The sequence below is a fragment of the Hyperolius riggenbachi genome, chromosome 5 (assembly GCF_040937935.1).
Source record: "Hyperolius riggenbachi isolate aHypRig1 chromosome 5, aHypRig1.pri, whole genome shotgun sequence".
NCBI classification, from domain to species: Eukaryota; Metazoa; Chordata; class Amphibia; order Anura; family Hyperoliidae; genus Hyperolius; species Hyperolius riggenbachi.
In genome coordinates, this window is record NC_090650.1 from 292,737,757 (window position 1) to 292,843,302 (window position 105,546).

The window sequence follows — 105,546 nt, forward strand, 5'->3', positions numbered from 1 at the left end:
TGCTGATCCTCTGCCTCTAATAGTTTTATCCATAGACCCTGAACAAACATGCAGCAGATCAGGTGTTTATGACATTTTTGTCAGCTCTGACAAGATTAGCTGCATTTCTTGTTTCTAATGTGATTCCGACATTATTGCAGCCAAATAGATCAGAAGGGCTGCCAGGTAACTGGTATTGTTTAAAAAGGAATAAATATGGTGGCCTCCATATTCTTCTCACTTCAGGTTACCTTTAACCACTTGAGGACCGTGGGCTTTACCCCCCTTAAGGACCAGGCACTTTTTTCCATTCAGACCACTGCAACTTTCACGGTTTATTGCTCGCTCATACAACCTACCACCTAAATGAATTTTGGCTCCTTTTCTTGTCACTAATAAAGCTTTCTTTTGGTGCTATTTGATTGCTACTGCGATTTTTACTTTTTATTATATTCATCAAAAAAGACATGAATTTTGTCAAATAAATGATTTTTTTAACTTTCTGTGCTGGCATTTTTCAAATAAAGTAAAATTTCTGTATACATGCAGCATGAAAAATGTGGACAAACATGTTTTTGATAAAAAAAAAAAAAAAAAAAATTCAGCCTATATTTATTGGTTTGGGTAAAAGTTAAAGCGTTTACAAACTGGTGCAAAAAGTGAATTTTCCCATTTTCCAGCATCTCTGACTTTTCTGACCACCTGACATGTTTCATGAGGGGCTAGAATTCCAGGATAGTATAAATACCCCCCAAATGACCCCATTTTGGAAAGAAGACATCCCAAAGTATTCACTGAGAGGCATAGTGAGTTCATAGAAGATATTTTTTGTCACAAGTAAGCGGAAAATGACACTTTGTGACAAACAAAAAAAAAAAAAGTTTCCATTTCTTCTAACTTGCGACAAAAAAAAAATGAAATCTGCCACGGACTCACCATGCCCCTCTCTGAATACCTTGAAGTGTCTACTTTCCAAAATGGGGTCATTTGTGGGGTGTGTTTACTGTCCTGACATTTTGGGGGTGCTAAATTGTAAGCACCCCTGTAAAGCCTAAAGGTGCTCATTGGACTTTGGGCTCCTTAGCGCAGTTAGGCTGCAAAAAAGTGCCACACATGTGGTATTGCCGTACTCAGGAGAAGTAATATAATGTGTTTTGGGGTGTATTTTTACACATACCCATGCTGGGTGGGAGAAATACCTCTATAAATGACAATTGTTTGATTTTTTTTTTTTTTGATTTTTTTTTTACACACAATTGTCTATTTACAGAGATTTCTCCTCACGGTTTAGGGCCCCTAAAACGCCAGGGCAGTATAGGAACCCCACTAATGACCCCATTTTAGAAAGAAGACACCCCAAGGTATTCCGTTAGGAGTATGGTGAGTTCATAGAAGATTTTATTTTTTTTGTCACAAGTTAGCGGAAATTGATTTTGTTTTGTTTTTTCACAAAGTGTGACAAAAAATAACTTGTGACAAAAAATAAAACTTGTGACAAAAAAATAAAATCTTCTATGAACTCGCCATACTCCTAACGGAATACCTTTGGGTGTCTTCTTTCTAGAATGGGGTCATTTGTGGGGTTCCTATACTGCCCTGGCATTTTAGGGGCCCTAAACCGTGAGGAGTAGTCTTGAAACCAAATGTCGCAAAATGACCTGTGAAATCCTAAAGGTACTCATTGGACTTTGGGCCCCTTAGCGTACTTAGGGTGTAAAAAAGTGCCACACGTGGTACCGCCGTACTCAGGAGAAGTAGTATAATGTGTTTTGGGGTGTATTTTTACACATACCCATGCTGGGTGGGAGAAATATCTCTGTAAATGACAATTGTTTTTTTTTTTGTTTTTTTTTTTTACACACAATTGTCCATTTACAGAGAGATTTCTCCCACCCTGCATGGGTATGTGTAAAAAAATACACCCCAAAACACATTATACTATTTCCTGAGTACGGCGGTACCACATGTGTGACACTTTTTTGCAGCCTAGGTGCGCTAAGGGGCCCAACGTCCTATTCACAGGTCATTTTGAGGCATTTGTTTTCTAGACTACTCCTCACGGTTTAGGGCCCCTAAAATGCCAGGGCAGTATAGGAACCCCACAAGTAACCCCATTTTAGAAAGAAGACACCCCAAGGTATTCCGTTAGGTGTATGGTGAGTTCATAGAAGATTTTATTTTTTGTCACAAGTTAGCGGAAATTGACACTTTTGTGAAAAAAAACAATATAAATCAATTTCCGCTAACTTGTGACAAAAAATTAAATCTTCTATGAACTTGTCATACACCTAACAGAATACCTTGGGGTGTTTTTTTTTTTTTTAAATGGGGTCACTTGTGGGGTTCCTATACCGCCCTGGCATTTTACCGGCCCAAAACCGTGAGTAGTCTGGAAACCAAATGTCTCAAAATGACTGTTCAGGGGTATAAGCATCTGCAAATTTTGATGACAAGTGGTCTATGAGGGGGTGAATTTTGTGGAACTGGTCATAAGCAGGGTTGCCTTTTAGATGACCGGTTGTATTGGGCCTGATCTGATGGATAGGCGTGCTAGGGGATGACAGGAGGTGATTGATGGGTGTCTCGGGGTGGTTAGAGGGGAAAATAGATGCAATCAATGCACTGGGGAGGTGATCAGAAGGGGGTCTGAGGGGGATCTGAGGGTTTGGCCGAGTGATCAGGAGCCCACACGGGGCAAATTAGGGCCTGATCTGATGGGTAGGTGTGCTAGGGGGTGACAGGAGGTGATTGATGGGTGTCTCAAGGTGTGATTAGAGGGGGGAATAGATGAAAGCAATGCACTGGCGAGGTGATCAGGGCTGAGGTCTGAGGGTGTGGGCGGGTGATTGAGTGCCTTAGGGGCAGATAGGGGTCTAATCTGATAGGTAGTAGTGACAGGGGGTGATTGATGGGTAGTGGGTGTTTAGGGTAGAGAACAGATGTAAACACTGCACTTGGGAGGAGATCGGACGTCGCATCTGCGGGCGATCTATTGGTGTGGGTGGGTGATTGCCCGCAAGGGGCAGGTTAGGGGCTGATTGATGGGTGGCAGTGACAGGGCGTGATTGACAGGTGATAGGTGATCAGGGGGATAGATGCATACAGTACACAGGGGTGGGGGGTGATCAGGAGGGAGCAGGGGGCAGTTTAGGGAATAAAAAAAAATAGCGTTGACAGATAGTGACAGGGAGTGATTGGGTGATTAGGGGGGTGATTGGGTGCAAACAGTGGTCTGGGGGGGGGGGGGTCTGAGGGGTGCTGTGGGCGATTAGGGGGGGGGGGGGAATCAGTGTGCTTGGGTGCAGACTAGGGTGGCTGCAGCCGGCCCTCGTGGTCCCTCGGACACTGGGACCACCAAGGCAGGAGGCAGCCTGTATAATACACTTTGTATACATTACATAGTGTATTATACACTTTGTATGCGGCGATCCGGGTGCTAGTAACCCGCCGGCGCTTCCGAACGGCCGGCGGGTTACAGCGCGAGGTGGGCGGAGCCAGTCCCCGGCGGCCGATCGCGTCACGGATGGCGCGATCGCTCCGCCCATGCCCCTACAAGGACCGCCGCCTCTGGGCATGAGCTGGTCCTTGCGGGATCCACTTTCCGGCCACCCCTGTGCAGTGGGCGGTCGTTAAGTGGTTAAATGAAAAAGTTGTTGATCCTTAATGGTTACCCATAACCTCCAAGTATCTATGGAATGAGAGCGACCAGGAGCCTGATGGTTAGACAAGGAGCTAATTAGCACACGTGTATATGAAATATACTCTCAAAGGAGGGTTGCAGAAACTTGCATCCACCGTCAGAGCCTGTGGGGGAAAAAAACGTCCCCACTCGGCATGCAAGGTCCATCGAAGCAGATGCTGGTAGGTCACACTCCTGGAAAAAGTAATGAGAACAACCAAAGTCCTCATTACTCAGAACCCCAAAGGGTATGAACAAGACTAACAAACCCCGGTGGAGGCGCCCTTGACGATATAAACTGACTGCAATAATGTTAGTGAGAAGTGTAAATTCTCACAGTCAGTTAATATCGTCAAGCATACCTAAGGAGAGTGAAAGGTGTGTGCTTCTAACCAGTTTCACCTGCCTTTATATACTGGCTTCCTCAAGTCTAATAACTCATTTGAATTTAAACTGACTCTCGTCTAATTAAAATGGCAAAGCGTTGCAAACTGCATTCGCCTACCAGATAGTGCAGGATCTAAGGCTACCTCCCTGACATTCCTGCAGGAGTTGGCCCACGCAGATTCTTGCATCTCAACTGGGGCGCTGCGTGTAGGCCTCCTTGCACCCCCAAGAAATGAACCATCCATGCTGCCCCCTTCCCTGGTCAGAAGCACACACCTTTCACTCTCCTTAGATATCCATTTTAATATCGTCAAGGTCGCCTCCACCAACTTTTAAATGAACTTCAAATGATTTACAACTTGGGTTATGAGGGCCGGCCATGTAGAGATACTTGGGGCTTTTCCTAACCAAGGATATGACTAGTTTGTTTGTTAATGCTGTGGTTTATTTATGTCATGCCTCTTATTCATACTCCTTTTTTTCTTTAATGCAATTGGCCTGTATGCAATTTACTATTTCTCCTGAGATTTTCATTAGGTAATATTTTCACACCTTATAAATAAAATGCCTTTTGGCCATCAGCAAGCAAGAAAATACTCGGAATAATTTGGTAGTACTTTTTCACCTGGGATTTGCTACTTTTTCAATAGCAAAGTTATCTGGGGTGGCCCAGTCCTGACCTCAACCCGATTTGATATGCTGAGTCATGACCTCAAGAAAGCGATTCACACAAGATATCCCAAGAATATTGCTGAGCTGAAACAGTTCTGTAAAGAGGAATGGTCAAGAATTACTCCTGACCGTTGTGCATATCTGATCTGCAACTCCAGGAAACGTTTGGTTGAAGTTATTGCTGCCAAAGGAGGTTCAACCAGTTATTAAATCCAAGGGATCACATACCTTTTCAACCTGCACTGTGAATGTTTACATGGTGTGTTTTAATAAAAACTTGGAAACATTTAATAATTTGTGCTATTAGTTTAAAGGGATACTGTAGAGGGGTCGGGGGAAAATGAGTTGAACTTACCCGGGGCTTCTAATGGTCTCTCGCAGACCTCCTGTGCCCGCGCAGCTGCTCACCAATGCTCCGGCCCCGCCTCCAGTTCACTTCTGAAATTTCAAACTTTAAAGTCTGAAAACCACTGCGCCTGCGTTGCCGTGTCCTCGCTCCTGCTGATGTCACCAGGAGCGTACTGCACAGGCCCAGTATGGTCTGTGCCTGCGCAGTACACTCCTGGTGACATCAGCGGGAGCGAGGACACGGCAAAGCAGGTGCAATGGTTTTCAGACTTTAAAGTCTGACATTTCAGAGGTGAACTGGAGGCGGGGCCAGAGCATTGGTGAGTGGCTGCGTGGGCACAGGACTTCTGCAGGGGACCATTAGAAGCCCTGGGTAAGTTCAACTCATTCTCCCCCCCCCCTCTACAATATCTCTTTTAAGCAGACTGTGATTGTCTATTGTTGTGACTTAGATGAAGAACAGATCACATTTTATGACCAATTTGTGCAGAAATCCATGTAATTCCAAAGGGTTCACATACTTTTTATTGCTACTGCATGCAAGCACAGGGATGAAGTGGCCAGGCACAGTGCTGAATCAACCTTTCCTTTCAATATAAAATATAGACTTGCAATACAAAACTATAGCTTTGTATTGCAAGTCTATCTTTTGAATTCATTTATGTTTATATACTGTAATGTGAAGTTTACAAAGATGAGGAGGTGCTTCACAGATAAAAGCACCTGATATTTTCTGCCTCCTAAAGACAATTAGCTATTAAAATATGAAAATGTTTAAAATAAAAACATATACATATGATTTATTAGTGTACACGCAATAAAGAAACATTTCCAGTACTATAGGAACTCTCAGCTATCTCAAGGTAGTCTGATATGAAATATGATTAAATGAAGCACAGATCAATAAAGCAATTACATTGCATTATTGATTTTGTTCCTTTTCATATATTTTGCAAGGCTGCAGCAAGTCCTACATTCTGAAAAGCAGGCTGTCAGGTCCTGTCCTTGCCATCTGTCCACTATACTTAGAATAATGCTCTGGTCTGCCTGGATCCATTTTCTGAAGTTTTACAGTGGTAAAGAAAATCCTATGCAGACATTTTATTTAGGCGTTCATCCCTGTAAAAGATTATCAGGGAAGGGTATTTTTCTATTTGTTCTATTCATTCTAGGCCTGAATGATTTGGCAGGCGGCCGGTGCTTTTACCATGGCTCTCGCCCACACAGTACGCACCACTAGGTCTGGTTTTATCTGTCCACACCACAGTACCAGGCGAACCGCTTGATGACATCGTCAAGCCATGCGCCCTGATACCGTGGACAGAGAAGACCAGAGCTGGTGGTGCGATCTGCGCAGGTGAGAGGCATGGTGAGTGACAGCACCGGCCACCCGCTATTATATACAAAGAGAAAAGCGTGGCTGGGCACATTCAGAATTGAAGTGCCAGTTTATTGAAAAAACTTTAAAGCACATACAAATCCACGGCAGAGACCACAAGGAGAGAGAGGATGCATAAGCTAGACAGAGGTCAGCAGTGATGCTCTCATGAGTAATAGCGAGTGCAAGCCTTACTGCTCGCACTTGCTCCTTCAAGCCAGAAGGAGGAAGTGTGTAGTGGTGAGGCTTGCAACGCGTCCAGTAGGAAGCGCGCAAGCTAGTTGGAGCGCAGGGAGGACGAGCACTTATGGGTAAATAACCCCCTCACTCCCTGGCGCACACCTGAGCTAATTAGAGCTCATTTAAATCACAAATTTGTGAGAGCATCGCTGCTGACCTCTGTCTAGCTTATGCACCCTCTCTCTCTCCCCTTGTGGCTTCTGCTGTGGATTTGTATGTGTTTTTTTTAAAGGGGTTTTCTGCATGTCTAAAAATACAAAAACTGACACTTACCTAGTGCTTCTATCAGCCCCCTGCAGCTGTAATGTTCTACGCCGTCCTCCTCCAACGCTCCATTCCGTGCCGCTGGTAACCTGCTAATTATTCATCTAACTACTGTAGACAAATAGAACTGTGACTGCACGGCCATGGCCGTGCACGTGCGTCATCGGGAGCTTACTGCGCAGTACAAAGTTTTTCTTTTACTGCGCTGTAAGCTTCCGATGGCATGCGTGAGAGCGAGCACATGCACAGCCGCAGTTCTATTCGTCTAGTTAGATGAATAATTAGCAGGTTACTGGTGGCGGGTAACGGAGCATCGGAGGACGACGGCGTGGGACATTACAGCTGCAGGGGGCCGATAGAAGCCGAAGGTAAGTGTCAGTCTTTGTATTTTAGACATGCAGAGAACGCCTTTAAGTTTTTTTCAATAAACTGGCGTTTTAACTTTGGATGTGCCCAGCCACGCTTTTCTTTGTATATAAAATGAGGATCTCCTTTTGGGCTTAGTGCACTACATTGAACCACAGCAGCTGGTCCTGTGCACCTTTCACCGGCCACCCGCTATTGCTGCGGAGGAAGAGAGAGGAGGGGGAACCACTGCAGGGGAAGGTTAAAAAACTGCAGCTTTCATGATCAGGAGATTGTCTTATCCTAAATCGCGATTACAGTCTATCTACGCTAGATCGTTCATCCCCAATTCATTTTTAGTAAAATGTCAGGCAATCGTAGCATATTTGTGACCCTGTAGTAGGTCACTACCTTCCTATGTGGCTGTAAAGATGCATACTATCCAGCCATAACAGCAGCAGTGGCTGCTTTCAGTGACTCCCAGTAGTTGGTTGACTGATGGGGCAAGCCTACACAGTAATGCAGCCTTGCCACCTCTTTGCTGTCATGCAGTCCTCTACATGATTTCTTCAGTTATGCATATGTCTATATACCTATAATAACTTGTAGGCTCCTGCTCATCGCTAGCCTTTCTGCTTACTTTCTAGGTTCTTGCCTCTTAGAGCTGCTATGATGAGCTCAGTGTTCCCATGTACTGACGGCTGGCCACAGCCATTCAGACGTGATACGGCATGTTTTGCCACTTTGCAACTCCACCAGTGTCAAATCTTGCACACATAAGGTTACAAACACTTCCAGTCCACTGCAACAAATAGTCAAAAGGCACTCATGGCTGGCAGATGGGAGGTTGATCTACCCGACTAGTGCACAGTTCAGTTGTTTATCTGAAAGGCAACACTGTTAAAGCTGGCCACCAGATGGCAGTAAATGGCAGGTATAAAGTCACAGTACCAATATCAAAGAATATGGTAATAACTATCAGTATTATAAAATGTAGTAGCAGTAGGGTATTGTACCGTGTTAGCCATCAGTAAGGCTGGTTTCACAGTGGGACGTTAAAGTCCCATGTTACAGCAGCCAGTAACGCAGCCTAACTCACAGCACTGTAAAATCAGTCAATCAGTTCACAGTGCACACGTTGCGTAACATAGTAACGCAGCACGTTTAAACAAAGTGCTGCATGCTGTACGTTATACTTGGCTAAGCAGCGTTAGACTGCTTGCACATGCTCAGTAATGTTGGAGGTCTCCCCTCCTCCTCCGCAGCCAGCCATATGGCTAATTAATATTCACTGAACTGTGGAGACTCGTGGTGGGACTGTCGTGTTGTCCGGATCATGAACGAATCGTTCATTTCATCTGGATCTTTTTTTGTGAGTCGAATCATCTGGATCATCACAATAAAAGATTTGGTTCACAGTGGATGTCTGTCTGGAAGAAACAGGAACATACAGAATGTACAGTGCAGGGAAAGTCCTGTCCTGCTAATCATTTCACCCAGTCTGCTTCCCTAGTAAAATGATTTGGTTCAAAGATCCGGATCTTTTCAATGATCCGATTCAAATGATCCGAATCCTTAAAAAGATCCGGACTTTCTATCACTAACCTGGAGCGGCTGCTTTGAGAGCTACATAATGCAGCTCAATCTGACGTCCAACTTCAACACCACCATGCGTTGCGTTAGGGGCACGTTATGCGACCATAACGTCCCCTAAAACGCAACGTCTTGGTGGGAAAGTAGCCTTAAAGAGAACCCGAGGTGGGTTTGAAGAATATTATCTGCATACAGAGGCTGGATCTGCCTATACAGCCCAGCCTCTGTTGCTATCCCAAACCCCCCTAAGGTCCCCCTGCACTCTGCAATCCCTCATAAATCACAGCCACGCTGCTGACAAACAGCTTGTCAGAGCTGGCTGTGTTTATCTCTATAGTGTCAGTCTGCTGCTCTCCCCGCCTCCTGCAGAACTCCAGTCACCGCCTGCATCCCTTCCCTCCCTGCTGATTGGAGGGAAGGGATGGGGGCAGGGACCGGAGCTATGCAGGAGGCGGGGAAGCAGCTGAGACTGACACTACAGATGTAAACACAGCCTCACAGCATGGCTGTGATTTATGAGGGATTGCAGAGTGCAAGTGGACCTTAGTGGGGTTTGGGATAGCAACAGAGGCTGGGCTGTATAGGCAGATCCAGGCTCTGTATGCAGATAACGTTCTTTGAACACACCTCGGGTTCTCTTTAAAGCAAGAAGTTTTAAATCGGGATGATACCATTTATTGGCTAACTAAAAATTAATAAGAATAAAGCTTTCGGCCTTGCAGCCTTCGTCGGGTTTACATCCTGTTTAGGCTCATACACACATCAGACTACAGTCTTTGGAAAATGAAAGATCACAGACCAATCTTACCACCCTTCAAGTAGTATGAGAGCCATATCTTCAGTCTTTTCTATGGAGCTGAACTCCCCATCAGAAAAAAAATCTTTGCAATAGATCAGTATCTGTAAAAGATCTGTTCCTGCCAAAGATCCATTCCTGCAAATTGCATTCATAGTCTGAGATCTGCAGATCATCATACACACCTTGTTTAACTGACATTCATCTGCAAATCTGAAAATCCATCCTTGTGGATCTGATCTGCAGATGAATGTCAAACAAGGTGTGTATGATGATCTGCAGACTATGAATGCATTTTGCAGGAACTGATCTTTTGAATGTCTACAGCATCTTTGTGTGCAGCATCTTGCAAATATTTCTGTCCGATGGGGAGTTCAGAATAGACTGTGTAGGTATGGCTCTCATACTTCATGGAAGGAGGTAAAATTGGTCTGTGATCTTTCATTTTCCAAAGACTATGGTCTGATGTGTGTATGAGCCTTTAGTTTGCAGGCTGGTGGTATAGACAGCTATATGCATGCAACATCAAAATGGAAAACAGATTTTTTTTCAAGCATAAATACATGTCATTAAGATGCCTTAAGTGAAACAGAACACCCAATTGGGGTGGGAGGTTGTTAGCAGAGATAAGAATCCTTGTTTACATACACCATGCTCACAGACCTGGAAGTTGAACTGTCAGAGGTAACGTAAATTCTGAGTTCACAAGTTCAGCTATATAGGCTGAGAAAGTTTAAATATCGTCAGCCTCATACCAATATAAAAAGTTTTTGTCCTTATTCAAGCCCTTGTCTAGCCGCTGAGCTGCGGCATCCCCCACCCCCTCCGATCGCCTCCGGCAATCAGGCCCCCGTTCTGAAAGGGATTTCCATTAGGGCTTCCCCCGACGGGCGGGATGATGTCACTGACGTCAAAGGGAGTCCCGATCCACCCCTCAGCGCTACCTGGCACCGATTGGCCAGGCTGCGCATAGGGTCAGGGGGGGGGGTGAGTAGTGGCGAGTCGGCGCGGAGCGGCGGTGATCAGGCAGTACACGTAGCTAGCAAAGTGCTAGCTGCGTGTAATAAAAAAAATACAATTTGCAAATCGGCCCAGCAGGGCCTGAGAAATCCTCCTGCGCGGCATAGCCCGAGCTTACCGCCAGGGAGGTTAAGAACTCTATAATTTACAGCCCAGCTATAAGGTACAACCGGATTTGTTCTGACAGGATGGACAGAGACAAGCACCTGGATCGCCTTAAAGGGAAGGTTCAGGGAGGGTGGAGGAAAAATAAAAATCAATTTCCACTTACCTGGGGCTTCCTCCAGCCCGTGGCAGGCAGGAGGTGCCCTCGCCGCCGCTCCGCAGGCTCCCGGTGGCCGACCCGACCTGGCCAGGCCGGCTGCCAGGTCGGGCTCTTCTGCGCTCCAAGTCCTGGTACTTCTGCGTCCCACGCCGGCGCTCTGACGTCATCGGACGTCCGCCGGGCTGTACTGCGCATGCGCAGTAGTTCTGCGCATGCGCAGTACAGCCCGGCGGACGTCCGATGACGTCAGCGCGCCCGCGTGGGACGCAGAAGTACCAGGACTTGGAGCGCAGAAGAGCCCGACCTGGCAGCCGGCCTGGCCAGGTCGGGTCGGCCACCGGAGACCACCGGGAGCCTGCGGAGCGGCGGCGAGGGCACCTCCTGCCTGCCACGGGCTGGAGGAAGCCCCAGGTAAGTGGAAATTGATTTTTATTTTTCCTCCACCCTCCCTGAACCTTTCCTTTAAGAACATTTTCATTAAACAAGGTTAGTCCTCCTATGACCGAGGCCCAAATCAGGAAAGCCAGCATCATCCCCAGGACTGAACTCCTGAAATATAAGCAAAACCAGAAAGAGGGCCGTGTCCCTTTGGTTGTCACCTACAACCCACACCTGGAAATCTTAAGGAGGATTGCTAAGGAACTTCATCCCATTTTACACAAGGATCACAGACTTAGAAAGATATTCCCCTCTTGTCATATCGGCAACCACACAATCTAAAACAGATGATTGTCAGGAGTTCTTTGAATAGGCCTCAACAAAACCGAACATCACCCTGCCGACAAAAAAGATGTGGGACCTGCAGACACATTTTACTCCACTGACAGGTTAACGATACCAGGTTCACAACAGGAGCACAGAGTACAAGGCACATTTTCCTGTGGTTCCACCAATCTGGTATGTCTGATCATGTGTGATAAATGCCCCAATGTTATATACGTGGGAGAAACTGGACAAACTCTGCGCAAACATATGAATGGACACAGGCACACTATTAATGATACCGAATCTGAACTCCCAGTTGCTACACACTTTCGGTCCAACGGACACAGCATGTATGATCTTCGTGTCACTGCCCTGAAGGGTGGCTTCAAAACGTCAAGTGATCGATTAACAGCAGAAAAAAAATTAATAAATTGGTTCAAAGCTGTGGACAAGGGCTTGAATAAGGACAAAAACTTTTTATACTGGTATGAGGCTGACTATATTTAAACTTTCTCGGCCTATATAGCTGAACTTGTGAACTCAGAATTTACGATACCTCTGTGTCAGTCCAACTCCCAGGTCTGTGAGCATGGTGTATGTAAACAAGGATTCTTATCTCCGCTAACAACCTCCCACCCCATTTGGATGTTCTGTTTCACTTAAAGCGGAATATAACCCTGCATTTCAACTTTGCTCTAAAACATTATTTACAGCATATTATATGCAAAAAGCATTTTTTTTTTACTAGACCAGCATTGGAAGGGTTAAACACAGAGGTTTTAAGTTCCGTGCAGACATTCAGATAGTTACATTCTATTTAGTTAGTGTGTAACTGTTTATCAATAGATACATCTCTTTGGCTGTCCTCCAAGCTCCTTCTCAGTGAGAAAGATGAGTCACAATAAACACATATTTGTAAACAAAAAGTATCTAACTCAAGTTCGGATTCGTCTGCAGAAATCTCTAGGGACTTTAAAGCCCTGTGTAACCCTTCCAATGCTGGTCTAGTAAAAAAAAAAAATGCTGGTTGCATATAATATACTGTAAATAATGTTTTAGAGCAAAGTTGAAATGCAGGGTTATATTCCGCTTTAAGGCATCTTAATGACATGTATTTATGCTTGAAAAAAGTCTGTTTTCCCTTTTCATGTTGCATGTATATAGCTGTCTGTACCACCAGCCTGCAAACTAACAGGATGTAAACCCGACGAAGGCTGCAAGGCCGAAAGCTTGTTTATTCTTATTCATTTTAAGTTAGCCAATAAATGGATATCATCCTGATTTAATACTTCTTGCTATTATAAAATGAACAGCCAAAATATGAAAACCATCTTCCTTGTATTGTGTAGGTCCTCCTTTCCCCAACAATTCTGCTCTTACCCACCAAGGCATGTACTCAATAAAGCCTCTAGGTATTCTCTGATATCTGGCTCCAAGACCTTTTCATTTGGTTTTGAAGTGGCATGTGACACAATTAAATCAATGTGTATATACCATAGTACCAGTTCTACTTAGAACTCATCTGTGTTCCTTTTTTATTTTTGTTTTATTTGCTTTATCTCCATGCAGTGTAATGCTGTCCTACTGAACTTCTCATCTGTTTCCTGCTATTATAGTGTTTGTCATGCAGACAAGTTTTATGACCCCTAATTAGTTATAAACAAGAATTGTGCTGCTGTTTGACGTTTTCTGCCTGCAGAGAAACTAACTCAGAGTGCAGTATGCATGCTTACTTCTGCTTTTATGCAGGCCAAACTCTCTGCTTCTGTTTTCAGGGAAAAGGAGATATTCAGCACTGGATTCTTGGGAAGGTTGTGATAGAGCTAAGTTACTCATATGCTGTGCCATTACATTTAACTGCCCTTAGCCATTGCAAGAGATATGACTTTTATTCCCCTTTTACAATACTGATGATGATTTTGCCAGTCTGACAGTGTTAGGAACCATGTACTGCTATTTCATGCATGCTAGTGGTAGTATTGAGTTGGACTTCCACTATTTACCAGCAGGTGGCTGTATCCTGATTTTGACAACCCTGGACTTTCTCTGTCCAGCACAGGAAGCCTTTCGTTATCTTTAAAGCAGGTATGTCAAACCGGTCCTATGAGGGCCGAGATCCTCACACATTTTTGATACAGCTCAAATGAATTGATGGGTCTGAATCAGGAAAGGTGTGGTCCATCAGGTAGAACACATTCCTTTCTTTCTCAGTCCATCCTAAACACTGGCAAGGATCTGGCCCTCCAGGCCTGGAGTTCGACACGTGCTTTAAAGGGAACCTTAACTGAGGGGGGAGTAAGAGTTACACTTACCTGGGGCTTCTACTGACCCCCTGCAGATGTCCTGTGCCCAGGTTGGGGCAAACCAATCTTCAGGTCCCCTGCAGCGAGCCAGTTTCATTTCAGGCAACTGGCCAGTCGGTGTGCCTGCGTGGCCCTGGCCATGCACATCGCCATTTGTGCTTCTGCCAAAGTCCTGCACATGTGCAGTACTAGATTTCTCATACTGCACATGCACAGGTTAGCGACGGGAGTGTGAACAAGGACATGTGGGCATTGGCTAGAAACAAAACTAGTTAGCTGCGGTTTGTCCCTGTGCGGGCACAGGACGTCTGCAGGGGCCGATAGAAGCCCCAGGTAAGTGTAACTTTTTAACCCCATCAGTTAAGGTTCCCTTTAAAAAAAAAAAAGACCTGCAGTTTGTTGTCCGACCTGCTGGTGGTTCAGGAGCACTCTGCTGAATCACAGCACCATCTGCTCTCTGCTACTAATAACATTGACTACTTAAGGACTGCCTTGCCTCCTGCTAGTTGACAGAACTTTGTTGCTTCCAGGCTTGAGTTATCTAGACCTGTTACCTGTTCCTTATCCTGTTTCCTGTACCTGTTGTCAAACCTGTTAAGCTATGTACCCATGTGACGATTATCACGACTTGGGTACAGGCGCACTACCACGTGAACGTCACTTAGCATCATGTGGCGATAAGGGCCATCAGCAGATCGGATCTTTAAGATTCACAACATCTCCCGCGCAAAGTACTGCGATCTCTTGAATTCTCGTTCGCACTCGTCGTGTAACGTCATGTATACCTGCCGGCAGGAAGAGGTGTCACTGAATGACCACTGTCAAGGGGACGTCGCTGGACTCATCAGGTGGTGAGTACGGAGTTTTAGCCTGTCCTGACTCTGCTACTTGTCTGCTCCTTTTGTACCGTGCCTGTATCTGCTAATCTATTGCAGACGCTAGTATTCTGTCATGACTCTGCAAACAATGGAAGTTCAGTGTGAGTCACACATCCTATAATTCTTACTTTACCATGCTATTGTCCCAAGTTGGATTACTGTCCAGGAAAGCATGTGCATGGTGTATGTTTTCTCTGTGTGGGTTTCCCCAAGCAGTCAGATTTCTTTCGCATATTAAAAACATACTATTGGATTAGCCGTCTTACCTCCAAATTGGCCCTAGACTATGAAAGGGACATTGGACTATGGGAGGACTTCAGCTTTGGAGCTCCTTTTAGGGACAGTAAGCGGAAAATGTGAGCTCTACATAAATGCATAATAATATGGTGCCCAGCAAGCCGATTCCGTGGTTTAACACTCAAACCCAGAGATGGATTAAGATGTGATGGGGCCCTAGGGAAGATGGTAGATTTGGGGCTCCCATGTGGTCCTTTTGTTAAGCTGAAGCAAAGAGAGGTCAAACAAGGTGGCTGGTGGGCTCATTGACACCCACTAGGCCGCAAGTGTGATGATCCGCTCAGCTGGCTGCACAGGCAGACAGCTGTTTGTCCATTCCTCTAATCTGTGGGCTGCAGGTCTCTGGAACAGAGACCTGTCTTTCCATTGCAAGTTTCTGGTCTGTTCTCTTGCTGGGGAATTTGCATACATTCGTTATGCAAATCCCCTACCTGCCTTCTTTGATGACTGGCACTATAAGAGCTTTATGGTTCCCAGAATGCTTTGCTGGACCTTTCCTTTCCATGGTCTGTTCCTGATGGACACTGCTGGAGTGTCAGCCATTGCTATCTAGTATAGTTAATTCCTGGGGGTTGCTTTAGGCTCCCCTTCTAGCCCAGTCAGGTTGTATTATCTGTATTGCCTGTTCTGTCTTGTCTTGCCTGTTGCCATTGTCCTGCCCCTATGGTGGTCGACAGGAAATGGTTCTGATCTCTGTTCTTGGAGTATAGCTGGTGCAGCGGTTGCTACCAGCTATCTCTTCGGTTCTGTTTCCTGGGATCGCGCTAGCTACTTTTCGCTAGCGCTGGGGATCCTTCTGTTTTGTCTTCTGGGATCGCGCTAGCTACTTTTCGCTAGCACTGGGGATCCTTCTGTTCTGCTACTCTGTACCTGGATCACGCTAGCCACTTTTCGCTAGTGCTGTGGATCCTATCTCTCGTTTGTCCCTGTTTTCGTGTGTCTGTCTTGTCCGCTACGCTTGCTGCAGGCTCGGTGAGGTAACCGTTAAGCAAGCGCTCGCGTCCTCGGTTTCATGTTTGTCTGTTAATGGTTAGTTAGGCGTGCTTGTCTCTATTGTGCTTATCACGTGGAGATCGCGCATAACCGCGTGCACTGTTGCGAATGAGTGCGGTGTTCGCGGTTAGCTAGCGTTGTTATTTTCCGTATCTCCTTTTTGTATTTGCTGTGCCTTTGCTACCCTCGTATTCTATTCTGATCTGCCTTGTGTCACGTCTGGCGATCGCACCTCTCGCGATCGCGTTCCTATTTCGTATCTGCTGTACAACCTATCCCTTTGCTCAATCTCATTCGCAATCGCCTCTCTTGCGATTGCGTTCTGCGCTTCGTACAATTCCTGTCTGGCATTTGTGGAGGTACAGAGGATTGGTTCCTCTGCACTCCCCAGCGCCATCTGCCGACAGGAATTTCCCTCTACAGGTGCGTAGCACCTTTTGCTGGGTGCCTGCAAATATACGCTTGTGGAGGAAATCCGCCGCGTCAGCGCACGTCTGGTGCGCTGACCACGGAGACGATTCCGCAATCGTTACAGCAAGCACCTGCCTAGGTTACCTGGTGGTCCTGCTCTGCTCATACCACTTATTATATTGTCAGGTTTACTTCACTACCTTACATAAGCTAAATAATGCCTTTATACTGACATTTTCAAAACTGAAACTAATCAGTACAAGTTCTATGAAACAAAAGCATATGAAACATTCATTTCACATTACATGTTTAATCCCTTTGAATAACGATTGATGTTAACCACTAACCAATACAAAGTACTATTTATAACTTTCATAGTATTATACAGATTCAACTGGTTCCCAAAATATTGCAGAATGGTTAATAAGCATGTCGTATATTGGTTTTATTATTTTATTTATAATGCAGTAACTCGCAGCATAGTATTACAGCTGATGTAGACATTACAAGATCAGAATGATGCAAGTTCTTGGAGGAAGCTTGCATATAATTTTGTTCCTTCGATGTAGTTAAACCTGGAAAGAAGAACATTTAGTAAGACAATGGCACACTTTGGAGAGTATACTGTACAACGCTGGAACATAATCCATACAGCATCTTACAGATCTTGTATAGTTAAAGTGAACCTGAAGTGAAAATAAATTTAAAGAGAACCCGAGGTGGGATTTAATTATGTTAGTGGGGCACAGAGCAGTGTTGCCAACTCATCCCTTTAATGACTGACACATATGAATTATACAGGTTTTGTGGCTAGGTAGATGCCATTAAGGCACTGATTATGTGCAAATAGCCCCAGAAACTGTATAATTTAGATGTGTCAGTAATTAAAGGGATGAGTTGGCAACACTGGCACAGAGGCTGGTTGTACACACTAACACCAGCCTCTGTTGCCCCATGGTGTGCCTCCAGGACCCCCCTGCGCGCCGCTATACCCCCCGCAGTGCTAGCGACACACAGCGTGTCACCAGCACAATGTGTACCTCTGCCTGTCTGTTAGCGCCGCTCCCCCGCCTCCTCCTTTTCGGTGCTACCCGCCCGCGTCACTTCCCTCCAATCAGCGGGAGGGAAGGGACGCTGGCGGGTAGCGCCGATACGGAGGAGGCGGAGCGGCGCTAACAGACAGACAGGCAGAGGTAAACATTGTGCTGGCGACACGCTGTGTGTCGCTAGCACTGCGGGGGGTATAGCGGCGCGCAGGGGGGTCCTGGAGGCACACCATGGGGCAACAGAGGCTGGTGTTAGTGTGCACAACCAGCCTCTGTGCCCCACTAACATAATTAAATCCCACCTCGGGTTCTCTTTAAGAGATAATTAATTCAATGTGCAGTATGGATAATAAATAGAACATTAATAACATGAAAATAAGTCTCATTTTTATTTTCAGTTTAATGGCTTAATTTTTAAGATTGCATCCGACAGTCAATAAAGCTGTGGCTGCAGAGCTGGTCCCACAGGTGGGCACAGCTAGAGCTCAGCAGCAATTTTGAAAATAAAACGCCAGGGCCCATTCTGAGAGGGTAGCGGAGCTATTACCTGCCTGAAGGGAACAAATAGTTTACAGGCTCTGTCTATTTGGCCTCGAGTACTCTAAAGAGGAACTGTCACGAAAATCTTAAAATTTAAAACACATACACATAAGTAAATTTCTTCCTGAAAAAAAATAAGCCATCAATTACATTTCTCCTATGTTGCTGTCACTGACAGTAGGTAGTAGAAATCTGACATTACTGACAGAGTTTGGACTAGCCAATCTTCTCATAGGCTGGTTCTCAGGGTTTTCTTTATTTTTAAAAGCACTTGGTGAATGCCAGTTGCTCCGTCCAACTGCCACAAAAGTGTGCAAGGAGGCTGGCCAGCATCTTTGTATAAAGATTTTTCAGGGAATGTCTTTATAAAGAATAAAGGCCATGCTGAGAATCCCCTATGGAGAGATGGACTAGCCCAAAATCTGTCAGTAATGTCAGATTTCTACTACCTACTGTAAGTGACAGCAAAATAGGAGAAAAGTAATTGATGGCTTATTTTACTCTATAAGAAATGTACTTTTTATTTGTATGTGTTTTTAAATTTTAAGATTTTCGTGACTGTTCCTCTTTAAAGTGAATGGTAACTGCATTTAAAAAAAATGAGAAGAAGGGTGGCCCTGTACTGCGCTAGCGCAAGCACGCTCTTGCACGCTCACGCCTGTGCAGTATGGAGCCGCACGTTTTTGGGAGGACACGGCTCCCCAAGACTTCCAAATAACCTTTCGGTGGGGGATTGAAACGGGGGGGGGGGGGAGCCAGCACAGGATAGAGGTCACCGAGAGAGGAAATGGAAGGCTCTATATGACCCAGAGCCTTCCCTCTCCTTAGGTAAGTATTTGCTTCATTTTTTTAAAAATGCGGTTCCAATTCAGTTTAAGCTAAAAGAGAGGTAATGACCGTTTTAACTTTTTTGCACCTCAGAAGCCTTATCTGTTTCTCAGTTAGTTTATGCAGGAAACCGACTGAATTGAAAAGCTGTGTACAAGCTCTTTTGCACAGAAAACACTCATTTTTTTAATTCTTGCTGTACTGGAAAACAGAAAGGGACTTCAGAGAATTTCTTACTAAGGCTAGTATTATATATATACACTGGTTTATCTTAGGTCACTTTAGGTAAGCTTTAACACTGATCTTTTCATGTCATAACTGTAATATTGAATCAAAATAACTGTTAGCAATAATGGAACAACTAAAACAGAGGTTTTAAAAATAAATAGAGATAACCTTTACATTTAGTCACTTGTACTAAATTTATTTTAGAAGGTGAATACTCTTAAGCAAATTTAACTTTAAAAAGCATATAGATAGGATACCTTAGCCCAAACAAAAATTTAAAAACTGGGGGAGCAGGCATATGTAGTGGGCTTTCCTCAAGCCCACCTCTCCCCCAGTTCTCTCCATAGCCCTACGTTACTGTGTACCGACCCTCCTAAGCTACTTCCCGGGCAGGAAGGTCGGTGAAGACTGCGCAGGCGCTGCCCAGGGAAACGCATCCTTGATCCTGGGGCCGGGATCTACTACTACAACTAAGAAGTGCACATGCGCAGCGCGCTCGTGGGCACGTGATCAAGTACGCACATTGCTTAGCAGCGCCTGCGCAGTCTTCACCGATGTTCCCAGAAAGTAGCTTTGGATGGTCGGTACAGAGTAATGGAGGGCTACGGAGAGTGGGGGAGCAGGCATGTGTAGTGGGCTCTTCTCTGCTACCCCACTCTCCGCCGCTCTCCGTTATTCTGTACCCCGTTTTTTAATTTTTTTGCTTGGGCTAAGTTATTCTTTAAAATGTATGTACAGTTTCGAAACAATTTTCAGTTCTGCTCCCCTCTCAAGGCATAAAAGGGTATCTGAGAAATGAAACTAACTCTAAATATATATATTTTTGGCTGTTTTGATACAGCAAAGCTACTGTACTTTCCCTTTCTCCTTTGAGTCTTTTCCCCACTTTTAAATAAATTGAACATTTGTATTGCATTATTTGGGATGGTAAGCAAGGCAATGGCGCAGAGAGTTGCTTTAAAATAACTAGATAAAGAGCAGTCTTATGTTAGTACAACTCAAATGACTTTAATGGAAATTCAGGATTTTGCAAATGCATTTTTTGACCAGTTGATTTTTGAGGGTCAGCCTTGAGGGATGGGCTAGCACTCAGTTTGTCCAGCTGTGGCATGTATTGAAATTGGAAAAGGAAAAGAAGCTGTGATCAGGACAGCCTGAGACCAGAAACCCACTAGGAGCGATTTTCTGAGCGCTTTGCGATTTGAAAACTCTTGCTAATGTAATGCTATGGGTGTGATCCCACTTCAGCGAAGTGATTTTATAAAAATCTCCATAGCATTTCATTAGCAAGAGTTTTTTCAAATTACTAGCGCTTAGAAATCGCTCCAAGTGGGTATCTGGCCTGATACGGGTTGGGTTCCATGACTGCATGACCAGTCAGAGCTTTCGATCCTTTAATGGTGTTTCAAACAGGTGATTTGTTTTCTGAAAATAAAGATACCAGATCTAAATTCCAGCCAAAACATCGAATATTTTCATTTTGGACAGTGTAAAGCTTTTGTTCCACACAGCTGAACTGCTTATTTGTCAGACCCTTTAGCCTCCCAGCGGCTGGCCACAAGCAGCATTCGGCTGTCATTACATGCAGCTGAATGGCAGCGTTTGGTAACACAGCGCGTGGCACGTTTGATCTGCGGTGGCATTACCAAGCTGTAAAAAAGAAAAAAGTGTGTTTCCTGTTGCGTCTGAGGATGGCAACCATTGTGCTCAGCTGCACCTCCATTGGGGGGGCGCCTGTCCACCATCCATGCCGAGTGCTAGCAAGCACCAATTCGGTGGATGGGAGCAGCAACAGGCGGGGAATTCACCACCTTCAGCTGTGGGTAGAAAAGAGGCCTAAAAGGGTTAAACCATCTATCTGTTTTACTTCTACCCGTGTCACTGTTGAGAACATTTACCATAACTATGTGCTGTGTCTCCAAAGGCAGAAAAGTTGAGGATAATCTTTCTAAAGGTGCCCATTAACGATACAGTTTTTCACTAAATCCGATCTTACGATGCAATTTGAAAGATCGTAAGTAATCTGAAGGCAATTATCGAATGTTCGACCAAAGAATCGCTCACTATCTATTTCCCTTCATAAACAGCAGATTTTCTATACAATTCGATCATAAAAATACACAAAAACGCCTAACATTTAGCTTTAAAGGACTTACGAGGCCAAAAATCTAAAATTTGATCATTACCTGTTAAAAATTTTAATCCATAGGGGAGTTCCTCCGCTCTATTCCGCCGCAAAAGTATTCTTTTTATTGCCCCCAGGCTGCGACCCGACCCCACAGCACGGGTCGTCTACTATGCCACACTCAAGATGGCCGCCGCAAAGATCCGCGGCTGCGCATCTTGAGTGTGGCATAGGAGACGACCCGTGCTGTGGGGTCGGGTCGCAGCCTGGGGGCAATAAAAAGAATACTTTTGCGGCGGAATAGAGCGGAGGGCGCGGAGGAACTCCCCCTATGGATTCAAATGTTAAACAGGTAATGATCAAATTTTTCGATTTTTAGCCTCGTAAGTCCTTTAATAATTACCCTGAAGTAAATCAGTCACCTCCAGCCTAATTTCGAGTGTTTCCTGTATCACAGTCTTTCTGCCTTGGAATATAGTCTAATCTAGTCTAGACTAAGTGTAGTGCTAGGCTCATAAGTAAACAAGCATAACTGCTTACTTGCTTATCTTCTCATTCTGTCCATGGGGAGCATCATCTGGTCCACCAATTCCAAGCAGCATGACATGTTTTCCTACAACTTCCTCAAAATCTTTGGCTATAGGAATTGTTCCACCGGCTCGAATCATGTCTGCATCAACGTTGAACACTAGAGGGCAGACAAAGATAAAAGAATAGGAATATGAACCAAGCTTTTCATATGCATTATGTAATACAAACTGTGGTTATGGGCGCTCCTCTATCAAGAATTAACCTAATGTACAAATGGCTAAAGCATATGGTTCAGAAACATGGAAAAACACAATCTAGGTGTATATGTGTAGCCACACAATGGGAGGGGATTCACCACCCTAAAGAGTCATATAAAGTTCTGTGGAGGCACTCAACATATATAATACCGGCACTGAGAGACGCGATAGAGAGAGCGGAGACACTCTCTGGGACTGCCGAGGAACTTTATCATATGCGCGATTGGTTCTTCTACCTTTGAGTGCATTGTCATGTTTTTAATCTTTTAATAAATACAGTATCACGCTATGCAGCATTTGTTTCAGTCTTAAAGGTATCCATATGCCAGCTGGGATTTTCATTATAACAAGCGCATACTGCTGGTCGTTTAAAGGGATCAGCCTCCACGTCTGGTGAGCGTTTAACAGTACCATACAGTGGCTTGCAAAAGTATTCGGCCCCCTTGAGGTTTTCCACATATTGTCACATTACTGCCACAAACGAATCAATTTTATTGAAATTCCACATGAAAGACCAATACAAAAAATCATACATTCTTCCAAACATTTTTTACAAATCAATAACTGCAAAGTGGGGTGTGCGTAATTATTCAGCCCCCTTTGGTCTGAGTGCAGTCAGTTGCCCATAGACATTGCCTGATGAGTGCTAATGACTAAATAGAGTGCAACTGTGTGTAATCTGATGTCAGTACAAATACAGCTTGTCACGGACGATTGCGGGGACGCAGGCGCGTCCTGGAACCGCCCGTGAAGAAAAGAACGATCGCACTCGATTCCTGCATCGATTGCGCTTCAGATCAATAGAACCAAGATTTGATGTGTAGTATCTCTCTGCCTAGGAACAGCTGGGGGATCTGTCTTAGCTGAAGTGACAGCCTGGGGGGAAGGTGTTAATTAGCTTGGACATATTCCCTGTGGAAGGCACAATTTCCCTTTTGGTTCTGGGATCCAGGTGACACTTAGCTGATCTCATGGAGATGTTAATTAACCAAAGGATGCCTAGGTGCAGCCAAGCAGGCTACGAATCCACGGGAGGTCTTGACACTTTGCTCCCTAGTAAAGATCAAAGGAAAGTCAGCTGTTAGCAGCTAGAACACAACCTCAGTCTCATGGCATAATCCATAACTTCCCAGATCTGTCATATTTCTGGGGTTCCTGAGATGGCAGCTTCGCCAAACGTGGGGGAAGTGTAGCATGAGCCCCGGTGCTGGTTCTGAGGAAGTTTCAGAACATTCTGAGGTAAGGACTGCCAGTTAGGCAGTTTGAAAATGCCCTGATGATACCACAGGGGTCCCACCCCTCATGTCTGGTATCAGGGCGCTGGGTAAATCGAGACAGACCTGAAAATGTTAATAAATCTGCCCTGACCTGTACGGTTCTGTGAGATAGAGCCCATATATGGGTAGATATGATTTCTAGCCCCAGTACAAGGGGAGGGCTCATCTCATCTTTGAAGGAGGTGTATGGCTCCCCGCCCTCACTCCCTCCTACTGAAGCAGGGGCATAAGAATGGCTGAGGACCCAAACTCAGTGTCCTCCACACTGAACCATCTTGCACTCATCAGATGCCAGCTTGAGGATATGCTGGCATCCACCTGGTCTGAACTCTGGACTTTGAAACCAAGAACTTTATGATTCTTCCCACAATAAGGACATCTTTCCAGGAACTAAGTATTTTTCTCCCTTCTTTAATTTTTCATACTGGCTATTACTGTTTTAATAATTGTTGATTTTAATAATTGTCTGTATATATTAATTATTTATATTGCTGTGAATAAAAGACTTCCTCCAAGTCATTCACTGTTTCGCTACCCTGCTTATCAGCACACACAGAAATGATCCCGGGTCTCTGAAGATACGCTACTGTTTGTTTGTTGTTGGCTAGACAGAATATCGTGTGTTTAACCGTTTTATTCGCAGGATTAGTCAGTCAGTTAGTGGGCCCCACGGTCCCATGATAACCGCGGTGGTGGCAGTTTACTCTGAACCAGTGGGTGAAGTGGTAATCACCCGTGTCTCACAGGCTTCCTTCTGAGTTGTCTGCGGCTAATTCTTAACGGTTCCTGCGCATTGACTGCGACCAGAGTTCGCACGATCTGTGCGCTGGCACCGTTTAGAAGGCTAAGGGCGGTCAGCCACTAGGGCTCTTGTGACAGTGTTAGGCAGCGGTTGGGACCTGTGTTGTGCTGAAATTATCTGCGATAGCGCTAGCGCTATCGAGAAACGAACTAATTCGTTGGTGTAGCTGGAAGGCAATATATTTTTTATATATACAGAGAGACTGTGTAGCCAGTACCCCTCCCCAAAAGTTTTATTTTATTTGGCGTGGAAATGTCCGGGAACTACAAGAAAATGTGCCTGGCGGACCTGCAAAATCTTTGCCAAGAGAGAGGCATTGATGTCGGCCGCAAGAAACAAGGGGACCTGGTAACGGAATTGTTTCAATGGGATACCCAGCAACTGCAGGAGCTGGATGTGTCTGCTGAGGTAGACGCTGACCCATCTGACTCAAGGCAAGGGGAACCAGAGACTGAGACTCCTGACCGTACAGAGGTTGTGCATCCTGAGGGCCCTGCATCAACAGTTACGCAGGAGAATGTCAGTGTGGACCCCAATCCCAGAGTTTCTGAAAGTACTCGCCTGGAACCGGCCAGTACTGGACTGTCCGTTTGTACTGATCCGCTAATGCAGCAGGCATTACAAAAGCTGATGGACACTGACCTGGACAAGTACCTGCAGTACATGCGTGAGGAGCGCCAAATGCGGGAGGAACGGGAGCGGCAAGCCGCTGCTGCTGCAGCCGCTGAGCGAGAACGGGAGCGCCAACGACAGCATGAGCTAAACATGGCAAAAGTGCAACAGGCCAGCCGGAGTTCACCGCCCAGCCTCCCTGCTGAAGGAGCTGCAGCACCCGTAAGTGCAAAATTTTAATTTGCTAATATCGAGAAAGACACAGACATTGACTTGTTTTTGCGATCTTTCGAAAAAGCATGCCGTCAGTATCATCTGTCCCAAGACCAGTGGGCCAGACATCTGACACCTTTGCTGCGCTACAAAGCGCTTGATGCTTTCGCAGAATTGCCTGCGGAAAAGGATAATGATTATGCTGCTATAAAAGACGCTATCATTACTAAGTACCAGCTGACGCCAGAAGCCTATCGGAAAAAGTTCAGGGCCTGGCAGAAAAAGTCTTCTGATTCGTACCGAGATGTGGTCAGCAGCTTGCTCACCACACTCCGCCAGTGGACGCTAGGCCTCACCAAAGGGTCTTATGGCGTCCTGGAGGACTTGATAGTCCTCGAACAATTTCTGAACATTTGCCCTGCTGATGTACGACAGTTTGTGTTAGAACGCAGGCCGGCTTCAGCCACTGTCGCTGCAGACCTTGCTGAGACTTTTGCAACTACCCGGGTGGCTGATACCCGCAGAACTGTCCCATCCAGCTGGAGAGGAGGTCAGCTCAATACCTCGGCAGACCCTCCTGCCCCTGTGAGCCGTCAGCCACAGAGGCCACCCAGCGCAGCTGCTGCACCCAGGCCTGCAGCGCCTGGAGAGGTCACCTGTCACTACTGCCGCCAGCCCGGACACATGAAATTCGACTGTCCGGAGCGGAGACAGACACCACCAGCACCTGGATCATCTGCATCACCTGCACCTCACCCACAGCAGAGGCAACCCGCCAGCGAACCACAGCCTGGATCATCAGATTTTGTCCTGTTTGCACGCGGACAGGAAATCCGCGACCGAACCGACCAGCAGCAACTTGTTAGAGTGAACGGCAAAGTTGTCACCGGATTTCGAGACACCGGAGCTGACATCACGTTAGTTCACTCACATCTTGTGCCAAAGGAGAGCATCAGCTCCAGCCGATCCCTTGCCCTTACTGGAGTAGAGGGCACCCTTTTTCACATAGCCCACGCGACAGTGAAGCTGGATTGGGGAGTGGGAGGAATCCAAGAAAGGGTTGTTGGGGTTATGAAGGATCTCCCAGTCCCTGTGTTGCTGGGGACTGACTTGGGCAAGCTTGTGTCCTACTATGAACCTGCCACGATCGCCTTGTCGCTCACGGAAGGAGGCGGACTCTCCACCCACCACCAGGTACTTTATACACTTGGGGGAGCACCAGGGGGAGGTGGGTTGAATGTGCCCAGTTCAAGGGTACCAGGTTCAATAGTGCCTGCTTCAAAGGCACCTGAGTTTGATGTACAGACTGTCTGTTGTGATGATGCTGTAACTGTACCTGAATTTACTGTACAACCTGTCTGTAATGAAAAAATGTCTATACCTGTCAATGTCATTACTGCATGCAATGATGATTTGAGTAATGTCCGTCTGTGCCATTCTGACAGTGTACCTGTGCTAGCAGTACCGCGCAGCTGCACTGCTCAGAACCCGAGCTCAGAACAGGTGGAGGGGGTTCCGGCCTCCTCCCCCTCCTCTGACCGCAGGGATGAGACCTTTCAGCCGCTGGCCTCGTGTGACATGAGCCAGTTGGCTGAAACTGACAGCGCCGTATTCTCAGCCGCACTACAAAGTGACCCAAGCCTGGAGGTGCTAAGGCAGCAAGCCGCTGAGCCCCTCGCAGACGGGGCCGCTTTCAAGGTGTACTGGGAAGGTGGGAGACTGTACAGTGAGTCTGTACAGCCCCCTACAGGTAGATCCCACGCGAATACCAAGTGGCTTGTGGTCCCGAGTGCGTTCAGGGGACATGTGCTGAAATCCGCACATGGTAATCCTCTGACAGGGCACTCGGGTGTCTGCAAGACACTCGCCGGTATTCGGAACCAGTTTTATTGGCCCCGGATGAACAGGGATGTAGCAAACTACTGCAGGGCATGTGCCGTCTGTCAGGAGCTGGGAAGGTCCAGGGATTCCCGCGGGGTTCCCTTAGGTCCACAGCCACTTAGCAGGGGAACCCGGCGTGGGCTGGCTGTTGACCTAACCAACCCACTGCCCGTTGTCAGCAGTCACGGCAGACACCACGTCCGACTGCAGTGGCGCAAACGCCCTGTCCAGAACGGTCCATGCTGGGTCAACCCTGAGGGTAGCAGACCGCGACCGGTCCAGGGGAACCGAGCCACAGGCTCCAATAGGTTTTCCCGCCGTACCGGCAACTCGAGGCCCGTCAGCCAGGTTAGCGGCGCCGCCACACATCTTGCGGATGAGTGGCTGAGCCGCAGACAAGGGGGAGGGCTGTCACGGACGATTGCGGGGACGCAGGCGCGTCCTGGAACCGCCCGTGAAGAAAAGAACGATCGCACTCGATTCCTGCATCGATTGCGCTTCAGATCAATAGAACCAAGATTTGATGTGTAGTATCTCTCTGCCTAGGAACAGCTGGGGGATCTGTCTTAGCTGAAGTGACAGCCTGGGGGGAAGGTGTTAATTAGCTTGGACATATTCCCTGTGGAAGGCACAATTTCCCTTTTGGTTCTGGGATCCAGGTGACACTTAGCTGATCTCATGGAGATGTTAATTAACCAAAGGATGCCTAGGTGCAGCCAAGCAGGCTACGAATCCACGGGAGGTCTTGACACTTTGCTCCCTAGTAAAGATCAAAGGAAAGTCAGCTGTTAGCAGCTAGAACACAACCTCAGTCTCATGGCATAATCCATAACTTCCCAGATCTGTCATATTTCTGGGGTTCCTGAGATGGCAGCTTCGCCAAACGTGGGGGAAGTGTAGCATGAGCCCCGATGCTGGTTCTGAGGAAGTTTCAGAACATTCTGAGGTAAGGACTGCCAGTTAGGCAGTTTGAAAATGCCCTGATGATACCACAGGGGTCCCACCCCTCATGTCTGGTATCAGGGCGCTGGGTAAATCGAGACAGACCTGAAAATGTTAATAAATCTGCCCTGACCTGTACGGTTCTGTGAGATAGAGCCCATATATGGGTAGATATGATTTCTAGCCCCAGTACAAGGGGAGGGCTCATCTCATCTTTGAAGGAGGTGTATGGCTCCCCGCCCTCACTCCCTCCTACTGAATAAGAATGGCTGAGGACCCAAACTCAGTGTCCTCCACACTGAACCATCTTGCACTCATCAGATGCCAGCTTGAGGATATGCTGGCATCCACCTGGTCTGAACTCTGGACTTTGAAACCAAGAACTTTATGATTCTTCCCACAATAAGGACATCTTTCCAGGAACTAAGTATTTTTCTCCCTTCTTTTATTTTTCATACTGGCTATTACTGTTTTAATAATTGTTGATTTTAATAATTGTCTGTATATATTAATTATTTATATTGCTGTGAATAAAAGACTTCCTCCAAGTCATTCACTGTTTCGCTACCCTGCTTATCAGCACACACAGAAATGATCCTGGGTCTCTGAAGATACGCTACTGTTTGTTTGTTGTTGGCTAGACAGAATATCGTGTGTTTAACCGTTTTATTCGCAGGATTAGTCAGTCAGTTAGTGGGCCCCACGGTCCCATGATAACCGCGGTGGTGGCAGTTTACTCTGAACCAGTGGGTGAAGTGGTAATCACCCGTGTCTCACAGGCTTCCTTCTGAGTTGTCTGCGGCTAATTCTTAACGGTTCCTGCGCATTGACTGCGACCAGAGTTCGCACGATCTGTGCGCTGGCACCGTTTAGAAGGCTAAGTGCGGTCAGCCACTAGGGCTTCTTGTGACACAGCTGCTCTGTGACGGCCTCAGAGGTTGTCTAAGAGAATCTTGGGAGCAACAACACCATGAAGTCCAAAGAACACACCACACAGGTCAGGGATAAAGTTATTGAGAAATTTAAAGCAGGCTTAGGCTACAAAAAGATTGCCAAAGCCTTGAACATCCCACGGAGCACTTTTCAAGCGATCATTCAGAAATGGAAGGCGTATGGCACAACTGTAAACCTACCAAGACAAGGCTGTCCACCTAAACTCACAGGCCGAACAAGGAGAGCGCTGATCAGAAATGCAGTCAAGAGCCCATGGTGACTCTGGATGAGCTGCAGAGATCTACAGCTCAGGTGGGGGAATCTGTCCATAGGACAACTATTAGTCGTGCACTGCACAAAGTTGGCCTTTATGGAAGAGTGGCAAGAAGAAAGCAATTGTGAACAGAAAAGCATAGGAAATCCCGTTTGCAGTTTGCCACAAGCCATGTGGGGGACACAGCAAACATGTGGAAGAAGGTGCTCTGGTCAGATGAGACCAAAATGGAACTTTTTGGCCAAAAAGCGAAACGCTATGTGTAGCGGTAAACTAGCACTGCACATCACTCAGAACACACCATCCCCACTATCAAATATAATGGTGGCAGCATCATGCTCTGGGGGTGCTTCTCTTCAGCAGGGACAGAAAAGCTGGTCAGAGTTGATGGGAAGATGGATGGAGCCAAATACAGGGCAATCTTGGAAGAAAACCTCTTGGAGTCTGCAAAAGACTTGAGACAGGGGCGGAGGTTCACCTTCCAGCAGGACAACGACCCTAAACATAAAGCCAGGGCAACAATGGAATGGTTTAATACAAAACATATCCATGTGTTAGAATGGCCCAGTCAAAGTCCAGATCTAAATCCAATCGAGAATCTGTGGCAAGATCTGAAAATTGCTGTTCACAAACGCTGTCCATCTAATCTGACTGAGCTGGAGCTGTTTTGCAAAGAAGAATGGGCAAGGATTTCAGTCTCTAGATGTGTAAAGCTGGTACAGACATACCCTAAAAGACTGGCAGCTGTAATTGCAGCAAAAGGTGGTTCTACAAAATATTGGCTCAGGGGGCTGAATAATTACACACATCCCTCTTTGCAATTATTGATTTTTAAAAAATGTTTGATATCATGTATGATTTTCATTCCACTTCTCACGTGTACACCACTTTGTATTGATCTTTCATGTGGAATTCCAATAAAATTAATTCATGTTTGTGGCAGTAATGTGACAAAATGTGGAAAACTTCAAGGGGGCCGAATACTTTTGCAAACCACTGTGTATATAGTGACGGTGGTGGGAACACAGTAGATCACTTGTGGATGGAGATGGAGATGTTTGCTGTCATTTTTTTGACCTGTTAAATTGGATTACGCTATGTCCGCTTGTCTTGTTTGAGTTCCAGATACTGTCACCCACGGATGATATGCCTGGATGTTTTTTACATGCGGTTTATGCTGATCTGTAATACAATCAGCCACCTGTTTTGGTGAGAGTACCTGGTGGAATACTTATATGAACTTGAAGTGCTTTTTGATAACTCTGAGAGACTCTGACATATTTGAACTGTTTATTATATATGTTGAGCGCCTGCACAGAACTTTATATTTTCATATGCATTGTTTAAATTATTTATTAGGATCTAACAGGATCCTATTCATAAAACTGAGATTGTGTTTAAACAATCATAAACCTTTTTGCTCAAATCATAATTTTTACGTCTCTCTACACTTAAATACCCTTGTATATTTGTAATTGATTACCTTACAATATAATTTGTATGTCTTTCTTTATTGCAGACACCCCTGTTGCCCACTTATCACCTATATAAGGGAACAGTAGGTTTGTTAATAATATCTTAGGGAAAAAAACTTTTCGGTTAATTTTAGCCTTGTACAGGGGTGTGAGATTTTCCTAAACAGTGTACCCACAGATAAACAGGTTAGTGTCCTATCCTGCTCCTCATTAGTTTCTCTCTTCCCCAGTGTATATTCCATTATTTTATGATGCTCTGCAGATTACAGGAAGTGTGAGACACTTGCTACCATTGGATCCAATGTGATACGGCATCAGGCCCTCTCATTAAAGTTTTGGATTAAGCCTAACACTTTGGTCTCCTCTACCATGTTGCTGCACCATTCAATGCCATATTACTTTGGCACACATGCATTGTGGCTAGACTGTAGAGTGCCCACTGGCCCGTCTGATTAACAGCTCACTCAATCTGCACTGATCATCCATGTCTATCCCCTGAACTCATCTCCACCACCACCACACAGTGGATGGAAAAGGAGCGTGGATGATGATCATGGACAAGGTTTGAAATAGTTAAGATGTAATGTTTTTGGCTAAAACAATGCCTTTGCTTTTTTTACCTCTTCTAACCGCTTTCTGGGCTGCAAGATATGGTGTGTCATTCATGTCTGCAAGCCAGGGCCGGGCTCCAATAACCATAGTAACTTTCATCTTATTTGGACTTTGCCGTTCTGAAAATTTATTTTCCAAGTAATCTGCTACCTAATGACAAAAACAATGAAATGTGATAGTAAAATTAGGTTAGGTTTACAAAGTATAACTGACTTTACATGCTTGTACTCCTTCTGACTTTACATACTTTTGCTCCCAGTTTGCATGAGCTGAACTCAAAGATCTGAAACATTTTCTACATACACAAAAGACCAATTGCTCTCAAATATTGTTCACAAAACTGTCTAAGGGCTCAAATCCACTAGAAGCCTTTTCTAAGCGCTAGTGATTTGAAAAAGCTCATGCAATGCTATGGGGGATTTTTATAATATTGCATCGCTCAAGTGGGATCACACCCATAGCATTACATTAGCAAGAGCTTTTCAAATCACAAAGCGCTCAGAAAAATGCTCCTAGTGGGTTCCAGGCCTTAATCTGTGTTAGTGAGCAGTTCTTCTTTACCAAGATAATCCATCCCACCTCACGTTTGTGGCATAACAAGGTGCTGATTAGACAGCATGAATATTGCACAGTTGTTCCTTATGCTACGTACACACTTGCGATAACGATCGTTTGCAAGGAATGATAGTTACCAGACAAACAATATTAGAACGATTGGAATGCAACGATAGGATGCAGCGATCATCATACACATTTAACGATGGTTCTCGCAGAAAAGAACGATCAGAGGGAAATGTTGCATATATATTTATATAAAATTTATAAAAAAAACACTAACATGGAGTTACAATATATAAAAATATGATAGTTAACTTGAAAACAAAGTTTATTTGAAATTTGTAATGTAACCATCTTTACGGGTTGCGCTACACAGGAAGTACGGAAGCTGGGCAGAATCCAACGCAGGCGCATTGACCCTTGTAATGATCATTCTCGGCAGATAACTGTACACACTATAGTTTTGTAACGATTGTCGCTCGATATGATCCGTCCTGTTGGATTTCCTCATCGTGCCGATATTCTTCGTTCGTCTTTGTACTTAATCGTTTGGTAAAGTTCTTTACCCGATTGTCGGCAGACCGATCATTAAGCTGCTGTTTCAAACGACCATAGTTGCAAGTGTGTACGTACCATAAGACTACAATCGGCATGCTGACTGCAGAAATGTCTACCATAGCTGTTGCCCTCGAAATTAATGTTCATTTCTCTACCATAAACCATCTCCAAAAACATTTCAGATAATTTGGCAGTACATTTAACCGGCTTCACAACCGCAGACCATGTTTAACCACACCAACCCAGGACCTCCACATCCAGCACTTGATTACAGATCGAGAGCAGATGTGTAGGTGCTTAGCCAAAAAGCAAAATATGAAGGTAGTGTCTGCACTTTAACAGTGATCTCTCTGAGTCTTGACCTTCGGCAGCATTACTTTATTAATCAGTGTCTGAAAAGCAGTGGTGTAATTTAGAAAACAACAACAAAAAATCCCAAATTACAGCCTATGAGAGTATCTATGTAAATCACAAAACCTGACTTATGACTCACTGAGAAGAACCCAGCGTAGGCATTTGCAATTTTAACTAAAACCCAAATCGTAATAAAAATTGCATCCATGATACACTCTTAGTATAACTAAATAAGTATCATAAGTCACATTTTACTACCATACCTGTTTTTCTACCACAGATGGATTCATATTTGGAACTTGCCGAATTGAAAACTTTGCAATTACTTTTGCAGGAATAACAGTTTTTGTTCCTGATCCACAGAAGGCCCCTTCAATGCCATGAATGGATAATGAAGGAAATCTCCATCTGTGCATAAGCAAGTCCTCCTGAAAAGACACAAAATCAAAGAATAATACAGATGAAAACCATATACTATTTTGAAGCAGAATTTGAAGTAGAACTGAGTCACAACGTTATTATTGCTTTATGTAGTTGAAACGAATGCCACAAGGAAATTTGGGCGCAGCTATATTTTCAATGTAAATGGATCAGTTACAGAATATCGTAGGTGCAGCCTGTAAAATTTGGGTGCAACAATTTAATTTAACAATTATATAGCTTAACCTCTTGAGGAGCACAGTATTAAACCCCCTAAAGACCAGGCAATTTTTCAGTAGCCTCCTTGGCGGTATGGACGAGCTGAGTTCGTCCAGCAAAAACTTGCAAAAAACGTTAATGACGAGCTGAGCACGTCCATGCCGACAGGGAGATTTCCTGTTTCTCTGCCCCGCCGGCTGCATTTTTTTCTTATCAGAGGGATTCCCCAGGATGGCTGGATGCCTGACTGCACACTGTGGGTAGCGATCTGTGCTACCCACAGCGTGCAGAACAAGCATCCAGCCACCCTAGGGAATCCCTGGGCAGCCAGCGGGGCAGAGAATGTGCGGGGGATCCCCCTTGTATGTGGAGGCTGTGCTGGCGGGGGATCCCCCTCTGTGCGGGCGGGGGGAACCCCTTTATATGGTGGCTGTTGCGGGCAGAGGATCCCCCTCTGTGCGGGCGGGAGGATCCCCCTTCTATTGTGGCTTTTGCGGGCGTGGGGATACCCCTCTGTGCGGGTGGGGGGATCCCCCTTCTATTGTGGCTGTTGCGGGCGGCCTATCCCCCTCCCTCCCGATGTCCCCCCTCCCGATCTCCCCCCCCTCTCTAAGCCCATTGAGTAAATAGATTTACTCACCGAGGGCTTTCTCCAGCGACGGCAGCAGCACTTCCTCCTCCATCTCCGAAGTCCCGGTCTCTGTACAGTTACATTACGAGGCTTGGTGACGTCACCAAGTCTCGTAATGTAACTGTACAGAGAACGAGACTTCGGAGATGGAGGAGGAAGTGCTGCTGCCGTCGCTGGAGAAAGCCCTCGGTGAGTAAATCTATTTACTCAATGGGCTTAGAGAGGGGGGGGGGGGAAGGAGATCGGGAGGGGGGACATCGGGAGGGAGGGGGAGGAGGGGGATAGGCCGCCCGCAACAGCCACAATAGAAGGGGGATCCCCCCACCCGCATAGAGGGGGATCCCCCCGCCCGCAAAAGCCACAATAGAAGGGGGATCCCCCCACCCGCACAGAGGGGGATCCCCCTGCCAGCACAGCCTCCACATACAAGGGGGATCCCCCGCACATTCTTTGCCCTGCTGGCTGCCCAGGGATTCCCTAGGGTGGCTGGATGCTTGTTCTGCACGCTGTGGGTAGCACAGATCGCTACCCACAGCGTGCTGGGGGGGGGGGGGGAGGATCGGGAGGGGGACATCTGGCTACCTATAAATCTGGCTAAACACCTGGCTCACTATATACCTGGCTAAACATCTGGCTCGCTATATACCTGGCTAACTATACTTGGCTAACTATACCTGGCTGCACATCTGGCTAACTATACCTGGCTGCACATCTTCTACCTATACATCTGGGTCTTATACTCATTCTTGGCATGCTGATCCCTCGTCGCGTACCTCTGATAGCTTCCCCAGTGTCTTCTTCCATGTCCCTTGGCGGATTTTGCTTCTTCCTCAGCGATCACATGTCCCCCGTTGATCGGCGTTGATGACACCAGGGTCACACAGCGTCATCAACATCTTGCAGAAAACACTTTTTTTTTTAAATTGAATTCAATACAATAATCTGTATTAAATTTAATATTAAAAAAAAAATGGTTGCAAAAAAAAAAAATGGTTGCAAATTATTGGAAATTAATTGAAACACTTTTTGCACGGAAATCCTGGGGAAACTGAACGCCAGGGTGGTTAAATTGGCTACTGCAGCTTTAAGGCCAAGCTGCAGGGCCACACAACACAGCACACAAGTGATTCCCCCCCCCTTTTCTCCCCACCAACAGAGCTCTCTGTTGGTGGGATCTGATCACCCCCCATCCCCCCCAATGAGAGCCGATCACCTCTGTGTCTCAGGAGGGGACAGCCGTGTCACACGGCTGTCCCCAGTACAGCGCTGCTGCTGATCGCATCGCTGCACATGTAATTAGCAATTACGCTGTCTAACAGTCTCCCGAGCGGCAACCGCCGCTCGGAGACTGAAGGTGGCGCTCCGCTCACCAAGCAAAACAGCCCCAGGACTTTACACCAATCGGCCTTAGGCGGTCCTGGGGCTGCCCCCGCAGCCACGCCCATCGGCGTGACTCGGTCGGCTAGAGGTTAAAGAGGACCCAAGTTGGATTAAAATCTTAACCACTTAATGACCGCCTAACACCGATAGGCATTGGCAGGTCAAAGTGGTGTTACCATGGAGTTCTAAATCAGTTCACGGAGGGTGTCTCCGTGAACAGCCTGCGAGCCTCCGTTCGCGGCTCGCAGGCTAATTGTAAACACGCGGGGAAGAAATCCCCTGTGTTTACAGCAGCGCCGTAAAGAAGATCGGCGATCCCCGGCCTTTGATTGGCTGGGGATTGCCGGCATCTGATAGGCTGGAGCCTATCAGAGGCGGCGCAGGACGGATCGCCATCCTGTGCCGCCCAGAAAGAGGAAGGGAGGGAGGGAAAGAGAGGGAGGCTGCAAATCGCTGCGGAGGGGGGCTTTTAGGAGCCCCCCGCTCGGCCACACAGTGCGGCGGCGATCAGACCCCCCCAGCAGGACATCCCCCTAGTGGGAAAAAAGGGAAGTCTGATCGCCCTGTGTGCCTCCTGATCTGTGCTGTGGGCTGGAGAACCCACGCAGCACAGATCAGCCGAAAATCCCCTGGTCGTCAAGTGGTTAATAAGACACAAGACCTGTTCTGTGCACAATGGCATGCCGCTGTGTCATTCTGCTGCCCCCCCCCCCCCTGAAAATAGCGCCAGGCTAGCGATAATCTGCTTGTTGCAAGCCTCCCATTTACCTACAGCTTCCCAATCAGCAAGTCCTTCATTACATGGCTCTCCCCGCCTCCGATACCTTCCTCTAATCGGAAGCTAAGCCACGACCCAGGAGTATGTCCGATTGGAGGAAGCTAGAGGAGGGGCACGGACACAGCAGGGAGCCAGGTGGCAAGAGCAGGATCACTAGTGCACGATCCTTATGCTCCTCTGCCAGTTACACAACCCGCTCCACTGACTCGCATTTAAGCCAAGGGAGTAACTTTTCGGCACTTTTTTGTGCTAAAAAATGAGACTTATACGTGAGTATATAAGGTAACTAGGCTATGACTAAGGCCTCGTTCACATTAGACAATTCATATGGCCGTGCGTTCGGAGAGCAAGCACACCTGATCGCACGCCATCTAAGTTGCCGTGCATTGCACTGCTGATCCAATTCATTACAGTGAATGGGATCAGTGCTGTGCTTTGCCAGAAATGCGTGAAGCAGTGCAATAGCGCATCGCACTGCTGTGCTGCGCACATAGGGGTTGATTCATCAACCATAATTAATTATAAATTAAAATACAATTAGCAGCCGCTATGGAGGCTATGCTCGCTCCTTGCAGCATAGTGTGCCTTATTTTGTTACGTGCGTTGGTTCCTTAGTATCACGCGCTCCTTTAACCACTTAAGGACCAGGCTCTTTTTCCCTGATCTGTGCTGCGTGGGCTCTCCAGCCCACAGCACAGATCAGGTTTGCTGCAGGGCGACCAGACTTCCCTGCCTCCCCCCCCTTTTTTTCCCCACTAGGGGAATGTCCTGCTGGGGGGGGGGGGTCTGATCGCCGCCGCTCTGTGTGGCCGAGTGGGGATTTTCCGCCTCCCTGTCCTTCCCTCATTCTCCCGCAGGCTACACATATGTTGTTTTTAATTTAGGTTAGGCCACTTGCCCGGAGATCTACCTCACCGTGGTGCAAGTGTCCAGTATATTATACTTTGCATGCAAACTATAGTGGAAGCCAAAGTTCCTCCATAGTATAATAAATGTAGCATTTGTCTTGGACGCAAGGCATGCATTTTCAGCCTAATAGAGGTGGTGCATGCCTGAGCGATTAACCAGTCAATTGCAGCATGTATTTAGGGATGCGCAACCCCCCACCCCCCTTTTCATATCTAGATTATAGACTGAGACCTTGCCTCAGAATGGTCAAATCTCTGGTACAGGACACGGTTGACATTTTGAATGTCCTGGAGAAGTTTGATCGGAGGGAGAGCTATCATCTGGCCACAATTGATGTGGTCAGCTTGTATAGAGACTATACAAGCTGACCACATCAATGCGACATTCCACACACAGCGGGCCTGTTAGCACTGCGCAATGTTCTGGACAAATACAGTAAAAGCGATGAATCCTCTGACTATCTATGCGAATGTATGAAATTAATACTAGAACAGAATTCCTTTATGTTCAATGGGAAGTGGTACAAGCAAGTGTCAGGGACTGCCATGGGGACCCCGGTAGCCCCTACCTATTCTAACCTTTTCCTGTCAGTGTGGGAAGATGAGACCATCTGGTCCCCCGTTAATTCCAATCGTGAAAAGTTGAAATTGTGGTGTCGATACGTCAGTGACGTCCTTGTGGTCTGGGATGGTGACAGCAGGGAGTGTGCTCAATTTATGGAGTGGATTAATTCCAACCAAATAAATATGAGCTTTACATCACACTTTGGGGACAGGGAAGTGGAGTACCTAGACCTCAAGGTGGTGATTGAGAATCAGACGATTAGTCCTAAGGGTTATAGGAAAGAAACCACCACTAATAGCTTACTCCACTCTGCTAGTTACCATCACCGACATCTCAAGGATGCCATCCTATATGGCCAATTTCTGCACCTCAGGAGAAATAATAAAAATGATGTTGACTTTGAGATTCAGGCGGGGGAGCTATGTGATTGCCTCAGGAATAGAGGATATGAGGCAGAATCTGTGGGCAAGGCCCTGGATAGAGCCCACGAGATCTCAAGAGAGCAACTACTTACCAGAAAAAAAATCGGTCACGCCCCAAGGTGAATCTATGTAACTTTGTACTCGATTATTCCCCCCATCCGAAAAAATTAGACAGGCTGTCAGGAATCAGTGGCGCATCTTGAAGCTAGATAGTACCCTGAAGGATGGGACCACCCTACCCCCTAGGGTTAGCTTCAGGAGGGGGAAGACAATCAGGAAGATGTTAGTTCACAGGGATGTTAGGATTAGAGAGGAAAGTTCGGTCAATTGATTATCAAAGAAAAAATGGGAAGGAAATCATGGGTGCTGACTGCGGACATTGTAGTGCTTGCCGCACTATTAGAAAGGGTAAAGTGGTCCAAATTGGGCCTATTACTTGAAGAATCATAGAATTCATTAATTGTCATACTAAATACGTTGTATATTGTGTATGGTGCCCCTGCGGTCATTACTATATTGGCAAAACAGTCCAACCGTTAAAGGAGCGTTTCCTCCAACATAAAAGATCTATCCGAAGCGGTGTAGGTTCTACCCGCCTGATAGAACACATTAATGAGACCCATTTTGGGAATGCGGAGTGTCTCTCCTTTGCTGGTTTGGAAATTGTACAAGGGGATAGCAGGGGAGGCCTGAGAGACGATTGACTCTCTAAGGCTAGGTCCACACTAGACACAGTTGCAGGACGGACCCTGCAGTCCGGATCAGGGGAAGTACCCACCGTACTGCAAACTGATGAAAGTGCATCAGTTTTGCATCAGTTTCCGTTCAGGTTTTTCCCTGACAGAAAACGTCTCCATCATTAGGAAGGAGTGGGAGGATTTTTTTGGGCCAATCATAAAGCTTAGGCTATCCGTTTTAACATCCGTTTTTTGCCAGTGGAGCTGGAGATGCGTTTGCTCATTGCTTTCACTACCCCCTGCGTGTATCCGTGGTCCTGATCCATTGCGTGAAAATGCAGCAGATCCGGACCTTCCGTTCAGGTTTTGAAAACGGATCCCCGCAAACGCAGACGGATCCGTTTTTTACTTGGTGAGGCTGGCTGCTATTTTCAACATTAGTATCCGGGACTCCGTTTTTCATCAGGTTTGAAAAACGCAGCCACGGATACGTTTCCGGACCTAGTGTGGACCAGCTCTAAAAGGGAGGCCTGGATGACCAGGGAAATATATCATTTGGGGAGGCAGCAACTGAGGTGGCGTCATGAGGATTGTTTCCTAAAGATTTCATGCTGAAAGTGATCGGGTATCAGCAGCCATCAGATCTCTGTTCAGATTTGATCAGAGAGAGATCTGTCTCTTGGTTGATCTGCCAATACAGCCCTAAGTGACAGCAACATAGGACTAGTAATTTCTTAATCTGAACAGCATGAATCCAATGCAGGTACTCTACATAAGTTAAATAGATTAAATTAAGTTACATTGCATGAGTCCGGCAGAGCTCAAGAAAGATGCTGTTTGGAGGGATCCACAGTTTACCTCAGAATCCACTCACCAAATGTTTTAATTTTTTTTTTACAAAGACACATTCATGAGTTAATTATGTAAACAAAATCACACTATAATTTTTTGACAAGATATTCTATTCTGAAGCTATGTAACCTGGAGTCTGTGTCAACCAAGAGAAGAGAACACATCTGTACCGTTATTTCTAAATTAAAACAATTTGTAATAATCAAGAACATACGGGATATCCACCTCAAACAATATTCATGCCCGTCTCACCCTAGAAAATACCGTATAGGAAACACGAACTATAAGGGAGCACAAGGCTATATACATATAAACATTTATTACTCATTTATTGAGCCTAGTAACATCAAAACTTTGGACAAAGACAGAATAAAAAAACTCTTGTAGACCAACGAATGGTGGTATGAAATGGCAGTGCAATGTGACGTCCGAGCGTGGTCCGTCCCAGCTCCTCGTGCCTCCGCATCCTTCCTCTCCAGCATGGTGTGGTTTCCCTTCGATGCATGCATTCCATACGCACTTAGCCGCAGCTTGAGCTAGCGGTCTCAGCTCGCCACTCACGGTCTCAACTGCCTGAAGGTCTGCGCACTGCGGGAAGATACTTTGAAGGCACACTGGGCAGGCAACCCCAAGAGGATAACTGTATGTGTCAAAAGTGTTTTACATCTGCTGTTAAAGGCCCATGTACGTGGAGGTTTGACACTAGTTTGTGTCAGTAATGGCTGTGTAAGGGAAATCCCAGAGGTGTGCACAATATTGTGACACACGAGGTTGAGCAGCAACTTAGAACAGGATACCATCACCCATCTGGACATCATGTTTGGCAAGAAATGTAATTGGACCCGAAGAAAATAAATGTCAGTTCAGGAATAGGAGTGCACTCCCACTAAGAACTGGTTTTCGGGAGCCCTTTACTACCGTTCGTTGGTTTTAAAGGTGGTTTTTATTCTGTCTTTGTCTAAAGTTTCGATATTACTAGGCTCAATGAAACAATTTGTATTTTACATATTGTACAGTTAAAGCAAACCTGCCCCAGTTCAGCGATTGGAATAATGCGATAGATGGAGTAGGAACTTCACTTACCTTTGTGTCATGAAGTAACTGTTTTATTCCTGTATCAGCTCTCAGCTCATCAAGGTTGAATTCAAGTTTTTTGTACAATTCTTTTTCTTGCTCAATTAGAGGTAACACGTCGTCATAAATACCTGGTATTAGGATTTTACCTTTCACATCCACAAGGACGCCTACAAATAAAAGTGAACGATTTGTTTAGATACAGTATTTTTCTTTTCATATATTTTTTGTTAACCTTTTTATTTTTATTTAAATTATTATTTCCTGATGTTTACAGTTTGTTTTTGTTTTGTTTTTTAAATGGGTAAGGGGTAATACTGTTCAAGTACATTCATGCCACCTGGGAGCTGGTGAATATGTGGGTTTTTTTTCATTATTTAATGGGGCTTCTAGAATATATGATACTGATAAGTCAACCTCTTGGAGCTACTGCAGTTGTTACCACCAACGGCAATGCACGGGGGGATAAGTCCCTTGCTCTTCAAAGTGCAACACTCCCCCCACCCCCTACTTTTGCCCAGTTAGGGCTCAAACCCGCTGGGAGCCTTTTCTAAGCGCTAGTGATTTGAAAAGCTCTTGCTAATGTGATGCTTTGGGTGATTTTTATAAAATCACAATCGCTTAAGTGGGATCACACCCAAAGCATTACATTAGCGAGAGTTTTTCAAATCAATCAAAGTGCTTAGAAATGTACTTCTATTGAGTTCTAAGCCTAAAGGTGGCCATACACTGGTCGATGTGCCATTAGATCGACCAGCTGAAAGATCCCTATCTGATCGAATCTGATCAGAGAGGGATCGTATGGCTGCCTTTACTGCAAACAGATTGTGAATCGATTTCAGCCTGAAACCGATTCACCATCTGCTGAGCTGCTCCTGCCGCCTGTCCCCCCCTCGTATACATTACCTGATGCTGGCTCCCGGGCATCTTCTCCGCATTGCACGGCTCTGTTCCGGCTCCATTACGGCGCTTCCTGTGTTACTCCGTGACCAGGAAGTTCAAATAGAGCGCCCTCTATTTGAACTTCCTGGTCACTGCAGTGACACAGGAAGCGCCGGGATGGATGGAGCCGGAACAGAGCCGTGCAGCGTGGAGAAGACGCCGGGAGCCAGCCTCAGGTAATGTATACTTGATCGGATCGGCCGCCGCTAGCGACGCGCACTTTACCCGCGGGCGATCGAGGGTAATTTCCCGCACGGCGCGATCGACGGACCAATCCGATTTCGGGAGGAAATCGGATCGGCGGCTGCGTTTACCGCAAACGATTGGCAGCAGATTCGATCCCAGGATCGAATCTGCTGTCGAAACGGCCGGGAATCGAGCCAGTGTATGGCCTGCTTTAGGCCCTATTTACACTTAATCAGTAGCTCTCAGTTATAACTGAAAGGAGGTCAACTGATTTGAAAAGTAATGTCCATGTTTCCCAATGGCTCAGTTCACACTATGCGCATTTTAACCGAAAGATTTTTCATAATGCACTGCTATGGAGAAGGAAAAAAAAAAGCGTACCAACTGTAAATGGGGCCTTAAGGTCCTTTCACACTGAATCAGTTGCTGTCAGTAATAACTGAATGGACAATTGATGTGCAGCTCAGAGGAAGGAAATGTTTATTTCCCCATGGGTCACTTCTTTCCCCCTTGGCGGTATGAAACATTCCGCCAGGGGGCAGCACAGCAGTTTTTAAAAAAAAAAATTTTTTAATCATGTAGCGAGCCTAGGGCCCGCTACATGATAGCCGCTGCTCAGCGGCATCCCCCCAGCCCCGCCGATCGCCTCCGGCGATAGGCGATCAGGAAATCCCGGCCAGGCAGCGCACGGGGTTTTTTTTTTTAAAAACTGCTGTGCTGCCCCCTGGCGGAATGTTTCATGCCGCAACGAATAGCGGCGATCGGGCGCGCAGCGGCGGCGATCGGGGTGCTGGCGCAGCTAGCAAAGTGCTAGCTGCGTCCAGCAAAAAAAATTATTTAAATCGACCCAGCAGGGCCTGAGCGGCACCCTCCGGCGGCTTACCCCGTGTCACACACGGGGTTACCGCTAAGGAGGTTAATGGATTTTAACTGAATGCCTTTTCACAATTCACTGCTGCAGGACAACTGATCAGTTAAGACGTTTCAATTTTTCACCACACAGTGTGAACTACCCCTAACCTCCCATGTTTTGTTGCTAATATTTAGAAAGCTTCAAGTTCCCCATAGAATTCCAGACCGTATGCGAGACTAGGGATTGAAATTGCTTGGAAGGGTCCCATACTATTCATTTTTATATAACAGGTGTACTTTTACTTAATGAGCTATAAAAATAAACTTATCACTCCCGTATGGCTTTAAAATATGTTTTCCTGGCAAAACTTTGATTTCTTAATGTATTTTTCAAAAACAACAAGGATTGTTTGAAAAATGTCTGTTGTATGTTCTCGTAAGTGCACCTAGCCTGCATAGCAAATTTGATGACAATAACCTGTTTTGGAGTCAGTATAAACTTCAATACAAAAGTAAAAAATTAATTTAATGAATTTGAATTATGACAAATTTGACTATCCCTAGTTTTTTGTTAGGGTTCATGACCAGGCTTCAGAATTTGGATACTGACTGGTTGCACATACCAGCTACAGCTCCTTTGTTCCAGTGTCCTGATAAATCAATCCCTAGCTGTCTCGTTACCTGCCATTTATCCTGTCAATGTGTCTTGGGTTGTGTGAAGAAAGGAGGTAGCCCACTTGGAACCCAAACTGAAGCCTCGTATACACATTCAATCCCTGTCACGATCGATCTATCAGATGACAGCTCAGGGCCTGATGCTGCAGGCTAGCGACATGTGTTACTATGGAGGGGTCAGAGGGACAACACGCAGTGCACAATTAAATGGCTTCTCCTGTGCAGGGTGAGTGGGGAGAACAGTGTGGTCACGTGTATACCAGAACATTGACCGGCTGTTGTACTCATGCTAGATACTCGCTAAATTCTCACCCGAAGCCGATTGTCATCTAGCATGTAAGTTACTTAACATATATGGACTTGCAAGAGTGCTAACTATTCACAAAATTGCTTGTGTACTGAAGATGTGTGATGTGTGCCCTCCTTATCAGCATTCCTCTGGTTCCAAGTCCTATAGTCTTGTACATTGATAAATAAATATGATAAAACCTTGAGGGGTTTTTTTTGCGGGCTCATAAACTAAAAGGTTTGGTTACATTTTACCTAGTAAATAAATTAAGTCACTCATGGCCTCATAAACTGTTCCTCCAAAGCTTCCTGAGTGTAGGTCTCGCTTTGCACCCTCAACCTGTAAAGCACAAAACAAAGGTTGTATTTTAGGGGTAAGTTTATCATTCAGAGTTACCCCATACCAAAACACACACCCGCGCACTTACAAGGGCACCCTATGCAATTAACAGTTTTCTCACGTGAGACATTTTCAAACCTTTATCAATAAAATACTTTTTAAGCCACCAACAAGTAAGAAAATGCTCAAAATAACTTTTATATTTCCTTACCTACTTTTGGGCATTTTATCAATTGCAAAGTTCTGGAAAATTACTTTGTGGAGAAGATGAAAAATGATCTCCTGGAAGAAAAGTCAGAAGAAAAGCTAATTGCATATGGGCCACGTGACCCTGCAGAGAGAGCTATAGAGACTGCCTTACTTGTTTCCTTTTAAACAATGCCCATTGCCAATCAGGAAAAATGGGCGCCCCATAGGCTGCAATGATAAAAGCCGCAGTTAGCGGAACAAGAGGAAAATGTGGGCACACAGAGGCGCTCGATGAAATGTGGCTATATATGTCACTTGGGTGCTCAAATTTCAATCTATTGCCGCATTTTATCGGGCTACTCCATGCGTCCAAATTTCCCTCTATTGCTTCTAATCCAAACACAGTTTTGTGGCAGTGTTTGAGTGGGGCATCTGGAAAGTTCAGTTATAAACGGCCACAATTTCCGGCCCCCAAAATTCCATCTGTGGCCACTAATCAGGGTTTTAGCAAGGAATCTATTGTAAATCCACTGAATCGCAGTGTAGCACTGTGCCCATTATTTTAATGGCTGCTAATCGCGGGTATTAACATGGGTGTTTTGGCGGCACCCAAACATCCCTATCGCCTCCGGCATCCGATAAAATAGTGGGTGCAAGTCTTGCCATTTAGGGGCAAAGGCGGTGTGAATATCAATGGGATTTGGGGGAGTTGTCCTTTTTACATATACGGTATAGTATAAGCATAAGGTCAGGTCAGATGGCTATCAAAGTCCAAAGAGCAGATCAAAATGGTAACCTGAATTCTGATAATAAAATATCAGTACATTTTATAGATATTTTACCATTGCTAAACCTACCCCTATGATTGGCCAATCACTGACCAATTTTACCACTCCATGTGGTATGTGGTTCAGCAAATATTGAAACCGAGTCTGTGTGCATGGATAGGGAACTGGCTAATGGACAGAAAACAAAGAGTTGTAGTCAATGGATCATACTCAAAATAGGTGACTGTAAGCAGTGTGGTCCCACAGGGGTCTGTACTGGGTCCAGTGCTCTTCAATTTATTTATTTATTAATGACCTAGTAGATGCAGTAGTAAGCAATGTTGCTATTTTTGCAGATGACACAAAATTGTGCAGAATCATCAACTCACAGGAAGATAGTGTCATACTGCAACAGAATCTGGATAGGATGGCTATATGGGCACATAAATGACAGATGGAATTCAATGTTGAAAAATGTCATGCATTTTGGTCGTACCAATGGTCTAGCCCATACAAAATAAACGGGATACAGTTGGGGACATCAAACTTGGAGAAGGACTTAGGAGTACTCATCGACAACAAGTTAAATAATCGTACTCAATGCCAAGCCGCTGCAGCTAAAGCTAACAAAATTTTGGGATGCATTAAAAGGGAAATAAAAACTCGAGATGCTAGTATAATATTGCCCTTGTTTAACTCTCTAGTAAGGCCACATCTGGAATATGGAATTCAGTTCTGGGCACCACATTACAGGAAAGATATTTCAGTTTTAGAGCAGGTGCAGAGACGAGCAACAAAATTGATATGTGGGATGGAAGGTCTCAATTACCAAGAAAGGTTAGATAAACTGAGTTTATTTAGTCTAGAGAAAAGACGCCTTAGAGGGGATCTAATTAACATGTATAAATACGTCAGAGGGCAATATAAAAGTATGGCGGATGAGCTTTTTGTCCCTAGGCCTTCTCAAAGGACTAAAGGACATGATCTGCGCATGGAGGAAAACGTTTTAGCCATTTATTTAGGAAAGGGTTCTTAACAGTAAGAGTGATTAAGATGTGGAATGCATTGCCACAGGAAGTAGTTATGGCAAATTCTATACCTGCATTTAAAGGGGGCTTACTGTATATGCTCGGCTATAAGTCGAGAAATTTAGGACTGACTTACTGTATAAAAGTGGGGGGGTCGCCTTATACACGAGTAGTCCTAAAGTTCTCCACTTATAGCTGGTGGGGGGGGGGGGGGGTTCTCGCTCTTCCCCCTTGCTGTGGTGCAATAGCGAGTGTGCTAAAATTTCCCCCTCCCTCTCACCCACCATTACCCAAAGGGAGCCTCTGCATGTATTTCCCCCCTTGCGCTGTGTAATCCTATGCAGAGTGATTACCGCAGCAGAAGCTGTCACTCACCATAAGCTGGCGTACCGTCTCTTCTCCCTTCACTCACGCTGATCTCCATGCGTAGCCCCGCCTCCCGATGTCAGAAGACGGAGCTACGCTAAAGCATGGAGATCAGCACGAGTGAAGGGAGAAGGGAGGACGGTGCGCCCGCTGATGGTGAGTGATGGCTTCTGCTGCGCAAATCACTCTGCATAGGATTACACAGCGTGAGGTGGGAAATAGAAGCAGATGTCTCTCTTTGGACGATGGTGGGTGGAAGGGAGGCAGGAAATAAAAGCAGATGGCTCCCATGGGTGATGGTGGGTGGGGGGAAATGCAGACAGACGGCTCCCATGGGCGATGCTGGGTGGGGGGAAATGCAGACAGACGGCTCCCATGGGCGATGGTGGGTGGGGGGAAATGCAGACAGACGGCTCCCATGGGACGATGGTGGGTGGGGGGAAATGCAGACAGACGGCTCCCATGGGCGATGGTGGGTGGGGGGAAATGCAGACAGACGGCTCCCATGGGTGATGGTGAGTGGGAGGGAGTTACAAGCAGAGGGCTCATGGCTGCATGTGTGTCCTGGAGGAGTTATTTGCTGTACTTGGTGGGCCAAGAGGGGTTATTGACTACAATACTTTATGCAGTGCAGCCATTAACCCATCCTGATCCCCAAGTACAGCCATTAACTTTCCTGGGTAGACTTGTACATGAATAATTGGAAAATTCCAGCTTTTGAGGGTCAAATATTGGGGTCGACTTATACACGGGGTCGACTTGTATCCGAGTATATATGGTAGATGCTTTCCTTGCGTTGAAAGACCTACATGGCTACAATTACTAGGAATGCCCAGTGATGTTGATCCAGGGATTTTATCTGATTGCCATCTGGAGTCGGGAAGGAATTTTTTTCCCTTTCGGGGCTAATTGGACCATGCCTTGTAAGGGTTTTTTTGCCTTCCTCTGGATCAACAGGGATATATGAGGGAGCAGGCTGGTGTTGTACTTTGTTCTCTGGTTGAACTCAATGGACGTAAGTCTTTTTTCAACCCAAGTAACTATGTAACTATGTAATGTATAGGTAAACCTTTCGTACTACATGGAGGTGGTAAAATTGGGTCATTGATTAGCCAATCACAATTGAAAGTATGTACCAGACTTAACATACCTCTAGTAAAAAGTAGCAGTTTCCTCTGGCTCCATAAGTGATACCTGGCTTTTTGCTAAGCCAGGGAGTGTCTGTCACGACTATGTAGTTAACATTGGAGAAAAAAGTGTCCTTTTTGTCTTCAACGAGTTTCTCAAGACCTTGGGAACCAGTTTCTTCCATTCCCTCAATAACAAGCTTTACATTGACTGGAAGACCCTGAAACAGCACAGTAGACAAATGACTGTTATTAGTACTTTTACAATACCAGTAATGCAACATACTGGCAATTTAAACAAACTAACTCTCTAACAGTTTATCACCCACTCACTGCTGGTTTCCGCTTCTATTCCCATTATCACTTCAGAAATCTTATTTGCTAGGTTACATTCACAGTGGTGTGTTTCAGTGCAGCATAATGGCAGCTTTGTAATGCAGCTTGCTGCACTGCAATGCACCGCCTACACAATGTTTACAGTGCAGAGGGTGTGTTGGGGTGTAACGGCGTGCACCCTCCCCAGGTTTTTCACCCCCACAGGATGCAAGGGGATGGGTGGGCTGAGAGAGGGGCTTATTGAGGGTCTGAAAAGGAGATATTGATGCTATGCAGGGTGCTGGTGGTAGCTGGGGGAAGTGAGAGGGGATGGGGGGGGAGTAGAGGGAGGATGCTGGGGGATGGTGGGGAGAGAGAGGGGTTTACTGATGGTCTGGGGGGGAAGAAAGTAAGGCTACTGAGGATTCTGGGGTAGATGGGGAGAGCGGGTCTGGGCAGTTTCTAGGCTTAATAGATCTCAGGGCAAAGTTAAAAAAGTCCCCCACCCTCGTAGACACACTGCATGTGGCAGCCAGAGAAGCCCCCAGTGTTAGGTAGCCCCCGAGTAGTTGGTAGCCAGAGGTAGCCCCTGTACATGTAGCCAGATGTGTGCTCCCCTAGTATAGCTAGCCGGAGGAGCCCCCAGTATTAGGTAGCCAAAGAAGGTCCCCCCAGTATAGGTAGCCAGAGAGAGTATTGTCAGTATTAGGTAGTAAGAAAGGGCATCCCCAGTATAAGGTGGCAGTAGGGCCGGTTCTCTCATGAAGCAAGGTGAAACATTTGCATCAGGTTCAGAGATTATAGGGGCAGCATGTTTGTACTGTGTTTACACTAACAGAATGCAGTCAGAGTAAGAGGAGAAGTGAGAGAAGAGCAAAGTGAAGAGGTCATCATTGGGGAAAAGCAGCTTTTTGTGCTGCGTGAGGAGTCTGACAGTGAGTAAGAAGAGGGGAGGCAGGAGAGCAGCAGGGTTTCATTTGACTTGCACAGCAATTGTCAGGTGCTGTGCGATCATTCTAAATTGGGGGGGTGGGGGCATCCTCACAAGTTTGCCTCAGGCAGCAAAAAGTCTAGAACCAGCCCTGGGTGGCAATAGAGAGTGCCCCCCATTATAAGTAGTGATAGATGGTGTCACAGGAGCCCTAGTGGCTGACCGCCCTTAGCCTTCTAAACGGTGCCAGCGCACAGATCATGCGAACTCTGGTCGCAGTCAATGCGCAGGAACCGTTAAGAATTAGCCGCAGACAACTCAGAAGGGAGCCTGTGAGACACGGGTGATTACAACTTCACCCACTGGTTCAGAGTAAACTGACACCACCGCGGTTACCATGGGACCGTGGAGCCCACTAACTGACTGACTAGTCCTGCGAATAAAACGGTTAAACACACGGTATTCTGTCTAGCCAACAACAAACAAACAGTAGCGTATCTTCAGAGACCCGGGATCAGTTCTGTGTGTGCTGATAAGCAGGGTAGCGGACAGTGAATGACTTGGAGAAAGTCGTTTATTCAAACAATATAAATAATTAATATATACAGACAATTATTAAAATCAACAATTATTAAAACAGTAATAGCCAGTATAAAAAATTAAAGAAGGGAGAAAAATACTTAGTTCCTGGAAAGATGTCCTTTTTGTGGGAAAAACAGAGTTCTGGGTTTCAATCAAAGTTCAGAGTTCAGACCAGGTGGATGCCAGCATATCCTCAAGCTAGCACCGATGAGTTCAAGATGTTTTCAGGGTGGAGGACACTGAGTTTGTGTCCTCTGCCATTCTTATGCCCCTGATTCAGTAGGAGGGAGTGAGGGCGGGAAGCCACACACCCCCTTAGAAGATGAGATGAGCCCTCCCCTTGTCCTGGGGACTAGAAATCATATCTACCCATATATGGGCTCTATCTCACAGAACCGTACAGGTCAGGGCAGATTTATTAACATTTTCAGGAAGGTCTCGATTTACCCAGCGCCCTGATACCAGACATGAGGGGTGGGACCCCTGTGGTATCATCAGGGCACTTTCAAACTGCCTAACTGGCAGCCCTTACCTCAGAATGTTCTGAAACTTCCTCAGAACCAGCACCGGGGCTCATGCTACACTTCCCCCACGTTTGGCGAAGCTGCCATCTCAGGAACCCCAGAAATATGACAGATCTGGGAAGTTATGGATATGCTATGAGACTCAGGTTATTCCCAGGCAAAGGCTCTTTGAAGTTTGGGGCAGCCAGCTAGGTGTCACCTCCCCTGCTGGGAGGGAGCTAGCGGGTCTGGTTTTCCCCCAACTAGATTGCTTCTGCCATGGTGCTTGTCACCTTATACCTGATGGATGGGCCATCAGCACAGCTTGAAGCCAGGGACTCTCCGGGGCAGATTAGGCTCAGGCTCATTAGCATATCAAAAGAGCCATCCAGCCTTTAGGCTGGTGCTCTCTCTCTGCTAAGAAAAGGACTTCAGCTGCCCCTACACACTCAACCCAGATTGTATCGATTTGAAGCGCAATCGATGCAGGGAATCGAGTGCGATCGCTTTTTCTTCACGGGCGGTTACAGGACGCGCCTGCGGCCCCGCAACCGTCCGTGACAGATGGCACCCCCAGTATCAGGTAGGTGGAGAGGGTCCCTCCCATATAAGCAGTAAGAGAGTCCCCCAGGATAGATAGCTAAAGAGCCCCCCAGATAGGTAGCCAGAAAGTCACTGTATAGGTAGTCAGACAGCCCCCATATAGGTAGCTGGATAGTACCCCAGGATAGATAGCCAGAGAGCCCTTGTACAGGGAGTCAGATAGCCCCCCAGCATAGGTATCCAGAGAGACCCTCCAGTTTAGTTTGCCAGAGAGCCCCCCAGGATAGGTTGCCAGAGAGCCAGAGGTATGTGGTGAGAGAGCCCCCCCCCCCATACAGCAGTGAAAGGGTAAATTAAGTTACCTTTCCAGGACTGGCTGCACATAGGCATATGCCTGTGGGGGTGGAGCTTAGCAACCGAATTTGGGCGTGTGGCTTCACAGCAATTTGGGGCAGAGCTTCACAACGGCTCTGGTGCCCCTTTCATAGATGAACATTGTGGCACCCTAAGTGGCCGCTCAGGGCAAAGGCCAGCTCTGCATGTAGTGTGTTACTGCAGAAAATGGGTGTTATCAGTAACAGTGAAGCATATCTTTTTATTGGCTGTATGCTTCACTGTATACGACCCTGTCGCAGGGAACGCAACGCCCACTATGAATGTGACCTTAATAAACAGAGATATTTTAGCTAGCTCTAGTTTACCCTTTCAAATTTTAGTAATCATTATTTTAAAGCGGATAGAGCATGGCCCACACATTCACATTTTCAGTCTGTACATTATCGCTACGTACTATTTTATTGACAGATTCCACTGCATGCAGCAAAGCCAGAACTTGACCTTTGTCATCAGAGGTACCTCTTCCGAAAAAGTTACCTGAAAAATAATATTTACTGTATAATTATAGAATAAAAACCACACGTATAATTTTCATGTGCTACATGTGTTTCAGCCTTACAGATGTAATAAAAATGAGCATACTTGTGTGTTGTTTTTTTAGTTTTTTTTTTTTTTTTTAGTATTTAACCACTTTACCCCCGCGCGTACGTATTTCTCCGCCCCTTTTTCCATCCTTTAACAACCAGGGATGGAGAAATACGTACTTTCCGCGTTCCCGACGCTGTCCGCGCTCCCGCTCGTAAACACGCTGCCCGCCGCTAGTAAACACGCCGCCGCCCGCTCGCCCAGAGATCAATGAACGGGAAAATCCATTCCCGTTCGTTGATCTAAGCCCCGCAATGATCCACTGCTCTCCTATGGGCAGCGCGATCATTGTGAGAAAAAACTCACGTGTCCAGCCTCATTATACTTCCTCCAAGCTTCCGGAAGGAAGCTTGGAGGTCGCATTAAAACAAAAAGTTACTGTGGCCATCTTGTGGCCAAATAGTAAACTACACCCTACACATTTTTCACATACAAATAAATGACTTTTACACATAAAATTAACTCATTACCTCCCACACTCCCCATTTTTTTTTTTTTGTAATTAAAAAAAAATTAAAAATTTACAATTAAAAAAAATACATAAATAGTTACCTTAGGGACTGAACTTTTTAAATATTTATGTCAAGAGGGTATAACACTGTTACTTTATAAACTATGGGCTTGTAATTAGGGATGGACGCAAAAATGAAAAAAATGCACCTTTATTTCCAAATAAAATATTGGCGCCAAACATTGTGATAGGGACATAATTTAAATGGTTTTATAACCGGGACAAAAGGGCAAATACATTTCATGGGTTTTAATTACAGTAGCATGCATTATTTAAAAACTATAATGGCCGAAAACTGAAAAATAATTATTTTTTTCCCCACATTTTTCCTATTTTCCCATTAAAACACATTTAGAAAAAAATAATTCTTGGCATAATGTCGCACCTAAAGAAAGCCTAATTGGTGGCAGAAAAAACAAGATATAGTTCATTTCATTGCGATAAGTAATGATAAAGTTATAGACGAATGAATGGAAGGAGCGCTGAAAGGTGAAAATTGCTCTGGTGCTCAGGGGGTAAAACCCCTCAGTGGTGAAGTGGTTAACTTTTTATTGCCAAATTTGCATAGATGTACAATTTATGAACAGTTCTTAAAGAGAATCTGTATTGTTAAAATCGCACAAAAGTAAACATACCAGTGCGTTAGGGGACATCTCCTATTACCCTCTGTCACAATTTCGCCGCTCCTCGCCGCATTAAAAGTGGTTAAAAACAGTTTTAAAAAGTTTGTTTATAAACAAACAAAATGGCCACCAAAACAGGAAGTAGGTTGATGTACAGTATGTCCACACATAGAAAATACATCCATACACAAGCAGGCTGTATACAGCCATCCTTTTTAATCTCAAGAGATCATTTGTGTGTTTCTTTCCCCCTGCAGCTATCTTCCACTGAAGTGTCAGGCTTTTTCTTCCTGCAGAGTGCAGACAGCTCTTCCTGTATGTAATTCCTCAGTATGTGAAAGCCCAGCCAGCTCAGAGGAGGATTTATCCACATTGTAAAAGATAATAGAGCAGAGAGAACCTGCCATAATCTAAATAACACACAGGCAGTGTGCAGAGAGGGGTCTGGAAGGGGGAGTTCATAGCAGAACCACAACACTGAAGAACTTGGCAGCCTTCCAGACACAGGCTGACAAGTCTGACAAGAGAGAGATAAGTTGATTTATTACAGAGATGGTGATAGTAGAACGTGCTGCAGTAAGCCAGAACACATTAGAATAGCTTTTGGAACTTGTAGGATGATAAAAAACAGGATGCAATTTTTGTTACGGAGTCTCTTTAAGAAAGGACATTTGGCATGACAGTGTGAACATATACAATCAAACATGCATTGTTAAGAACACAATACGGCTAAAGACTAAAATTGAACTGCTGTTTTTAGCCACTGTAAAATATTCAGGATACTCAAGGTAAACAGAATAAACATCTCTCTTAAATGGCTCATTTCCTCTTACTTGCGTTATGGTGGCGGACCTGTTGGATACCTATATTGGCCAGGCTGTTAAGGGACTAGGGTTCCTTGGGTTTATGACCACTAAGCAGTGTTAGTTGGTGATTAGTTTGTAATCTGCCGTAACTTTTTCTCCATATTTATGTTTAAGTTAGCCTGCGCAAGGATTTGTGTGAATTGTGGAGGGTGGGGCTCTAGCCAGCTAGATGCGATTAAGTGTCTTGTTACACACAGGAGTTGGGAGATCTCCAGCCTATGTGGTGTGGGGATTTTGTCTAATGCCACATGAAGTAAGGCTAGTTGGGGCGTTAATGAGAAGGGGGACCAAATGGATGATGAGATGTGTTTTGTGACTTCTCTCCACAGATTGTGGATGGGACTAGAAAACCAAAAGATGTGAGGTAATGTGCCTATATAGCCACAGTCTCTCCAACAATCCTGTGGGTGGTCTTTTTTCTACTTAGACAAGCGTACTGGGGTGGTATACCAATGGAGCAGGATTTTTTGGAACGTCTCCCAGTGGGTTATGCATCTAGAATATTTAGAAACGTGGGTGGAGGCTAGTTGAATATCTTCCTTGGTGATCGATGTTTTCAGTTCATATGACCAATACTTAACATGCTTAGAAAGACAGTTTTGAGAAGACCCAAGTATTTCCATGTAGCATAAGGAAATTCCTTTTTTTAGGGGTATTTGGGCTTTTATGAATTGGAATAGGGCTTTTGGGAAGTTAGGTATATCTTCTTGTATTGAGGCCCATAGCTCTCTGAGTTGTGTATAGGTAAGAAACTCAGATGAGGGTAGTTGCAGCTCTGCTTGGAGCTGTGTAAAGGGTTTAAAGCATCCGTCGCTAAGTAGGTTTTGGATGTCAATGATCTTTGGAGGTTTCCAAAATTTTAAGTTTATGTTATCTATCAAGAAGGAAGCTATGGTTATTGGGGTGTTCGGGGACATCATTTCTTCCTGTGAGTTGTGTTTCATAAGGTAGCACCAGGCATTGACTGTTGCCTGAATAGTTGGGTATCTATGGGTTTTGTGTGATTTTTTGATTAATTGAGCTACTAAGAAATCTCTCAGGTCTCCTCTAACGATATTCTGTTCAATTTTTGCCCACAGGGGTGTTTCCGCAGTTTTGGGCCACCAGGATTTAGAGATCTCAAGGTTGCAGGCATGGGCGTCCGCACATATGGCAAAACCGGGCATCTGCCCGAGCCTGGCCGCCCGCTGCCCCCCCCTGGCCGCGTGCCCGTGCAGCCAGCAGGAGGGGAACACGCAGAGAAGAGAGAGAGCGCTATGGGCACAGTGGGGAAGGGCGGACGTCTCCCCCCCCTTCCCTCACCTTAGGGGTCTCTCTCTCCCTCGCTGTCCCCTCCGGAATGAAGTGTGCAGCGGCTGGCAGCGGTGGGCGGAACTTACCTCCTCTCGCTCCTGCGCCGGAAGTTCTGGTGCCGCACTCTGGTCTGGATCAGGCCAGAGTAGCGGCTAATCCATCCGGCGCGTGCGACGAGAGGAGGTAAGTTCCGCCCACCGCTGCCAGCCGCTGCACACTTCATTCCGGACTCCGGAGGGGAGAGCGAGAGAGGGAGGGAGAGCCCCCTAAGGTGAGTGCCCATAGCTCTCCCTCTTCTCTCCGCTGCTCCCCTCCTCCTGCACACATGGCCACTTTTTCTGGGGACATATCCCCCTGGCTACATATACCGGGACATATACCCCTGCCTACATATACTGGGACATATACCCCTGCCTACATATACTGTCTGGGACATATACCCCTGCCTACATATACTGTCTGGGACATATACCCCTGCCTACATATACTGTCTGGGACATATACCCCTGCCTACATATACTGGGACATATACCCCTGCCTACATATACCCCTGCCTACATATACTGTCTGGGACATATACCCCTGCCTACATATACTGTCTGGGACATATACCCCTGCCTACATATACTGGGACATATACCCCTGCCTACATATACTGTCTGGGACATATACCCCTGCCTACATATACTGTCTGGGACATATACCCCTGCCTACATATACTGTCTGGGACATATACCCCTGCCTACATATACTGTCTGGGACATATACCCCTGCCTACATATACTGTCTGGGACATATACCCCTGCCTACATATACCCCTGCCTACATATACTGTCTGGGACATATACCCCTGCCTACATATACTGGGACATATACCCCCTGCCTACATATACTGGGACATATACCCGTGCCTACATATACTGGGCACATATACCCCTGGCTACCTGTTCTGGGGACATCTCTACCCCTGGCTACCAGTTCTGGGGACATCTATACCGCTGGCCACCTATTCTGGGGACACCTATAGACCTGGGGCTACCTATTTTTGGGGAACCACTGCTGTCAGATTGAGTGTATTTTGGGGAACTGCTGCCAGGTGAGAGGTGTCTACATATTAAGGGGGCATTCTGCCTATTTATGTGAAAAGCTGTCTATTTATGTGCCTCATGACTGCTGAATTTGTCTTGTTGCGGGCCTCATGGTTACTGACTTTGTCTTGTTGGGGGCCTCATGATTTGTTGGGGGCCTCAAGATTGCTGAATTTGTCTTGTTGGGGGCCTCATGATTGCTGAATTTGTCTTGTTGGGGGCCTCATGATTGCTGAATTTGTCTTGTTGGGGGCCTCATGATTGCTGAGTTGGTCATGTTGGGGGCCTCATGATTGCTGAATTTGTCTTGATGGGGGGGGGCCTCATGATTGCTGAATTTGTCTTGTTGGGGGTCACATGATTGCTAACTGCGAGACTATGGAAAAAGCTGAATCATCATCATATGAGACAATAGCATTAAACCTACTTTTTCTGCTTTTTAAAACAGAAAATGAAACTGGGAGGTTCTAAAAAAAATGAATAATTTTTTTCAGGAGTACGATGGATGAAATTGTTTATCTTCACAGTTTATTTTCAACTTAATTTTCCATAATGTTCATGTATGAGTTAAAACGTTTGTATTTAGTTTAAATTGCTGTTGGCACTTTGTGATAGTAAAGTGACTTTGCAGTTTGGACACTCGACCTCCAAAAGGTTCGCCACCATTGTCCTAATCTAATGTCCCACCATTGCTTAGTTCATGTAAACTTGTCTCCACCCACGACCACACCCACATTCTGGTTCATGACCACACCCATTTTTCGGCGCGGCGCGCTACGCGCGCCGCATGACGTAGCTCCATTTCACCAGCCCAAATTTTTAACTCCCCACTTTTTGCCCCCCCCTGGAAAATTTTCTGCGGACGCCCATGGTTGCAGGCATGATATAGTGACCTTATGCAGGGAACTCCTAAGCCTCCAAGTTTCTTTGGAAGTGTTAAGCAGCCCATACACTCAGCCGATTTTCTGGCCGACCGATCGATCCCGATCGATCGATCGATTGCAAATCGGTTGGCCAATCGACCGATCGACGGCCGATTTCGATCGATTTCGATGGATTTCCATCGAACTTGCAGGGTGGAAAATTTAGGTCGATCTGATGAGATTGCTTATCAGTTTGCATTGGCCTTAATGGAAATCTGATGGCAAAAAAATGCCATCAGATCGAATTTCAATAGATTTCAAACTGAAATCTATTGGAATTCTATCCTGGTAAAAAATGTTCTAAAAACGCATCAGATAGATCATCAGATGCATTTCTTATCTATCTGCTGCCAATCTGACGAGTGTATGGGCACCTTTAGAGTGCTAAACGCTGTTCTTTGTCTTTTGCCTTGCCAGATGTATTGAGCTATGAGTGCCTGTATTTCTTTAAAGAAGGAGGCCTTAACCGGGATATTTACTGCTCTTAATATGTAGGTAATTTTGGGTAGTGTCTGCATTTTAAAGGCCATTATTCTCCCAGCCCAGGAGAGTTGGTGTGCTGATAGGGCTTTTAACTCTTCTTTGGTTCTTTGTATGAGAGGAATGTAGTTAGCCTTGTATAGATCTGACGCCTTTTTGGTTAGCTTAATTCCTAAGTAGGAAATGGATTCCCGGGCCCAGGGGAAGGGGTATTGATCCTTAATATTACGTGAGGTGTGGTTTGGAATGTTCGTGCTTAGTATAAAAGATTTGGCTTGGTTTATTTTGTAGTATGAGGCCCTTGAAAAGCTGTTTAAGGTTTTCATTAGTGGAGGGAGGGAGTGTAGTGTAACGGGTCAGTAACCACAAGGATAGTGTCGTCTGCGAACAATCCAATTTTGTGCGAGTAATCATTTAGGGGGATACCTTTTATGTCCGGGTTTGAGCGAACTGCAGTGGCTAGCGTTTTCATGATTAGTGTGAAAATAAGTGGTGAGAGGGGGCAGCCCTGCCTGTTCCCGTTTGTTATTGTAAATTCCTTAGATGTGCAGCCTGCAGAGGCTACTTTCGCTGAGGGACATGAGTATAGTGCCATGATACCCTGTTGTATTTGACCTCTTATGCCAAATTTGTTGAGTGTGGCCGCCAGGAACCCCCAATGGACTCTATCAAATGCCTTCTCTGCATCCAGAGAGAGAAACAGAGAAGGCACTTTTTCCAGTTCAGTGTGTCGCAGAAGATCGATGAATCTCCTGGTTCCATCACATGATTGTCTGCCTTTGGTGAAACCAACTTGGTCGAGTTGGATTATGGAAGGCAGAATTGGGAGTAATCTGGATGCAATAATTTTTGCGTAAAGTTTAGTATCGCCATTGAGAAGCGAAATTGGGCGATAGTTTGCTGGGTTGTCCTCATCTTTTCCCTGTTTTAGTATAATTGAAATCTTTGCTTCTAAGAATTCTTTAGGAGGCCTACCTGTAGTTATTATTTCATTAAACATTTGACTTAAATATGGGGCTAGTATGGGTGCAAAGACTTTGTAATAAAAATTTGTGAAGCCGTCCGGCCCAGGTGCTTTGTGATCTTTCAGGTTTTTCTCCTGGTCCGCCAGGAGAAAAGTGTGATATAAATGTTATTTGTCTTGTCTACTTTTTCTCTTGTATTGAGCATAAATGGTAAATTTTAGGCCAGCTTCAGTTGGTACAGTGGTTATAGTGCTTGCCCACCACACAGTGAGATCCAGGTTCAAATCCCAGCCAATAAGTTGGCTTTTATGCTACAAATCCTTAAAGGGAACCTAAACGGAGAAGGATATGGATTTTTCCTTTTAAAATAATACCAGTTGCCTGAATCGCCTGCTGATCCTGTGTCTCTAATACTTTTAGCCACAGGCCCTGAACAAGCATGCAGATCAGGTGCTCTGACTGAAGTCAGACTGGATTAGCTGCATGCTTGTTTCAGGGTGTGATTCAGCCACTATTGCAGTCACAAAGATCAGCTGGACTGCCAGGCAACTGGTATTGTTTACAGGAAACATCCATATCACTCTCAGTTAAGGTTCCCTTTAAAGGAGAACTGTAGTGAAAGGTATATGGAGGCTACCATATTGATTTCCTTTTAAGCAATACCAGTTACCTGGCTATCCTGCAGATCCTCTGCCTCCAATACTTTTAGCCCTAGACCCTGAACAAGCATGCAGCAGATCTGGTGTTTGACATTTTTGTAAGATCTGACAAGATTAGCTGCATGCTTGTTTCTGGTGTGATTCACACTACTGCAGCCAAATAGATCAGCAGGGCTGACAGGCAACTGGTATAGCTTAAAAGGAAATCAATATGGCAGCCTCCATATACCTCTCACTACAGTTCTCCTTTAAGCAACCTAATGTTTCTATTGCATTGAGCATAAATGGAAAATTTTAGGCCAGCTTCACTTACTACTGTAGTGGTACAGTGGTTAGGGTGACTTGCCCACCACACAGTGAGATCTGTGTTCGATTCCCAGCCATGGTATGATGTATACTGGTTTTTAAAATAGTATAATTCCCTGGCAGAAGAGACCCTCCTCCCTCCGGTAGGAGGGAATAGGTAGAAGGGGAGGTGGGAGGTGGGAGCCATCAAGAGGCTAATTAAAATCTCCCTAGCAGAATGTGTGGCAGCTGTCCCATAGCTAATTAGTGTAGGCAGACAACTGAGTCAAATGGTATAAGGACCTAGCTTGGAGGAGGGAGGGAGGGTGGGCAGGCCTCCAGTAGTGATGTGTATTTCACTCAATCAGGTGTGCTTCCAGGTATTAGAGCTCTTGAAACATGTTTTCTATTATTTTTCCAGCCAGTAGAATTTTTTAAAATTTTCAAAGTTCGCCTCCCCATTAAAGTCTATTGCGGTTCGCGAACCGAACCTTTCGCGGAGGTTCGCGAACCGAAAATCGGAGGTTCGCGACATCTCTACAACTCAGCATATTCTGCAACTTCCTTTTTGTGTACCAAATTTTGTGTGTAACAAATAAGAGTCAGGTAAACTATGTAATGATCATTTTTCAACAAGAAAAATAAGAGTGATTTTTAACTTTTATATTACCTGGTTAGCATCCTAATTACTTGTTTACCAGATAGAAATAAAGAATTGATGTTTGATTTTATGCCCAGCAGTTACACTTTAAGAGGTATTTTTCTCTTGAATTTTAAAACAGTGTAAACGCATTGAAGAAAATGTCCACAATGCACTAAAAGTATTAACACCGTTGATGAAGGTTTTTAGTGAAACCGGTAGGGTGAGGAGGTGCCGCTGCCGACATACACTTAAAGGACAAGTGTAACAAGAGGGATACGGAGGCTGCAATATTTACTACATTTTAAACCATGCCATTTGCTTGGCAGCCCTGTTTATCTATTTGGCTGCAGTAGTGTCTGAACAACACTAAAAACAAGCATGCAGCTAATCTTTTCAGATCTCACAACAATGGGCATGATTCACAAACCTTTTTTACATGTTTTCCTCTGTTTTCATCTTATCTATGTTACTTTTTAAGCTCCCAAAGAGCAAAAATCCTCTATAATAAAATCCCTGTGTCCCTGCGTGTGCTGTCTCTGTGTAGCTGGTCCATGCTTTTTGCTACTGCGCATGTGCGCAGCACGGACTCAGCCTCACAGAGAGAGGAGGACGGGGCCAGGGAGCCGGGCGGGCATGTAAGCGGGCAGCCAGGTGTGGGGCGGGTGCGCGCGCAGTAACTTGCGGTGGGCGGCGGCGAGAAACAGACCCTAGAGCCTGTTTGGAAACGGGCTTGGGTCTGCTAGTATAATATACTTAAGGTAAGAAACGTAATATTGAAATGAAGATAATCAGGATCAACTTAATTTGAGCAATTATTTTGCTTGTAAATCAGCAGGCTAGCCAGGCAACGGGTATTGTTTAAAGGAAATAAATATGGCAGCCTCCATATCCCTCTCGCTACAGTTGTCTTTTAATGTTGGTTGCTATTTAAAGGGTTCCTATCACATGGACCCTGGATGTGAGTTTTTACTTCATTTTATTACTGCCTTTATAACAGTTCTTTAAATGTTTTAGTGACTAAAGCCATTAAATAGAGATTTTGAGAAATCTACACTAGGCCTCAATTCACTTAGCTTTATCAAACACTTTATCAAACGTTTGATAATTTACCTCATGGGTAAAATCTAATTTTGAATTCACTAAGGTGTTATAGATTTATTGAACATTTTATCGATAAAACATTCGATAAATATATAACACTTTGGTGAATTCAAAATTAGATTTTACCCATGAGGTAAATTACCAAACGTTTGATAAAGTGTTTGATAAAGCTTAGTGAATTGAGGCCTAGAGTCCTATTTGGTTTTTTTTTTTTCTACACTCAACTGGTAGCAATACTTTTGGAGGAGATGTGGTCCAGAAATGTTCACCCAGATGCTGAGAACCTCTGAGGAGAGACACAGGCGCTGTGAGATCTTATTGTTCGGGTCCCACATTATTTGGTGAGCGTGATATCCCAGGTGGTGGCCATACGTTTTGGGCTGAAGCACAGCTGGTGATACTTGTTTATTCCTGACGATTTGTGCGTTGAAATTTGGATCTATAAAATATTGCCTACATTCTATTTGTTACTGCAATTTAATTTCTCAATCGCTATTTTCCCTTATATATACTGTAATATGATTTTGCATAGGTGTACAAGTATTGTGATTAAAATGCTCAGTGGGTGTATATCTAGACTGATAAACACGATTATTAGAAAGTGATTTACATACCATTCTCCTCTTTAAGGACATATGGGTCTGTTCTCCATCCATCCTCTTTCTTTGCTGGCTGTACATCCATATGTCCATAGAAGCACACGGTAGGCTTGTTTGTGTCGTTTCCAAACTCTGCAAGTATCACTGGTGGCAGCGGGAGTATTACACCTGGTGAATACTACAAGAAATGTCAATCATAATGAACTGTTATCACACATATGAACACAACATTAAAGCACAGTTCAAGTTTTTGCTTAAACAAATGTATGCATGTTGGATTAATATGGCTCCGTGCATGTAACAAGCTGACACATCATTGTATTCCAGGGGTTCTGGGGGGTGTTTAGCTTTCAGGAACAACAAAGGGACAATCTGCATATTCAGCATTGACACATAGTGGGAGACATCATATGCTCATTTCAACCTGAATGATCGCAAATTCCTTCTGTTTAAAGAAGCAAAAATTATGTTTTTTTATTCTGTTTTTAAAAGGGGTTTATTTTTTAAAAGGGGTTACTGGTATTTTTTTTTACTTTAAAATAACGTATTGCAGTGTTTCTGAAGCTTGGTTTAAAGTGGTCTAACACCCAGCATTTCAACTTTGCTTTAAAAGATTGCTTACAGCTTATAAACTATTATGCCAGATTTTTTTTTTAGCAGAAATTCACTGAATGGATTAAACATGACATTTTAGTGCTGCATTTAGCTAGAAAACCTCCTGGTGCTTGCTTGTTTAGTTACAAATGTATCTATCTACAATGTAACAAACAAACACTGCTCTGAGAGAACAAAGAGGGCTTCCCAGCAGGCTTTTCAAAGGTCTATTTGTATTCCAAATAAAGATACATTTGTAACTAAAGATAAGAACGGATTCGGATTCCTAGTTAAATCCAACACTAAAATGTCATGTTTAACCCATTCAGTGAATTTCTGCTTAAAAAAAATCTGGCATAATAGTTTGTAAGCTGTAAGCAATCTTTTAAAGCAAAGTTGTAATGCTGGGTGTTAAACCGCTTTAATCAGGTGCCCACTATTGTTGTTGTGCCCGAGAGAGAGGGACATCATACATTCCACACCTATGGACTCTTTTCTATTGGTATTGGACACTAAAATGATCATGTCTGATGGCTCTACTAGTCCCACAATTTGTAAGATATCATTAGAATATACAGTAGTAGAGAGGTGGACCAGCACCCAGTGGGGAGAAGACGTGAGCTCAGCAGAAAGGACCCTGTAACTCTCCTGGTTCATAAGCAGGAGGTGAAGGAGTCTGCAGCACCATGTCCGTAGTTAAAGCTCTTATTGTGATAAAAGTAGTAAGATCTCTCTCAGTTTGAGAGAGCCAATGGAGCTTGAAATAGGACAGTTTGTCTGAAACAGCGTCTGTGACTGTCCGTGGCGATCTCCCTACTTTTATTACAATAATAGAGCTTTAACTACTAACGTGGTGCTGCGGACTCCTTCGCTTTCAACATTAGAATATACACAGAATCTTCTACCTCTTGTTCTCCAATTTCTGCCATCTCAACTTTTCCACCTATCTTCTCGATGTAATCCTTCGTAACTTTCATCATGTGATTAACATGGTCTCGTTTTGCAGGATCGCTGGAGTCACTTTCTATTGCCACCCAGTCCTTCAGTCTCTAGAATTATTAAAAAAAATATATATATTGTAAAGTGCAACCATTCAGAGGAACAAGTGGTCATAGTTACAACGCTGTTCAAAAGCTTTGGTTCATATGTTGTTGTAAATATGTTTTATTTGCAGAAAAGTGCTCCGCCATGTCTGGCTATGAAGGTTGTTGCTGGTTTCATTGTGGCCTACAATTAGTCTGGATGTAATAAGCTGGATGCTTTCTAGAAGGCAGTCTTGAGTTCTGCTTCTTTTTTTTCTATAGAATCTGTGTTTCTACCTGATGAAAAACTATGATAATGAAGAAGAAACAAAGAGCAGTCATTAAAGGGACTCCGAGCAGTGCAGAAACTATGGAAAGATGCATACCATTTTGAAGCTCTCTTTCTCTTCTTTCCAACAATATATAAACCGCCGCTGTACGCCTTTTAGTTTTTGCTATTTTTGCGTTCGCAATCGCGGCAAACGCAATTTTGATTGTGAAAATAATGAAAACTAAAAGGCGTAGGGCAGTGGTTTATGTATCGTTCGAAAGAGGAGAAAGAGAGCTTCAAAATGGTATGCATCTTTCCATAGTTACGTATTTTGTAGTATATACAGGTGCTGATCCAAACTTTATCTCATGTGTATGTTCCACCAGCTGCTCAGGATAAACCACATCCACAATCGGTTCCAAGAAAAATGCATACAAATCCACAGCGCTCGGTACTCAAATCGGCATCTGCAGTAACCCCACAGTGCTCAAAAGCATATTTCCACAGTGACCATCACCAGAAATAAATTGAGAAAGGTCACTTCTCCATCCAAGAATCACATAAACATTTATTAGAAGCTGAATCTACATCATATATATAATGACTTACTTCCAGGGTCCTTTTGACAGGGACCCTTAGTAGTTAAAAGCATATAGTGTAACCCAGTACACATTTAAAATCCAAAAAACGATCTCATATAAATTACCCAGTCTCCAGTTCCTACCAGATCAGAAGCAGCCGCTACTCGTAAGAGGCAAGGGGGGTGGAGGACTCACCTCTTCCTCGATCCAGCGTGCGCTCCACTGACTTCACTTCCTGCAATGCCGCCCACTGTATTGCAAGTGGACGGCGTTGCAGGAAGTGACGTCAGTGGAGCGCACAATGGATCGAGCGAGGAAGAGGTGAGTCCTCCCCGCCCGTGTCTCTTACGAGTAGCGGCTGCTTCTGATCTATTTAAGGCTGGAGGGGAGCGCAGATCGGGGGACCCAGGCGAGGGACCCCTCTCCGCCGCTAGGCCCAATACCCCAGTCCTGCCCGCTACCCCTCCAGCTCGGGGGGGGGGGGGGGGGAGCAGCAATCATTTTTTCAAAATTTGCCTCAGGCGGCAAAAAGTCTAGGGCCGGCCCTGGCAGTAGATCATTATTTGCTCAAGAAATCTTCACTGCTGCGTATAACTGCGCTTTGTTTTTGCATCATAGCCAATGTACTACAACACATAGAAATACAAAAATTGGTGATATACAAGCTTCACATTTCAGTTAAAAGTTTTAAAGAATACAGAAAACAGACATTTTACATGCAACTCTTGTATTTAGCATGGGTGAAGTAATACTAAGTTTGGTGGGAGATTTGGAGAAAGAGTAAACCCAGGACTTCCTCCAGTGGCTCATTACTTACAGATACAGTGGGATGCGAAAGTTTGGGCAACCTTGTTAATCATCATGATTTTCCTTTATAAATTGCTGGTTGTTACAATGAAAAATGTCACTTAAATATATAATATAAGAGACACACACAATGATATTTGAGAAGTGAAATAAAGATTATTGGATTTACAGAAAGTGTGCAATAATTGTTTCAACAAAATTAGGCAGGTGCATGATTTTGGGCACCACAAAAAATAAATGAAATCAATATTTAGTAGATCCTCCTTTTGCAGAAATTACAGCCTCTAAATGCTTCCTGTAGGTTCCAATGAGAGTCTGGATTTTGTATGAAGGTATTTTGGACCATTCCTATTTACAAAACATCTCTAGTTCATTCAGGTTTGATGGCTTCTGAGCATGGACCGCTCTCTTTAACTCACACCACAGGTTTTAAATTATATGCAGGTCTGGGGACTGAGATGGCAATTCCAGAACATTGTACTTGTTCCTCTGCATGAATGCCTTAGTGGGTTTTGAGCAGTGTTTAGGGTCGTTGTCTTGTTGAAAGATCCAGCCCCGGCGCAGCTTCAGCTTTGTCACTGATTCCTGGACATGGTTTCCAGAATCTGCTGATACTGAATGGAATCCATGCGCCCTTCAACCTTGACAAGATTCCCAGTCCCTGCACTGGCCACACAGCCCCTAAGCATGATGGAACCACCACCATACTTTACTGTAGGTAGCAGGTGTTTTTCTTGGAATGCTGTGTTCTTTTTCCTCCACGCATAACGCCCCTTGTTATGCCCTAAATAACTCCATTTTAGTTTCCAAAATGAAGCTGGCTTGTCCAAATGTGCTTTAGCATGCCTCAAGCGGCTCTGTTTGTGCTGTGGGAGGAGAAAAGGCTTCCTCTGCATCATTCTCACATACAGCATCTCCTTGTGTAAAGTGTGCCGAATGGTTGAACGATGCACAGTGACTCCATCTGCAGCAGGATGATGTTGTAGGTCTTTGGTGCTGGTCTGTGGGTTGACTCTGACTGTTCTCACCATTCCTCGCTTCTGTCTACCCGAGATTTTTTTTTTTTTTTGTAAAATAACTTTTTATTAAAACTTTTCAATACAATAGAAAGAAGTCAAACACAGAACAAACAGATTCCTGTCATACTCATTGTGCATATAGATAAAGTTGTTCATGTACAATATTACTTGAAAGGATACTTTTAAAGCGGACCCAAACCAAACATTTTTTTTTTAATTAAAATATTTAGTTGCAGCATTCTGACACATGCAAAGATAAATAAACACTCCTTCAAACCTATGAACATTTTAGTGCATGCTTTTCACCCTTCTCTTTTCATAACTAGGGTTATACTAGGGGCAGCCATTAGCAATTCCTCCATTGCCAGACACCACTTACTTCACCAGTTTGCCGGTTTTTGTCCCGGCAATTTGAAAGGAAGGGCGGGGTTCCTTCAATAAATGTAAAATATTTAATATTTGTCATCATGCAGCTGAAAAAAGGCTGCTATTTATTATTATAATTTAGAAAATAGATTTTATTTCTGAAATCTTGTATTTTTAATTTGGGTCCACTTTAAGGACTTTGGAGCATAGTTTATAACAAATGTACTAAACATTCCAGATTGGACCGTCAATAGTTAAATAGCATAAATGACCATTTCAATTTTCGAGCAGTTACTATATCATGACGCTCAAAGAGATAGACAATTGTGGTATATATTGCTATTCAGAAGCGACCAAACATTATTGTTAGGACAGGATGAATGACAGGGGAAAGGAAGAGAGAAAGATGAGTAAAGAAGGTAAAGGAATAAGGAGGAGTGCCGCTACCCTGAAGCTGGTCGGATTAATTGATGTTTTACAATCAACAAGTAGGCATAGGTCGGAGGCGTGCCCAAGGGACTCGGATATATGAGAGTATTAAGAGTTATGGTTTCATAACATGTCAAGGGCTTTGGAAGACTCACGGAAATCTACCCACACCGCCCATTTCTTGGTAAAGGCCTCAGCTGAGCCTTGGTTATCAGAACAAAGATCCTCCATCCTCATGATGTGGTTGATTTCTTTGAAAAAGTCTGTCATGGAGGGTATAGTGGTAGATTTCCAATGTCAGGAGATTAGTAATCTAGCTACGATCATTAACTGGGGGGTAATTGATTTCTTAATTGTCGAAGTTCTACCTGGTAAGAGAGTTAATAAGGCCATGGGGATTGACATTTGGAGGTCTCTACAATAGAGATATTTATGGATCAAAAAAACATTGGCCCAGAAGGGTTGGATAAAGGGGCAATCCCACCAAATGTGTAGGAACGTCCCAGGCGCTTGGGTGCACCTTCAGCAGATAGATGGAGTATTCACATTGTACTTAGCTACTTGTATCGGAGTGCGATACCATCTGGAGAAGACTTTAAAGTTTCTTTCTTGGTGTGTCAAGGAGATGGAGGTTTTATGGATAAGTGTGAAGATCTTCTCCCATTGCTCAGCTGCGAGGGGGCTCCTTAAGTCTTTGTCCCACGTATCTGTGAGTTTGAGTAAGTCACCTTCACTCGAGGCGCCAATGAGAAGGGAATATAGTAGGGAGACTTTATGTGGTAGGGAAGATGCGGAGCTACACATACATTCGAATTCTGAGAGTTGTCTATGAATTTGGGATCTAGAGCAAATAGTTTTGTGGAACCAAGTTAGTTGATTCCAGGACAGCCAAGTCAGATCTGTCTGCCTGTCTGGATTGCCAATTGTGTCCCGTGGATTGAGTCGTCCACCACTAACGATATGGCGAACTTGTGGCCAAAATTCTCGTGACCATCCTAGGATTGAATGAGCCTGGACCTCTGCAGCGAAGCCCGGGTTATCTAATAATGAGGTAAGTGGGCCGAATTGGGTAGAGGTGCTGACTTTGCTACTAAGAGAGCGCCATTTCTTAAGCACGATCTGAGCCCAAAATGCCATATCCTCAGGGTTCGGTCTATGTTCAGGTAAAAGCCACAGCAGTGCTCTGGGGTCCAGAACAGAAAGGGAGGTCTCCAGGCTTATCCATTGTTTATCTGATCTATCTTGGAACCAATTTAGTATATGTGTAAGCAGAATGGCCTGATAATAGGTCTTAATGTCTGGAAGGCCCATACCCCCTCCTGATTTAGGTCGAGTAAGAAGTCTAAATTTGGTTCTGTGCGGTCTGTTGTGCCAGATAAACTTTAATAAGAGAGATTGTATTTTATTTAGGAATTTCGTGGGTAGGTTGATTGGAATTGCCTGCATTATGTATAGAATTTTTGGAAGAATGTCCATTTTAATTGCGTTTATGCGTCCCGCCCAGGATAAATGCAAAGGGTTCCACATTTCAATGTCGGTCGTAATTTTAGCTAAAAGGGGTATGTAATTTAGATTAAATAACTCATGTGGGTCTGACGAGATATGAATTCCCAGATATCTGAATTTATGAGGTTGCCATTTAAAGGAGAAAGAGTTTTGAAGGTTGGTGACCAGAGAGTTGGATAATGTGATGTTTAGCAATTCAGTTTTGGTGATATTGATTTTGAAGTTACTGACATTCCCAAATAGCTCAAATTCTGTAAGTAAATTCGGTAAAGCTATAGTGGGATTTGATATGTAAATCAGGAGGTCATCTGAAAATAATGAGATTTTGAAATGTTTATCATCTCTCATGATTCCCTGGATATCTGGGTTTTGCCTCAGGGTGACCGCCAGGTGTTCCATGCAGAGGACATATAGCAACGGGGATAGGGGGCAACCCTGGCGCGTCCCGTTAGCTATGGGGAAGGCATCTGACAGGGTCCCATTAATCTTAATTCTGGCTGAGGGGTTTTTATAGAGAGCCATTACCTTGGACCTGAATATTGGTCCCAGTCCTATCTGTTCCAAGCAGGACTCTAGGAAGAGCCAGTGGACCCTGTCGAACGCCTTCTCCGCGTCAACCGACATGATGCATAGGGGAGATTTAGATTTCCTGGCATGGTGTATCAAAGAGATAGTTTTTAATGTGTTATCCCTAGCCTCTCTACCTGTAATGATCGCTGCTGCAGCAGGTGTTGCTGGAAGTAGTAGTGCTGCAGCTCAGGCAGTTCTGATGCCTTTCCATGCAAGCTGCATAGCTTTGTCTGTCTTTCCCTGCTGTCAGCTTGTGACTGATTATCATTCACCTGTGTGGGAATCTGCATGTCTGCTCCCATTGGATGACCTCAGTATAAAGATCTGCTTCCTGCAGGGTTTCCTTGGGTTTTCATAGCTTCAGTTTAAGCTAGTCTTGCTGTCGCTTCACCCCCCGATCGTGTTTCTTGTTCTAAAGATACTTTGCTGGTCTTTGCATCATATATTGGTTCATTGCCAATATATATGCATACCAGCACGTTTATTTTTTTCCTTGTATTCGTGTTACGTTGATACATCAGTGTCGCTGATGTATACGTACACGAACTGTTTATATCCTGTGTGCAGTTAGTCAGCTTTCCAGCACGTTTTGGTAGGTTGCGCGTACCGTGACCACCCGTGCTGAGGTAGTTACCCTGCTCCTGGTTCTGTTTGTGGATTGCGTTCATCTCTGCGAAGAGATAACGAATCCTTCACAATCTCCTATTGGAGTCAGTCCTCCCCTCCACTATACTAGGGATAGCCTGTTTCCTTGTGCTGGTGTGTGTACCTCCTCCACGCCAGCTCATGCGTTGCATGCTGACTGTGGAGAATACACCACCAAGCCTTACATTATGAAAACCCCATTACCAATCCCCATGGTGGGGGGGATTCCCAGAAAGTATGACACTGTTAATTATGGTTCCTGTTCCTTTAAGAAATTTGAAGAACTTAGCTCTGAAACAGAAAATGAGTTTTTCTCTGAATGTGCCAGGTTCCTGGCCAATCCTGATCTCCAAGCGACTCCTGTTTCAACCTGGGCACTCCAACTAAGTTATATTTTGTTTAAAGGGGAATTATTCCAGTGGGCATTTGATGTTCTCAATCATTCCGATTTGAAAGAGAGACCGCTGGAATTTCTAGCGTTTGTGATCCATAACTGGTTGCGCATAGATCCATTGCCTTTTCCTCTTAATGAACTCCTGGCAGCAGGCCAATCAGCTACTCCTTCAATTGCTTGCAAAAATGTTCAGCAAGCAGAAAGTGTTACTGATAATTTTCCTGCAGCCTTGAATAAATCACCAAAAACAGCAGGGTCTAAGGCAAAACGCAAACGTTCTAAGAAACGTGTCCGATCTGCAGAGTCGTTATCCTTAGCGACTGAGACCTATAATGAGATTCTGCCATTAACAGATAATGAAATGCAATTGTCTTTCAGGGGAGTTAAATGGACTTATGAAACTACTAATGAACTTTCCTCCCTGGCTAGGGAAAATAAAGATTTTTGTTTAAAAGAATTATCTGAGTATGATTATGAGGAGATATTACAGAGTATTGAACAAATCAACTTATTTGTGAAGCAAGGAAAGTTTGCATACACTACAGTTCAGCACTTGCTACAGGTATTGGAGATTCTTAGGAATAAGGAATCTGCCAATCACCTGCTAATTAACCCAATATATGTCCTTGCTACAATCATATCTGCAAACCATGATCTGCCTGTTAAGTATGCTTGGAATCCTCCATTTGAGAAAGGAGAGATGGAAGCTCTGGTCAATGAATGGAAGAATGATTCAAGTTCATTTTGTCAATTTTACAGTGCAAAAAGTGAATTAGTATTGAATGCATGCATTAAGTCTGCCTATAACCTAATAAAAACTGGTGTGTGTGGGTATGACTTTGTGGCTCCATTGATTGATGTGTGGGAACTGATTTTGGATGATTTTTATGTGACTCCGAATTCGCAAATTTGGCGTTCTGACCCGCCTGCTTCAGCACCTTTGGCTGATTCAGCAGGTGATTCGGAGCTCTTTTTGTGTGAAATTGAAGTTCCTGCAATTCCACCCTGTACCATGGATAACTCAGTGTTACTTACCAGTAAAACAGAAGCCACTGATACATTCTTAACCTTGCCCTGCGCAAATTTCTCAGCAGAGAATCCAGAGGTCCTGCTGACTTCCGAGTCCAGCCTAGCCAGTACTCATGACTCTTTGTTCAGTGAAACAAACACCAGAAAAATCTTGCCTGCTTCTGCAAACATTTCTGCAGAAATTACCTGTGTTAATAAAGTTCAACTCCTGTCTGGTCCAGCAGGTGCTTCCATGGTTTTGCCCTGCAATATGGACTGTTCAGTGATCCTGTCCAGTGAAGCTGTGGTCGCAGAGTCTTATGCTTCACCCAGTACTTTGGATACTTTAAACCCTCTAGCAGAGGAGTCTGAGGCACTGCTTACCTCAGTTGGTGTTGCAGTAATATTCACTTGTCTAGCAGCTGTTTTGGAATTACAGTCTGCTCTAATAAAACTTGATGAATTTCTGCCCAGCAAAGCAGAAGCCATTGAAATATTGTCCTCGTCAGCAAGTGTGTCAGATACCTTGCCCTGTACACAGTCTGATTTAACCAATGTTGTTGAGTCCCTCTCCAGTGTTGTAACAGCCGAGGAACTCCAGCCCTGTCCTCTGCATGTTTCAGAAGTCTTGCCCTGTAACATGGATAATTCTGATTCTCTGGTCAAAATAACAGAAGTCTCAGAATTTCAGTCTGATTTAGTAAGCATTCCTGAAACCCTGCCTTGTATTTTGGAAAATTCTGATTCTCTGGCCGGTGTGGCAGAGATTCCGGAGTTCCCTTCCTGTCCAGGGAATTCCTCAGATTTGCCCAGTTCAGTGGGGGATGCTGTAATATTGACTTGTTTTGCAGCTACTTTGGAGCCCCAATCCCAGGTACTAGATGAGTCTCTGTCCAGTCCAGAGGAAGTTGTGGAATTCCTATCTAGCTTAGGTCATACATCAGAAGACTTGTCCTGTCTTGTTTATGCCCCTGAACCTGATTTGTTAACAACCTTGCTAGAATCAGCGACATCCAAGTCTGTTCCTGCATTCTTTAGTAAAAGTCCAGTAGTTGCGAAGTCTAGTCATGATGATTTTTTTTTGGCCAGTCCTGGTTTTGGTCCTGTCTTGGCTGACCCTGAGGCTCACAGTTCCTTGACATGCCCAGAGGTTTCTCTTGTGCCAGTGTGCCCAGATGTTCTTTGTGTGCCAGAATGCCCAAGTGTGTCTAAGGTGTTAGCGTGCTCTGATGCTTCCTTAGTGGGAACATGTTCTGATGTTGCCAGTCTGCCTGCATGCCCAGAGATGGTTCTGGTCCCTGAAAGCCCTGATCTTGATGTTTGTCCTTGTGGCCCTGACTCGGGAATTGCCCTAGGTTCCATAGGGGTTCTTGATAGTTCTCCATGTGAGCCTAAGGGGCGTTCTGACCTATGGGGATCTCTTTGGAGCTTCAAGGTGTTCTGGGAGGTCTCTGAGAAAACTTGTCCTGGTGCCTTGGACTGGTTCAACAGTGGGTTTTGTGTTGGTAAAGACAGTCCCGGTGGGCATTGCAAAGGCTTTGGCGTTTTTGAACGGTTCCTGGAAGGTGGTGGGTATCGCTCAGGGAGTTTCGGAGGGCTTTCTTCTGGAAATCATGGTTCTGATGGGTGTCACACTGGGGCTTGTAGTACTGATGGGCATGGTTCTGTAGGTTCTGGTTCTGATGGGTCTAGTCTTGTGGGGACTGATTCTAGAATTCGGTCTTGCCGGGCTGTCCCGGTCATCATGAATTATCAGTCAGACTGTTTTGTTGGGAATTTCAGTTTTGAAAAGCGTCTGGAATCCGCTTTTAAGGGCGGGGGTACTGTAATGATCGCTGCTGCAGCAGGTGTTGCTGGAAGTAGTAGAGCTGCAGCTCAGGCAGTTCTGATGTCTTTCCATGCAAGCTGCATAGCTTTGTCTGTCTTTCCCTGCTGTCAGCTTGTGACTGATTATCATTCACCTGTGTGGGAATCTGCATGTCTGCTCCCATTGGATGACCTCAGTATAAAGATCTGCTTCCTGCAGGGTTTCCTTGGGTTTTCATAGCTTCAGTTTAAGCTAGTCTTGCTGTCGCTTCAGCCCCCGATCGTGTTTATTGTTCTAAAGATACTTTGCTGGTCTTTGCATCATATATTGGTTCATTGCCAATATATATGCATACCAGCACGTTTATTTTTTTCCTTGTATTCGTGTTACGTTGATACATCAGTGTCGCTGATGTATACGTACACGAACTGTTTATATCCTGTGTGCAGTTAGTCAGCTTTCCAGCACGTTTTGGTAGGTTGCGCGTACCGTGACCACCCGTGCTGAGGTAGTTACCCTGCTCCTGGTTCTGTTTGTGGATTGCGTTCATCTCTGCGAAGAGATAACGAATCCTTCTGAATCCTGTTCTGTTACTGTTTGTGGATTGCGTTCATCTCTGCGAAGAGATAACAAATCCTTCTGAATTCTGTTATGTTACCGTTTGTGGATTGCGTTCATCTCTGCGAAGAGATAACGAATCCTTCTGAATCCTGTTCTGTTACCGTTTGTGGATTGCGTTCATCTCTGCGAAGAGATAGCGAATCCTTCTGAGTCCTGTTCCCTGTATTACTCCAGTCCTAGTCAGCGTTCCTGCTTATGTCATATATCGGTTCATTGCCGATATATACATATGTTAGTCAGACGTTACAAATAGTTTCATTGATAGCTGTAATTGTAATACGCTAGGAAAACATACTTATTGTATATTTATCTGTGTTACGTTCATCTATCTTGATCCTGCTATTTCCTGACTATCCTGTCCTGTCTTTGTGAGGCACGCCATCGCCGCAACGTATTGGCTGCCTCATTCCAGTCTGTCTGGTTTTGGACGCTTGCTGTCGCTAAGTAGCCGCTAGCTAGCAAGCGTTCATTCTGTCTACCTGTCCTGATCTCCTCAGTTCTGGTTTATGCGCTCAGCGCTACTTTGCGCTGAGACGTTATAACGAAAGCATTGTTTGTGGCTGTCAGATCTGCACCGGCTCTGTGCGCCACAATCTCCTATTGGAGTCAGTCCTCCCCTCCACTATACTAGGGATAGCCTGTTTCCTTGTGCTGGTGTGTGTACCTCCTCCACGCCAGCTCATGCGTTGCATGCTGACTGTGGAGAATACACCACCAAGCCTTACACTACCCATCACAAACCCAGTCTGGTCAGTGTGTATAATGGTAGGTAGGATAGGTTTGAGCTTTCAGACAAGATTTTTGCATATAATTTAAGGTCAATATTGATCAGGGATATTGGGCGGTAGTTTGCGCAGCTATTTGGGTCTTTGTCTGGCTTAGGGATCACAGTGATGTGTGTCAAAGAAGTCTGTGTTGTGAAAGTCCTATCTTCGTTAATAGAATTAAAGGTCTGTAGTAAAAGAGGGGCCAGAGAGGGACAGAATTGTTTGTAGAAAGCCCCTGGGAGGCCATCCGGTCCAGGGCTTTTGCCTTTTTTAAGCGCTCTTATACACGTAATGAGTTCAAAGTCTGTGATATCTGAGTCTAGTTCTTTAATTAAGTCTTCCGAAAGGGTTGGTAGTTTAGTTTTGTTAATATATGAACGGATTTTGTCCTTCAGTTTGGCTTGGTTCATGTCATGGTATCTACCTTTTATGTTGTAAAGGGTATTGTAATAGGTTTGAAATTCGTGGGGAAATTCGAGTTCCTGAATTTTGTTTGGCCTTTGGGATTGTTAATGGAGAAGATGTTGGAGGTGGCAACCCGAGGGTGTAGGTAGTGTGCCAAGAGAGTGCCACATTTGCTTCCATGGAAGAAAAGTTTACTGTGGAATCTTTCCCTGGCTAATAGAGTCTTTTGATCGAGTAGGGTCATTAAAGTCTGTCTAGTGTTTGAAAGGTCAAGGTCCAGGGCAGGAGAATAGGTCGTTTTGAGGTTTGTTTCAAGAGTGTGAATTTTTGCTAATAGGTCTAAAATTTGTGTGCCCCTTTCTTTTTTCAGTCTCGCCCCATGAGAGATAAAGACTTCACGTAAGACACATTTAAGTGCTTCCCATTTAATGGTTGCTGGAGTTTCATCATTAGAGTGATTTAACATAAATTGGTCAATTGTGTCTTTGATCGCGGTCACACATTGCGTGTCTTTCAAAAGGTTCTCATTAAGTTTCCATTGGGACTGGCGGCGGGATTGGTCATTGGTGTAGAATGAGCAAAATACGGGTGCGTGATCAGACCAGAGCCTATTGCCAATTGAGGCCTGTATATTTTGATCTAGCAGGGATTGAGAAACAAAGATATAATCAATGCGGCTAAAGGATTTGTGTACTGAGGAGAAGAAAGTGTAGTCGCGTGTGTCATGGTTCAGTGTTCGCCATGCGTCTACTAGATGAAGTGATGCTAGTTTCGATTTCACCTTAAGTAGGGTTGATTTAGGTAAAGTGGATCTCTGGGATGAGGAGTCTAGCCTGGAGTCAAGACATAAATTGAGGTCCCCCCCCCCCAGCACCACCTCACCCTCGGCAAATGCAGCCAATTTAGAGAGATAATTCAGCAGAGCCCCTCCTTGATTTTGATTAGGTAGGTACAGGTTTGCAATGGTATATTTACGATTATCTATTTGAATGATAAGGAATAAAAATCTCCCATGAGGGTCTATTAGTTCTCCCAGAACAGAGAGGTTAAGGTGTTTGTGAAAACCGATAGAAACTCCCTTTGATTTAGTCAGGGGGGTTGTGCTGTGGTACCATTTATTGAAGTATCTGGCTCTGAAGGTTGGGACCTCACTTGTTCTAAAGTGTGTTTCTTGTAATAAAGCTATGGAAACCTTTTGTTTATGGAGGTGATGTAAAATTTGGGAACGCTTATTGGGGGAATTGAGACCCTTAACATTAAATTAGGGTATTTGACAACTGTTCATGGTAAAGAAGGCAAAGAGAGTATAATCTTACCACATCGCCTGTACGTCGACCATAGCAATGAAGAGATTTCCGGAGGCACCAGGGCAGCGACATCCATGAGAGTGAGGGGATAGGGTAGACTGGAGAAGAAAAGCAAAGGAGGAAGAGGGAGAGCAGTAAAGAAACGAAACACATAACAAAAACAGCCGGCATTAAAACTTGCCGACATTTGTAGGCAACTCAATCACCGGTCACACTAGTAGCGCTAAAGAGCACCAGCAGTGTGATAGATTTGGCGAGGTGTGGAAGCCAATACTGGTCACGAGAGCCCAGCCGCCTCCAGACTCCTATTATAATGTACAATGAAACTTCAACCAAAAACCAATAAAACATTATGGAACCTATAGCGGATAGCCCACCCAAAGAATAAAAATCTAAATTCAAACAACTGTGTCAAGTTTAAATAAAGGTTAATGGGCAGATTTATCTTCTCCGCACTAAGCAAGCATTGGAGAGCCTGGACTTAGTCCGGATATCTGAATGAGTAGCCTGCCAAGAGACCAGGGCCTTTATGTTATAGCAAGTATTGAAAGGGATTGTAAGCTTACAGGAAGCTGGTACGTATAAATGGTCTATTATTAGTAACAGGGATGGGTGTCTGGTAAATTATATTCGTTCCCCTTAAATGGAGGTAGAATGTAGGATGAAATACGTAGTCCAAATTAGAAACTGCTTTGGATTGATAGGGGGGGGGGGGAGTCAAAGGGTGAGGGAGGGAGGAAGCTGTGTCATATTTTAAGAACAAGATTAATATATGGCTCAGTGTTGACCATGAAGGATCACAAAGGGGGCGATACCGCAGGATCTCAAAATTGAAATGCCAACACAGGCAAGAGTTCACAGGGATCAATGCTAAATAGGCCACCGTACTAGTGCGTGATAGACCCTCTGGGTTGGGTAGTTTTCATCCGACGTCCCCCCCACCGCCATCCCCGCCCGAAACCCATCTCCTCAAAAAGTATCTCAGTTAACCCCTTGAAATTATCCCAAATTAATTCCCCATATTAGAACACTAGGTTTTGGAGTAACTAAGCAGCCTAACTGAACCGGGGGATTATTTAGGGAAGACATTGTACAAAACATTAGACCATTAAAACATCGTATACAATAAAGCGTTAGTGACAGGTATATCATATAGTAGGGTATCTTGCAGCTGTATGGATAGTAAAACATGGAGCAAAGTGCCTTATATGGCACTACCCTGAACCATAACAGAGTATCTTTCCGTATTGCTGTCTGACTCGAGATTCCCTGGGGAATGATGCCGGATCATATAGGACAGTATATAAACGGGGATGTAGATATAGATAGCAGTCCCGTTCCGAGTGAGAATCAGTGTACTGATAGTATAGGAGGTAGGGATTGCGCATTGCTGGTGAAGTCGGAATAAACCAGGAAAAATTGAGAGGCAAAAATCCGGAGTGTTGAATTAGAGTGTCCGGTCTAAGTATTGAGGCCTTGTGGAGGGATTAGTAACCAAGTGAACAGTTATATTGGAACATACAACGGGCCTCAGTAGCAATACAAGACTGCAGCAATATCGGCTCCCTCTCTTGATTAAGATTAGGCTAGGCAGGGTTGGTGTTAAGGCCTTTAGGCTTCAAGGGGAGAAGGGGAAATAGAAGTTCCAAAAGAGCGTCTTGGTTATTACTCACGTGTAAATGATCAAGTTCGGTGTATGGAAACCAGTAAGGTTGGGTGGGTTCCGTAAACAAGAAAGGTAGTGGTGATAAGTATCCCTCAAGTTGATGCATCGTCTGTAACTCTATTTAATCTCCGGCGATTTTGGACTCTTCGCCAACGTTCACGCTGCGGGAGGGCCGCGGTAGTGACTTGAAGCGGCCAGTCCGGGAGGGTGATTCTCGGGAGGTCAAAGAATTCTCTCACTCGTTGGAGGTCATGAGGTGATGAAAAGTTTGTCGATCTGCCATCCTTTGACATGTAAATCGCAAATGGGTAGCCCCAATGGTAGGTGATCTTGTTCTCGCGGAGCACAGTGAGTAGGGGACGAGCAGCTTTCCTTAACTGGAGAGTAAGGCCAGAAAGATCCGGATAGATGCGGATTTTAGCTCCGTCAAAGACCACCTCGCCTTTCTGACGTGCCGCCGCCACAATCCTTTCCTTCTCTCGGTAGAAATGGACTCTACATATGATGTCCCTGGGCTTGAGAGGATCAGCATTAGGTGGGCCAGCAGCTCTGTGTGTTCTGTCTAGCTCGATCTTATTATCCGCCGGAGCATCTAGGAATAGGTTGAAGATAGCTTCTGTGGTGGCCATAATGTCTGGAGCACGTGTGGCTTCCGGCACTCCTCGGATTCTTAAGTTATTTCGCCTATGGCGGTTTTCTATGTCGTCCATTTTGAGATAAATGGCGGATATGTGATCTGTATGAGAGTTGATGGTAGTTTGTTGGGCATCTAGGGTTTTATCCACATCATCTTGCCTTTTTTCAATGGCTTCCACTCGTTGGACCACGTGGCTGAAGTCTTGTCTGAATTCCACCATGGCTCTCCGGTGAGACTTCATGATGCGTGTGACGCAGTTCTCTAGATCCTGTTTCATGGGCAAGGAACGGATATACTCATGGAGATCAACTTCCATATATGACTCGGCACCCTCCGAGGTTGCAGGAGAGGAAGGATTGCGGTCGGGCACGTTCCTCTGATTTTGGGGAGTTCGCCAGAGATGGATGCTTCAGGGATCCTCCGCCATTAGGTGACTCTAGTGTCGGGGAGTTGCGGCCCTGACCACTGAGAGGTGAGTTCGCCCTGGAATCAACCTTTTGCTGTTGTGAAGTTGATGGCGAGTTAGTGGGTATCTGTTTCTTCTGAGGAACAGGACTGTGAGGAGAGGCTGATGGAGGAGGGTCGCGGCCTTGCCCGCCGCGAGGAGAGGTCGCCATACTTTCTCCCTCTTGTTGCTGAAGCCTCCGTTCGAGTGGGCGCAAAAAACGAAGGATTTAGGAGGAACTTGAACGGGGTTTTTTGTTAGAGTCCCTCTTCTTTCTACCACCACCCATATGGCGTAGAGTTTGAGCGGTTTTTGGTTGATTTATAAGTCTTTAGGAGTCGTGTAGCAGGAGCTCAAGTGATGTGCGTCTTTACCCGGCCATCAGCAAGCCACGCCTCTCCATACCCGAGATTTTTATCAGTCTGCTACTTCAAGCCTTTACTTGAAATGAGCCTGTGGTCTTCCATTATCTCAATATGTTCCTAACTTCAGGTCATTTGAGGGTTGTTTTGAGACCCCCATGTTGCTACTCTTCAGAGAAAAATAAAAGAGGAGGGAAACTTACAATTGACCCTCTTAAATACTCTTTCTCATCATTTGGATTCACCTGTGTATGTAGGTCAGGGGTCACTGAGCTTACCAGGCCAATTTGAGTTAAAATAATTAGTTCTAAAGGTTTTGGCATCAATAAAATGACAACAGTGCCCAAATGTATGCACCTGCCTAATTTTATTTGAACAATTATAGTGCACTTTCTGTAAATCCAATAAACCTAATTTCACTTCTGAAATATCACTGCATGTGACTCCTATATGATATATTTAATTGATATTTTTTATCATAACAACCAACAATTTATACAGGAAAATCATGACAATTAACAAAGTTGCCCAAACTTTCGCATCCCACCGTAAAGGTGCCCATACATTAGAACGAAAATATGGGCAGATTCGACCAAGAGACAAATTTATCTCTAATCGAGATAAATTTGTCTCTAGTCGAAACTGCCCATATACTACAGGCCGATTCCCGTCCAATTTCAGTATGAAATCATCAGGGAATCAGCTGAGCCGCCACATCCGCCCCGCCACTGCCCCCAAAATGTATACATTTATGTAGTGTAGTGCATTTATACATTACCTATCCTGTAGCAGCTCTCCGGGTACATCCGTCCATCTCGCCGGTAAGCCGCATACACGCTAGCGGCTCATAGCATCTGACGTCAGACGCTATGCACCTTCGTGACGTCAGACATATCGCTGCTGGGGTGTATACAGAACCCGGCGAGATGGACGGAAACCGTGTGGTGGCTGACACCGGACAGGTAATGTATAAATGCACTACACTACATACATTCATACATAGCGGCGGTTGTTTTGTTGTCTCTTTGCTCGTTCGCAATCCTGCTGCCGTACCGGCGCGCACCAGACCGACCAACTTCGGCCCAAAATTTTCCAGCATGCGCGATCGACCATGCGGCCAATTTCTGTCCAAAAATTGGTCGCTTTGTCGATCAGGCATGCACTTGGCAGCACCAATTTTCATCCAATTCGATTATAATAATCGAATTGGATGGTCGATTGGTTGGTTGGTCGGCCAGTGTATGGCCCCCTTAAGGGAGAATTAGACAGTCTGTTATCTCTAAATACACACAGGGTGGGTTTCTCTGTGTTTTCCTTCTCTCCTGTAAATGGGATTAGGCCCTCTTTAAATCTATACCATGTCAGGCTTAAGCAACCACTAGTGTGGCATAGAATTTACCAAGTGTGGTCCTCAGGGGTTAAGCTAATTAGGATAGAGAATGCATGCATAAAAGAGGTCTATACAGTTTAGGTAGAAGGCTAAATGTACTCTAAAATACATTACTTCTTGGTTGGCAGTAAAAATACTGCCGTAAAAAAGCATAATATGGGCTTTATTATGAGTAGACATACTTTTTGTATGTATATACTGTAGCTTGTCTGTATTGAAAACATAACTAAATATTTTCCCGGAAATGCAAAACCCCATATATATTTTAAGTATGCATACATACAGAAAATGCAGTATTTACCTGAATATATTCATCCTGGTGTTCATCAATGTATTCAAATAAAGCATCGTTTTGTACAGGAGATAGGCAAACTTGTGTACTTAGACAATAAAAGAAATGGACTGGGGTCGCACACCTTCATACGTATACCAAAATATAAATTTATTGATAGCTTAACTACAGATCATCCCATAAATACCCACAATGTAATTGCATAAATCCCAAACAATTAAAACCAACAAATGCGGAGCATCAATAGCTATATGCATGTGACCACACTGTGATGATGCTTATATTGGATATAGCTATCCTGGCCAGGAAATACACCATACCATCAACACAACCATCCGCGCAATCTCACTCTTTTCACACTTGTGCCTGAGCTGATCAAAGTGTCGGGGGGCCCCCTTATCCAAACAATAAAGTCTGATGCACCATGACTCCAGCAAGATATGCTTTGAAAGTTATGCACATTTCATTTCGCTGCCGCATATAGCCTGGCAGCATTGGTTGGTCTCACCCCTCCTCTCGTCAGCTACTTCTCAGTAGTGTATTCCGGGTACAGGTATTGAACCATTCAGTCCTGCCCCACTCGCGCTGGGATCAGTAGAGATGCCTCCTCACAGCGCTGTGTACAGCTACGATGCAAGACGCCAGCCCGGGATCCCATCCGGCATGTGTGGAGGAGGATGCTGCGTCACACGCATCCGCGTAAGCTCCGCCCACCGACGCGTTTCACGTCCTCATTGGACGTTTCATCAGGGTGTGTCCAAGCCTTCTACTAGCCCGTCCTTTGTATCCACCTTGACTCCACCCCCCTCTCTCCGTTATCCTGTCGTTGACATCATCCTATATGGAAGCTCACGCTGAGGGGGGAGGATTCCTGTGAATACCACCTGTTACATTGTAATATTAGGCAATGGCTCTCATTCTCTTCTTTTTTGCATACAATAGTACATTTATATGGGCAAAGTCGGCATACAGGCAGGTTGTACTGAGGCCCACAGCCAGAAACAGAAATACTGATCTTCACATTACTGCTTATCCTTGTCATTTCTGTCCCCAATATACATGCAGACATATTTTCGATTGAAATCACGTTCAGATTTATTTAGGCAGTTCCTCAATCTCTCAGCTACCTTCATGGCAGGCATATAAGACATATAATAAGTTCTACTTGTATCTTCTTATCTTCCCTCATTCAAAGAGGCACACTTAAAGGCACAGTTCATGTTTGTGGCACAGTTCATGCACTGCGGATCCACTCACAGCTCATGCTCTACCCTTACATCTAGTTTGTCCCAGGACTTTCCTTATTAAGGGACCACAATCAGGGGACTCATCACTAAATATACCTATTGATTCTGAGGAAGGGGGATAGGTCCAATTCTGCATTGAGCCCACCCGGAGTCACACTTCCAAGTTTGAAGATCCACATGGCCTCTTTGCAGTAGAGGACCTCATCAAAATCTCCCCTCCTCCCAGAAATCTTCAAATTATAGATTCCCCTAACTGAGGTCCCCCTCAGGCTATTCTGATGATGATCCCTATAATGGTCATAAATTATCCCTGTAGCCTTGCCACTTGTAATCTTACCGAAATGCTCCAGCACCCTCTCTTTTAATGCTCTTTTAGTTTTACCTATGTATTTTAGGCCGCAAGGGCATTGTATCATATACACTACTTTTTTTGTGTCACAATTTATAAAGGATCTAATAGTATATTCCTTTTCTCCCCTGCAGTCAAAAAATACATTGGTACGGTCCACATAGGGACACATCTTACATTTCGAGCATTTAAACATCCCCATAGGTTTCCTCTGGTCAAGCCATGTAGAAGGATTTTTTTGTAGTTCACTATGTACCAAACAGTCCCTCAAATTCGGTGCCCGCCTTGCTGTTAGAAGTGGTCTCGGCCCTACAATTTTTGCAACCTCTTTATCCGAAGTCAAAATAGGCCAGAACTTATTGAGAAGTTCACGTAAGTTTGCCCAATGGGCTCCAAAGCCGGTTATAAGGCGCATATGTCCCTCCCCCACCGCCCTTCGCGGCATCCCTCCGGGGGCCAGCAATTCTTGCCGGTCCTGGCTCCATGCCCTTTTTAGAGCTTTACGTAACACCGAGTGTGTATATCCACGTTCTCGGAATCTCTGATACATCATTCGGGCCTCCTGTCTGAAGTCATCATCTCTCCCACAGTTCCTCCTAAGACGGAGGAATTGTCCATATGGGATTCCCCTCTTTAGGGACTGTGGATGATGACTTCCAGCATGCAAAACCGTGTTACCAGCAGTAGGTTTACGAAAGGACATTGTGGTCACTTTCTTTCCGTCTATTTTCAGCATGAGATCCAAGAAGGGTATCTCCATACCGAACGAAAACGTTAATCGAATATTCTTTTCATTGATATTGAGTTTGGACACAAATTGTTCCAACTCAATCTCAGTGCCCCTCCACACCATTAAGACGTCGTCTATGAATCTAATCCAGAGGGCGACGTGTGCACCATACTCCGGGGTAGGGAAAACTTGTTCCCTCTCCCAGAGTCCCAAATGCAGACATGCATAGGCTGGTGCACACGACGCCCCCATCGACGTTCCTCGTAATTGCTGATAATAACCTCCATCAAAGGTAAAGCAATTCCGCGTTAGAATCAATCTCATCGCCTCAACTATAAAGGCATTATGAGCCAAAGCGGAGGTATGCCGCTCGCGGAGAAGGAAGGACATTGCCCGGAGGCCCTCCTCATGTGGGATCGACGTGTAGAGAGACTCCACATCGATCCCGACAAGGAGGGACCCCGGGGGCACCTCAAAACCGGCCAGGACACCCAAAACATCCCGTGTGTCCTGCACATAAGAAGGCAAGGCCTGGACCAATGGACGTGTTTTCCTATCAACATACTGACCTAAACGTTGGGTGGGACTACCCACCGCGGACACAATCGGTCGTCCGGGTGGGCTGGACATAGACTTGTGGACTTTCGGAATAGTATATATAGTTGGAATATTATACGTAGTTACAGTAAGGAATTCACATTCTTTGGTGGTAAGTATTCCCTCATGTAATCCCTCATCAATTAAACTATTAACCTGATTCTTAATTGCAGGAAAGGGGTTTTCACAAAGTTTTCGATAAGTATTTTCATCGTTTAACTGTCTTAAAATTTCTTTCACATAATCATCTTCGTCCATGAGAACAACATTCCCCCCTTTGTCACTAGGCTTAATGACTAGCTTTGGGGCTTTTTGCAATTCTTTCAATGCTATTCTTTCTTGTAAAGTTAAATTGTTATCCCCTTGAGACGGGAAAAGTTTTAAATTCCACAGCTCTTGTTCAATCGTATTCAAAAACACATTAACATTTTTATTCTGCGATAAAGGTGGCATAAATGTTGATTTTGCACGTAAATTTGTAGTTGGAGGGGGGGCGGGACTGGAGGAGACAGGGACAATGTTGTTCTCACTTTCGTTGAAATCCCAACTACACTCAATTTGTTCACTCAAAAGCGATTCGAGAGCTATCATAGCTTCTCTTTCATTTGCCTGTAGGCATTCATATCCATTCTGAGGATCAGTATTCGTTTGATTACTCTCACCAAACGTTAACTTCAAAATTACCTTCCTCAAAAACAGATAGATGTCCTTGTATATTTCAAATATATCCCCTGATACTGTGGGGGAAAAGGAAAGCCCCTTTTCCAATAGGGAGATGTGTGTTTCATTAAGTTTAAATTTTGACAAATTGATAACATTCCTGCTGGCTTCATTACCAATCCCTTGCTCTTTTGCTATTATTATTTTTTCTGACTCCCGCTGCGCGTCATCCTGCCTGGGATTTCCTCCTTTGCCCGTCCATTCTCTCCCGCCTCCTCCCCTCTGTTTCTTCCCCTGCCTCTGCCTCGGCCTCTTCCCCTGCCTTTTCTGCCTCTGCCCCTGTTGGGGGTGTTCTCCTCTAAAAAAGTAACTGATTTCCGACTACTTCCAGAAACATCAGTGTCTATACTGGAGGGTTCTAGACTATCTAGCCCTGTTGACCCCCGCCTTCCTTTCTTTTTGGCTTTCTTTTGTTCAATACGATTGATGGGGTTAAGGGCCTCATCCGAGTCCCATCTTGCCAAATCTTTCTGAAATTTTTGTTGTTTTTGTTTTTTAATCGTAGCCTGAATCCGTTCAATTTGTTTTTTTAAATTATCATTAAAGGAATTGAATTCAGCATGTTCACTAAATGTATTCAAATCAGCTACACTATCCATAACATCACTAGTTATTTCCTGCAGTTGTTCTCTCTCCTCATCTGCCATCATTTTTAATATTTCTAATCCTCGTTCTAATGCTTTTTCTTTCCATTTCTCCAAAAATCGAGGTGTTAGTAAATTGCCAGCAGGAATAATCCTTTCAAGAAGGCCATCAGGGATAACCCCAGCCTTTACATATGATTCCAAAAGTGAGGCATTCCATTTCCGTTTCAATTGTTTAACAAGTAGTCCCTTATGAATACAAAATAATTATTTCAGCTCTTTTATATCATCATCATTATCCCCCACATTTATAGTTGAGAAGCTGGCGGCTATCTCACCATCCAGTTCCTCACCTATTGTATACGCCATTGCACACATTTCAACAGGATTGTTATCACGGTTTAGTAGACAAACTCAATTAAAATTGCGGGATAGATAAATATTGATCAAGGGGTTTTGGGGAAGAGGAGGTAGAAAAGAAATATATATATATATATATAATATTTATTAAATTATAATAATCGAATTGGATGGTCGATTGGTTGGTTGGTCGGCCAGTGTATGGCCCCCTTAAGGGAGAATTAGACAGTCTGTTATCTCTAAATACACACAGGGTGGGTTTCTCTGTGTTTTCCTTCTCTCCTGTAAATGGGATTAGGCCCTCTTTAAATCTATACCATGTCAGGCTTAAGCAACCACTAGTGTGGCATAGAATTTACCAAGTGTGGTCCTCAGGGGTTAAGCTAATTAGGATAGAGAATGCATGCATAAAAGAAGTCTATACAGTTTAGGGCCCGTTTCCACTATCGCGAATCCGCATGCGGGCAACGCATGCGGATCCGCACAGTCAGTAGAAGTGGATGGGACTGTTTCCACTTGTGCGTTTCCCCGCACGTTTTTCTGTGCAGAAAAAATCTGCAGGGTAGGGGCCTCAGAATTCGCCTGCGTGTGGAATGCAGGCGAATCGCACACAATGTATTTAATAGGGAAATCGCATGCGTTTTCCCCATGCGTTTTTTGCCGCGATTTCGCATGCGATTTCGCATAGGTACCCATGTTAATTCACACAGGCAGTGACATGGTTAAAATCGCATACAGCCTTACCTATGCGAAATCGCATGCGAAATCGCAGCAAAAAACGCATGCGGAATCGCACCCGCATGCGATTTGCCTGCGGTGATTAGCCGGCGATTTCGTAACGCTACAGTGGAAACGGGCCCTGAGGTAGAAGGCTAAATGTACTCTAAAATACATTACTTCTTGGTTGGCAGTAAAAATACTGCCGTAAAAAAGCATAATATGGGCTTTATTATGAGTAGACATACTTTTTGTATGTATATACTGTAGCTTGTCTGTATTGAAAACATAACTAAATGTTTTCCCGGAAATGCAAAACCCCATATATATTTTAAGTATGCATACATACAGAAAATGCAGTATTTACCTGAATATATTCATCCTGGTGTTCATCAATGTATTCAAATAAAGCATCGTTTTGTACAGGAGATAGGCAAACTTGTGTACTTAGCAAAGACAGGATAGTTAGTAAGAATAGCTGAAACAGAAAAACAGAAAAAACATGAAACAGCCACTAGACATTATGCAAGACACAATATTATAGTATGTATTGTTATTTCTGAGAGGAGGAGCTTTCATTGTTTCTTTAAAGGGGTTATTTCGCGAAAAAAGTAGGCAGTTAAAAAATGTGACAGATGACAGGTTTTAGGCCAGTCAATCTTTTTAAGGGGGATTCTCAGGGCTTTCTTTGTTTTCAACAGCATTTCCTGAACAACAGTTGCAAAATCTAACTGACATAATAGTGTGCAAGTGATTAGGGAGGCCGGCTGGTATCTTGCTATTTTGGCAGTTAAACTGCTGTTCAGGAAATGCTGTTGAAAACAATGAAAGCCCTGAGAATCTCCCTTAAAGAGAAACTCCAACCTAGAATTGAACTTTATCCCAATCAGTAGCTGATACCCCCTTTTACATGAAAAATATAATGCTTTTCACAAACAGACCATCAGGGGGCGCTGTATGACTGATTTTGTACTGAAACCCCTCCCACAAGAAGCTCTGAGTACCGCGGTACTCTGGGCAAACTGCCACAATGTAACAAGGTTCACAGACAGGAATTAGCTGTTTACAGCTGTCTCTAACAGCCAAAACAGCTAGGAGCAGCTACATAACCTGCCCACAGTAAAAATGTCACCATGTAATAAATGTCAGAATGTAAATTAGGGAGAGGAAAGATTTTACAATGAGCAAACACTGACTAAATCATTTATACGAAAATATTGTAAAAAATGAAGCACTTTTTTTACTACATTATTTTCACTTCAGTTCCTCTTTAAAGAGAGTCTGAAGCGAGAATAAATCTCGCTGCAGACCTCATAGATAGCAGGGGCATGTGTGCCGCTATCCCGCGGCTTAACGGGGGTCCCTTCACCCCCAAATCCCCTCCGTACAGCGGGGGAGCGCTTCCGCATTGGGGCAGGGCTAACCGCCGCAGTCTGTCAGACGCGTATCTCCGCCTCTCAGTCTTCCTTCACTGAGAGGGGCGGGGGAGAGGCGGCGATGCGCGTCTGGTAGACGCGACTAGAGGCAGGGCTGCAGCCGTTAGCCCTGCCTCCAGGAAAAGAAGATTTACGACCAAGTCTACGACCAAGGTTTGCGGGGGTGGGTTTGGGGGTGAAGGGACCCCCGTTTAGCCGTGGGATAGCGGCGTTTTAGCAGGGGCACACATGCCCCTGCTAACTATGAGCTCTGAACCGAGATTTATTCTCGCTTCAGAGTCTCTTTAAAAAGATGGACTGGCCCAAAACCTGTCATCTGTCACATTTTTTAACTGCCTACTTTTTTCGCAAAAGAACCCCTTTAACAATCATGGAAGAAAGGTGCTGAGCACACAGGCACATGTTTCATCTCTTCAGACTGCTCCATGTAAACCTGTTACAAAGTGTGCCATAGAAATTGAGCTTTTGACAACAACAAAAAACACACAGAGTAAAAGTGGTCAATGAGATTCCAATAATTCAGTCTTACATGCAAATTTCATGAGTAGCTTGGAATTGAGCCAGTCATATTCAGTGTGAAGTGCATTTGATTGGCTCCATTTCAAGCTGCATTAAATCTACATGCAAGCCTCAATGATTAGCATCTCATTAATAAGTCATCCTCCTCCCCACCACATTCTGCCCAATTGTTGTTTTCCTTCTCCACTCCTGTAGTGAATGGCACCATATTGTGAATCTGTTGCCACCTCCTAATCCTCATGCCATCATTTTCCCCCTTTTTTGATGGCTAGGTTGGCAAATCCCATGCAAGCACAGAGATCTGCATAGGGCTGTGGTGCAAACTGTATTTGGATGCAGACATTGTAATATCCTGCATTGCAGAAACTAAATAACACTCACATCCCCATCCCCTCAATGTGCCACCCCACAGGCATTTACAGTACCTTGACTTGCATCTTGCATGCACATTGGCATGCCTTCAATCAATAGGAGTCTAAAATGCATGCAATTGTGCACTGATGGATGCTCACAATCACTGTCGCAATAACTGACTCTGCTGGGGCCAAAGAAATAATGGTTGCAATTTTTATTCCATTTAAAGTCAAATCTGAAGTTAACATAATAAGGGTATAAGAGGCGCCCTGGTGTAATAAAAGCATCTAAAAACAGTTTAAAAACGGGAAAGAAATTTGAGGTGGCTTACCTCAGTGACGAAAAAATCTTTGTATTTTACAAAGGTTTTTATTAGTAGCTACTAATAAAAACCTTTGTAAAATACAAAGATTTTTTCGTTTTTAAACTGTTTTTAGATGCTTTTATTACACCAGGGCGCCTCTTATACCCTTATTGTGCAATCATACCCCCTTACCTCACCCGTCTGAGGGGTGGGTACAGACCACACGTGGCTTCGACCACGGCGGATATCTGTCCCCTTTCTTTTACCAAGGAGAGCGACCGCATCCAGGTCCCTAGGGACCACCCCGAGTGGAGTCGGGTTTGTTGTCTCCACCTGCTTCCTGTGGTCGGTTGCCCCTCTGCAACCCACCTTTGTGAGTAGTGTCTTACTTTTATTACGTTCAGTTGTTTTTGACATACTACACTATTGGGCTCCCACTTTTGTCTCCTGTATCTTTTCACTAGAGGGTGTTTTTGACACCCACATCCCACTATTGAAGTTAACATAATCCAATGAAATAAACAATTGCATCTATATTGCTAAGCTTAAATAGTCTTATTTGTGTTAAAAGGTTAAAAAACACTAAAAGTTTTAACTATCTAAGGTACAAGAATTAAAAAATATATATACATAGTTAGCTCAGATATGGACAAATCTTGAACCAAGATTTGGAATGGTTGCACTACTTTTACACTACTTAGTGGGACACTAAATTGGAACTAGCCCCCCCCCCCCCCCCCAAAAAAAAAAAATCAGGTTATTGAATTAATAAGCAGAGACACTGAAGGGGGAACACAAGTTTGGGAATTAGTAAGTCCTGAAAGTCAGCACTGGCTATGTGAACATATCATAGAAACACACAAAGGTGTTAAGACAAGACAGGTCAAAGAGCAGTTGTCCTGTGCAACCAAACAACGCTAGGTACATTATACAGCTGAAGCCTGATTGGATGCACTGGACTGCTGCTCCACTTTTGCTCCAGTTTTCTTTACACTTACTGTCTTGATGAAGTGGCTTAAAAATGTATGGCTTTAAACAAAAGATTTGTGTTTCAATAGCATTTTCATGTACGAAACACATTATTAGTATTTAAAGAAAAATACTGAAATGCGTGCTAAGCTCTAGCGTCTGTACATAATAAACCAGTCTGAATAATTTTAATGAAAAGAAAAGGTTTCATTTTCTCCACCTTATTATATCAGTAAGTATAAGGACCCAGCTACTTATGAAAGTGACTATAACAAAGAACACACACATAACGTAAGTGAAAAACACAATATGAGAAAATTCTTAGCTGCTTACCATGGCTAGCTGCAGAGCTGGTCTTATCCCAAACTCTTGTCAGAGTGATGTGATTTATAAGCAGCTAAGCCAAGCCTCGCCCACCATGAATCGTTCCTCTCCCAGTGAATCAGATTTTGTAACTTCAATAAGGCTGGCTCATTGAAGCAAAGTACTTAGTTAATTATACATGAAAAGCAAATATTAAGCAAGTAACAACTGTGTATTCTTAGGTGTAATAAGGTTTGTGTTTCTGTTAAGTGTTCTTCTCTCAGCCCTATTCTTCCTGATTGAATTATCAAAAAGTGTTTGTTTTTTCTTTGTTACATTCTGAAAGAAGATTGCATGTTGTTACAGAAAATGTGTCCTTTATTCTCATGATCTGTATCTATATACAGTATATAAAATCGTGTGTGTATGTGCCTCAATCACTCGAAAACGACTTAACCAATTTCAACAAAACTTGGTATACAGATCCCTTATTACCTGAGATGATGTATTCTGGGGGTCTTGCGTCTCCCTGCACACCTGGTCGGAGCCACAAACAGCCAATCAGATTTCTCCCATTCACGTCAATGGGAAAAATGTAAAAGGCTGCTATTCTCATAGTAATAAAGCCAGAGTCGCCATATTTGACACACAGGGTGGGTCAATGTGCCTGACGGACAAATTGACGGAGGTGAAAAATTCAGGGAAAATTGGCGGAGCATAAAACATCCAATCAAATGTCAGCAATTCATTTAAATGGGGAAATGTACAGCCATTCTTAAACTGTTAATGGCAGGGTTTTCAAACTAGGCACACTTGGTCACCTACAACAACCCAATCAGAATTCACCTATTGACATGCAAGCAGAATATTTAAACTGCTGCCATTCTTACACTGTTAATGGCAGAGACTTCAAACCAGTTACAGTCATTCATTGGGTGACTGGGGTTCAAATTCAGGCGGAGCCACAAAAAGCCAATCAGATTTATTTGCTGGATAAACTGCTTCCATTCACACATTTTCGATGCCAGGAACTCGAAAGCTCACACACCTGGTCATTGAGTGACTGTGTGTCAAGGTTACAAAAAGTGGGCGGAGCAAAAAAAATTTCAATGGGAAAATGTAAACTGCTTCCATTCTTACACTGTTAATGGCAGGGTTCTCAAACTTTATGGTGCAACAAAGAGAAAGAATTGGCACTGCTAATCATTGCTTTTTAATCCAGGGTGAAACATACCGTACATACAGTCAATGGCATGAAATGATTAACTGTGACATACCAGTATATAAAGAGTGGTGCAGTAGGGGTGGGTGCTGGGTACAAAAGGAGCCTTATGGCTGTTTCACGTGGTGACACACTTCTACAGAGGCTATTAACTGGGCATTCCTCACTGTAGATGCCTTTGATATGCAAGAGCACTAGCAACCACTTAACCTTCCTGGCGGTAACCCCGAACGTAGTTCGGGGTAAGCCGCGCAGGAGGTTTTCTCCGGCCCTGCTTGGCCGATTTTCTTAATTTTTTTTTTTGTTGGACGCAGCTAGCACTTTACTAGCTGCGCCAGCACACAGATCGCCGCCGCCCCGCGCCCGATCGCCGCTATCCTTTGCGGCGCGCGGGGCCCCCCCCAGACCCCGTGCGCTGCCTGGCCAATCAGTGCCAGGCAGCGCCGAGGGGTGGATCGGGACTCCCAATGACATCGCTGAAGTCGGTGACGTCATGCCGCCGAGCAGCGGCTATCATGTAGCGAGCCCTGGGCTCGCTACATGATTTAAAAAAAAAACTGCTGCGCTGCCTCCTGGCGGAATTTTTCATACCGCCAGGAGGGTTAATAACTGTGTTCTGCTCAGCCACTCTTAGCGAGGAGGCGTCTCCAGCAAGCGATTGGCTAATAGAAGAGAGTGGTGGAAACTCTCCGTGTGCTGAGTAGAAAGTGTATTTATATCCAGTCAGCCTCCTGCCCATTTGATAGCCTCCGTAGAAGCGTGTCACCACGTGAAACAGCTTTAAGGCTCCTTTTGTACCCAGCACCCACCGCTACTGCACTGTTCTCTATATAATGTCACAGTTCATCATTGTATGCCATTGACTGTATGTATGGTTCACCCTGGATTAAAAAGCAATGATTAGCAGTGCAGATTCTTTCTCTTCTTTGCACCATACAATGTTGATTGCTACTATCAGAGCACGCTATTGCTATCTGTAGTGCCGACTCTGTGTTTTTCTACCTCTGCGATTCTCAAACTTTGCACAGTTGGTCACTGGGTGACTGAGATTAATATTCAGAAAAGTGGGTAAAACCTACAAAAGCCAATCAAAATTCACCTATTATTTTCAAGGGAATATTTAAATTAAAGGTTCACTTAAAGTGGTCTAACACCCATCATTTCAACTTTGCTTTAAAAGATTGCTCACAGCTTAGAAACTATTATGCCAGTTTGTTTGTTTTTTAGCAGAAATTCACTGAATGGATTAAACATGACATTTTAGTGTTGCATTTAGCTAGAAATCCTCCTCGGTGCTGAGGTTATTAGATACAAATGTATCTATTTACAATGTAAATAAACAAACACATCTCTGAGAGAGCACAGAGGGCTTCCCAGACAGGCTTTTCAGATGTCTATTTGCATTCCAAACAAAGATACATTTGTAACTAAACCTCAGCACGGATGCGGATTTCTATCTAAATCCAAAACTAAAATGTCGTGTTTAACCCATTCAGTGAATTTCTGCTTAAAAAAAATCTGGCATAATAGTTTCTAAGCTGTAAGCAATCTTTTAAAGCAAAGTTGTAATGCTGGGTTTTAGACCGCTTTAAGGCCAGAAAAAAAAGAGTTTTACTCACCTGGGGCTTCTACCACTCCCCTGCAACTGTCCCGTACCCACGCAGTCTCGCTCGGATCCTCCTGTCCCCACCGGCAGCCACTTCCGGTTTCGGCAACAGGCCCGACAGGCCTGGGAACGCGAGTTATTCTTCACGTTCCTGGCTGCAATAGCAGTATAAAGGGCGCTATTGTGGCCAGTAACGCAAATAATCACTTGCGTTCCCAGGCCTGTCAGGCCTGTCGCCAGAACCGGAAGTAACTGCCAGTGGGGACAGGAGGATCCAAGCGAGACTGCGTGGGCACGGGACAGCTGCAGGGAGCTGGTAGAAGCCCCAGGTGAGTAAAACTCTTTTTCTTTTTTGCCTTAAGTGACCCTTTAAATTGCCGACATTCTTGCACTGTTAATGGCACAAGCCTCAAACCTGGCACAGTTGGTCATTAGGTGACAAATTAGGTGGTTAATTCAGAAAAGGGGATGGAACCACAAACAGCCAATCAGATTTGTTTCAGTTCAATGGGAAAATACAAATGATTGATACCAAGGACCCCAATGCTCACAAACTAGGTCATTCAGGGACTGTGTGTGTCAAGGTTAGAAAAGTAGGCAGAGCCAACAACAACCAAATACATACCAGGCAGGGGTGTTACTAGCCCCAAAGATCAGTGGCACGTGCCCTGGATCTATCCTGGGGTGTTCCGGATGTCCCCCAGGCAGAGTAGAGGCGCTACAGCACCCAGCATGGCACCACACAATACACAGCATGCTCCACAAAGGCACCACAGCACCCAGAGTGCCCTAATAGAGGCACCATTGCACCCAGCATGGCACCACAGCACACAGCAATAGGGTGTATGGGTGCTATGGTGCCTCTATGTGGGCATATTGGGCACAGAACGGAGTTCTCGATATTGCGGCGGGTTGGAGGTTCGTATTGGCTGGCATTCACAAGTCAGGAACGACCTACAATTGGACTATAAGACAGTGACTTTTTTCTTCCACTTTGGGGGGGGGGGGGGGGGGGAAAGGTGAGTCTTATAGTCCAAAAAATACAGTATTTGTGTTTTTAAATCCATGCCAACATGTAGTGTATTCTCATGTGCTAAAATAGTTATAGTCTTAGTATAGTGACCGTAACGTTATTGAAGATCCATGTGATGCACAATTGGCCTTTCTACTTATATTCACAAGCTTATTTGTGTCCTATGAGTGTACATATCTATGAGTGCTCCACATCCCTATAATCCCATTAGAGTAGTAGACCACTGGCTACAAGAAATACACAAAGAAACAAAAAAAAACCTTATGCTGGGAATACACAGTTCGTCTCTGCTGTGCGTTTTTGCTCTCGATCGTTTTTGCCTCTCGATTTTAGCTCTCGATTCAGCTCTCGATTCTTATATTCCTCTCGTTTTTCTTATCTTTTTCCATTAACTTCTATCACAAATCGAGAGGCAAAAGAATCGAAAGTGAGATCGGACATGTCGGAAGTTATCTATCGAACCATCTAATCAGCTACAAAACGAACAGTATATTCCCAGCATTACCTAGCTAAATGACTTGCACACCAAAATCGCAATAGCAATTGCTAGCGCTTAGCGATTTGCAATAGCGATTTTGCAAAAGAGCAAAAAGAGCGATTTTTGAATGAGGAGCGCTTTTGCTCATTCATTCAAGCTGAATCGTTCCAAAAAAATGCTACATGCAGAGCATTTGAAATTTTAGAAAAATCAAAACGCTGCTGTGGGAACACCCTCATAGGGCTTCAGTAGCCAAGTGCTTATTTGTTATGGAACTCTGCTGTGAGATCTGGGAATACCAGATAACATCCTGTCCATTTCCTGATCTTGGCTATTACTACATATAAACCCGACACACATTTAAAAACAAAAGTACATAGGGTAAGGTGACTTTCTTTAGCACAATGTAATTAGATCAGATCTGAAGATCCCTCTGGAAAGGAAGGTATTTGTTAAGCCGCATCTACACGAGTAGATGCGGCCGCGATGCTCCTTATCAATCGAGCCGCTGATGCGGCTCGATTGATAAGATCCGACAGGACGGATCTCCGCACCGCTGATTCCCTGCTCGCTCCCCGCGAGGGGACAATGGCAGGGTATCGTGCGGGAGATAAGCGGCGCCGGAGGGGACGAGCGGGCACAAGCGGGGAATCGAATGCGGCGCGCGCGCGGCGAGCGGGGACGCGGCGGGCACGCGGAAGAGGCGATCCGGCGGCTAATCGAGCCGCCGGATCGCTGCAATATGGCATGGTGTAGATGAGGCTTTAGGAGCAAACATCAACTCTGCACAATCATTGTGTATTTAGTTAAAGCAGTGCCATCGAAACAAACAGATTGCATAATTTTATCTATCAATACTTAATCCATTATGGAATACAATTCAGTTTTACACCATACAATTTTATGTTAGATTTTCTGTTATGCTGGATACACACCATGCGTTTCCGCGTTCGATGCGTCCGTCGATACGCATCGATTTGATTATTTCCGACATGTCCGATTCACGTTTCGATGGATTGTTAGGTCGATTTGCCATACTTTACATGGCAATCGACCTAAAAATCATCAAAAGGCGCTCGGAAATGCTCGGAAATAATCGAATCGACGCGTATCGACGGACGCATTCGACGCGGAAACGCATGGTGCGTATCCAGATTTACCTGCCATAAAGATACATTAAAACCAAGGGGATTAAATGCAGACATTGATCTGATATGTTTTCTGAGCAACGATTGATGAGGGGGGGGGGGGTACTGGTCTCCAATTCCATTTCTTAGACAACAGAGGGTATAAGGGATGCACAATTGTTTGGCTTTGGTTTATTATAGCCATTTTAGCACATGCATATTTGTGTGATTGCACACGAATGTGCATTAATTTGAATAATAATTTTTGGAAATTAAATTGAATGAGGGCGTGGGTTGTTTTCAGTTTATAATAAGTTTGGGTTTTTGTAGGGTACACTTAATGGAATTGTGAGATTTTTGGGGAGTAAATCAGTGGGGATAGTAATTATCTTAGAACATCAGCCCTAATGTAGGGCTAGGAGGGGTTGGAGGCCAGTCATTAATTTGAATGGTTTAACTAGAAGCAGTAGATACAAGCAGATCTGATTATATATATATATATAAAATGTAAGAAAACATTTATGTCTGGATAGGTTTTAAAAAAATATATGCGAAGTGGACTGCAAAAAAAGTCAACTAGACTGCTCTCTACATCATGTACTGCACACTCCACATTATGTGTAGTGTGTAGTGATATATGTTGTAAATGGATATGGTGAAAGAAGGATATGGGGGTGGATACGAGTTTCTACCATTATAGATCGGTTGTAGCTCCGTTTAAACAATAGACAAGTGTGATTTTTATTGTAAGGGTTCTACACATGTTGGCACCCGGGGAGGCTAAAAAGTTGGGCACAGTTTAGATTTGCAATAGCAGGGGAAAGGAGAACGTAGGTGTATGGTTGCTAAGCAACCTGGAAGCCTCCGCTCGGAAAGAGCGATGACGACAGGCGGCGGGAGGAAGCCTATCAGAGGCAGAAGTGGCTGTATTGCATCACTTCCGGTTGGCGAGCGGCGACCAATGAGCTAATGTGTTCTGCTCAGTTGACTTCCGGGGTAAAGAGTGGGAGGTGGGAGGGAGGTTTACCGCATTGGGTATAAAGTTTTAGATATTTGGGGGCCGCGCAAGCTTCTGATGAGTCGTTTTACACGACGAAACTAGTCAAGCATACGCGGTAGTTGTAGCAACCGTGGAGAGGGACGTGAGAGCCAGGAGGGAGGCCTAGCAGACAGCGCCATTCAGCCGACCCGGCGGCCAACGTTTGGGCTAGAGCCCACTAAAACTCTGTCCGATTCTCCACGGCTTGGTTTGTAAGTGTACATCTTTTTTATAATAAAATTGATTTTATGGTTTTACGCTATGGGAGCTTTGCCTTGTTTTATGTGAGGTGATGTGGACTAGACACAGAGGAAGCAAAAGATCTATTTGTCCGTATATGGCAGGGGGCGGCCAGATGACCCCATAGGCGCTAAAGACCCATCTGACAGAGGGTCATATCTTAACGGTGAGTGGCCACTGCTTGGGGTGTGGTGGTGATTTTCTCACTGAAGTGGAGTCTACTGCACCTGCGATAGAAGAGGACATAGACCTGTGTAGATTTGCACATTGCTGAGCACCTTTTTAACTGAAAGGACTGTGTACTAGGACATTTGAGTGCAGCTTAATCTTTATGTGTATTGTATTAGTTTATCTAAGCAGCGCACCACCATTAGTAACACACCTGAGTGTATATCAGCGCAGTATTCTGGTGTTTTTTTTATATATTGCTACATATAAACCCGACACACATTTAAAAACAAAAGTACATAGGGTAAGGTGACTTTCTTTAGCACAATGTAATTAGATCAGATCTGAAGATCCCTCTGGAAAGGAAGGTATTTGTTAGGAGCAAACATCAACTCTGCACAATCATTGTGTATTTAGTTAAAGCAGTGCCATCAAAACAAACAGATTGCATAATTTTATCTATCAATACTTAATCCATTATGGAATACAATTCAGTTTTGCACCATACAATTTTATGTTAGATTTTCTGTTATGCTGGATACACACCATGAGTTTCCGCGTTCATTGCGTCCGTCGATACGCATCGATTCGATTATTTCCGACACGTCCGATTCACGTTTCGATGGATTGTTAGGTCGATTTGCCATACTTTACATGACAATCGACCTAAAAATCATCAAAAGGCGCTCGGAAATGCTCGGAAATAATCGAATTGACGCGTATCGATGGACGCATTCGACGCGGAAACTCATGGTGTGTATCCAGATTTACCTGCCAGAAAGATAAAGTCCAACATGTTGGAAATTATCTATCTAAACCATCTATCTTCCCAGCAATTAGGCATTGTTCTACTCAGCAGGAGATAATCAGAAGACAATGCACCCGAGATTAATGACCAGTCTCTACAGAAAATAATTTAATTACAGTAAATCTAAGAGAAAATTGTATGGTGTATTCCCAACATTATGCTGGGCATAGATGGGTCGATCCGGCGGCCGATTAGCCGCCGGATCGACCCCAGCTGCGTCCCCGCTCGACGGTGGGAATCGAGCGGGCGCGGGTCGAGCGGCTTGATCGGGCCAGCTGAATATTATCAACTGGCCAGATCAGCTGGTCGATACACGGTACACAAACAAACCGTGTATCCCCAGCATTAGGTACTCTTTAAAAAAAAAAAAAAAAACATTTGCTCTTCAACAGTGACATATACATGATACAGTTTTGTCCAGTGCATTACTATATGGAATTTTTACAATACACTACATGTACTATACACATTAATGCCAATTATTAGGCAAGTGAGTATTTTGAGGATTCATTTCAATATGGGACAAATACAGTGTTATCAGTCAATTCAAAATGTTAAAGCGGACCGAACTCAGATCTTCCTCTCTGCTATAAAACATATGCAACAGCTTAATAACCTTTAAAGAAGAAACACTTCTTTGTAACAGCTGAACTTTATACTCCACAGCTGATACAATTCCTGCAATAAATCTGGTGTCTACTTCCTGCTTTCATGGAAGCAGACATATTGTTAACATCTTGTATTTGCCAACTGGCTCTCTGGCAGGAGCTGGCACAGCTAAAGAGATCAAATTAAAACTTGTGATTAGTCACAGATGAGGGGGGATTAGACATGCTAAGCTCTCTAAATACATACAGGGTACATTTCTCTCTGTTTTCCTTCTGTCCTGTGCAAGAGTTCAGGTCCCCTTTAATAAGCCGGAAACCTCAATGTTTCACAATGGAATTGTGAGTGTGAACATTGCCAGGGGAATGTACTGTATGTGCACAATTAGGCAAATATTCGTTTACAAAATAATTTTCCCATCTCATTTGTTTATTTTCAGCTGTTCATGTGAGAATAATAAACAAGCAACTCAAAATTTACAACTAAACATTTAAAATAATAATAATTAATAATTACTTTTCAATATCAGCCTTCCATTCATGGAGACTTTCAGTTTCTTGATCTGTTTGTCAACTTTTTGTGCAGCAGCAACTGTTCCAAAAGGAGTACCATTTCCATTCACCCATTTAAGAAGGAGCACAAGTTCTCAATAGGGTTTAGGTCAGGTGAGGAAAGGGGTCATGACGTTATTCTTTCATCTTCTCGTTCACAATCCCATCGCCAGGAATGTCCTGCGAAAATCTCTACTGCTCCTGCGCAGGACACTCCTGGCAAAGGGAGAGCGAACGAGGATGCACGCAGCCAGCGTCACGCAGGCGCAGTGGCGATCGACTGGCTCAGTCAAGGGAAAAACTAAACTGAGCATCAGCGGAGATCGGAGGATCGTTGAGTACCGGCGTGGGCACAGGGCAGGTGCAAGGTATAGTAGAAGCCCTAAGTAAGTGAAACTCTTTTTTTAAAGTTAGTTTAGGTTCCCTTTGAGGCAGAGGTCACGCTTTTCTTTCAGATTTCTGCATGCATTTTTTTCCTGCCCATTATGTGCGTTTGTATGCAGAAAAAGGTGCACGCCTTTTCACAACAGCTTATGTAATTGATAAAGAAAATTAACAAAATGTGCAGAATTATGCGTTCGAAAAACGTGTTCAAGTGGAACTAGCCCATTGATTAACATGAGTTCTCAGTTTAAATCATTATTTCTGTGCAGAAAGCACACACAAAAATAGACAAGTGTGACCCCTGCCTAGGTTTTTTATGGCTAGGCACACAGTGGCAGGGTACTTTGATGCATGCAATGGAATGTTTTTCCTGCATAAAAATGATGGTCTCCTTGAAATATTCAACCTTTTTCCTGTGCCACTGCTTGAAGACAGTGTGTTCTAAAAAGTGGCAGTAGGTTTGGGAGTTGATTTTGAGTCCATTATCAACCAAGAAAGGTCCAGCTAGCTCATCTTTAATAGTACCAGTCAATACATCTACCACACCACCCTTTCCACCTTGTCAGAGGCAAAGTGCAGATCTGTGCCCATTACTGATCTAGTGGTGGACCCATCCATTTGGTTTGTCAAGAGTCACTCTCATCCATAAAACCTTTGAAGAATCTGTATTGAGAAATTTCTTGGCTCAGTCTTGATATTTCAAAATACTGTATATTCTGGCATATAATACTACTTTTTATCCTTGAAAATCTTCTGAAAAGTCAGGGTTCATCTTATATGCCGGGTGTCATTGATGGCGGGTGATACGCCCTATCCTGTTACCGCCTCTCAGATCTCGCTGCTGAGGACTGTGGTGAAGTGGCGCAGGCACACATGTGCGAGATCTGAGAGGCAGAGAAGGAGGTAAATAGGATACAAGGGTGGGCCAGGAGGGTGAAAGAGGCATGTATTATGGGCACAGTGCAATGTATTCTTCCATACTGCTCTGATAAACAGGTAGACAAGGAGAGCTGACCAATCCACTTAGGGAGAGTGAGAGTTGACCAATCCAACCAGTCAATCGCCTATATACTGTTATATACTGGGTACCACATACAGTACAGCACCAGTATCTGTTCATACATAGCACCAGTTTATGATGTTTTTTTAATTTTGATGTGGTGTGTGTTGAAAGAGGGGTAGTTTTATATGGGGAGTATATTCCAAACTCTATATTTTAACTAGAAAAGTTGGGGGATCGTCTTACATGCCCTGTCGTCTTATATGCCGGAATATATGGTATGTGTCTTGTCCAGTGGTGACTGGGATTCACCTTACACTTCAGGTAGGTTGCAGTTCTGGAATATGACACCACTAGATGATAATGGGTTTCTGGTAGCCTTGATCCCATTTTGCAGGAGGAAAAGAAGCCTCCTAAGCAAGGTAAATATTTACCTACCACAATCCTGTGCAGGTGCAGTAGCAGCTATTTGATCAGGCTCAGGTGAAGATAGCCAAGCCTGATCGGGTCCGTTCTGCTGCGCAGCCAACTTGTGACTGCACAGTAAAGCGGATCCGATCGGCTCTGCTATTTCCACCTGAGCCCAATCGGAAAGCCGTTACTTCGCCTGTGCAGGATCACGGTAAGTAAATATTGCAGGCGCTATTGCATCCTTGTCTGCTATATTTTCGGAGGAGACAGGGCTGGATACCTGAGGATTATAAGGACGGGGGAATCCTCATTAGGATCCAGAGGCTTCCCTCTCCCAAGGTAAGTATCCCCCAGGCAGAGCCGGGACAAGGTCCTCCAGCACCCAAGGCTGAGACACCAAAGTGCGCCCCTCCATCCCTCCCACCCCAGCTGTCACACACTGATTGCTATTAGACTAAGAGGCGCCACAGGGCCTCCAAACCCCCAACACCTTAATATCTAGTTATAGGGCTTGCTGTCACTGCCATGTATCCCCTTTTCTTATTTCTTTCTGCTTCAAACACAATTAGGAATGACAGCTTAATGAATCGTGCGCCCCCTCTTACACTGCGTCCTGAGGCTGGAGCCTCTCCAGCCTATGCCTCGGCCCGGCCCTGCCCCCAGGAGGGGGTGATTTGTTACAGAGTCTCTTTAAAATTCTGAATATACAAACAATAAGATTAGCTAGAGTAAAAGGTAAGTGGTTTAAATAACTTATCCTCATAAATAAAACATTTATTTGGCAGGAAAAAGCTGCTTTAGAGATCAGATGTAAATTCCTGCTCATGCTAAAATCCTCCAAGGAATGTGTAACATTACAGGCCTAAAATGTCAGGCTATTTCCATAATAATTTTTCACTAAGACTTTGTAAATATACATACAAAAGAGCCTGCTGCACTAATAATATGGCACCGTGTGCATGAAATTCAAATTTTCTTTTTAAATCATTAACAGCTGATAAGATGTTTCAGTCCACAGAGAATGCAGTACTTGTTGGGTTTATCCATTGTGGTAATGCACAAAACTGGACACCCCAAAATACATCTAAACAGGCCCATAGGAATGCATGGGCCCTTCCATTGGTGCACTAAACCACAGGAAATTGTCTGCAGTGGACCTATGTGAACTTGGAAAAGTGATATTGGCCCTTATTCAATTCACTTATTCTCCTGGGAGATTATTTTTAATCTTCTGTGGTTGCTTTCTGCGCTTGAGAAGTTTAAATCTTTATGAACTGCACACGTTCAGAATGCTCCCGGCCTCGAGAGCACAGTCGAGAGAGGTGCGAGGGCATGTCCATGCATGTTTAATAGCCCACGACCACAGCTATGGTCAGCAATCTTATGGATGGTCTACTGGCGCACTGGAATGCAGTGGAACTACGCCGAGGGACCAGATAGACTGCTAAGGGTTGGGAACAGATCCAGCTAAGTAGATCTAAACGTTAACATTTCAGTTTGGATTTTCTTTGTCAGTGCTAATGCAAGCTGTCATTCTGTAGCTGTGCTTGTACGAGTAGCAACCAATGGGGTGATGAGCTAATAGATATACAAAGGAGCTAGCTAGTACACCAGTAGCATAATCAGAAGAACAAGTTTTCCAATTAAAGACTGTATACACAGAGCTTTTACAGAAAGAGTAAGACAGAACAGTATACATGGAATGGGGCGCCAGGAAAAATGGGCGTGAGAAAATAACAATAATAGAATTTTTACTATCACCCTCTGTACCCTGATTCTCACACTAAAGGCCCATACACACGTCAGACCGCCGGGCGGATCGCTCAAACTCAGTCTTATCACCCGAACGACAGTCTGTACACACGCCCGATTTCGCGCGCAGACGACTGAACGACGGGACGTTCAAACGACTCGTCGTTTGCAAAAGTCCGACGTGTGTATGGGCCTTAACCCTCCACCATTTATGTTTAACACTAAGCTAAACATCACTGGGTGGGCAGGTCTACATTCAATACATAGCAATATACAGAGATAGACAGTGTTTCTAATGCTGAAACCAGGAAAATTACCATAACAGTGGGTATCCTGAATAATTTACTGCATTGCACTATATGTTGCTAAAGTGCCTCTTTAAGTGATCTTAACACACAGTACATTCATTATACTGTATTGCAAAGCTTTCCATGTTAGGCTTCCAACAGCCTATTTGGCTTACATTCTTTTTGTATCAACATTAGACCCAGTTAAATTAATGTCACCTCCAAAAGCCCAAATATTGCAAAGCTGAAGGGAGTTAATCTGAAATTCTCATGCTCATAGCTTCACCAGGATAATACAGTGATGTTGATTTAGACAGGATCTCATGGGCTGAAAACATCAAAGCATAGAGAACCTACAGGATCTTCTCAAAAAATTAGCATATTGTAAAAAAGTTCATTATTTTCTGTAATGTACTGATAAACATTAGACTTTCATATATTTTAGATTCAAATACACACAACTGAAGTAGTTCAAGCCTTTTATTGTTTCAATATTGATGACTTTGGCATACAGCTCATGAAAACCCAAATTTCCTATCTCAAAAAATTAGCATATTTCATCCGACAAATAAAAGAAAAGTGTTTTTAAAACAAAAAAAAGTCAACCTTCAAATAATTATGCTCAGATATGCACTCAATAGTTGGTCGGGAATCCTTTTGCAGAAATGACTGCTTCAATGCGGCCTGGCATGGAGGCAATCAGCCTGTGGCACTGCTCGGGTGTTATGGAGGTCCAGGATGCTTCGATAGCGGCCTTAAGCTCATCCAGAGTGTTGGGTCTTGCGTCTCTCAACTTTCTCTTTACAATATCCAACATATTCTCTATGGGGTTTCATGTCAGGAGAGTTGGCAGGCCAATTGAGCACAGTAATACCATGGTCAGTAAACCATTTACCAGTGGTTTTGGCACTGTGAGCAGGTGCCAGGTCGTGCTGAAAAATGAAATCTTCATCTCCATAAAGCTTTTCAGCAGATGGAAGCATGAAGTGCTCCAAAATCTCCTGATAGCTAGCTGCATTGACCCTGCCCTTGATAAAACACAGTGGACCAACACCAGCAGCTGACATGGCACCCCAGACCATCACTGACTGTGGGTACTTGACACTGGTCTTCAGGCATTTTGGCATTTCCCTCTCCCCAGTCTTCCTCCAGACTCTGGCACCTTGATTTCCGAATGACATGTAAAAGTTGCTTTCATCCGAAAAAGTACTTTGGACCACTGAGCAACAGTCCAGTGCTGCTTCTCTGTAGCCCAGGTCAGGCGCTTCTGCCGCTGTTTCTGGTTCAAAAGTGGGTTCATGCTTCCATCTGCTGAAATGCTTTATGGAGATGAAGATTTCATTTTTCAGCACGACCTGGCACCTGCTCACAGTGCCAAAACCACTGGTAAATGGTTTACTGACCATGGTATTACTGTGCTCAATTGGCCTGCCAACTCTCCTGACCTTAACCCCATAGAGAATCTGTGGGATTTTGTGAAGAGAAAGTTGAGAGACGCAAGACTCAACACTCTGGATAAGCTTAAGGCCGCTATCGAAGCATCCTGGGGCTCCATAACACCTGAGCAGTGCCACAGGCTGATTGCCTCCATGCCACGCCGCATTGAAGCAGTCATTTCTGCAAAAGGATTCCCGACCAAGTATTGAGTGCATAACTGAACATAATTATTTGAAGGCTGACTTTTTTTGTTTTAAAAACCCTTTTCTTTTATTGGTCAGATGAAATATGCTAATTTTTTGAGATAGGAAATTTGGGTTTTCATGAGCTGTATGCCAAAATCATCAATATTGAAACAATAAAAGGCTTGAACTACTTCAGTTGTGTGTATTTGAATGTAAAATATATGAAAGTCTAATGTTTATCAGTACATTACAGAAAATAATGAACTTTATCACAATATGCTAATTTTTTTAGAAGATCCTGTACATGGCCTGGATTTAGTTTTAAAAACGGTCCTCTTTCAGGTTCCAATGTTAGCCATCCTTGCCTGAGTCATGTGAGAACATTGTGAGGACTGCTGGAAGCTTAGTATATTAGAACTGGTGCTATTAGAGTCACATAACACACAAAGGGGTTGATTCACTAAGGGCCCATTCACACTAGAGTGGTTTGCCAGCGATTTCGCAAAACGCTCAAGTGCTAGCGCTTTTTAAAGCGCTAGTGCTATAATACCCTATGGGCTCGTTCTCATTTGGGTGATTTGCGTTAATTGCCGGCGATTAACGCAAATCGCCAAATGCAAACGCATAGCCTGCAGCATTTTCAGGCGATTTCCCGGCGATCTCTAAAAAAGAAGTGCTAAACGCGATCGCTAAAAAATCGCCAAGTGTGAATGGTGATTTTTTATTTTTTTTATTGTTCAACGCAAAAAATCACAATAGCAAAACGCTAGCAAAAGCGCTATCGTTTTGCGTTCAGCAAGTGTGAATGGGCCCTAAACCATGCTATGACAAATAGCACGCCTTATGAGAGATAGCATGCCTTATTAAAGTTAACACACCTTACCAGTGTAGCATAGCGAGCGCTACGAACTTATGCCTGCTAATTGGCAATGGCACTCGCCCTGCCCTGAGCCCCTGCGGGTTCGTAGCACTCACTATAGTATATCAGAATCAGAATCAGAATCAATTTATTTATTTTCGCCAAGTAAGTTTGCACCTACAAGGAATTTGTCTTGGCAGTTGCTTAACAAACACAAACAAAAAACAATACAAGGACAGACAGTGTGAATATTACAAGTTAAGGACATTATAAGTACTATATATACTACTCTGATAAGGTGCGTTAACTTTAATAAGGCATGCTATCTTTGATTAGGTGTGCTATTTGTCATTGCACGGTTTAGTGAATCAACCCCAAAGTCTTCCTAATGATTCCAGGACAGTGTGTATTTAATTTAAAAAAAAAGGTTTCACTTCAGGTGTATGCACATAATGGCCACAGCCCAACCTGTGACATACTAGACTGTCAGCAAGGCCACTATGACACAGGACACCTAGTAACACATTTCTTCAATCCAGCCTGGGTTTACTGAATGTATGTTCTCCAATGTTCTTTAGCTCAGGTTAACTTTAGAAAATTAACTCAAATAATTAATGTACTCTATGCTCACGTACTGTAAAAAAGATATTGCAGTTTTAGAGCAGGTTCAGAGACGAGCAACAAAATTGATACGTGGGATGGAAGGTCTCACTTACCAAGAAAGGTTAGATAAACTGGGTTTATTTAGTCTAGAGAAAAGACGCCTTAGAGGGGATCTAATTAACATGTATAAATACATCAGAGGGCAATATAATAGCTTGGCGGATGAGATTTTTGTCCCTAGGTCTTCTCAAAGGACTATAGGACATGATCTGTGCATGATGGAGGAAAACCGTTTTAGCCATTTATTTAGGAATGGGTTCTTTACAGTAAGAGTGATTAACCTCTTGAGGACCGCAGTGCTAAACCCCCCTAGTGACCAGGCCATTTTTAGTGAAATAGGCCACTGCCGCTTTAAAGCCAAGCTGCAGGACCGCACAACACAGCACACAAGTGATCCTCCCCTTTTCTCCCCAC

At 44.4% G+C, this 105,546-nt stretch overlaps 1 protein-coding gene across 2 annotated transcripts; it reads right to left on the reverse strand.

The window, feature by feature from the left end:
• Positions 1–16,992: 16,992 nt before the first annotated feature.
• On the reverse strand, positions 16,993–89,357 carry LOC137518784 (beta-Ala-His dipeptidase-like). Of its 2 annotated transcripts, XM_068237073.1 has the most exons (12): positions 89,307–89,357; positions 85,759–85,869; positions 62,676–62,819; positions 61,192–61,354; positions 50,950–51,032; positions 47,309–47,506; positions 43,724–43,808; positions 40,535–40,695; positions 32,863–33,027; positions 31,138–31,279; positions 21,861–22,008; positions 16,993–17,128 (listed from the first exon to the last, which is right to left on the reverse strand). In XM_068237073.1, exons 1-12 carry the CDS (start codon positions 89,307–89,309, stop codon positions 17,065–17,067), a joined length of 1,467 nt encoding a protein of 488 aa, XP_068093174.1. In that variant the 5' UTR covers positions 89,310–89,357; the 3' UTR covers positions 16,993–17,064. The 2 variants fall into 2 exon arrangements, with proteins under 2 accessions (XP_068093174.1, XP_068093173.1); XM_068237072.1 differs by lacking the exons at positions 85,759–85,869; positions 89,307–89,357 and adding an exon at positions 80,097–80,179.
• Positions 89,358–105,546: the final 16,189 nt, after the last annotated feature.

What these genes read in the sequence shown, in the direction of transcription:
- LOC137518784 (XM_068237073.1), bottom strand. An exon ending in TGTCCTTAAAGAGGAGAATG is followed by an intron (nt 51,033 to 61,191) that starts GTATGTAAATCA and finishes ATTATTTTTCAG; the next exon opens with GTAACTTTTTCGGAAGAGGT. An exon ending in TGACTTAATTTATTTACTAG is followed by an intron (nt 40,696 to 43,723) that starts GTAAAATGTAAC and finishes TTTTATTTGTAG; the next exon opens with GCGTCCTTGTGGATGTGAAA.